We start from the raw sequence: 144,179 nt of genomic DNA, 5'->3' as shown, positions 1-144,179 counted from the left end.
AAAGCAGGTATGGGGGTGTGAGCCACAATAACATCAGGCTCGTCGAAACTAAAGCTGAATATACATTTTGTGATACACTTAAGCTGCTCACTTAGCACAAAAAACCCCCATAAAGGTACCAGACTATAGAGTGAATTCTCTTCTCTCGGTGCTTTGGGATTTACATATGTAGCTCGCGCTGGGATAACAGGAAGTTACAGGCATGAAGAAACACAGCACCCTGATGGTGCAGTGCCAAAGTGCATTAATATTAAATGAGTGAGGTACACCAATCCCAGCACACCAAGGCAAACCCTCCCCCCCCCCGCCCCATAGCTGAACCAGGGTAATGCGGTTGCACACAGGGAGGCAATGCAAGTAGAGCAGCAGCAGCAGCATGCAGGAAGCGAGGGGTCAGTAAGCTAAGAGAGGGATGCTGCTACTGTAACATGGCTCTTCCCATTCGCCACCTGCCCCATAAGAGGGTTAGGTAACGGTCAGTGGACACTACTTAGGCCACTGAAGCCTTTGCAGAGCAGTCCCAACCATCTAGCCAGTAAGTGCTCAGCTCCTAAGGCCTGTTTCATTTGCAAAGACAGAGGATAAATGCAGGTTATGTTGAACAAGTGGAACTTCATTAAACCCTGAGCACTGCTCTGTCTAGGCGGCTGAATTGCTTCCATTCTCACTGCCCACATTCCCTATTCCCCCCATGTCCTGTCCATAACAGACTCTCCCGGGAACATGGACCCTCTGACTCCAATTCATTAATCTCCAACGCCAAGCACTGCCCACAGAAAAGCAAACAGACCAGTATGTGTGTGTTCCGAAATTTTTTGCACAGTCTCTCCTTGACCTGTCCTCCTGGTTCATGCTGGGCTACATTCACAACACAGATATTAATTATGGGTCATTGATTATTTCCATTTTAGAGATGGGGGAGAGAGGATCTGCACAAACAGCACCAACCTAGATTTGTGAAGACTGATGGACCCTCACTCATCTTTAGGAGCATCCCAGAATTCAGCCCAAGTGCAGATGAGCTCTTAGTGAAATGGTTTTCCCCCACCCTATGAGGCTCTTCAGAGCCTGGCGTATCTTCTTCTCCCCAACTCTCTCTGAGGAAGTAGCATGGATGCCATTATCATCCTCGCCCTCTAATCAAATTTATTCTAGTATATAATGCAGAAATGTTGCCTCCAAGGAATTACAGTCTGTGATGTCTTGGGGAATTGGTCCATGTACAATTTATGAATTCAGTTTGATATTATGAACTCTGCATATTTTAGCCCTTGTCATGATTTTTACTGTATTCTTACCTCATATTTCTTGTGCTAAGAAGCAAGGAGCGGTGCTCGTGCATCTACCTTTGAAAAGACAGTCGTTAAGGGCTAATGACAAGTGACTAGACCTGGCCCATACAGAAAAATGGGATGGCTGAAGTCTGGGGGTAAAGTCAGTTTTCTCCAAGGTCTCAGCACCAGGCTAGGGGTAGTAGAATTTCCCAGAAGAGAAACAAAGAAACCAGTGTTGGTACAGCCCTTTACAACACAAATGCCGAGAAGTTGGGGAGGGAACTCACAGACACATAGGATGCTTGAGCAGGGGAGAGGAACAGAGGGTCAGGTTTTCACAGCAGGGGGGTCTTGTTTAAATAGAGTACCAGTTTAGGAAGAAGGGAAATGGCTGCACAGGAAGGAGAGACTCCATGATTTAGAGGACAAACCGTGTGCAGGAGGGGGTGATGCTATACTCTTTAGAGGACTCTGACCTAAGCCCAGAGAATGTTCACGAGTAGTGAGGAAACTGGGGTGAGATAATGCATAGAGGTGTTTTCTTGTTTTGTCTGCATCTGTTCATTTCTTGTGCTGCTAAAGAGAAAGTGTGATTGTTTTTTGGAACCCTTACTAAGTCTAAGAAGCTCACAAAAGCTGATGCTCAAATAAATTTGTGTCTCTAAGGTGCCAGAAGCACTCCTTTTCTTGTTGTGGATACAGACTAACACGGCTGCTGCTCTGAAACCTTACTAAGTCTGTGTACCTGTGATCACTATGGTGCCTCACTGAAGAGGTAATTGTAAACCTGAGTATCCACAATGTTGATGTTCTGGGAAAAGGAGTGCTTAAGTTACTAGGGAGTCTAGGGGGTCAGTACTGGTCTTGGGGGCCTTGGCAGCTGGGGCACTGGACCTCATTTCTGTCAAGAGGTGGCAGACAGGGGACCTGGGCCCAGGAAACATGCATGAGCGGCCCAGGAAAGAACCAGTGTTGCGGCCTATTCAGCGTGAGGGAAGCTTAAGGGCACATGGACCCAGGATGGTGAGTGTGGGACCCAAATGCAGCAGCCTTCTGACTGTGCAGCTGGGAGGACCTCTGCCAGGGCTGTGTGACACTGACAAAAACATTGTATTTTCCTTTGTAATATAATGCAATGTTTCTTGCTGTTGGCCTAATGTATTTAAATAGGGTTGGAGACCTGTATAGTTCAGAGAGTTTGCTAGCATATGAACGCTACACTTAAACAATATACAGTGTTCTATGGATATTAGCTGTTCCCCATCTCCTGAGGCATGTTTCGTGCTTCTGACAGTCTAGCTAAGTTTAACCTGAGATTTATGTGATTGAAGCTGCAGGGAACCCTGAGCCATGGCGATTCTCGAGGGCTCTCTGAGTTCAGTGTTTACCATGCTCGCAGTAAGCATCAAAATCTCCTGGCCATATCCACATAACTTGTTAGCCTCCAGTCACAATGTAATGTGATGCATCAGACACCTTCCAGTTGGCCTAAGGGGTTCCAGATTTGGCTCGTGGCCACATATTATAATAATTGTTTCTAATAAACAACATATTTTGGGAGGGACATCATGCTTTTAATGATTTATTCTGCATGTTGTTTCCTTTAGAGGAAACAGCAAGCAGGAACTTCACAAAATGAGCTCAGGCAACCATCACTGTAACTGCTAAAGCTGTTAATGCATCAAATCCCTGTATCTGAACACTAGAACTGGATGAAAAACAGATTTTCTGTCCTCTGAAAAATTTCAATATTTTTTAAAAATCCTGAATTGGGACAAAAAGCCAAAATTTTGAAAAATTTTGCAGAGAAATTCAAAAGAGAAAAATTGTTTCTAATCAGTAAATTCAAAATGCTGTGTTTTGATTTCAACTATTTTTGAAGTTTTATTTCTATATATATAAATTTTTTAACAAAGCCATTTTGAAATGGAAAAGTTTTCATTTCCAACAAGCAGAAATGTTGTGTTTTGACATTTCAGATGATTTTTGTCCAAAATCAGTACAATTTCACAGGGAATTTGGGTTTAATCAAAACTGGATTTTCTTATGGAAAACTGTTTAGACTAAAATTTTTCAACCAGCTCTGCTGAACACCGCTTGTACTAGAAGAGTTCAAATATGGCTCTGAAGTCAGACTTCACAAAGCGATCCTAGTTCTATAATGGGCCAAACCAAAATCCTATCTCTAAACATCCCATGACTTTGGGAAAGTTCAGAGTCGATCCACTTCCAAACTTAGTAGCTTGGGTCTGTCTCTAGAACATACCTTTATTCCTAAGCAGACCAAAAATGCATTAAAAGGGGTAATTAAATCAACTATTTTCCTGGAGTTTTTAATGAAACCTTGAAAACCTGTCACACTAACCAGTGCTGCGTACAGAGGAATAAAACCTGAGCTGCCATAAACTCAAAGAGAGCCAATGAAGCCAAAGTCATCTTCTGACTCTGAGTAAAGAGATTAATTTTGGGTTGTTGATGGCTAATGGCAATGCTGGCTCAGCAAACAAAAAGAGCAACTCTATAGGCTTGATCCAAAGCTCACAGAAGTCAATGGGAATTTTTGCATTGACTTCATTTGCTTTTGGATCAGATCCTATAGTAGTTTCCTGGGCAGGAGCATAAGAGCAAATGAAGGATCCCTATTGCCCTGCCCCTCTAGCGTATCCACACAGGGTAGCCATAATTTGACCCATCGTTGGTGAAGTCTGTAAAGTGCTTTGAGGTCTTGCAGAATGGAAGGGCTTTGGGGGGTTTAAACAGCTGGTAGTACTGATAATGATTGAACGTAGATAACGTAGAGATAGGTGAACTGTGACGAGTTTGGGTTTTGTGAACACCTCACACAATGTGTCCTGTCATTTAAACACAGGTTTCCTTCTGGGGATGACTTGTACAAGCCACACCCATTTCTCTAGATAAAGGGAAGCCTGGCTGGGTGCAGAGTCAGGTGTGGGGATGAGCAGTCACATGTCGCAGCCCTAAGACTGTACATGTGCTCTCTTCATTTTAAATCGGTAAGATGCACCAAGGGTAAGTGCAGTCTGCCATCAGCACTGGCAGCTTAAACTCTCTTCCCACAGAAGTCCCTACCCATATGGGGACACCATTACCACCTATGACTTCTCCTCTGTGGGTTCAAAAGGAGGAGGAAGAAGGTCCCATGTGGTTCCCAGTGGCCCCCTTTCCTCTGCCCACAGGCAGAAGCATGAAGATACCCTAAAGACTCACATTCCCAGTTGCTTCCCTTTCCTGGGAAGGGCAAATTTAGATCTCCCAATATAGCTCCTGGATCACTTTAGCTCTCCCTGATTTGGATTTAGAGAGGCAGGGAGGGGTGGAGAACAATACTTCTCCTCTCCCTTTGGCTCCTGGTAGACCCTGAGCCCAGGACAAAGGGAAATGAAGATCCTTCTTTGCTTTGCTATACTGTGAGATCCTACAGGGAGAAGGGTGGGTTGGCAGATGTGGGGAGCAGGGTCATTCAGTGGGACAAACAGGACCCAAACAGGGACATTTCAATAGGAGCTATGCCCCTAAATACCATTTAAAATTTGGCCCATGGTTACCTGTAGTATGGTCACAATCTCCAGAGCACCACTCATGGCATGAGGAAGCTCTGCAGGCACACTACCCTCAGCTCCCTCTTAGGTCTCCCAGAGACTTTCCACAATCCAAAGTATTTAAAACAAGATACCTAGAGTCTAATTTATTGAGTCATTACACACAGTTTCTGGTGGAAGGCCCAGTCGCTTCCCTCTTGGCTAAGATATTACGCAGGGCTTGTGCTCAGTTTCTCCCTGATCCCTTTAAATTACCCTCCACAAGTTCCAACCAAACTGGCAACACAGACTTTTAAGGAACAGAACTCAAAAGAAAACCTTCATAATAAAATCCTTTGCTCAGGGGCACCTCTACTGGGATGTGATCTTCCAGCCTTCCTCCAGAGGTTGGAGGTAGGGGCTCCCCACCTCAGTCCTTCCCCCCCTGACCTGTCTCTTCTAGTGTGTCCCCTGCCTTCCTACTTCCTGCATCTCCTCCAGCTCTGGCCTCTGCTTCACCCAAAGACTCTCCCAGGCATCTCCATTATCTACCCCAGAGGCCTGATTGGGTCACATGTTCATCTGCCTTTTCCTACCTGGCAAGGAAAGTTGGTGATGTCACAGGTGGGGCTGAGACCCATCTCTTCTTAAGGGCCAGCCATCCTGTGACATTGCCATATTGGGTCAGACCTATGATCCATTTAGTCCAGAATCCTCTCTCTGGCAGCCAGTATCCTGTTTGTCATAGGAAGATGCAAACCTGAGGATTTGAGCAAACAGGGCTCACGAATGAAGGGAGTAGATGTGAGGGGAATCAGGACTGGTGTGTATGTGAGTGTAGAGAGTGGGTGGGGGGCATGCAGAGTTGGGAGAAGAGGGCCCAGGAGTGAGGGGTGTGGTGTGTGTAGGAGGGTGCTGGTTGCGGGCGATAGGCAGGAGTGTAAGTGAAGTTGGGCAAATACATTTAATAAATAAATAGGTACAGAATAATAATTAATAAAAAAACAGTGGACTTTTGAATACAGAAGACCAGATCCTTAGTTCTGAAGACCAGATCTGAAGTTAAGGGAACTATGTTGATTTACATCAGCTGAGGATTTGGCCCATGCTATATGAGTGGGTTTGAAATTAGACAAAACAATTTCACCCTTCCCTGCTTGCAGTATATTATTCATTATTAGTAGTATTATGAGTTAGGAAGAGGAAGTAGCAGATATATCAAAAGAATGATGTGACAAGATAACGTAAAACTATAACATGCTGAAAATATTCAGATAAGACACAATTTGGTGCAACAGGAATAGTGTCTTCAGATTCTGAATTTGCTAAACAGATATACTACAGTATGAGCACTGAATTAGCAACCGTCAAGGGAGAGGCAAAAAAAAAAAAAAAAGAGAGAGATTTGCCACAGCAAAATGGAAAATGTCTCCTGACGTCCATTAAGCACAGTAATCTAATACTAACAGGGATAGTGTACGGAACTGTTATCTGGTCTGCTGTCTGATTCACTCTGCAGATACCTTCTTAAATCAATAGCACTCACATTGATTTTTCCAGCATACTGCATTCCAGTAAAAAGCAAAAAACAAAACCCCACAACCCAGGATGAGTCAGCTATTTCCTACTCTTGGGGCTTTTTGATGCTCTTTTGTTTAGGAAAAAATACCCAGAAGAAGCAAAGTATACACAAATATTTGCAAATAATGAACCTGTCAGTTGTACCATCATATGATTTTGGAGTTTGTCACAACTCAGAAACCAGAGTGTTGCAATTTACAGACTACAGTGGGTATGGCAGAGACAACAACCGGACAGACCCAAAATCCACAGAAGCCATACTGGTAAAGCTGTGTAGTGCAATTTAGGTGCCTGCCACAGGGAGCAAGTAAGGCCCCACTTAACTGTCATGAGCTGGAGGTAGTCCATGTTGATCCCAACACATCAACACTTATAGGTGGGCCCTGTGGGTTCCTGCAACTTCTGCTATAGTTTAACCAGGGTGCTGCATGGCCTATTGATTACAAGTTACTGCTGCCTGAGGTACCTTTTGCTTACCATCTTTTTAATCTAATAAATTAACAATACATTTAAATTTAGTATCACAAAGGACAACTTAATTTACTATATGCAGTGTAGTTGTAGCAGTGGCGGTCCCAGGATGTTAGAGAGACAAGGTAGGTGAGGTAATATCTTTTATTAGACCAATTTCTGTTGGTCTTTTCACAAAGCTATCACTCGGTGTTTGACCTATCAGTCCTCATCCTTAAAGGAAACCTGCAGAATACTTTCAAAAGACAAGCCTGGAAGCTTAAACTCATAACTCTGCTAGACACTGACAATCATAGACTGAACAGAGACACTGGATTTATGGCTTATTACAACAATCTGTAGCCCACTAACCCCTCTTTTTGTCCTACGACTGCAGAGATGTTAACAGGCAATTCTACCTTGAATGGTCTCTAAGAATATATGCTAACTACGTCTGCTAAAAAAATCTTTTCCATTTTGCAGTTAGCTGTGACACCGGGAGTACCTTTCCCAGACCTGAAGAAGAGCTCTGTGTGTCTTGAAAGGTTGTCTCTCCCTCACCAACCGATGTTGGTCCAGTAAAAAATACTACCTCATCCATCTAGTCTCAACTTAAGTTACCTGTTTTCTCTCCCTTCAACTGCAACCCTAAATGCCCGCTCCATTAAATTCCATGAAATCAGTACATCAGTAATCTGTCTCTGTCTTGGAATTTCATATACATTTCAAGAAACTTGCCAAAGATACACTGAGGTGCTTGCAAAAAAAAAATATAGCCCAAGGAAACAAGTTAGAGGTCTTGAGTCAGACTTAAGTATAAATCTTCTTGGGTTCTCTCTGTTGTTTCTTTAGGACACTTTTCGATTGAAGACACAAGATAAATCCTAACCTCTATTACAATATGTCTTTCTCACAGTGCCTCAGTGTCTACTGCTGCACTTCCAGGCTTTGCACTCATATGTTTGCATAATTATTGTGGCCTTGGGGTTGTCTGAGAAGTCAATGTTAAAACTTCAGTGCAATATAGAAAATGGTGGTGTTTATTGCTCTTTTCCAGTAGTCGTGCTATTTTAAGGCTTGGGGACAGGAACTGAGATGTATTACTACCCTCATCTCAGAATGTGAAGGCACAGAATGTATTCTTGTCCCATCTCCCAAGATTATTCAAGGTTGTAGAGCAGACTGTGTCCAGAGGCCTTTTGTGGGTAGTCCAGCATCCAAAATCTCATTCTCTTTTGCATTGTGAAGTAGACTTTCTAAGCCAATTGAAGAACAAATTAATAAACTGGGCCCAGGGGAAAGCAAAACATGCAAATGTTTTGGGAGTAATTTATAGTAATATATAAAATTTATGATGGGCGCTGTTATCAACACATTGCTAAAAAGGATCTTTAACAGCTACTAAAACAGAATGATCTAAACCAGTGGTTCTCAAAGCCGGTCCGCCACTTGTTCAGGGAAAGCCCCTGCCGGGCCGGACCAGTTTGTTTACCTGCCGCGTCCGCAGGTTTGGCCGATCGCGGCTCCTACTGGCTGCGGTTCGCCGCTCCAGGCCAATGGGGGCTGCGGGAAGCGGCGCAGGCCAAGAGACATACTGGCCGCCCGTCCAGCAGCCCTCATTGGCCTGGAGCGGCGAACCGCAGCCAGTGGGAGCCGCAATCGGCCGAACCTGCGGACGCGGCAGGTAAACAAACTGGTCTGGCCCGGCAGGGGCTTTCCCTGAACAAGCGGCGGACGGGCTTTGAGAACCACTGATCTAAACTATTCCTAGCTCTTTACAGAATTCTGTCTTTCATAGGCCTGAATATTTCACTGTCCATTTTTATTATACTTGTTTGGTTTTTTAGTCCCTTTTCCTATACTAAATAACATGCATGTTGTCATAACACATGAACAGAGAAAGGCATGAATGGATTTGTGTCATATGAGTTATCCCATTAGTGGCAAATATTAAGCAAGTTAGGTCATATTTTGTCATCAGATACACCATTGTAAATCTGGAGTAATCTGGGCTACATGGGCTTTGAGTGGTTGATTGAAGTGTGAAGCAGGGGAGGCTTTGAGCGGGGGCAACTGCTTTGAGCCAGCAGCCTTATAAAAAGGCAGCCCATGGTGAACCTACTGAGCAACGAACAGAGGAGACGTAAAAAGAGGGAATTTGCCTGGGAGGTGACCTAGGGAGAGCGCCCACAGAGTTTTTGCCTTTCAGGCTTTTGGGAACAGTTAATACGTTGTCTGATCAGGCTCTTGATACATTACAAGGAAGAAAATATGGATACTGAGGGATAGCTGTTGTGATCTGCACAGGATGTGCCATGTTTGTCTTTCTCCTGGAGGATAGGAGTGACTTGATCCATACAAAGTGCAAGTGGGTCTCTGTACTGGAAGAAAGGTTAAAGGACTGGAGGTTCAAGTCTCAACCCTGTATTGCATCAGAGAAAATGAAGACTTCCTGGACAGAAGTAAGGATTTGGTACTCTGAGTAGAGCGTGCCAAAGAATCAGAGAGGGCAGTGCAAGGGGGACTGAAGAACAGGAAAGAAAATTGGCAGCGCATGACCTCCAGAAGAAGGAGGAAGATAATCAGTGTACCCCCAACACAGATAGAGGTAAGCACCTGCTTTCAGGCTCTCTGCACAGGTACTGCTGCTGAGAATGCCTTGGAAGAGTCATCTGAGGCAAGGGATCAGAAGGAGAATCTGTCAACTGGACAGCATGGGATGCATTGTCCTAGGAATGGGAGTTCCATGATCACCACTCCCAAGAGGAGGAGAAGTGTGGTGGTGGTCAGGGACTCCCACCTAAAGGGGACAGAGTCATCAACCTGCCATCCAGACCGGGAATCCTGAGAAGTGTGCTGCTTGCTTGGAGCTACAATTCAGAATGTGATGGAGAGTCTGCCAAGACTCATCAAGCCCTCAGACCATTACCACTTCCTGCTTATCCATAGGAGCACCAACAGTACTGCCAAAAATGACCTTAAGCAGATCACTACAGATTACATGGTTCTGAGAAAAAGGATAAAAGAGTTTGGGGCACAAGTGGTGTTCTCATCCATGCTCCCTGTTGAAGGAAAAGGCCTGGGCAGGGACTATTAAAGCATGGAAGTAAAAACATGACTACACAGATGGCACTGGTGAGAGGGCTTTGGTGTCTTCAACAATGAGCTGATGTTCCAGGAAAGAGGATTACTGTGCTGGGATGGGCTCCAGGTATCAAATACTGAGAAGGGCATATTTGGACATTGTCTGGCTAACCTAATAAGAAGAGCTATAACCAGATCTTATGGGGGATGGTGACAAAAATCCGGCCAATGTGCATCTAGGCTCAAGCAATAACGTCAAGGGGAAGGAGCTAAATTCTGAAAAAGGGACGAGAAACCACAACTGCATTAAAGAGGCAAGAAGAAAAGCAACAAGACAGCCTGTAAAATAGTTGTGATATGTGAAGACAATTATGACTTAATATGACTACTTACATGATTGAAGTACCAGCATTGAGGGATATAGTTTGTTCCAGAAGAATAAGTATGGGCGAAAAGGAGGAGGTGTCATGCTGTATGTCAAGAATGTATACACTTGCTCTCAGGTCCAAGAGGAAGTGAGTGGCAGACCTACTGAGAGCTTAGGGTGAGAGAATAGTAGTAGAGATGTTTTGGTGGGGGTCTATTATAGACCACCAAATCAAGAAAAGGAAGTGGATGGGGCATTCACAAGCAGGTAACACAAGATTAGCTACCACACATGAGCTAGTATTAATGGGGAAATTTATGGGAGCTGGCAGTTCATAAAAGATGTAATATTAGAGGCTCAGCATCAAGCTATTCCCATGCAGAGGCAAGATAAGAGCCACAGGAGGCCAATGTGGCTGCACAAGCAGTTCTTTAGCTATCTAAAAACCTAAAAGGATACATACAGGAAATAGAAGGAGGGGCATGTCACCAAGAAAGTATACATGGGAACAGTGCAAGCGTGTTGGGACAAACTCAGGAAAGCCAAGACAAAGAATGAGTTACAGATGGCAATAAATGTTACAGACAACAAGAAGGGGTCCTACAAAAGGAGGAGCTGGGGAAGTAAAGACCAGTCAGCCTGACCTCAATACCTGGGAAGCTATTAGAGCAATGTATAAAACATTCAATTTGGGAATATCTGGAGGATGAAGGGTTAATCACTAGCAGCCAGCATGGATTTCCAAATCACGCCAAACCAGTTGGATTTGCATCTTTGACAGAGTAACTGGTTTGGTGTATGGGAGGATGCAGTGAACCCAATATACTTGGACTTTAGCAAGGCTTTTGACATAGTCCCACATGACATTCTGATAAGTAAGCTGGAGAAATGCAGGCTCTGTGGAACTACCATTAAGTGGATACATAATTGGTTAAACAACCGCAAACAAATAACTATCATGATATCAGATTGGAGGGGATCTCAAGTGGGGTTGCACAGGGATCTGTTTTGGGTCTGGTGTTATTTAACATCTTTATTAATGACCTGGATGTAGGAATAGAGAGCATAGTGATCACATTTGCAAATGACACAACGCTCGGGAGGGAGGAGGTTGCAAACACTTTGGAAGATAGAGCTAAAATTCAAAGGGATCTTGATAAATTGGAGAGCTGGGTTATAGACAATAAAATGAAATTCAGTGAAGACAAATGTAAAGTGCTACACTTAGGGAAGAAAAACCAAATGCACAAATACAGAATGGGGGATAATTGGCTTGACAGCAGCACTGCTGAGAAGGATCTGGGAATTGTGGTGGATCACAACCTCTACAAGAGTCAACAGTGTGATGCTGTTGCAAAAAAAAAAAAAAAAAAAGCAAATGCAATTTTAGGTTGCATTAACAGAAGCATAGCCTGCAAGTCACGGGAGATGATAGTACCACTCTACTTGGTGCTGGTTAGGCTGAAGCTAGAGTACTGTCTTCAGTTATGGTCACCAATATATAGAAAGGATGTGAAGAAACTGGAAAGGATCCAGAGGTAAGCAACAAAGATGATCAAAGGGACAGAATGCAAGCCATATGAGCAAAGGCTGAAGAACTGGAAAAGAGGAGTTTGGAAAAGAGGTGATTAAGGAGGAACATAAAAGCAGTATTCAAATACTTGAAAGGTTGTCACAAAAAAAGATGGAGAACAGTTGTTCGCTGTTGCCACAGAGGGCAGAACAAGAGGCAGTGGGTTCAAAGTACAGCACAGCAGATGTAGATTAAATCTCAGCAAAAAGTTCCTAACTGTAAGAACAATAGGACAATGGAACAGGGAGGTCATGGAAGCTCCTTCACTCAAGGTTTTCAAAGGAAAGCTGGATAACCATCTGTCTTTGGATGGTTGACACACAACAAATCCTGCATCTTGGCAGGAGGTTAGACTAGATGACCCTTGCAGTCCCTTCTATCCCTATGGTTCTATGACTCTATGCTGCCCCACAGTTTGGACTATTTGGGTGTGAAGAGCAGTGCACACCAAAGTGCTGCACTGTAACTCCCCTGTGTGGACTTTGCGTCCATGAACTAAAAAGTTTCTGGTTCATATTAAAGTAATTCATTTACCTGATAAGTTGTTCAGGTTCACAGTGATGTGACTGGGAGCAGACTCTGGCCTGTTGTGTTTAGGGATAACTTTGCAGAGGTGTGGTGTTTTGCTTTGTTTTATTTACGAACCATTTCAGCCCAGCTGTGAGCTCTTCTACCTCAGAGAAAACCATATAATTTTAAACTAGAAAGTCTGTCACCTGCAGTGAGGATCTCAATAGAAGTTAGCCATTCCTACATCTATCTTAAAGAACGAGTAAGCAACTCTAGTTTCTAAACATACCTGATACTCCAAGAGGCTATTAAAGCTGGTGAGCCCATGGCAACCAAGATCATCATGAGGAAATACAGAAACTGAACTTTCGCATACACCTTTTTTTACACACTATCTAGTTTGAACTCTGTGTACAGCAAGACAATATGTGAGGTTAATAGACATTATTGCTCCCCATGCCAAGGGGGTTTCTTTCAGAAAATCAATATAATTGGATAGAGCAATATATTTCTAATATCCAGTAAATGAAATTTTAACCCAGAGTAGTAAATAATTCCCCCCAACATGGTACATAATTCCCATGCACATGGGTGATATCGTTATAGCTACTACTGTGAGCAGAGCTGGAAATTTCAAATTATGGAACAAGTTATGTGTACCTGGGTTATAGGCTAAACTACCATAGGAGAGTATGGGGTATTTCATAATTATTTAGTAGCGTTATAGGAAACAGTGCTAACTTACTGTAATTCTACTTCTTTGCTATGTGATCACTTACATTTATTAGAAGCAATAGTAGTTGAGGACACTCAGCACCGGGCAGGAGACACTTTCTACCTCGCAAGAACGGACCCTTGCCTGCACTATGAAAATGACCCAGTGCTGACAATAAGTGTCAATAAAAGGTGCAAGTGATCCAGTTCTGAACACACTTAGCTGCAAATGTGGCCAAGGACAAACACTGTTCAGCATCATTTCAGAAACCATGGCTAAGCGCACGAGTCCTGATCACTACTTCCACTTCTGTTGCTCATATTCAGGTCCAAATTCTGAAAAGCACTAAGGCCCAGATCCTTAGAGGTATTTAGGGTTAACTTCAGTTTAAATCAATGGCAGTTAGGCACCTAAATACATTAGAGGATCTGGGCCAAACCCCTCCCGGGAGATGCTGAGAATTCTCAATTCCTCTTGATATCAGCCTTAGAGATCTATACCTCATAAGATCAGTCGTGAATGTGCAGCTTTGGCCTTCCCTCCTTTTAGCAGTTGCCCAAAAGTCAAGATACAACACCAAGGAATGCTCTAAATAAGAGGGAGTGAGCTGTATGGGCCAGATCCTGCAAACACTTACTCATGCAATTAGTTCCATTCAAAGCAATGGGACTAATTGCATAAGTAATGGTCTGAACGATTGGGATCTAAGCATGTGTTACCACATGCTGGTGATAGCATCTAGAAGTTGACAAGTAATGACTGCTTTATACCAGTGCTGCTAGGATACTTCCCTGAAGAGGAAAAAGTGGAGGGAAATTAATTCAAAGTATGAAAATGCATAGATAAGATGCACAGGTAGATAAGAATTAAAGCAACCAACCGTTCCTGGGGTGAGTTATCCATGGGCAAATATACTCACTGTTTATCTAGTTGTTGATTTTTATTCTAGGGAGATGGTGGAAAACCAGTGGGCAGAAACAAAACATGCATTAGCATAATGAGAAACAGTACCTGAACAGTACCTTTGATGGCAGGAGGAGCGTACACACTCTGCTTCCTCTGCTTAGGGGAGGCATTCTGTGACTAGGAATAAGAGAAAGAGGTTTAATAAACATAGAAGGAAAGTGTCAAACCATTTCCTGGGAAGGTGAGGGGAGGGGAGGGGAAATCAAGTCTGCTAGTTATCAGTTATGCAGTCTTTCTACATTGCCTCTTTTCCCAACATGGCTTGTATTGCTCACATAGCCCTTTTTTCCCTCTGAGTTCCTATTAGTTCTGCTCCAGTCAGTGGTAGACAATCCAAATAATTATTATCTAATATGGTGGTGTGGTTATTCTGGATATGCTTCACATGTGTTACAGTAATATTTCATGTAGCACACCTTCTTGAATAAGGCATTTGCACTTCTGATAGAGAAATATCCATGTTACTTGGAAAACAAAGTGGGAGATTTGCAATTCTGGGAACACTTTTCTTGCCTTGTGGAATATATATTGTTCCCCTTTCACCTGATTTCAGCCAACCCTATAGTAGATATGGGTCTGAAGTAGCCCCCAGAATCTGAAGACATACCCACCTACACATACAAACTTTGTAGGCTGCGTTGATATCCAGAACTAATGCATCTTTATACCTTACAATTGATCAGAATTCACAAGGGTAACTGTATCTATGATAAGAGTTCTTCATAAAGAAGGCATGTTGTATGAATCAGATCCAGGTTCCTGGGATGCCACCTACTTATATGAAAAGCCACGATTAGATACAAAGAGTTGTGTCTAAGGCCCTGTTTACACTTACCGGTAGATTGGCTCTGCTGCAATGGATGCAGTGGGTGTTGATTTAGCAGATCTAGTGAAGACCCGCTAAATCGATGTCAGAGCACTCTTTGGTTGACTCCAATACTCCATCTCTATGAGAAGAGTAAGGGAAGTCGACAGGAGAGCACCTTCAGTCTACACAGCACGGTGTAGATACTGCGGTAAGTCAACCTAAGCCACATAGAATCATAGAATATCAGGATTGGAAGGGACCTCAGGAGGTCATCTAGTCCAACCCCCTGCTCAAAGCAGGACCAATCCGCAACTAAATCATCCCAGTCAGGGCTTTGTCAAGCCTGACCTTAAAAACTTCTAAGGAAGGAGATTCTACCACCTCCCTAGGTAACGCATTCCAGTGTTTCACCACCCTCCTAGTGAAAAAGTTTTTCCTAATACCCAACCTAAACCTCCCCCACTGCAACTTGAGACCATTACTCCTTGTTCTGTCAACTGCTACCACTGAGAACAGTCTAGAGCCGTCCTCTTTGGAACCCCCTTTCAGGTAGTTGAAAGCAGCTATCAAATCGCCCCTCTTTCTTCTCTTCCGTAGACTAAACAATCCCAGTTCCCTCAGCCTCTCCTCATAAGTCATGTGTTCCAGTCCCCTAATCATTTTTGTTGCCCTCTGCTGGACGTGTTCCAATTTTTCCACATCCTTCTTGTAGTGTGGGGCTCAAAACTGGACACAGTACTCCAGATGAGGCCTCACCAATGTCGAATAGAGGAGAACGATCATGTCCCTCAATCTGCTGGCAATGCCCCTACTTATACATCCCAAAATGCCATTGGCCTTCTTGGCAACAACGGCACACTGTTGACTCATATCCAGCTTTTCATCCACTGTAACCCCTAGGTCCTTTTCTGTAGAACTGCTGCTGAGCCATTCGGTCCCTAGTCTGTAGCGGTGCATGGGATTCTTCTGTCCTAAGTGCAGGACTCTGCACTTGTCCTTGTTGAACCTCATCAGACCCATAACTTGGGTCAACTTACTGCGATAGTATAGATAAGGCCTCAGGTGCAGTTCTTTTCGTTCCTGGGTAAAATAGGCCCAACTTTGTTTTAAAACAAGCCTGGATATAAAGACGTGTTTTTCAGCATTAAAATAAAATAGCTTATACAACTAACATTCCATGTAAAATTGATACCCATATGGGAAATATATCTTTACATGAATTGAAAGAATGAAAGATTTGTTTTCATCATCATTCAGTAAAAGACATAGTGCAACCAAATAAATAAATAAATAGTAGAAGTGATAATCCAAAAGAAAAAAGCCTCCAAAAAAGTAATGTTAACACGTTCAATTCTAGAATAACTAAAGAAATACTGACATTCATAAAAGCACACAAACAAACTGATGAGACCTCTTTTTTTCCAATAGATTGTCACTGGATGACTGGCCAACAAAATGGCAGATGAAATTCTGTGTTGAGAAAGGTAAAGTAATGCACATTGGAAAATATTATCCCAATTATACATAAAAAATGATGGGGTCCAATTTAGCTGTTACCACTCAGGAAAGATCTTGGAGTCATTGTGGATAGTTCTCTGAAAACATCCACTCAATGTGCAGTGGCAGTCAAAAAATCTAACAGAATGATAGGAACCTTTAGGAAAGGGATAGATAAAAACACAGTAAATATGATAATGCTACCATATAAATCCATGGTACGCCCACACCTTGAATACTGTGTGCAATTCCGGTTCTCTCATCTCAAAAAAGAGATATTAGAATTGGAAAAGATACAGAAAAGGGCAACAAAAATTATTAGGGGTATGGAATAACTTCCGTATGAGGAGAGATTTAAAAGATTGGGACTCTTCATCTTGGAAAAGAGACGACTAAGGGACAATATGATAGAAGTCTCTAAAATCATGAATGGTGTGAACAAAGTGAATAAGGAAGTATTATTTACCCCTTCACATAACACAAGAATCAGAGGTCATACAATGAAATTAAGAGGCAGCAGGTTTAAAACAAACAAAAGGAAGTATTTCTTCACACAGTGCGCAATCAAACTCATTGCCGGGGATGTTGTGAAGGATAAAAGTATAACTGGATTAAAAAAAGAATTAGATAGGTTAATGGAGGATAAATCCAGCAATGGCTATGAGTCAAGGTAATCAGGGATGCAATCCCATGCTTTGGATTTCCCTAAGCCCCTGACTGCTAGAAGCTGGGACTGGACAACAGGGGATGCATCACTCAATAGTTGTCCTATTTTGTTCATCCCCTCTGAATCATTTGGCATTGGCCACTGTTGGAAGACAGGATACTGATCTAGAAGGACCATTGGTCTGACCCAGTATGCCTGTACTTATGTTCTTATTGAAACTCTCCTAAAATAATAAAGAGTTTAAACATTCAAATTACATGCTTTTAGTTGGGCTTGATGTGAGGGAATTCTGCTGACACTAGGGCCTTGTCTACACTCAAAGATTGTACTATACCAGTATCTAACTAATATGTAACTATACCTGAATAGCTAAAGTTATTGTGTGGATTTAATTATACTGGTATAAAAGTGTCTATACCCATCTATTTTATTCTGTATAGAAAGGGAACTAAGCTATATTGGTATAAGCCCCCTTTAAATGGCATAACTACATCTATATTAGGAGTTGTACAAGGTATATCTATTTTCATAAAATGTCACATCACAGAACAAAACAATTATAGAGGTACAAAAACTGGGTAGACCAGGCCTAAAAGAACTATTCTTTGATCTTATCAATTTCCTATTGTTTTTTATCATAGTGATGTAATGGAAATTCATCCTTAAGTTCACTTGAAAGGCCTCTTTGTATTTCTCTGGGTGTCTGAGATTGTATTTTCTAACAGATCTAGTCTTTCAACAGACATTAATTTAAGTTGGCTCTTAGGAAAAACACTTTCACATAAATATGGCCAATACTATTATCCCGTTGTATCATAATGGATGGGAAGATGCTGTTTATGAATAAAACATTTGTTGTATTCAAAGAGAGCTATTTACACCAGTGTGTGACATGCTGTTGATTCCTCACCACAGCAAGGCTTCAGAAGTCTGTATTTGGATCTAAGTCTGAAACAATACTGCCCATTGCTATTTAAAGCAGTGCTTGCTTCCTTAAAACACCATAACAAGAGAAAGAGATCGAGGGGAGGGTTTGGGGGCAAAAGAGATGGAACTGGAGGAACAAACCTTAGACTTCATTGCAAACTTAATACTTGAGCTAATATTCACTGAAGTCAATGGAAAGACTAATTGCTTTCAATGAGTACTAGTTCTGGCCCTGGTACAGAATTAGAAAGGAAGCTTGCAATCCCTAATCTCCCCTGTACTAATGAATGGCGTTTGCTGTGCTCATTAACCTGAATAGAGACTAATGGAGAAACTGACCAGAACTAAAGGAGCAACAGGTATTTGTACAAAGCCATTTATCTAGAAGCTTCATCCATGAAAAGCTGTGTCAGTTACGGAAGCCTGATAATATAAACAATTGTATAAGCCAGCAAAGCAAGAATTAATATTTCAAAATAGTTGTTAAACAATAGCCCACTATTTAAAAAAATTTAACTAACTTACTTCTCCTTGTGAGTTGTTCTTTCTCTTCTCATCTATTTCTATAAAAGGGAAAAGATTCAATTAGAGAAAAGGGAGTACCAAAAACTTGTTTTTTCCAGGGTAAATGTTGTGGACCATATTCTGATCTCAACAGTATTTCCACTGTAAATAAGGAATAACTCCACTGATTTACAGCTTTCCCCTAGCCTTTGTCTGTCCTGTAGGCCAAAGAGATCAACACCCTTTAAACATATAAGTGCTTTGGCCAGATTTCCAGAAGTGCTCAGCACTCAACAGCTCCTCTTCAGAACACTAGGCAATGAGCACTTTTGAAAAATCTGTCCCTTAGATTGTAAGTCCTTGGGACAGGAACTTCACCTTCTTTTATGTTTGCAAAACACCTAGTAGTTTATGGGCACAACTAGAAATTAATTAATAATCATTAATACCAACTACGAGCTGTTAAATTATTAATATAACAGCAAAATGACATCACTGAAGAGTACCTTATAATTATACATAAAATTAGCAATTCTAATATAATTATTTCTAAATTCACAGTTTAAAAGTTTCATGATAGCACACTGGTTTAGGGTGAGAAGTGACCATGGAGTGTTTCTTGTTATTACATAGTGCTTTTGGTTAATTTACATGGTATATACTGCCTCCATCAACAACCTAAATTTAGTACTTCTAAAGAAAGTAAATACCTCCTATAATTTATCTGTTACACTGTGCAATGTTGTACATGGGATAGGAGGTCAATCGCTTCCTATCACTTAGTTGCAATCAGTTTATGCCCTGTTGCATAAGAATTAATTACCTTTCTATTGTCACAACTTGCATGTTGTTAATGGTCAAGGATGATTTTCCAATTACTACACTATCCACTGGGCAAGACCTTTGATGCCACATAATTACAGAGCTCTAAAAAAAAGTGACACTAAAATAGAGTGCGACAAATCTCTCACCATCAAAACACATGGGCCCCACTCTAAGATCTTCCATCCTAAAATGCCCCTGTGCACTTTCCACTAAAGTCTGGTGAATTTGTGCATGTGCACCTGAAGAGAAAATAGGGCCCAGTGTGTGTGTGAGAGAGAGAGAGATTATTGTATTAGAGCCAGGAAGAATTTATTTATTTAATTATTTGTTTAATAGTGTTTTCTACGGTGCTCATCGCTTTGGTATCTGAGAACTGCACAAACATTAACTGATTAATTGCAATTCCTCCACATATGACTTTATAAGACATGCATTAAAAGTACTGATATTCCAGTGAGTAAAGGATGAATTAAAATAGGCCCTAAATAATTAGAGTTCATTACTAAAGAAGGGGGCAGCCTTGGGCCAGCAGAAAGGGCGCTAGGCTCAGATTCATAGGACCTGTTCCTGCCATTGGCCTGTTGTGTGACCTGGGATAAGTTATTTTTCAGTTACCTATCTATAAAATCATAGAATCATAGACTCATGGGGATAGTGATACTTAACACTTCTTCGTAAAGCACTTGGAGAGCTAAAGATTGAAAGCACTAAATAGGAAATCATTAATGCTTTCTGTGGGTGAGAGATTTCAATGGGAATTGAGTGTGTCAAGGGATTTTCATGATCAGGACTCTGTGTTTCATTTTGAGCTAGAGTTTGAATGAAGCCAAAGGTCAGTGAAAGCTGAGTTTGGTGACATTCCATCTTAAATCTGCTCAGGATTGTGAATTTCGCAACAAAACTTGAGCTGAGCCTTGGGCTGGGAACAAAACCTGCAACCAGTAACATTTTGTCTGGTTTCAAGTTTCAACACTTAAGGTTTGCACATTTCTAATCATCAGAGCCTGCACTTTTGCAATTCTTTTCAGCAGGGTCACATTACACCTATCAGCAATGGACATTGCTGCTAAACTAGCCTGTTCACCTTACTCTCAGCAGCACTTACACTGAAGTTAGTAATATGAACAGGATTTGACCCTGTTTGGGTTTAGAAAAAACCACATAGTTGCTATAATGCAATCAGCACCAAATATCCAGCATAGCACCTATGTGAAAATTTGGGAATGAACAAAATCCATTTGATTACTTTTTAATTAAGTCACTGAAATCATATGACTTGATTGTGTTTGCAATTTCAATAGAGTGGGGAGATCAGGACCCGGAAAGGAGGGGCTCCAGCTTAGAGTTAAAGGAGACAGGCTTGGAGAAGCAGCTGCAAACAGTGCATTCAATGAGCTGAGAGATGAAGGGAAGAAAGGAGAGGGAGCCATGGTTGGAGAGGCAATGGTGATGGAGATTAGTTGCCAGGAGGAGTTGAATCAATAGGACAGACAGACAGTTTGGTGGAAGAGAGTAGAGCATAAACTTTAGCCTTTGTGTAAGGGAGAAAGAAGGGGGCGGGGAAAAGAGAAGTTACAATTGATCTGGTCAATCTCAGTCAGTGAGATCTTCCTCAGAGAGGAAGGATGGGGCAGAAGGTATTATGGGGATGCTGAAGGTATAGGAAAGAGGCTGGAGTTGTGGGTGAAGGAATGAATGCAGATGGAGAAATAGAGCAGTTTGGCAAGGAATACCGAAGAACTGAAGAAGGGGAAAACAAATGTATAGGAAGAGGTAGCATATATAGTAGAGGTAGTAAAGGGACAAGCGGATAAGGCCTGGTCAACATGCAGCCTGATGTCCACATTGTCCCAAGAGTTCCCACAAATGAGTTCAGCTGCATGACACTAGGAGCAGAGGAAGTGGACGGTGGGAGTGAGCCATGGGTGAAAGGACGGAGTTTTTTTGGTGAGAAAGAAGGGCAAAGGAGTGGAGAGTGAAGTGGAGTGAATGAGCAACTGAGGGCTAATCTACGTGGGGAAATTAACCAGCAGAAGTATACCAGTGTAATTATAGTGCTATAGTTATACCTACATGTAACCCCCCGGGTAGACAATTTGATTTAAGAATGAGTGCCTTTTTCTGAGTTAGCTTATGTCGCTTTGAAAGCAATATAAGCTGTATCAGGGAAAAAGGCACTTGTATTCCCAATTAAGAGTGTCTACATGATGAGTTTTACTGGTATAACTATAGTGGTATAATTATGCTGGTATAGTTCTGTCAGGAAATTCCATCATGTAGAAAAGACCCAAGTAATTAGAGAAATGGAAGAAAAGGCAGGCAGGAGGGGGAAGAGTATGATCTTTGTGAACTAACTAAACCAGACATCTCTTAGTCTCCTTAATAAAAAGCCAAGTGAATGACAGAATTTAATATACTGTGGATTGTTATGGTGACTTGATATTAATTGCTAAATCCCCATGAACTCAGTTAATAGTGGGTAGCTTGATATCATTACTAAATTGCTCTTTGGGTGCTCTCTCCCCTTGAGAGAGTTCAAGGAATGATTTAAAACAAATCATAAATATTGGAGCTCATTAATAATGAGAGGTGAAATCCTGGCCCCACTGAGCTTAATCACAAAACTAAAGTGGGGCCAGGATTACACCCAAAGTCTGTTATGATAATACAGAAAAAGACTGACATTTAATACCCTGACAATTACCTCATTAAGAATGAAAATCATTTTGGCCAGGCTTTTAGGAATTGAAATTCAGGCTATTTACACCTGATATAATTTCCCTTACAGATTCCATCGCACTCTGTTATTTGTAAGTATTTTTTATGTCAGTCCATGTTCTTCCATCATACAACTATACATCATTTTATTACATTTTAAATCTGAACATATGACATTTTTCCACACTGGATTTTAATATGGCATATTAGAAATGGATTTGGATAGCTGGGAAAAGACCTATATGTACCCAAGATATTTTAAGGCAGATGCACTTGAGATTAATGGTGGTTTGATTTGATTTTACCACACCTGTGCTGAGGAAAGGTGGAAAGAGTTTGTAGACTCTTAGCTACAATGTTTCAATAACATTTGAAGCTCAAGGGATTCTAAGTTCATGTGAATTAAGTAAAGCTCAGTCTCTGGCAGAGTAAACAAAGACTTCAAATATAGGGCTTCACTTTGCTCAGTGGTTTTAGAAAGAGCAGTGGGATCGGCACTTTTATCAGTCTATCTACATAAATAACAGTATTACATAAGGCCTGATTCTGAAGTGAGATTCATGGAGGTAGATCTCTGCACTTTTGTGAAGCTCCATTGAAATCAAGGGGGGTACAGCCAGATGCAGGACTCTGGCCGCCCAGATTCCATTTCAGAATCAGAGTCTTGCTCATTGCAAACTCCCACTCACTTTCACAGGCATTTGAAGGAAAGCTGCAAAATTTGGCCCAGTGACATTTCTGCAAGGTGGAGGGAGATGCACTGGGGAATTCTTTTACTGAAAGTCCTTCAGAGCAGATCAATTTCTAATGCTTGTTAGCACAGACATATCCTCATACCCACATCATCATGCAGTTAGTTGAGTTACACCAGAGCCACCCTGTTATAAAAGAGGTCAGAAGCTGGCCATGCTCTGGGTGGCAGTCAGAACGACCACAGCTATATCGGATTATCAGTTTCCCAGCAAATCCCTATTAGTTTTGCAAAGAAACATGACCATACTGTGCAGAGAGCAACGTGGTCTCTTTAGAATGAGAATGGAGACAGGAAACATGAGCATTACACATCTGCCTCCCTTCCCTCTTCTCTCATCGGATAGACTTAATGCACTCACAGCGACTGTGCAGGGCATGAGGTGACATATTATAAATGACTTGGCCTCTGATCTCACTAGTGGGCTCCCCAATGGAGTCATCCTGCAAAATCATATCTCGTCAGACTAAGTAATCTTCTTCCTCCTCCAGTCGTAAGAACAAATAAAAACTTCTGCTCCAGTTTTCAGTCATAAACATGGAAGGCAGAACAGGTTGCAGAGATAGGGTGACCAGATGTCCCGATTTTATAGGGACAGTCCCGATATTTGGGGCTTTGTCTTATGTAGGCACCTATTATCCCCCACCCCCTGTCCCAATTTTGCACATTTGCTGTCTGGTCACCCTATACAGAGAGCAGCTGCCAGCACAGAAAAAGCTCGGTGAGTGGCAGGTATAATTGCTGAGAAATGTGTGTGTGTGCTCAGAAAAAAACCTGCAGTTCACTCTACTCCACTAGGAGGCACAATCAGGTCACACTAGACTCTCCCGGCAGCCTTGCCCCGGCAATATTTCTGTACAACAAAGGATCAATTTCTGCCCTGGGTTCAGCCTGGGCAGCCCAACTGTGTATAAAATAGCAGCGAGGAAGGATGTTGCTGTTATGGCACTGGACTCGGACTCAGGAGCTGAGCTGGTTGAAACTGTTTTTTCCGCCCCCCAGTGAAAAATTTTCATATTTCAAAAATTTTCATTTAATTTTGGTTGCGTTCATTTGTTTTACTTTGGAGATTAAAATCGTACTCTCTTACTTCTTTAATTTCAACGCCCTTTTCCCTTTAGAAAAGGGAAAGGAGTGAAAGAGTGAAACAAAGTGGAAAATAAAGCACTTGCGGTCACTTTCTAATTTGTCGCCCCCCCCCCCAAAGAAAAAAGGCATTGTCACTTTGTGCTTCTTTCTCTCATTTAAAGAGACAGACCATCCAAAATGAGAGAAAGTGCTACTTTGAAAAGGGAAAGTGCTACTTCCATTCATTTTTACCTTGTTAAAACATTTCCTCCCTCCCACCCCCCAGTTTTCTAGCAGTAACAGGGAGAGAGGGGAATAGGGGTCTGAGCGAAGAACCCTGAACATGCCCAATTCATGTGGTGTTTAGAGGACAGCATTAATATTATAGGAAAACACGGCTTAATTTATAAAGAACAAAATAACTGTAAACTCTTAAAAAGCTGAGGGTGTATTCATTACTTTGATCAACATGCAACTCGATGTTAATGGCACTCAGAAACCTAATCCTCAGAGGCAAGACCTACATTTTTTACTCCAAAATAAATTAGTTATTTCATCAGTTTAGTCAGTAGGACTTGTTGAAAAAATTCTGTTGAAACTGTTTTTATATGGAAAATTGGGTTTTGACCCCCCAAAAGTTCATTAAACATTTCTGCTTTATTTGGAAAAGGTAGTTTTGTTATTGAAAAACCATAAACTGAAAAGTAGTTTTAGGCTGAAAAACAAAACCTTTCACTTTTTGGCTGAAATTTTTTGGTTTTGTTTTGACTAAAAGGTCAAATTTTCTGAGCAGCTCCAATCATCCGTCTATTTGCTTCTGAAGCAGCTGCATTCCTACTGCGCTATTCCTTTTGGTCTTGGCTTTTTCCTTTTTGCTGTCCAGGCAGGGAGAAGTGCCTGCATACATGACTACTGCAAGAGGAGACACGGTGGAGCTCACCACGGTGACGGAGCCCCGGGAAATGGGTCTGGATAGCTGATGGCTGGTTTGGGTGCACACTGGATATGGTGCTAATGGTCTGGAGCATCCCTCAAGCCCTTTTTACACACACCTCCCTCCACTGCTACACAGACAAGAGGCTCAGCCACCAGTCTGTGGTGCCATCCTTTGATCCTCCTCCAGATATGCCCGCTTTTCAATAGGGCTGGGGGAATTATCAGCTGGAGGGTTTCTGGCTTCTTTGCAGTGCCGGTGCTAGCCTATTGGGGGCCCTAAACAGAAATACCCGCTCCCCCATATACACACACAACACATACTAATAATTAATAGGGGGCCCCCTTGAGCTGCTCAGGGCCCTAAGCAATTGCTTAGTCTGCTTAGGCCTAGAGCCAGCTCTGCTACTTTGTGACACTGGAACAAGCAAAGCAGGTGGAATAGAGCCAGGAATGTGGCTCATTATGTGAAACGTTACATTGGAAGGGATTTTAAATCTTAAACTAGTGAGAAATCAAATGTTCCTGCTCCTGGAAACTCGTTCAACCAGTTTTTGTTTCATTAGTATTCACTTGTCAAAATTTCTCTGTAGCAAAATAATGCCATGTCTATCAGCAAATATGAATTGATTATTTTTTATGTGAAATAAATGGACCAAATGCTGATGTCTGTGCATTTGACTTGTGCTGAAATTTTATCATTTTCTTAGGTGGAAAAAAAAAAAGATTCAGTTCTTCTTAGTTCTTTCTGTCAGCATGACCATCTTGGGATGTGAATGAGACAAAGGAAGCCTTTCTCACGAGGGTACATGGAAGGCCTTGATTCAGGCATTCAGTGGACTTGCTCTGTTTGGATTTTCTGTGTAACCTCATGAAAGTCCCTTAGGCCCAGATTTTCAGAAAACTGCATCTGCAATTATACGCCTAAATTGTACAGACAATAGCTGCAGTTAAATAAGCAATCTCAGTAACTGCATCGGCAAATGACCAGTTTCTGACATATCTAGCAATTTCTTGGGCCACCTATTGGAGCAGATGAATGTGCAGGTTTCTGAAAATGTTGGCTTTCCTTTGTGTGCCTTAGTTTCCTCCTCAATAAAACGAGTGATACCTACCTACCTGTTTCGAGGGGATGTTATTTAGCTACATTAAGTGGTGTTCAGAAAGCATTTCAGATGGAATGTAGCTTAGAAATTCAGTATCTTAGTATTGTTTATTTTCTTCCCCCAAAATGACCTTTATTTTCCATATAAAAAAAAATCAAGCCAATTTCAAAAATGTTACATTATCTGCTTTTAACCTGCAGTGAGGATTTTCCATACTGCTCTAACCACTTCTCAAGCTATCTTGTTGCAAGACTGAGCTAAGAAATTGAAAAATATCTAGTCAGGCAAAGATGTGAAACACTTTGACAAAGTGAATTGTCTGGTTTCCTTTTGTCTATGTCTCTCCAGGAAAACTCTGCTGCTGAGGCATATGTAATTTCATTTAATTACTAAGAAATATGGCAAATCCTGCTGAGCATTAGCGTGTGCCCCTGTAAACCTCTGCACTGCAAAAGTGCCTCATTAAACTACAATATCCCAGCTGCCAGGGTAAGTGTAGCTGGAGGCAGGTTTTTCCTCCCTTATTCTAGGGCTGACAAGAGAGTAAGTATTTTACAGTTCCACTGCATTTCATACTCTAATCAGCATCTAAATTATTGCTTGGTCTTACAGGGAACCCTAATAATATGATTTGTACAGGAAATATTAATAAAAATACAGAGGAGAAGCACCAGCCCAGGCCATTCTGCCCTTGCTTCTTCTACAATGGGGCCATTGGTAGGGTTAGTAGCATATGAAACCTTCCGTACTGTGTTGAGTCAGGCACCTTCACCAATGGAGCTCTCGGAGTTCAGGCTAGGAGAGACTGTACGAATCAATGCCCTGTGTGCAGAGGGGATTTCTAGAGCATAACAACATTAATCTGAGAGAAAAGAGTAAGTAACAGTGGCACAGTTGGCTGATTCGTGCTAAGAACCTGTAGGAGTCAGTCACCCATTTTGCCTGTCATTTTTAGGCCTTTATCCTGCAAAGAGCTTGACTTGTATGAACGCTTATGCCTGTATTGAGCCCCACTGGAACTAATGAGATTCCACAAGGATTTATCACTTTCCAGGGTCAGGGCCTTAATCAATATTGCTTTAATAAATTGAATAATCACTGTTTGTGGCCTTTAAAAAAGTCATGACACTAGAATCTAATACAAAGTTACATATCATGGATTTTCTAAGCTATGACTAGGCTGCCTTGTCCAAAAGAAATAATAATAAATATTCTATATGTATTAGTTACCAAGGCCTCTGAATGCCTTACTTAAAATAATTATAGTTAAATGACTCGAATTAAATCCAAGCACTGCTGTAAAGTAATGTATTCAATCTAGACCCCCTACTCCTGAACCTACAGACATCTACCTGTGTTTTACAGAATTTACTACTTGTAGGAGAGGATTCTCCAGTTTTATGTCAATGTAACTTCAAGGGGTTGATTTCAGCATAAAACTGAAATACCACAGCTACTGGCCCACAGAGAATTACACTCTTTCTACACAGCTTTTACCATCTTATAGAATTCTATGCCAAGGATAGAATTCTCTCTTAAATAATGTAGGATGGTCCAAAAGCCGATTGAAAAAAGGTACAATTTTCTATTAAATTCTATAGGACGGTACCATAAGGCAAAAACTGTTGGCACCTGCAGGAAGAGCTGCGATGTAATGGTGCCAGCATACTCCTTGAACACTGAGGAAGGGGCCTCCACTGAAAGTCTGCCATAAGCTACTGTGGAGGGCTGCACAGGGGCATGCCAGGGGATGGACCCTTGGATCTGAGTTGGGACAGATCAAGTGGCATGGAGGGGCTTTGCATTCCAATCTCGTACCCTAAATCCCAGGCTGGAGGCTAGACTTCATCTCCCTAGCCTACCTCCACTTCTCCAACATACAGCCTGATGACTCAGGCTGTATGTGAGAGAAATGGATGTGTATTATTAATTTAGCTCTAATATTTACAAATTACTCTGCACGACTGACACCAGCCCAAACACAGTTGGCTGAAGTATTCCCAAACCTAATCAACTTCAGCACAGCCCCAATTTGTACTGAAAATAACTCCAGAACCTCCTGGCTCTTTATCCCCGCCAGGTGGTTTCTAAGACCCATTAACACCAGGAATGCCATAGGTCAGATGGATCAGCTGGTTGCCCATTTGAAAGCTTTGCCTCCAGATAAATTAGCCTGATCATGTTTGCCTAGTTCTGCATTTGCGGCATCGGACATTAAGAAGTAAACATTAGCGGTGCCGACCAGGAGCAGCCATGCCCTTTGTTAGAACAAATCCCATTGAATAGCAATTTTTAAAATTAACTTTAAAACAAACAAAAAAAATATAATAGAGCCATTTCCTCCAGACATGCAAGTGTCTGCTGCAAAGACAGCCCCATCGTAGTGAGTCTCTCTACAAAATCTGGTAGGAGTGCTGGCTGCAAATGAAGGGCATCAATACCTAGTGACCCAGTGACGACTGCATAATAATTCTGGACATGAAACAAAATCCTCTTTCATAACTTACAAGGATCAAAATTCCCTTAAGACGTACATATTGAGACTGTAATTTTCCTCAAGGGAATATGGAGCCATCTTAAATCTCAAAAGCAAACCTCAGTGCATTTGTTTATAACACAAGACCCTCAGAAAGAAGTCAGAGTGCCTGGTTCACCACAGTGTTATTCCAGCTTTATTCTAGCATAGCTCATGGAAATCAATGGAGTTACACTGGCATAAAACTGGAATATCACAGTGGTGAATCAGGCCCCCAGTTTTACCACATAACACAGATGACGTATTATAATAGGCACAAAAATGTCATCTTCTTTCTGTGCTTTTTGTTGTCATCTTCTAATTCTTCCTCAGATGGAGCAAACTTTGATCTGTTACACTGGAGTATCCACGATAATTCCTATAATCAGTGGAATTACCCCAGATTTCTGCTGCTGTAACTAAAATGAGCATTTGACCCTGGGCTTTTTCACTCTCCTCTCCGCTTCTTTGCCATCTACTTAATGCCACCCCAAGAGTCTACCTGCCATCCTGGACACTCTAGATTGCACTCTACAGCATAGGCACACCTTCCATGTTTCACCCATTTTACTAACCACTTTGTAAATTAAGAGTTTCTTAAAAATGCACAGTCAGGAAGCACACACACATACATACATGGTGTTCAGAAAAGACCTTGCTGTCATGTTGCATCCATTTTGCTACCCTGCGCACTGAACTTATGTTGAGCAATCCTTACTGGCACTAGTGAGCATTTACTCATGCAAGTAGTCCCAGTGATATACCTCATGCACTGTCCCTCCAGACGTGGGAGGCTTAGATTCCTAAACATAGAGAGAAATGGTGATATAATGGTGAGAATCTTCTGGTGGCCTCTTTTGCCCTCTTTGCCACCCCTTCTGCTGTTAATCCAACTCTTCCCTTGTTAATCTCTTTAACCTGATAGAGACCTTTGGTAAAAGGCGGGCCTATTCAGTAGGATCAGGGTTTCGCCCCCTCAATCTGCTCATTATTTTAAATATACTTTTTTTAATTTACTTTAGATCAGAGGGGGAAGGGCTAGATTTTGGCTCTGAAGTAGAGGAAGGAAAGGGGCAAAATTTTTTAGTCTCTGCCCAAGACAGCAGAAAGTTTGTGTTAGGGATTATTAAGACTATGAACACTGGGGTCACAGAGTCTTCTAGGATTCTTAGCAGATGTGCATCAGAATTGGAGCTGCCCAAAGAAAATTGAAATGGCAACAAAAATGTCAGTCAAAATTTTTCACAAAAAATGGCAAAAACAATTGATGGAATGTTTCAGAGTAGCAGCCGTGTTAGTCTATATTCGCAAAAAGAAAAGGAGTACTTGTGGCACCTTAGAGACTAACCAATTTATTTGAACATAAGCTTTCGTAAGCTACAGTGAGCTGTAGCTCACGGAAGCTTATGCTCAAATAAATTGGTTAGTCTCTAAGGTGCCACAAGTACTCCTTTTCTAATTGATGGAATGTTTTCAGTTTTATTTTTTGCCAATTTTTGGTCAGCTCTAATTACAATAGAATGAGCCTCGTTCAGAAAGACTGTTGGGAAAACTTGTATCTTTAGAAGATTTTTCAAATATAGGAGCAGTCTCCTGACATAAAGTCACTAATCAGTCATATGGGAGCAATTACAGGATTGGTAATTCTTATGAGAGGAAGAGATCAACTCGGGGGGTGGGGAAGGGGCACGGGGAGACACTATTTTAAAATAAATCTCCCTGTTGTAATAATTGATGTAGAGATTGGCTTTAAATCATAATGTAAACATTGCTAATTTGAATTTAAAGCCTCTTAGCAGTTCTTTAAGCACCACAGTCTCCCCTTTGTGTGAAATAAAGGGAATTGCCTTTCAGTTGGCCAGCGATGAATAAGTGAAAGAGTTTTTCTTTTCATGTCTCTAACATGTCACCTTGTGTGCAGGATGCAGCTGAAAATATCTTACTAGCAGAGATAAATCATCAAGGCTAAATAATTCATTGAAACATCAGGCATAATTTAGAGAGAAATTTCCTCCCACAGAATTTGCAATTGGTCCAGTGCAGAGAATTACTTACAGAAGGGAGAAGTCCATGAGAAAACCACAAGGTGTCACTGTGTACAGAAGGTACAGTTCAATGTCTAACAGAGAGTTGCTTTATAGCTGCATCTAATTATTTCATTCTGAAAGAATATCAACTTGGAGACAAACATATTTTTCCTGTTTCCAACACAACAAAAGTTAAGTTTAATCACAGACCCTCAATGTTTCACATATGCCAACACCGTACCAACACCTATTGCATCTTGAACGCCTAGAAAAGCTTAAGAAAATATTTCAGAGATTGGCACTTAAGGCCTGCATCAGCAAAACAAAAACAAGCAAACAAGAATTCTCTGCTCCCTGCCCATGTGAAGGGAGAAAGAAATATAAACATATACATATAAATGAAATCTTGGCTTCCCCAAAGTCAATGGAAGCTTTGCCATTGACTTCAATAGTCAGGATTTCATCTAGAGTAAGGAAGTGTTTTGTGTCCCATATGCTGGATAATAACTTGTAAGGACTTCATACTTGTAAAATGAAACTGACTCTCTTTCTTAAGAGAACTATTTACAGGGATGCTTCAATTGCAGCTATCTGCTCACAGATTGACGGCCTGCTGCCTTCCCTAGACTCTTCCATTCTGCAGGCTCTGCTGCTCCCTCCAAGTTCCATGCAGGTTGCTACAGAAAAGTCCCTAAGTCCCTAAGCCTACAGAAGTGCAAGGATTCCATTTCCCTAGATTCATCCATATGAGTTTTATATTTACTGAATTTAAAATGTTTCTTTAAGGGGCATTGTAGCATCTAGTTAATCAAGCCAGCTCACTGGCAGAACACCTATATAAATGGGCATGCTTATTTTTAAATTTATTTTTGCACCCGCTAGATTAAATCACTTTTTTGTAAGAAGTTCTGTCCAACTCTTCATAGACACTATTAAGGCACAGCTCTGATTAAAAATATTGTGCATGCCATAACTTTTATATCTGAAGATGGAATATAGCCAGCAACTGTTACTGTTAATTTCCTTCTAACTTTGTGTCAGACTGAAAATCCCTTTGATGTTTTAATGTTTCTTTACAGAGTTCTGATCTCTCCACCCTGGACACACTGTTCTAGAGTCTGAACGCTCAATAAACCTTAAAGATACCTAAACTTTGTACTAAATTAATGGATTAGCAGATATATGGACTTGTCATTTCAAGTTTTTTCTCTGGGATATATTTATTATGTACTCCTAACCTATTATTCATCTAGTATTCTAGTTCACTGAATCATTTCATTACTGATCTTTGTAAAGCATAATGTATATGGCACTAAACATACAATAAAGCATATTAGAGCTATAGCTCCACAAATAAGGTTATGTTTCTTACTATCTCTAATGTAAACACTTAGGGCCAGATTTTTCCACCTTTACTCACACTGATTAGTGCCTTATTCCACAACTATTCCTACTGATTTCACTGCTTGGACTTGATGCAGTAATTACTAAATTAAATTTTATAGCTAATCACAGTGTCCATAAAAATCTATGAATCTGTGACTCAGTGAAAGTAAAAGTGACAGAATCTGGCTCTTGGATGGTATTTTACTAGTTAAATTGAGTACATTCTAACCACAGCAAATGCAGGAAAGGATCTTGATTCAGGAAAATATTTGCACGTATGCTTAAATTTAAGCAGGTGCTTAAGTGCTTTGGCAAATTAGGGACATGCATTCTACTGAAATTTCAGTATGAAATCTAAATTACAGAGAGCAAAATGCATCTTTCTTTGGCAACATTTACTGTTAAAGTCTTGTTTTAAGAAAACTGTTTAAGTCTTTCTGGTAACAAGTTTGTCTTGTGGTTTTGACTTCTCATTAGAGGAATAGATTTCCATACCGCCAAACTACTCTGCAGAAAACCACCAACAAGAAACTTGACTTCAGTGTCAGAGAAGCTGTCATGGCGTATGCTGGCATGGAATGACAGCTGGGTGTTTACCAGATGGCAGATGTTCATCAGTTATGTGTAATAAAGCACTTTGAGAGGTCAAGTTTCAGAGTAGCAGCCGTGTTAGTCTGTATCCACAAAAAGAACAGGAGGACTTGTGGCACCTTAGAGACTAATAAATGTATTAGAGCATAAGCTTTCGTGGGCTACAGCCCACTTCATCGGATGCATAGAATGGAACATACAGTAAGAAGACAGATATATACATACAGATAAGTTGGAAGTTACCATATGAACTGTGAGAGGCTAATTAGTTAAGATGAGCGATTATCAGCAGGAGAAAAAAAACTTTGCCTAGGTCTGTATTGTTGAATTCTACTAATTATGGACTAGATTCTAATTTTTTGAATATTACATTACTGCACAAGTAGGCCCGTTTCAATTAATGGAATCACATCTGGTGAAATACGCACCTTATCTGAGTATTAATGTGGCCCTATACCTCTAAGAAGAGAGACATTACCCTGCCCTGAATGTTCATTAGTCAGTAATTAGTGTCTTGGCCAAGATTTAGGAGCCTAAATTCAGGATACTACATCTGAAAATTGTGGCCTACATATCCAACTGTAATTGAAGTAGGAATAGATCATTCATTCCTTCACTGAAATAAGATTTTGGCTTTTCTATAACCACTCTCTTAGCAGCTTGTAACTGAGTCTTTAATCAGGAAAACTTCTATTGATCTTGAGTAAGGCTGACTAAATGATGATATAACATGAGTATTCACTTAACTTGAAAGATCCTGGTTAATTCATGCACCTAAATAAGAATACATGTAACTAATTGCAGGAAACTGCTGTTACTGATTCCCCTTTATCTTAGCATCTTATTTCTCAGGCTTATTAGCCTGTAGTTTGGCTGCTAATTGGAGACAGCAAGATGCAAAAACTTATATATTGACCTATGTCTTCCCTTTTATATGCTTATTTTATGAACATTCATTTGAGATAATGAACATTAACCATCATCAGAGAATCCTTAGAAAAGTTTTGTACCTTGTGGATTGAATTATTACAGCAAATTAGAGCATCTTAAATGTTCTTGAGGTTAGCTTTTAGGGAACTCCAAGTAGAGCTGGGTGAATAACGGATTTTTCAGTTTGCTGAAAAATCAAAAAAAAATCAAAAACAAAATTTATTTTGGGGTGAACCAAAAATAGCATTCTTAGAAATTTTTGGAAAACTGAAAAGTTAAAACAAATGTTTTTTGGGCCAAACACAATGCTTTGTTTCAACAAAATTTAAATATTTAGTTTTGATTTTGGCCATTTTTAAGCATTTTAAAGTAAGCAGTATGGACCAGAAACACCACCATGAGATCGATGTGACCAGTCAAAACATTGACACAGCTTGACCTTCAAATTTTGCTTACTAAACATTTGCAACTCGTGGCTTGTGAACCATGAAATAATTGTAAATAAATGAATCCATTGCAACAAATAATTTTGAATAATGAACCTATGTGAGAAAACTGTAACATGTTTATTGATAATTTTCAATAATTTTTTTCAACAGAAAAAGAAGCTGAACTGAAAAATTATTTCCTCAGAGTTATGTGCTCAGTTGTAATAATGAAATAATAATAATAGTTAATCCTTTCCACACTGCTAACTTTAAAGAAAAATATCTTCTCTTGGATCTACTTTAAATGTCTTATAGGCAGTTTGACAATATGAATACCAGTGAGGCAACACAAGAAAAATTAATTGCTAACATAAATACCATACCAGCTGGACCCCACGACGTACATTTTGAACCATTTCCTAGCAGCATAGTATACAAGAATCAATTCTGATGAAAAATAGCTTACAATTGGCACAGGGCTGGCAATCTTTGCATTGGAGTTACAGCTGAAATAGCTATCATTTTGAGCTATTTCATTCTTTTCTCTTAACTGTATGAGTATTCCAACCTCAACTAAAAAAACAAAAAAAAAGTCAAAATTGTTCACATCATTCTATGGCTCATAGATCCATAAAAAATACATTGGAAGCTGAATAGCAGAACATTGTATATTTTGGAGAGAGATGACAATTTGCTGTGGAAGAAGAAAACAAATACATACCCTAACAACAGCCAGTAGTTTGAGCTTTAACCATTCATTATTGGAACCTTTGTACCTTTCCTCCTTTTTAAATAATACCACAAATATTCCAGTAACAACTCATTTTATAGCTAGCCCTTGCCAGCTACTCTCTCAGTTCTTATGATCATAGATTTTGCACATCATTAAGCTCTTCAAATGCCTGTATCAACAATGCACCAAGCAAGTTCTTACTAGTAAAACTCTTTGGCTTTGAGGTCCCTGCTACAGAAAGAGGAGGGAAATATAGGTTACTTAAATTAATTTCTCATTTCTGTATATAGGTGTGTTCAGTTGAGGCTCCATAATCCTATAGGCAATATGAAGGCAAGCTGGATGGATTTAGGAAATGACAAGACAATAATCAGTTAATTTAAACTAAAATAGTCTATGATTTCCTAAAATTGAATCTTGACTAATCTCACTAATACAAGAGATTGGAAAGGTTATGCTTCAGTAATGACCCTGTATTTCTTTATGCCGGCATCTGTAACAAAATGATCAGGAACATGTCACTGTGATTCACATGGAATGAGTTGTCCCACTCCCCTAACATGATATGCTATATTTATTAATTCCTAAATCACACACTGACATTGACATTTCTGGGTTGACAGTGGGGTATCTAAGCACATATATCTACTACCTACAGTGTGTTACATTAAGATCATCAAAATTAATACTTGGTGAACCTCAGAATGTCTGGGTCAAGTTTTTTAAGATTTGGGTTGAGATTCAGGATGGTTTATGTTTTCTTAGATCAATTTCTAGATCATCAAGAAATAGCTCCCACTATTCCAGTAATGAATAGGTTTAAAAATATTTAGTGACATCAATAGATGGCTTCAAGACAAACCCTATGAAAATTGGACAATATATATTTTTGCAAGATATAACCAGCAAAAGAGTCTAGCATCCTGTGATGGGGTTTACAGACCCCACATTAAGGCTGAGATGGGGAAGGGTTGGAACCGTACTGGGCAAGGAAAGTTCCTCCCCTCAGACACTGCCAAGCGTGCTCCTGGGAAAAAGGCCAATATAACAAGAACTCCAGCAGTCCAGGAAGATGGGGAAAGAAAAGCCATTTCCTTTAGTAGCGCTGCTATGCAGCAGGAGGGGAAGAAGAACTGCGTAATGAGCACCAAAAGGTTACCTTCATCAGCCCCTAGATTGTGGAAATGTGAAGCAAAAGTCTCTACCCCATGGCAAGCACGCCCCAAATGGAGGCATTGGGCGTGGTAGGCAGTGGCCCAGGGGAAGGCAAGCAAGAGGCGGGCTAAACCCAGGCCACTGCATGCTGTTTCACTTTCAGGGCCCTGGGTTGTGACCCAGTGGAGCAGGAGGGCCTGGTCCCCATCCCCATCCCAGATTCCCCAACTCCTAGCCCTGGGACAGGCAGGACTATGAGTTACTGGCAAGGAAGCCAACCCAGATAGACTCCATCCAGTAGGTCTAGGACATATTGAACTGAAAGAGAGACTAGAGTCGGAGGCCCAGAACATTAGACCTACTGACTGGCAAACAAGCTTGCTACAAGCCTTTTCCTAAACGGGTTCAACAAATCCTTTCCCCTGGCCTACCCAGGGGTTCAGAAAGTGCCAATAGACAACAGGATTGGTGTAGATCTCTTGCCCATTAGATCCTCATCCCCAGAATGCTATTGAATTACACCCATGGGAGCTCCATCTGCACTCCCATAGAGATGTTTCTACAGGCTGGGCTCGGATCAATAGCATTGTGACTCCATCAGCCAACCCCTTCACACAAAAATAGCAGTAAAGATGCAGCAGCACAGACTTCAGCACTGGCTAACAGCTGTGTGAGTATGAGTCCAGCGTCCTGGGCATGCTTCTACAGTCCTAATAGAAGCCTATGCTATCACATCTTCACTGCTATTTTTATCCACACTAGCTAGATTAAAGCTCATACAGGTATTCCTACCCAAAGCTGCAATAACACCTCTGTTGCAGCGCAGACATACACTAAGTGATAGGACCTCAGCAAGGTTCACAAGCAATGCTTGCTACACTCTGAACCAGTCTTTCCTGGCCTATGTCACTGACCTGATCCTATTGAGAGGCTTCCACAGGATCAGGGTAAGAGTGGAACGTATCATGAAGCTCCCTGCCTTATTTGACTTTTCACCTGACTAGGTCTTCCCAGAAGGTTCTACTGAGCCTGCCTCTTCTCTGCTTGTAGTAACAGAGTGGGGAATATGGCCCTCAATAAAGGACGTGTCTTTCTGAAAGCACATTAAGCTTCCTAGCACCACTTACAGGCTTTCAAAAATACATTTTGGTAAGGTAAGCTCTAGAATACCAAGGCACTGATTGATTAGTTATAGTATGGGTGCATTCCAAACATTAATGAAAACACAAAAGAAGAGTAATCACAGAACCTCCGTGCAGTCTTCGTCACATTTCTGTTCTATTGTTCCAATGCTGAAGCTATTTGCAGTAAAAGAATACTGGAGTAGATGTGTGAACAGCTAGGGGTGGAAATTGGAGCAATATCTGATAGACACTTTGCCCAAAAGCAGCCCTGAACGTGGCAGATAGAGGCTTGGCTGGCATAGTATTGTGACCTAGCATCCAGGCTACTCTAATTTGCACTGGGAGACCAGATCAGGTTACATCCAGTGCAGGATCAGGGCGTGCAAAGGTCAATAATACACCACCTTTTTAGGTGTGACGTCAACTCCTGAGTTGCACTCTGTATTCCTCAGCTATAGCCAAGGATCTGGTCCTGGATAGCTGATGGCAAGTTTTATCATCAGGCCATTTTACATTTTTGTCCAGAGTCTCTGAATTTAATTCAGCTTTATTAAATTCCTACTCTCCATTTATTTTAAAGCCTAGCTTCAAGTACTGTTAATGTATATAAAAACACAAGCTTTCTCTCAGGCAACTCAACAAATGGATCTGTTCTGACTGATGCCTAAAGTACAAAATAGGCTTCTTCTGAACACAGCGAGGTTAATGCTAAAAGCTGGTCATTTATCCGCATTATCTACCTACCTGTGGTTTTATTCTGCACTAGTCACCATGGTATCTGTGAGTGCCTAGTTACGCTCTAAATATAATACAAATACTTTGATTAGTAGAGCTAGCTAGTTACAGCTAGGCCATATTGTACCATTCCTTTTTTTTAGTAGAAGTCCCCTTTGAAATCAGTTAGGAGTTCCACCCAGAAATTGATGACACAGTCTGGCCGAGTGTATATCCCCTAGGATCTTGGGACAAAATATTAAACTCTGTGAGGGTAATGAGGTGAATGGTTGTTATCAAAGTACCTTTCTCACCCTTGCCAGTGTTCTGTAACTCTGCATGCTACTGTTAGCTCTCCGAAAAGACACTGCTATGAGTCATGTTAATAATGCACCCAGATGATAACAGAAATAAATAGTCAAAGATCATCAGTCCCTGACACTAAATTATAAAGCAGCTGGAGAGTTGTAATATGAAGCCATATATATTAAAAATGGCATGCAAATAATCCCCTAGGATTGAAGAAGGCTGTTTCTATGGTGCTGTTGTATAAGATCGAGGAAAACAAACGAAGGGTACAAGGTTCAGTTCTAAAATTATTTCCTTTACTTTCCAATAGTTCCATTTACGATGAAGCCTTTCACACGCAAAGCCAATCAAAGTGTGAACAGACAGTGCCATGGCACTTACCAGAAACAAAAATTTCAGATCTTCATGATAGCATGCAAGCATGTGTGTTGTATCTGAGGGTTTGGGTCAGCCCTTTACATAGTTTACCGTTAGCTGCAAAATTTGGATTCAGAAATAGGCTTCGATCCCAAACTTCCCCTCCCCATAGACTGCAAACATTTTTCAGAGCTGGGGGCTGGTTAAATCCATATCTACTTTTATAGTTTTTGGTTGGGGTGGGGAGGTTGACTACACAGTTAATGACTACATCCATCTACCACGGTCAAAAATTAGGTTAAAAAGTGCCACGTGCCATGCAAACTCTTCCAATGACAAACTTTTGATTGCTAATATAAGCTTTAGTTAATCATTAGAGTTGAGCAAATAGTGATTAAAATGTCCATGAATGCTCATCTAGATTCAGAAGTGAATTCTGATTGGCCCGTGCTCACCACCTTTTTGTGTTCATTCCCAATCAACCCAGCTTTAACAACATAAATATTTTCAAAAAGTATTTGAGCTCAAATATTCACTGAAACTAAATTGTGAATTGTATACTTCACAGTAAAATTCACAATTTGCAAATTCAATGTGTAAGCTACTTGCCTATGTCATGAGATACTGTTTCCTTTCTCTTATCAGGTGAGATATAAAACTAACAATGAGACTCCAAACTGCATATAACAATTGAATATCCACCTCAAGCTTTGTCCAGTGTTCGTTAGTCACATTAGTTATCGCTGCTACGAGCATTAAGGCCCAATCTTGCTGTCAGTTACTCAGACATGGGGTACACAGTTGAGCTCCTTGATCTCAGTGCATCACTTGGGCTTTGGCCCTTTGCAAAGATCTCTCCTCCTTTCTATCTCCAATCGGCTTTGAACTATTGCCGAGATCCCATATTTCTTGGCTGTGTGAGGTTGAGATGACTTAACTGGTGGGGACTGATTAAAAATAAGACAGAAAAATAAATCACATGCTTTCTTCTAGAAGTCACAAGACACACAGAGATCTGTATTAAAGTTGTGAGATCAAATCAGGCCACACTTTGTAGCATGATTGTGCATATGGGAGGGTCTGAATCAGCCAGGAGAGGTCACTCTACATATGTGAATAGCTTTGATACTTGTTACTTTCTTTTTCAGTGGCACATGAAGGGACCAATCCTGAGAGCTGCCAGGTACTTGCACACTCACTGCAGTTGCTGGGAGTTGCGGGTGTTCAGCGTCTCTCAGGATTTGGCCTTTAGATTCAAGAAGAGCTGGTGTTCAAGGGTGTTTAAGGCCTGGTTGAGGGGGATGAGAGCTACAGAGGAGTGTGCCTGCTCGGTGCCGGGAGCGTGCGTGTGGTTTTCTACTGGAGTGTCTATCGCTGTTGTTGGAGGATCCTCTTCTGAACTTCTGTACTCAAGGGAAGGGCCTCCACAGATATTCTGGCAGAGGTCAGATCTGGGCCCTGAGCCTCAGTTCAGCAAAGGCCCACACAGTGCATCTCAGGATGGGAGTGCAAAGGCAGCATTAAGGTATCCTGGGGTTGTGTGCTGAGCCAGTCCCCCATGCAAGCTAGAGAAAGCTGAAGGCTGCTTTTCTGTACACTGGCTACCTGTGACTGCACAGGAGTGTTACAGCAGCTACCCGCCATGCTCTGTACATCAACTTCAGGAAGGGCTGTAGCATAGGCGGCATTATACTGCCTTTTATGCCTTCCAAGGATCCCTCTACACAGGGCTCCTCCCTGGGCCAGTTAAGTTGCCATTTGTGATGCTGGAGTTGTGCAAAGTGGCTGTGATGCAGCTGAGGATCTGGGACCTTGGTCTCCTTCTCATCTTCAGCACAAACAGCAGACTTTGGGTGCTGTATAAATAATCAACCCAACGATATGTGTTCCATGCATTCTGGTGAATGTTTACATTCCGAACTAATCCATTCATGATCTCAAGGAATAATAGGGACCTACTGGAGCTCCCCTCACCTAATTACTAAGAAAGATAATTACAGGCCGTACATTGAAATTGAGGATAAGTCAGTAAGAGGCGCTAAAGCTTCCACAAGCAGCCAGCCAGGCAGCCATTGGGTAATTGCATGTGATAAAACTCTATAAATAAACTCAAGGGTGAGGGGGACCCACTTACTTTTGATTTCAGAGAGGTAGCCCTGCTGAGATGTCAAACCTCACTCTTACAGAAGCCATTACTGAAGCATCAGAGCTCAGCTAGCCTCTGTCTTTATTTCCACTTGCCATTGCATGTACTTCCTGGCAAACACCCAGGCAATGCTTGGAGGGTCAGACTCAAATTCTATTGAGCTCAGTAGGAGTTGGGTGAGGCCCTGTGACTGCAAGAGAGAACCCAATGCACTATTCTTGAAGGTTAAATCCACTCTTGAGATCAGCAAAGGGGGACATTTAAAATATCTTCTGTAATTTCTTACTTAGCTAGCAGCTACTAACATTGCACCCAACACCATGGTATCTGAGCCCCTCTGTGACGGTCCAAAATTCAACTACTGCTGTGGCTCACTCATCCCAAATGCAAATCGCCTCCCTGTGTTTTCCACAGAGCAGAAAATGTGCCAGAAGTATAAAATCCTCCCTCTCATCAAAAGATTGAATGTACTTCCTGCACATGTAACTCTGGGAGTGTCTGCTTTTGCACAAGTACTCAGCAAAGAGAAAGCTTTTCATGCCTGCGCTTTGTCACTAATGTTTGGAACGCGTTAGCTGTTTAGAAATATTTCCTTTCTGGGCTATACTAAACCCAGTTCAAATGCAGCTTTTGTTGGAAAGCATTGCTGAGCTGTTTTGTAAGAGCCAGATTCTGTCACCCTTACATTGAATTGGATCTTCCCCTATGAGTTGTCCCACTGATTTCTTGCTTAACAAGGCCTTGCATAGCATAAGGGTCTGGTAAGTAATCTGAACATAACTGGTCATCTAGTACATAGATTGGGAAAGGGGACATTTTACCACTGTGAACATTTTGCTCCTATTAGAAGTAGCTATACAAGTGCACTAAGGATAGGATATACGCAACTGTAGGATTTTTCTTCTTGAGTCTGAAAATCCCTTTGACATACATTTGTTCTTCTCTTCTTTTCACTAATCTCTCTGTGTCATCCGGCCCTGCTAAAACAGGTCTGCACGGCATGGTTGTGAAACCAGCAGTGCCTGCCACTGCCATATCTGCACCAGAGCTCCTAGTATTGCTAACACGATTGGAACTGCACCACTATTAGCTATGGGGGGGTTGGGGGGGCTGTTCATTTTCATCGCTCTTTTCGTCTGTTCCTAAAGTCACAGAGTCACACTGAGAGCACAGTCAATGTAAACAGTATTCACATATAGCATGGAGCAAAGCCAATTGCTCTGACTTAAAAAAAATAAACAGTAGTTATTAGTGGCAGTTTTTAGTGATTTACTGCTTTTCTGAGTATTTTATAACCAAGTTAGAAGCTCAGATTTGCAATTGAAAACAGCTGTTGTTGGCTTACTCACTTTCAGCTTCCTGAACAGTGAGCAGTTAGGGCCTACGCAGCCAGAAGTCTAATGCTGGGTAAGCTCAAAAGCTTGTCTCTCTCACCAACAGCAGTTGGTCCAATAAAAGATATTCCCCACCCACTTTGCCTCTCCAATATCCTGGGACCCACATGGCTGCAGCAACACTGCATATATTTGAAAAACATGTCAGAGCACAAATTCTGGGCCCAAGATTTCAGTCCTTATTTAGGTTTCAGTGAGAGTTTTGCCTGAATAAAACAGTCACACAAATATACATAATGTCCGTCTCCCACAGGGCACTTGACACAGTTCTTATTTACTGCTACATATTTTGTCGAAGGTGAAATTTAAAATGTATTGGACAAACTAAATCCATTTATTCAAATGTGTAATCCAATAAATATTAGTCCATTTTTTGTAATAGGTAGGTGTGATGGGGTAGTCTGCCCCTTAAAAGAATTTTTAAAAAAATTGTCACAGGGGAAAATAAATCATTTCTCTACCCACTCTGTGTAGCTAGTATCTATTCTGAAAAGGGTTCTTAGCAGATGGAACATGCAGAGCTACTGTAGGGGGACAGGGAACTCAGCCCTTTGCAGATCACACTCTTGTCTCTTTTCTTAGGAGAAGCCAGAGGAGTCACGACAGCTGTAATGTTACACCATTACCCAGCATTTTCAGTGTGAGGGAGAGATGGGCCTAGACTGAGGCTCCTATGGTTATGGAGTAGAGGGTGATCCCTTTGTAGGGATGGGAGACTGGTTACTTTCCACACAGTTCTCAGAATATGACCTAATTTAGCCCAGCGGACCTATTGTTTTTGCTGGGACTTTGGGACATAGTGCATATTTTTAGTGACTCATCAGACAGCAGTTCCCAGTCTTCCATATGTGACAAATGGGACTTTGCCAGAGAGACTGGATTGTGCAACCATGTAAATGTTACATAGGTCTGTTCATCCCTAGGAATTAGCATCAGGGGTCATACTGGGGAAAAAAGGAATAAGGTAGCAGTATTCTTGCAAGCTCCACCCACAAAATAAGCTTCACCTATCTGGGAAGCAAAAGTGAGACATCTCTTTCAGTAGATTGCACAGATGTTCAAAATATAATAACAGACCCGCAGCTGGACTCTGCTAGCCTCCTGGGGTTTGAGACCCCCTCTGAGAAGTTAAAATATATCCAAGAGCTCTGCTTGGCTCCTCAGGTGTGGTTTCCCTTTGGTGGGGCTCAGATACTTTGTTGGGCTCTGCTTGGCTCCTTCTTGATTGAACCAATAAGTGCTACTGTTTTCCCAAATCCAAGCCACTCCCGATGCCAAAATGAGTTGAGCTATCACTCAGAATAAATGACATGCATCTTCAGAGTAGGATATTTCCTCCGCTTTCTTACACACTTTGATGAGCAGTGAAATAGTTAGCAATGTTGACATGTAAAGTATCATCACTGGCCTCTGATTTAACATCTACTGAGCTAAATGGATTTTTTCCCCATACATCAGAGCTATTGTATTGTATTGGAAAATACAGTGGGGAGATTTTATATACACAGAGAACATGAAACAATGGGTGTTACCATACAGACTGCTGAACTGGAATTAGTTTGCAACCTGGATACAATTAATTTAGGCTTGAATAGAGACTGGGAGTGGATGTGTCATTACACAAAGGAAAACTATTTCCCCATGTTTATTCCCCCCCCGCCCCCCTTCCTCACACATTCTTGTCAATTGCTGGAAATGGCCCACCTTGATTATCACTACCAAAGGTTCCCTCCCCCTCCTCCTCCCCCCCCCCCCGCTCCTCCCTTCTGCTGGTAATAGCTCACCTTACCTGATCACTCTTGTTACAGCGTGTATGGTAACACACACTGTTTCATGTTCTCTGTGTATATAAATCTCCCCACTCTATTTTCCACTGAATGCATCCGATGAAGTGAGCTGTAGCTCACGAAAGCTTATGCTCAAATAAATTTGTTAGTCTCTAAGGTGCCACAAGTACTCCTTTTCTTTTATTTAGAGTTATGTTGAAGGCTTTAGGATCCAGCAGGATTCCCAGTTCCTGGAATGGCTTCAAACTCCCTACACACTTTTGACACAAGCTGGGCAGATTGTACCATTTGATGTTATAGTGACTGAGAGACAAAGCCAGTTCATACAAAGAAGTAGGCATCATATTCTGATCAAAGTGAATCTCAATTAATTTAAATCTGAGCTGTGATCTGAAATGTTTGCCATGAAATGTCATTTTTTCCCCATAGTTACCAGCTTTTTCCTGAGCCATTGCAACATGACACTCTGCTAGTACGCAGCTTAGGTGTATTTTCATTTCAAATGGCAGTGATTTATTCTTCATTTATAATAGCCTGTCAAGGTTCCTTCCCCACTCTGAACTCTAGGGTACAGATGTGGGGACTTGCATGAAAACCTCCTAACCTTACTTTTACCTGCTTAGGTTAAAACTTCCTCAAGATACAAACTATTTTACCCTTTGCCCTTGGACTTCCACTGCCACCACCAAACGTTTATCCGGGTTTATTTTATTAGGAAAGCGTTGTTTGGAAATGTCTTTCCCCCTAAAATCCTCCCAACCCTTGCACCCCACTTCCTGGGGAAGGTTTGGTAAAAATCCTCAACAATTTGCATAGGTGACCACAGACCTAAACCCTTGGATCTTAAGAACCATGAAAAAAACATTCAGTTCTTGAAACGAAGGATTTTAATAGAAGTAAAAAGTAAAAAAGAATCATTTCTGTAAAATCAGGATAGTAAATACCTTACAGGGTAATTAGATTCAAAACACAGAGAATCCCTCTAGGCAAAACCTTAAGTTACAAAAAGACACACGAACAGGAATATCCATTCTATTCAGCACAGCTTATTTTCTCAGCCATTTAAAAAAATCATAATCTAACGCATATCTAGCTAGATTACTTACTAAATTCTAAGACTCCATTCCTATTCTGTCCCCGGCTAAAGCATCACCCAGACAGACACAGACCCTTTGTTTTTCTCCCTCCTCCCAGCTTTTGAAAGTATCTTGTCTCCTCATTGGTCATTTTGGGTCAGGTGCCAGCGAGGTTATCCTAGCTTCTTAACCCTTTACAGGTGAAAGGATTTTTCCTCTGGCCAGGAAGGATTTTAAAGGTGTTTACCCTTCCCTTTATATTTATGACATAGCCCATGGATGATAAGGAGAGAATAGGTCATGATTACGCCATGGTTGTTAAAGCAGGTTGTATGCAGGGAGGGTAGGTTCTGGTTTCTGTTGCTTTCAGCAACATTGTCACAAGATACCCAAAGAACAATCAAGAGAGCTGTGCCTAATCTCAGCTGAGGCTCTAATTTAGCAAATTACTTGAGCATTTTAACTGTAAGCATGTGCTAAAATCCCTCTCCGTGCAGTGAAGCACTTAGGCACCTCCTGAAGTGAAGGGCTGAATCAGGGCCTGAATTGCTTGGACACATCATTTTATTTCCACTGCAGCATATTCCACAGCTCCCTTTTTCTCTTTTAATTAATTTTATGCTAAAAATGTATTTCAAAGAAAGAATATGATGTTTAGTAATAAAATAATAAGATAAATAATTAATACTAAGAATCAATAAAAGATTGTCAGCCTGGGCTCTTAAATGTGTATTGAACTAAGCTGATGTGATTCTCATAGCCCTACAGCCCCCTTCCAGGAGCCCCTCACTAGCAAGGAAAGAGCAGGACTGAGGGAAGACACGAATGGGGATAGCTTGCAAGGAAGCCAAGCTATCCCCAGAGACACTCTCTGAAGTGGGGAAAGGAGGGGAGGAAGTGGATTTAAGGACAGAGCCAGTAGGGAGAGGGTGGTTATTTCCCTTGTACTACAACCATAGGGACCCCGCTCCTGTGTAGACTGTGGAACATCTATATAGAGTTTCGAAATTATGGAGAGAGGCAACTAAAAGAATGATGATAATAAATAATAAATAATAAATAATAATAATAATAATGACATTCAAAGTATATTGTGCAAAAAACCATGCACTTTGTTAGCAGCTGTACGCATCTAATTACAACCATACAAAATAAACAGTGTCAGCTATATACAACAAAGGAGAAAACTTTAGAGGCTGAAATTCTGATTGCCACAAAGGGAGTTTAGCTGTGAAGGGAACTTTACATAGGACTGGCCTATATTGTGCATAGCTCTCTCCAGTTGCATTAGTCCTTTACTTTCATAAACATCAAATTTATCCCAAAATTAAAAATAAAAATACATTAAAATGCATAATAAATAAAATAATATGCCAGATCCTCAGCTGGTGTCAATGAAAATCATAACTCCTTTGAAGCCATAGGTTAATTTGGGTTGATTATTGGTAACTTCCTACCACAGTCATAATATTGGCAGAATGCCCTCCATCAAAAAGATGTCTCCAGGATGGATGTAGATGATGCTGAGTGGTTTTTTTTAACTTTCATTTTGTTTTAAAGTGATGTTTTGTCCTCTACAGGAAGTTCTGTAGCTGTTGAGAACTTAAATCCTCTCCTTTGAAAATTATTACTGCAGTTATATGTGGGCATATGATGGTTCCAACAGTGTGTGCAGGGGAAAATACTCAAATCAATGTTCCCTCTATGCTGTATGTATCTCTTGAAGCCAGATCCACAAACAGCCTTTAAATCATTTAGTGTGGTCTGGTCTGGATGTAAATGTTGAGGAAGCCAAACAGACTTGTCTTATAGTTTCTGAGAAACTACCACTAGTTCAAAATTATTTATCCTGAAAGCAGGATGACCTCTATTTACGTCAGTGCAGATAGATTCCTGGTTTTGTACTGGAATTTGTAGGAGACATAAGGGATAGATGAAATGGCTCAGGAAAAAAAACCCACTCTGACCTTGAACCATTTGTACAGCACAACTCAGATTTAAATTATTATAAAGTTCAGCAAGGTTCAAATAAATTTTGTTTCTTTCTAGTTTCCGGAAGGGGCTGCAGCCAGAGATGCCAAAATACCACAAAAACTGTGCTCTGATCAGCTGCCTCTGGGAGCAGATACTCCAGAAATCGTGCAGGAGAACCCATTCTTACAAGATTTCTACCTCTTTTTTTTTCAAGGGGTTGAAAGTCTGAATAAACTTTGGTGAGGCATCTCAACCTTTGAAAGCACATCTAAATCGGAACTCCTAACCCTTAGAAGCATCCTTCCCCCAAACCAAATAGTGAGGCTTCTATATAGAAATAAGGGGGGAGGGTTGTATACTTGCACATATACACACTCACATCCGAATATATAAGAAATCTTTCTCTATATGTATATATACACACATACATAAATCATACACATGTGCACACACACCACTATACACACGCACACATCAAGCATTCACATGTAAATACATTCATATACACACAATTGTAACAAGACATACCGTTTCTGGGAAAGCTTTAAGACTTCATTTTTGAAAATAATTCTAACTTTGCAAAAAAAATCAGAAATAAGATACATGCCTACTTTAACCAAAGAATGAGCCAAGTGCTATGATCTCATGTGCCAATTATTTGAGTGTGTCAATGTTCTTTCCATTGCATGGTTAAAATTTCACTGATACTTGCTGCAGTACTAAATAGTAATAAAAAATGATTTATTTGGAGTTGTATTGTAAGCATTGTATGAAAAGAGATAACAGGCATGCACCGATTTGTTTACAATAACATTTTCTATAAATCGGAGAGGTGTCTTTATTCTCTGTTTGTTTTTGATTTAGTGCTGCAACAGGGCTCTGTTTACAAAAGGAAATATGAGTCTATTTAGAAAGAACTGCAATATGGGACAGCAGCCAAGGTGAGTTTGTTTTAAATTAAGGCCTAGCAACCCTGATGTGCTGTGTGCCACTGAGTTAGGGAAAGGTTAGAGACTGAGAGCCAGATCCTTCTGGGTAGTGTGGCTACTTTGAGCTGCATAGCCACTGTATTCTGGCTTGAATACCTATGTGTACAGCTCTGGAAGGATCACCCCTCAACTACCATTGACATTAATGGGAACTGAAGGTGCTCAGCACTTCTCAGGAAGTGCTCAGAACCTTGAAAGATTGAATCCTAAAAGAACTGAGATGGAATTTCTTTACTTAGAGACTAGTTATAAGTATAGACAGCAAACAACCTATTAGGGCAATGAGAACAAATCTGAATTATATTTAAAACTGCTCAAGGAGATTTCCCTCCATTTAAAGAGGGAAATAATATTAAAGGGGACTGGTAACACAAAAAGTGAAAATAGATCCAGCTGGTTTTTTTCTAGACTCTTATGATTCCATGTTTACTAATGCACCTAGAAATTTGTCTAACAAACCCGTCCCACCAATTCATTTGTGTGTTTCCAGAGAGGAGAATACCCATTGATCTTTGGTTAGGTTCTTATTTGCTCTCCTACCCTGTGGATTGTAGAACCAGTGGCTAGAACTATGGCCTTTATGATCCCAGTTGGTATAGAGGATCTGTTATTATTATCCTTATTTATAATGGGACTAATTTGCTACTTACTCACAAAGTGTTATCTACAGAAATGGCATTTCAGGAGGTGGAATTATAGCTCACTAGAAGCAAGATATCACTTTTAGGAGAACCATTTCTTTTTCTTGTATATATGTTACTCATGGGCCCAATTCTGCTACCCTTATTCATGTTGAGTAGTTCCATACCCCACAGTTCTGTTGAGATCAGTGGGATTTCTCACAGGGTAAAGAACTATCATTGTTAGCAAAGATGGTAACTGGGCCCTCTGTCATTAAATGGAAATTTAAACACACTCCTATATAAAACTAATCTGTAAATTACAGCATAAAATTTGTCAGCAGGAATAATGCAAAGTTACATTTATAGAAAATTGGAAATCAACCTTTGTAAATGGACTGAAATCTTTCAAAAAAGCTTTTAAAATGGCAATAGTGAAAACTGATTGGGAAATTTGTCAACTGCATTACAGTAATGGCACAGTAACAGTAAACTGAGCTAATCTTGGATCACTCACTCTGTTGACAGGCCTTTATTATGGAGTGGTACTAATCTTTCCGTAGGTAGGTAGCTCTCCATTATAAGCTTGATTTTTAACCCCCACCTCAGAGGAGAAAAGAAACTGATCATCCTAAAATTGTGCATGCTGCATCTGACCCAAAGGCCATTTTTCAGGGAAGTTTGATTAAATAAAAACAGATAAAGAGTTTTAAATTATGATATTTTGAAGATTTTGCTGAGACTTACTCCTTAAAAATAATTCTAGTGTTTTCTTTGGCTCATCGTGTCTCCAAAATGGCTTGGTCTAGAAACTCCAGATTTGCTTTAGCAGCCTTGTGGAGGCACAGGTATGTGACTAAGCATGTCCTGGCCCCAAATCATCAACTCTCCCAGGAAAACTTCTGAGGGGAGTCTTTGGTGAGAGGACAAGCTCCACAAAGACTTTGTGGTTACAGCAGAGAGAGAAGAGACACTATATGCTTCAGCAGAGAACTAGAGAATGGCCCTCCTACCGTGTAGCCCCTAGTGTTATTAAGTTCTGCACTGCAACTGACCTGGTTTCCTCTAGGAACTGGAGGACCAAGAACTCTGTTAGTTTAACTTAACTCCACAGATTTCCCCACAACATCCCATTGATGAAGGAGAGGGTGTGTGGAAGGGGCAGCTGGGACCACCCCCAACCCACAGAGGCAACTGAGCCCTCATTCCATGTGCAACAAGGAGATTCACATGTAGGGAATTGCTAGCCCTACTGAAGTCAATGGAAGTTGTGCTATTGACTCGAGTGGGGTCAGGATTTGCATAGATTCATAGGTCTTTGCTGTGAACAGACGTATGGCCCATGATCTGGCATTAAGCGCTGTGAGCTTAATCCTGATTTTCTTTTCTTTGAATGCACTTATTTATTAAAACCATATTGCAAAAGACAGGCCTTTTGTTCCCATACCCCAGTCTTGTGATTTAGAAGATACATTGTTACTTACCTGGGGGTGAGTGTTCATTCATAATAACTAGCGATGCTGGTGTGGGTCTTCTTTTCCTGATCTGTGAAAAAACAGAGGCCCAAGCAGAGCCATTAAAGATACCCACTACCCTACATCCAAAACAAAGTACAAGACGTCAGGAGTCTTATTGAACAATGTAAGTGGCAAAAGCAAGCACACGGAAAACAACTTTAAAAATATTCTCTTCATAACTGTGAATGTAATAATGATCAGAATCAATTCAGGTGCAACATACTGCAGGATCAGTGTCATTGGGTGGGATTTTCAAAAACCCCAGTGTTTTTTAGGAGTACAAGCCCCAGAGAAAGACCAAGTCACCTGAGTCGCTTAAGGTATGTCTACGCTGCACACTCCTTCCGGCAGCATGTAAAGTTCAGGCACTGCACACCCGACTAGCATGGGCATAAATAGCAGTATAGATGGTGAGGCATTGCTTAGGCAAGTGGAACAAAGATACACCATCCCTGAACCCTGTGGGTAAGTACCCGACACGACGCTCTACTCACCAAACAATACCTCTCCCATCTACACAGCTATCTGTAGCAGTCTAGTGTCCTGCTGCATCCCTTCTGCTGGAGTTTTTGCATGCCGCAGGGAAAGGCTCTGGCAATGGGGAAAGGCTCTGGCAAGGGGAAGGGAGTAGGGAAAGGCTCCAGCAGCTCCCAGCTACCAAGCCTTTCCCCATTGCCTTCCCCCTGTCAGAGCTTTTCACTGATGCATGTAGTTACACACTGCAGTGTGGACAAAGCCTGCTTTTCACAGTGGTAGGCAGCTACACGCATCTACACGTACCCTACCTGCCACCACAAGTGGTGTGCAGTGCAGACATAGTCTGAGGTATTTTTGAAAATATAACCCCTTATCTCTACTTCTGGGAAAGAACCTAAGTTGCTATGCGAGCGTGGATTTCTAGCACTGCCATAGTTATCACCAACAATGATTAATTTAAATCTCTTTTTTTACCCTGTCATTGACGTTGCACTGACTGTGAAGCATATAAGCAGAGCAAAGAAATAATAACTAGATAAATAATGTCAGTGTATACAGGAACATTAAAAAAATGCCTATTTCCAAGCAATTTTTTAAAAAAAATACCTTAATACTAATATTTCCAAAAGGAAATTTCTTAAGCATGCTCTATTGCAGCTGTTTATATATATAAATCTGAATAGTCATTGTATGAGTTTCTTTTTAGTTAAAACCTTCACAAGTTCTCTTGTGGTTCCATTAACATCCAACAGGAATGTTAGACAATTAACTAACATGATGTTGGAATAGTCTCCAATAATGGACGTATTAGTGAAGAAAGCTTTTCTAAACTTTATATCACAGCCCCCAGGCTATTGGCACTTATGCAGCGGAATATAATAGTGTACTCAAGAATATTTAACCTAGACACCATTTTGAGATAATCTCTGTGTCAATGTGTTGGCCCTTTTTTAATTACTTAGGGAACATCGTAAATAGCTAGGGCCCAATTCTGCTCTTAGTGGGGGAAATCCACAGTAACTCAATAAGGTTCAGACAGTTACTCCAGATTTTATTGATGTAATTTCTTCAAACATCTAAAATAAAACTAGAGGGCACCTATCCCATAAATTAAAAGTACAACATAATCAAAAGGACATCCCATAAATGTGGGGCAGAACTTGGCTCATAATATTTTATAGCCCACAGGAATTTAGTTAAGAGCCCAATTCTGCAGTCCTTGAAGGCAATAACTTTCATTGGTTTCAAAAGGTGGTGGACCAGGTCTTGCTCAAGTTAATAGAAGGATCATTCTCAAAGTTATATATATATTTTAGTTAAACCATCTCTGGGCAGGTTGAAGGCCTCAGGAAGTTCTTTGTTTGTACCCTCCTCCATCTCCCCTTCCTCCATGGCCGCCAACAACAACTCATCTCTTTCTGACAAAGCCCGCCTCCTCTTAGGAGACATTACATCAGAAGATAAGGAAACAAGATGTCTGTCCTCCAGATGTAAATGATTACACTGCCATCACTCTACAGTGGAATTGTCAAAGCCTTATTACATCTTTTGTATCATTTAAAACTAGACATATCAAAACAACAGTAAATGTACAATGGGGAACAATGATATAGTAACAGAGATGGACAAACCAACTCATGGGTATTATCCACCTCTGTCTTCTAGGATTTTATGGTATCATTCCTTATATATAGAAGTAGCTCTACACATCTGTATCTATACGTATAACTAATGAGAGGTCTGCCTGTAATAAATGCAGGATTGGACAGTATATAAATTTACAGGCGAGTCAGATTCGGCTGTCATATATATTTGTACAGTATAGCTGTATTTTTGAGTGTGCGCATGTATATATAGTCACACATATAGCCATATCCACATACTTATGCATGAAATACTTAGCAAACATTAACAGTGATTTAAAATATTCAGCATGAAAAGTCTTAAAATGTGGGGAAATAACTCAATAAATTACTATCTTTCAGCATTTAAATGATTTGCTCCAACACCAAAATAAATTGCAAGCAGGCTATCTCCTAACCAGGCTGTGCAATATTCCCCTTAAACACAAATTATCAAATGTATATTTTGTTGTATATGAAACAATACATTTCAGCTAATTTTCCCATATTGATTCAGCTCGAAATTATGTATTCATATAAGTGTGCTTATCTGTTGTGCAAAACATGTTAAAAGAATAAAGTCAAATACTAATATATACTTAGAAAGACCTGTGCGAGTTAAAATGTGCATTCTCACAATAGGACAAATCCTGCCCTATGTTACATTGGCTATCCCAGCATAACTACACTGATTTCCATGGATTTAATCTAAATTTACACCAGCGTAAACTGGAGAAGAATTTAGGCCATGAATATTACCTAGTGTCATCCCACACCCAGTCTCCCAAGTAGTGAAAGATACCTGTCTTCCTTACCTGTTCAGCTGCTACAGGATCTATTTGACTCTGAAATAATGGCACAGCAAATTGGATCTTTTTAGGACTGTTTGGCTCCATAATAATGATGAGGAGACTCAGAAGAGAAAAGAGCCCAGACTACAAGAAATCAGAGAGTCACCTCAGTGATTATTCCCTGGTGCACTCCCTAAAGCCACACTGAATGCTTCCTAATAACAGCTGTAACTCCCAAGTTAGCAAGTGAATCTGCAGGAGCTGAGCAATCCCTTATTCCATATCCACAGTGATGCCTCTGGCTGGCTCTGTTTCCCCCCACCCGCCTTCCAATCCTTCAGATCCTCTCCGCACAAAGCTGAAAGGAACAATAAGCTAATTGTGTACCAGGTCACTTCTACATATGCCAAGCATTCACTCAGAAGCTAATTGAAAATGCAATACTAGCCTTGCATGGCCTAGTGCCCTGGGATTTGAAAAAGAGGATCTACCCGCTGTACATTACTAACTGGCTGCTCAGAAGTGCAGCGTAAGCTCCCTCTGAGTATTGCTGATGGGCCCTTAATTATTGATGAACACAAATCCGGAAGTTTTGTGATTTTGGGGGTGGAGGCAGCAGTAGAGCTGGGTGGAATTTTATAATTCTGTCTCTTTTATAGTATTTACAGAATGCCTCCCTCCTCTTGTGCATCCAACAGCTCCCCTTGCTTCTTTCAAAGCCCTCTTTAAAACATGCTTCTTCCAGGAAGCTTTTCAGTGACAATTCTACATAAACAGCTCCACTTCTTTGATCCTGACCCATTAGCTGATGAATTATGTGGGCCAGCCCTATATTGTCAGTCTCAGCTTTCGGACTGTACACTCTTTGGAGCAAGGACTGTGTCTTCCTCTAAGTTTACAGAGCATCTAGCAGGAGCTTGATAAATAATTGCAATAATAATACCTTGTGAATCTAATTTGTTTTTACTCCGCATTTCACCGGCATACAAAAACAGTAGAGGAGGAGCATATTCAGAAATCAGTGACCAGAGCTATCCGCTTTGCTTGGATTATGTGACCTCTGAATGGAGGCGTGCTGTAGCTGTTGCAACGTTTCCTGGGCTAAAAACTGCAGCTATGGCCAGAGACTCCCACTGACAGTTCATGGAGCAAAGGAGTGGGTGTGAGCCTGAAGCTGAAAATGATGCAGTTGGTCTCCTGTGGCGTGTAGCCACCAACTAGGGAGAAAGAGAGAGAGTGAGATGAGGAATGAACAACAGTTTAAAGAAGACATAGGCTCAGAGATATACTGGAACAACTTTAGGTAGGATGAAGATTAATGTAGTTTAGGGCTGGAGAATGAATGAAGGACAGTTAGATTAGGTACATGGAGTGACTGTGAATGATTTGGAAAAGGAAGGAGAGTGACTGCAAGATGAAGTGAGGAAACAATTTAGTTCAAGCCAAGGACTAAAGGAATTTAATTTTTAACCAAAGGTAGGTCTGTACTGCAAAGTTCAGATCTGAATTTCCCCCTAGTTTAACAGCATTCAAATCTGAGGTAATGGACTGAAATAGAGAGGGGGGGAAGCTGTAGAGTTCAGCTGCATTTGAACATCACCAAAATTCAGAGGTGCTTGGAGCTGTGACTGAGTTTTAACACCACAGCTGGGATTTTCAAAAGTATGCTTCATTAGCCTAACTCTATTCCCATGTAAGTCAATGGGCATGTTACTATTGATTTCAATGGAGCAGAGTTAGAACATATAGAAAATACAAACAGAACTAGAGGTAACCAAAAGCCATACTATCCTTAAACACAATCATAAATCAGAAAGTCAGGAATGGACCATCTGTTTGGCTTAGACGTATATAAGTGACAATACAGTAACTTCATGCTGTGGCCATGGATTTGGATGTTTACCTCAAGCAGGAAAGTAATGATGGAGGGCCCAGTGGGTAGGGCATTAGTTTATATCTGGGTTCAATTCCCTGCTCTGCCACAGTCTTCTTGCATGACCTTGGGCAAGCCACTTAGTCTCTCCGTGCCTTGGTTTTCCATCTCAAAAATGGGGATAACGGTACTTCCCTTCCTCAGAGTGTTGTTTGATTTCAAGCCTAGATACCTTGGTGGATCTGGGTCATAAGCCCATAGAATGTGAACAAGAACTAGCCAACCAAACACCGGAGAGAGAATGCTCAGTATCACCTCAGAGCCCTGACCCTCCCTGTCCAGTGTCCCATCTCCATCTGAGGCCATCTCTTAATGCTTCATAGGAAGGAGACAAAAAACCCAGAATACACTGGGGGAAAAACTTCCTCACTTACCCCTGAAGGTGACCTGTGAAGCCCTGACTCATAAGATTTTAGGAATATTAGACATGAACGAGAAGGAACACCCAGGGTTGCCCGTCCTTTCCCCCACCATCACAAGCAACACCATCACACAATCCCACTCATAAATTTTCCATCGCTTTCTTAAATCTAAGTAAGTTGTTTGCCCCCAAAACTTCTTTGGGGAGACTGTTCTATTTTGGGAAGTTCTATGACATGTGTTATACAGGAGGCCAAACCAGATGATCACAATGGTCCCACTTGACTTTGAATCTATTAAGCCTCACTCTCTGAGGGCTAGAAATCTTCTAATTTCCAACCTGAACTTATTGATGACCTTCAATAAATACCCATGTGGTTTTTTGCCAACATTATCCTTTAACTTAAATAGCTTTTCACCCTCCTCTGGTGTTTACACACACACACACACACACACACACTTACTTCTTTACAGAGAGCAATCCAATTCCCTCTGAACCTAGGCTAAACAAGGCAAATTCTTCCCCTTTCCTCTCATAATATAGACCCCCACCACATTCAACTAACCATCCTAATAGCTCTTCTCTGTACTTGTTCCATTTGAATTCATCTTTCTTGAACATGTACACAGTATTGCAAATGAGGTCATGCCAGTGCCTTGTATTAAGGCATTAATACTTCTCTCTCTCTTATCTATGCCTTTCCTTAATCATGCTAGGATTGCATTTGCCTTTTTTGCAGCTGCATCACACAGGTGGCTCAAAGTCATTCTGAGATTAACCAACACACCCCGATATCTGATAAACCACTATTTCATTTTGAAAACTCTGGCATAGGAAAAACCATGTTTAAGTGAGATCTAGTATCTTCTAACATCTGCTAGGGGCCACTGCTGGAGGCCAGTCTGATTCAATATGGCAATTTCTATGTTCACTTTAAAAAAAAGGTCAATCGGTCACATATGTGAGACTGAAGGAGAGGTGATGAACAGAGCCTGAGGTCTGTGTTCATCTCTCCTGGGGAAGTAAATGTGTCCAGTACATTTCTGGGGGTTTGACCACTTCTCAAAATGATTAGTATCTAAATGACTCAACCCTCTTACCTAAGTATGACACTGCCACTTTCCCTATCAGACCCCTTCAGTAATTTTCCAGTGTAGTGCTCTGTCTCTCTGAACCTATTCTTAGGATCTAGGTTTATCGCATATTGTAGCATAAGGTGTTATGAATTGGGAGTTTAAATGGACCTTAGTGGGGTTTTCAAGAAGTAGAACATACAATAATAGCCCTATACCCAGTTAGCAGAGAGTTGATCAAAAGGAAACATTCGTACCAGTAGGGAGACCTGACTCTGAGCTCTTATATACCTGTGTAACTCCTCGGCTTCATCAGTGTTACCCGTAATTTATAGCACTGTCAGTGAGATCACAGGCAGGCGCTTAGTCCACAAAGAGGACTTGCATTTTCTATGGCCTGCATGGTATCCTGGATTAGAGCTGAAAGTATACCTAAGCACTGCCCAATCTTTTAGCTCAGCAGCTGATTGCTGTTTTTAGTATTCAAGCTGTACTTTACTGTTTTAGTTTCCTTCATGATTCAGCTAAAACTGCCAATAAAAGAAAAAACAAATTTCAATAATCAAAAATCACCATTTAGTTTAAGGATATTTCCCAATCTGTGCTCTCTCTTATACTGAAGCTGTGAACCTGCATACTGGATGTGACTTTTTTGTGCCCCTTACTGTAATCAAGCTATCAAAGTTGGATAGCTCTATGGATCTTTATGATTTTCATTTGACATGTTTTTATTCTTTTGGGAGACGAAGTTGCATTAGCCATAGATTTAGGCCCCTCCATATTATTAAAAATGAAACTCAGCAAAAATTAACTTTAAACACTGCAACCCTAAAGGGGTTTGTCCTCAGGTCTCTTTTCAGACCCTTCCTCTGACCTTTATCCTATCTTCTCAGCTTGAGCCTTCTCTGACTCAAGATTTTTAGACACCAGATTGGTAAAGTGAAAAAGCAAGGACCACTTTGAAAATTACAGTCCTCAAGGCTTCACCTCCAGGGAGCATGATCCAATTTCTCTGAAGCCAATGCAGGGAAGTATAAATTACACTTCTGTGAACCTCCAAGGTCTTTTGTACTGCTGGGAGGATTCAGCTTGAGGGAGGGCAGGTGTTGTTTACACTGTACCTTCTCTCAGGGTTCCTGTCAGAGGACAGCTTTGTAGCTTGGTAGCAGCTCCATTAGTGGGAGCCCTTGCAAAGAGGTGGTGAATCAGTTTCCTTGTCAGGTACTCTGGCCATTCTCTCGTCATACCTAGAACTATCCACTTCGGGTCCATGATAGACCCTTAATGCAGTTCCCAAGTGCATGGAAAGCTGTAGCCATTTTGCACAGCTGCAAGCTCCCACAATAGGAGGTTTGGGGGCATTCGGCTAGGGCTTATGCTGGCTTTGTAAAGCCTTATGCTTTCTCTCCCCTTGTGTCCTTTTATTCTAATGTTCCATCCAAACATTGTATTAGCAAATAAGGAAATGTTCCTGTGATATGAGTCTGGAGTCTTACTTTAATGCCCAGTGCATGGATAGCCACAGCACAACCCCCTCCTCTGTTGGCTATGTCCTGAACATGGAGAATAAATTACTTACTCACCCCTACAGATGATCCCTCTAGGCGTGGGGACATGTTGGCAGCATGGGTGCAGGAAAGCCTGCTTTACTGCTACCTATGCTGTACCTGGCCGGTGAATAAACAGATTTCATACTCCAGGACTCTCAATCTGGCATTTTTATAATCACTAAACAGACACAAATATATTAAAAAAAAAAAAAAAAGAAAAGAAGCTGAGCACTCAGACTTGTTCCCAATCACACTTTGGAAACACTGTGGGGGAAAAAAAAAGGATTTAAACTCTGACAAAGTGAGAATGTAGAGCAGAAGGCGTCTGTTTTGGCAGCAATAAATGCTGCAGCAGGCCGGCAAAGTTGTAAGACAGAAATCTGTATTGAGCATACACAGAGGCCAGTGTTACGTGCCAAGAGGCTTTTGTTTGTCCAGTAGCAGCTTGGTCGGGTCTCTCCTGAAACATGTCTTTCCTTCTCCAGTATTTCTCCATTATACTACAATATTCATGCATACCTATGTGCCACATGAGTACATGGATTCATGTGTTAGCCTAATAGAAATTTCATTTCATAAACTGCTATTTCTACTTATTAAAGGTCTTTGGGTGAGGGTGAATAATTCCTAGGAGAGTACAAATAATAATCAGCTTTACAGTAATGTTAATTTGATAGCTAAGAATTGATACTGTATCTTTAAATTAAAGTCATTTTACTGGGATTAACAGCTCTCCAGGCTGTCAGGTAATATACAAACATTTACTGATAAATGCTTTCTGCTGTCGTCTGCAGAATCAGCAAGGCCAGGTTATAGGAAATGAGCTAGATAAATGAGACACAGACTCATTAGGCAGCCAAAAGACCCATGTCTACTAAGGACTATATTTCAACATTGTAGAGATTAACATATTGGTAATTTAGTTTTGTATATTTATTTCAGCAGGAAATCATGATAGATTTTTGTCCATTAGTGAGAAAATAGTAAACCTAATGTATTTTCCAATAAACAAAACCCACGTTGCCAGTCAATGCAGACTTAAAATGAAGTCATATTACCTCCAGTGCAGACTAAATCATTAATACAAAATTTTACATTGTATCTTTGCATTAAACAATGCAGATACAAAACTGAGCTCCCATTGCTGTTTTCAATCATTTTTTTTTATGATATTAAGGTTAAAATACAACTGGCAAATATTGCAAGTGAGAAACTACCACAATTTCAGAGTGTAAACTGGGATACAGAGTCTACAAACAATAGGGTACCAAATTCTGAAGCCATTTCAAAATCATTGGAACTTTTGAGATTTCATTGGACTCTGACAAGACACCACTTCCAGGCTGCTGTATTGTTTTTTTAAAATGTGTTATGCTCCTCACCTACAATGTGCAGGATCAAGCCCCAAGCTGTGGGCCTGTACAGTTTGGAAGAAATTTGAAGAATGGAGGCAGAAATCCCAAACTCTTAGCAACATAACTTGCCTGCTTTTAATAGCCTATATTCCCATTAACTGAATGAAAAGCATGTACTACAATCAACCCAGCTCTTCTCCCCAATTCAAATTCAAGAGCTTTATAAAATTCAAACCCCAAGAGTTTTAAACATCGCTATGAAAACCACATCTCCTTGCTCTGCTTTTCATGGTACCAGTCTTTGTAAAACTGCACCCATTCATAAACAAACACTTGCTGCACTCTCTCAGAAGAGTAAATCAGCTACATTGTTTGCATTTTGTCATGATCATAGTGTCAGCATATGAAGGTATGTTTGTGAAGGTATTCATTTGTCCACTGCAAAGAAAAAGGCAAGCCTTTTCATTAATTATGCATATTTAAAAGTTTTTCTTAAACTAGAATTAGCCTAGTCACTGTCTCATCTGCAGCACAAGATATTTCCCTCCCAAATCATTTTCCGTTTCTCTACTATGTCCAAATAAAAGCATGGAAATGACTATGTGTAATTTTATAGAAAAATAAAACAGAACAACTGCAGAATACACAAATGAGTCATAGTAAGACACTTAGGGATAGCAGCAATATTTTGAAAAATAAACTCATTTTTAGGGAAGCAGAAAATAATTTCTTAACCTTCGTTGTTTTTGAAATAACTATAAGACTGGCATCCACTGCTAAATGCTTCATACTCAGCAAAGCAGCTACTCCCATGCCCAGACAATGCTTAGCTTTCAATATGCTGTCCTCTTACTACAGTAATTCAATTACTAACCATTATATTGTATGTAGATAAATTCACTGAGCTGGTCCTCCCCCTTTAGGCTGTTGGGGAGGGAGAAAAATATCTGTAAAATAGGTAAATCTACCGCATGGTGCTTTACCCCAGGAAACATCTACCTCAGAGGTGTGCTGTGTACAAGTTATTTTCAGACTGCCAATTCCTTGCTCCTCGTCTTTTTAAAATGATGCCATGGTGCTTACCATTACACTACTGTGGCTGGGGTTTATTTTACACTGTTAACTGGATCGAGTTACATTCTAAGGGCCAGATTCTGAATTCCATTATACCAATGTCAATCTGGAGTAAAATCTGGTTGTCTGCTTTCATTGGGCATCAAATATTATGCTATAGTTTCATTTGTTGTTATGCTTAGAGTGCTGAAGACAATAAAACTATACAGGTTATATTGTACTGTAGATGGCTGGAGGACGACGGTGCCATTTTGGGACAACTTTTGCAGTTTCAGAATTTTTTATTCCACATTGGAACGAAACAAAAGCTTTCAAAAGTTTTCTCAGAACAGAATTTTGTTGAAATGGATGATTTTAGCCTGAAAAGCCAAGGTTTTTTATTGGAATTGGTCAGCAGTGAACAGAGAGCCCTGAATCTCAAACACCATCCCAGTAGAAATTTCATTGTTTCAATGAAACTGCACATTTAGATGAAATTTCATTTAATCCAAAATGTTCTGACCAGCTCTAGATTTTTGAGCAGGAGCCATTTGATTGGTAGTTCACAAAAGCCATTGGCTTTTAAACACAAAAGCCACTGCCCCACAAGGCTAGATTGATTCACATTTGTCAATGGCTGAACTAGGTCACTGAGGATCTAAGTTAATTTCTCTTGTCAGAAGAGACACCAACCAGGATTGGTTTACAGCAACCCAGGCTTCTAGACACCTCATGACATGGGGAACCTCTTCTTGTGTCCAACTCTAGAGTATTAAGAGCCAACCCACAAAAGAACCTACCACTAAGCTGCTGAGGAGCCTGCCACCACTCATCTTTGGGCATAGTGGGGTGCAACAGGATGGCCCAGTCTTCCCACTATAAGCAATGGTAAAAACAGCAGCAGGGTCCTCTTTCCCTGCCTCCCCACCCCTTAGCAGCAGCAGGGGCACCTCCTCTCCCTCACAGAGAGGCAGCAGAAATGGCTGTAGAGAGCCCTTCACAGTGTTTACCTCAGATATATCTACCTGGGGGGTGGGGGAGGAGGCTAGGTCCAGCTTCCTCCTCTGGCCACAAACAGAGTCATCTGCTGGGTTGATGTTGGCAGTGCTCCCTGAAGCACTGGGTCGTGGTGTTATCATCCAGGAGCAGACAGGCCTGAGACAGTTTACATCTTTTTGAGCTATTGTTCCTGGCTGTTCGAATACTCAGACGTACGTACATCATTGCATCAATTGATCTCTGGTCACATCTTAAAGCTTTTGCATCCAAGAGGGCTAGAAACTTACCTTATTAAAATGGAAGACAAGATTCTGATGTAACCCTGTGACTCCAGGAGCTGGGGCCCTAACCTATAATGGCTATGCCTTAAGATAGTCTTTTCACTAGCACTCACCAGTCTGTAGCAGTTGCTGTGCTCTAAAGTTCTTGGCCAAGATTTGCAGTCACCTTAGAAATTCAGCTGCCCAGTTCCCATCCAAATTCCTAAGGTGGTTTTGCAAAAATCAGCCCTTGGTTTTATTTCTTTGCTGACTAGCAGTCATCAAGCCACTATCACAAGGAAGCTTTGGAAATGATCTCTGGTAGTTATTACAAATGTATTCACGGTGAATTTAACTGATAAATTCACTAAGCCGTTAATATAATTGTGTCACTCAGCATATGATATCAGATTGCAAGACTGGCAGGAAAAGACAACATTGATTTATGATGAACGGGAGCTATTTCAATCATTTAGACAAAATAAAATGCATCCTCCTTCACAAAGTCAGGGTTTTTCCATTACATTTGAAGTGGCATTACCAATTGGTAATGCACCAAAGCAAAGGATGTTTCCTGTAATAAATGACAGCTGTTTTTAAGACATAAGCAGAAGTTGTCAGTAAAAGTTGAGATACAAGTTAGGATTAATTTGCATGATGGCAGTGGTGAGTTTTATGAATATTAAAAAACCTCTTGTTTCTTAAAAAATGCCATTGTGTTGGAAAACATTAATGATCAATAGCCCTAAAAGAGGGTGAAGTTCATAGAATCATAAGAACATAAGAATGGTCAGACCAAAGGTACATCTACCCCAGTATCCTGTCTTCTGACAGTGGCCAATGCCAGATGCCCCAGAGGGAATGAACAGATCAGGTAAATCATCAGGTGATCTATTCCCTGTATCTCATTCCCAGCTTCTGGCAAACAGAGGCCAGGGACACCATCGGTGCACATCCTGGCTAATAGCCATTGATGGACCTATCCTCCATGAATTTATCTGGTTCTTTTTTGAACATAGGACTGGAAAGGACCTTGAGAGGTCTCCTAGTCCAGTCCCCTGCACTAAAGGCAGTACCATCAGGATTATAGGCAGCAGTTTACTTGTCAGTTTCTGTGTAGTTTAGTATAGTATATCTATTTAAAATTGCACCAGAACCTCACTAATCTGGCTTCTGTCAACAGAATGAAAAATTGGTACCGTTTCCACCTTCCAGCAAATGTTAAACAGCATATTCTGTACGAGTGAGATCCCACATTTGTATAGGTTCTGACCTACAAACCCTAAGTAGACTGGGTTCTTCCTAGCTGAAGGACCAACACACGCTCCCTGACCTGCTCCCACAGCAGAGATCACACTGTCCTACCAAGCGAGGGGACTGCTGTCAGAATGTTCTCTCTGATAGCCCCTTTCCTTTGGAGTGCTCTCCTCCACCCTGGTCTGAAATAGCTCAAACTTGCTGACATTCCAGGCATGCTGCCATTTAAGCAGCATTGGAAAGGGATTGATGCAGCTGGGGATGAGAATTTGGTTTGGGGGAAGAGTGTGATGTGGGAATTTTAATTTATATTGGGTCTACTGAATAGTCAGATGTAGTTGGAGTGACGCAAGGGAGGGGAAGAAGGTGGTCCACTGCTATTCCGATTGCTTGGGTAAATTTACTTTCTTGTGTTTTTAAACTGACATCAAGGGTGCACAAAGCTCTGGCTGGATGTTCTCTGGAGTGGAGTTTTGAAATGTAAATAGAGTATTTGGACATGCAGGTTATGAAATAAAGCAGAGCCCCCTTACCTCAAGTTATATCCTTACACTAACTCCCTCTGGCAGCATTTATGCCCTGCCATTTATATTTCAACATGTAAACATCTAGGGTGGCTTTTCAAGAATGCTCTACATTTATCAGTGGGACCAAATTTCAAAAGAGCTTAGCCCCCAGCAGTTTCCATTGATAGCAAATGGGAATTACAGGGTGAAGAACTTCTTTTAAAATCTGGTTCTTGGTGCCCTTAGATTTACCTCACGCATTTCTTAAGTGTCCAGTAAATTCAGCATATGAGGCCTTCTGCAGCCCCCAGACTTAAGTTATCTATTGTGATGCTACTCTTCTGGTCCACATGTCCTCATTTTCTAAGGAGGACTGTCATTTGATCTAAAATCGATGTTTTTAAGCAAAAAAGTAGAATGCACAAAATGACATGAAAAAACATACCTGACTGCATCAATGTAAAAAAACACTGGCAAAGACTATATGTAGGCAAAATAAATATTTTATTGGTTTAATATTCTTGGTTTTAGAAAATCAGCCCTTACGTGCGTCTTCCAAACACATTCATAAATCTTTCAGATAAGCCTTTTTATAGAATATTGTTATACCTTAACAATTCTTTGATTGAGACTGACACAATATAAACATTTTTAATAGCTGGAAATGACAAAGGCACAAAGGAGAATCCCGGCAACATTCAGACATTGTGTTACACATCCACTAAACGTCCATCTGACCACAAAAAAAAAAAAAAAAGAAAAGAAAAGCCAACAACACATATGAACCCCATTTAATTCCAATTTTATCCATTGGAACAAATACATTTTCATGGCCTAAGCTACAATACAACCAGTGAAGGGTGTGTGGGGGGGTTAATTTACTTCAATCTCCCCATAATACAACCAAGGTCACCCATCCACTCCAAGTCGCACATCCCCATTACTTTTCCAAGAGCAGTCTTTTTATTGTATTTTGCTTAATAAAAGACAGAAAAGAACTTCTCTTGATATAACTGAGAAGTAGTCAACACATACACCTAGACAGTGTTTAACATAAGGCACATTTCCAAGGAGGGGGAGGACTAGTAAGGAAGCAAAATAAAGTTATCTTCTGCACAAAGATAAAGCTTTCAGTGTAAGAACTTTAAGTAGTTTTAGGTAACCTCATATCATTCTACCACTCTGCTAGTAGTAACCTCCCCAAGAGTTAATAGAAATTTTTACAACAGAATTTTTCTTCTTTTGAAGTGGCACTAAGTAACAGCAGTGGAAACAATTATTGGTTGTTTCAAGCTCTCAAAGTGAATCAGTTATTGCACAGTAAATACCTCATAGAGGTCAGTGTTTTTTATTTAAAAAAGCTAGGCTGAAGATGTAGTTATTTATAAATTGGTTAGATCAAGTTTCATGACACACCTCTCCACAAAGAAATGAACTACACACAAATTAACAATAGGGACGTACAAATAAATATTAGGTCTTTCAAATGGCCATAGTTTTCTTGATAGTTTATGGAAAGTAGTAAACTAAGCAAAGTTTCTAAATCACTATATATGGACTCAAGAAGAAAAAATAAGGAATGCATCATAGAAATAAGCATTGTATACAGTAGCCTATCTCAGCAGCTGTAGTGAAGCCCAAGTACATAAACGGATGCCTTCACCAGTGTACATCATCCAAGAGCAGAATTCCACAGCTTTGCTGGTCCACATGCCTACCCTTTGGAGAAAGAAAAGGCAATGAAATATCTACAATTTAAGAGCAAGACTAGATTCATGAAGGAGCATGACACAGTGGTGTCCCTTTAAAACTTGCCAATTGCTTAGATAACTAAACATGTATATTTATTTAGATAGCCTTTATTTGCAATAGTCAAGATATGCTCTACAGTGAAAACACAGCTGCATAAGCGAGCACTGCAGATACTGAAGTAAGGACATTACATATTAAGTAAAATTGACAGGTTTAAGGGCCATCACTATCAGATGGCTGGAGTTTTCAAAGCCATCTAACAGATTTAGGCATATATCTTTCATCCAATTTTAATTAAACTTCAACTGAGCTGATGTAGTTTAGGTTTCAGGGGAGAAGAGCAATGTAAGACTTAATTTTCTTGTGGCTGTATAAAAGGATTTTATATTTTAACTGTGCAAGAATCCTTAAAAGTGAATCTAACACTTAAAAATACAAATATTCTATTTTAATGAAAAATTCTTCTGCAGCCAGTTGTTCCATTTCAGTAAGTTAAATTAATCAATCCAGCAAAATTCAAAATAATTACCTGTAGTACCTGTTTCATGGCTGTGTATCTTGCTTTGCATTAGCAGATCTACTTGGGGATGATACAGCTGCTAACAATCCACTTACTATTTCCCGTCTGATTTCACCAACAATAGATTCTTTGATCTAAAAAAAAAAAAAGATTAAACGGAGTTATAAGGTCATTAAGTTATACACAGCTCTGCAGAGGGTAAAACTGCACAGTACAGTAGATTAGATATTAGCTGCATGTCCTAGGATCCACAGTAGCAATGAATGTTTTTAAACAATACAGATGGAAAAGAGTCTGTATTGCAAAATAAGACTATCTGAATTTAAAGACTCTGAAAAATCATTGCGTTGTAGACTAAGTAGCTTTCCAGACAGTTTATATTTATATTTGTTTATATCTAGGGTTACCAGTTTTAGGTTAAAAACTGATAAAATCCTGACTACCTACAATTGTGAGAATAGAATTTTAGTAAATATGCATTGAAAACACCCTAAATGGAGCAATCTTTACAGTGTAAATAGATCTCTGGAGAAGGTGCGCAAGACCTAAAGACACCTCTATCCCCGATCCCCACTCCAATTCATTAAGTAGTTCACCTAAATGGTGGGCGGGGCTTTGGCTAGGATCATGATTTAATATAAATCAAGGAAACAAATTTACAATATTCATGAGGGGTTATTTTTAGCAGAGAAACACCTGCCCATTCACGTTACCAGTTTGCCATTGGAATACTACTTATGCTGGCAAAGGCTATTTCACATAATTTCTATTAAAATCTGTTAATTAGGCTTACATATAAAAATTTAAAGGTGATTTAATGCTAATAAGATCCCAGTTGGAGATGGGGAGGAGCAGAGAATGAGCAGATCACTACAGGCTTCAGTAAAGGAAAAGAAGGAGACCATGATGAGCAGACAAGGTGGTACTACAGCAGTGTATTACACGGATCTGACATGAATTAAAAAAAAATGTAAGGCTGAAAGACTTAGTCTCCATGCCAGTTAATCTCTTGGTGCCTCTTCTGAGACTACTCACTAGTGCCAATAGTAGTGGCTATTTTGTATTATATAATACACAAGCATGTAGGGACAGAATCAGACAGCCTACCGAATAGCCAAAAGGTTGCAACAGTTTTTGGTCACTACCAAACTGAGCTGGATTTGAACAGGAGACACAGAAGGAAAGACTCCATCTCACATAACCAGTCAATTCCCTGAGCCATCTAATGTACTAATATTCCATTCATTCAAATGGGGTGCTTATAGGATGTCAAACTTCATTAAAGTACAATTTCATTAAGATTCTCCCACACCAGGGTACAGTCAAATAAAAATCATCATCCTAAAAACCAGCTTCTTTAATTTTGTTAAACAACATGCAGAATAATAAAGGGCCCATTTTCACTTCTTACAATGCTGCGATCTAAGAGTCAAGAAGTAAGCACTGTATGTGATATTTCAGTGGAGGCAAGACTGTACTTTCATCAAACAAGACAAGTAGTGTTCAGTACTTTGACATTTAACATTGCTGAATTCCTTTCTGTGGGAGTGAGTTCATTTACTCAGAGCTAGCAGTTAAGGTGTTTTTTTTTTTTTTAAACCAGTAAAAAGTTATTGGTCAAAGCTCCATACACCACAGTCCACCCAAGCATATTCTGAAACACTACATACTTTCTCCTTCCCCAACATGAGATCATGTGGCTATACAGAAGGGGCGGCCTTATTTAATAAGCAATGGGTTTAGTATTTGTGAAGGGGCATACCAAGAATGCATACTAATAGATTTCCTTTCCTTCTCCAACAAAAAAAGAATTCCAGTGCAAACAATGGAGTTACACAAGGATGATACTTTTCAGTTTGTGGTCATTTTAATGCTTATGAAATGGAAAGATTCTCATGAATGGTATTCAGTAGCATTTGCAGACTCTGCAAAAAACTTCCAGACACCCCTATGCCAATCCACCTAAATCCTGACCTTCAAAACAGTTCCGATTTTGGGCCTGAATCTCTCCTGAGTAGGCTGCTAAAACGGTTAAACTGTGTGGCAACTTTGTTATGTGTTCAAACATCACCTGTGGAGTGAATGCAGGCCAACTAAGTCAACATATCTGGATCTTAGTCTTCAGAACTAAAAGGCCATTGCACCGAATGTTCAGAAGCCTCAGAAAACTCAGACAAATGCCATGAATCTCTCCTCAGAGTGTACATCTTTTTTTATTTCCTATCACCTAAAAGATTTAAAGAGAAACTTCCACACTGAAGTACATTTGAAAAGAACATTTCCTGAAACAACAGCATACTTTGATTCCATTTTTCTTTGTTTCCTGGACTACTCTTACATACTGTTTGAATTATAACTTTCTCCTTCCTCTCTCAGCTTCTTCTTCTACAACATCCGGCCATGATATCATAATCCCACATATGACATTACAGTTGGTTGCCGAAAGAACCATAGAGATGTCACAAATGCAACATTAGGGCTTCTTTGGAAGACTAAATGTAGAACGGTAAAATGGGCTGCCTGGTCTCTACCTGGTCCTGTCACCTGAATCAAGTAGGCAGTTTCCAGAACTTCTCTCACCTTTCCTTGAGCTACTCTACTGGATGCCATTAAAAAACAAAACAAACAAAGCCATTTACCACACAGTTACTTCCTATTCTATGTAGAGGCGTAAATGGTAGTATCTCAACCTCCCTGGTGCAATGGCAGGAAGCAAAATGTCTACTTCTTAGCGCTCATCACAGATACAAGGATGCAATCAATCACTCCAGGTGTACCTCACTAACAGCCACGTTGGGAAACCCATACTCACATTGCATAGGGCCACACTCTACAAATAGTCCCAGTTGCTTCAGTGGGGCTACTCATGGGTGTAAGGTACTATTTAGGGTGAGCAAGGGTATTGAAAGCTGGACTCGTCTGTTTGACGCACTGCCAAGTGTTTTCCGTATTAGCTAAGCTAGATGTATCCTGTTGTAACATTAGTACTTCACTCAATTTTAACACTGGTATCCAGCCATTGTACTGCAGTTTTCTCTCTTTTCTTTGTCTAGTTAGGCAGTTACCCAGATCTAAACAGATTAAATTCCTTCAGTCTCTTCTCAAACTAGAGGTCATGCTCTCAAGAACATGTATTATATCATTTACCATTCTGTGCTCCATTTTACAGTGTAAGCATTCCTGCCCATCTAAGTTTAATGGCACAGAAAAATTCTGGGTGTTTGAAAACTTCAAGGATTCTTTATTTTCATTGTTTAGTTTTTCTACCAGAGCACAAAGTTTCAGTGCTTTTGTGGAGAACTGAGGGAGCTCAGAACTTAGCCTATTTAAGTATGAATAAGGGGGGGCCTCATGCTCCTTTACCCTCCCCGCTCCCTCCCAAAGTCTGGTAGCATAGCTAGGATTGCAATGTGACCCCACTTCTGTCTGTTTCTCCACCTGTAAAATGGGATTATTATTTACTTGCCTACTTCACAGTGGTGGGGTGAAGGATATTTAATATTTTCACAGTGTTTTGAAGATGTAAAGCGATCTAACAGTGCTATCTGCATTGTGGGTGGCAACACAGGGGAAGGAGGGTGGTGGAAGGCAATTGCCCTAGGGCTGCTACTTTTCCTTCCACACAGGTAGGTGGAGCTAAACTGGCCTGCCTGAGGAAGTAATTTGTACACCTGTACTATGTATAGAGCTGGATCAGATTACTTCCCCACCCCCAACATCCTGGAGCAACTGGGGACCAGGTATTAGGCTGAGGCTCAGAGAGTCACAATTTGGTTGTGGTGTGCTCCTGGGACAGCACAACTGCATGCTGCCCTTTCTCAGGGTTCACGGCAAAGCCACAATTGAGCCTTAAGTGACCTGCTGAAGGCCAGTGAGTCATTTTCAGAGCTGGGATTAAAACTTTCTGGTTCCCATTCCTGTGCTCAGTGCACAGAGCGAAAAGTCCACATTCCCACAGGAGCACTTCCGGGAGAAAAATATTTGATTTCCTTTTCCCTGGTATTTTCGGTGTCATGAAATTTGAACTATCATGGCCAGTTACATGCAATTAAGAAAATAGGTCACTGTCCTATTTTAAAACCAAACCTGCAGAAGAATGTGGCAACCAACCCCCCCCTTTCTTTCATAGACAACAGATAACTGGTCCAAACACATACACACAGATGGGGATCACTATAATGGTTCAGAAGAGCTGGAGTCATTTGTTCTGACCACAGTTCACTCCAGTCACACTCCTAGAACTAGCAATGGTTTTGCGGGAGGGGCAGGGAAAGAGGTAGAGAGTAATCTCCTTAAAATTTACTGTTGAGACCTTTTGGATACAATGTTTCATCAATAAATTAACCCCAAATAGCCCTTACTGCCAGATGAACTTCAGAGAGAAACACCTTCCAGTGTAATTTTAGTTTGAAGTCTGACATGCTTTCAATGCTACCAAGCAGAGGCCCTGAGGGGCTCTTCCTTACCATCCCCTTGGTACTAATCAGTTATCCTTTATGTGCTTTAGAACACTGGTTCTGAAAGCCGGTCTGCCACTTGTTCGGGGAAAGCTCCTGGCGGGCCAGACCGGTTTGTTTACCTACCGCGTCCGCAGGTTCGGCCGATCGCGGCTCCCACTGGCCGCAGTTCGCCGCTCCAGGCCAATGGGGGCTGTGGGAAGTGGCGCAGGCCGAGGGACGTGCTGGCTGCCCTTCCCGCAGCCCCCATTGGCTGGGCACAGCGAACCGGGGCCAGTGGGAGCTGCGATCGGCCAAACCTGCGGACGCGGCAGGTAAACAAACCAGCCTGGCCCGCCAGGAGCTTTCCCTGAACAAGTGGCGGACCAGCTTTGAGAACCACTGCTCTAGAAGGTGCTGTTAACTGTTTTTCTCAGATATAACAAACAATTATGATTCAACCCATTGGTGGCTGACAGCAGGTCCACTGCTGCAGGCTCCAGTGAGTTTGCAGGGAGGGCAGGGGAGAAGATCCTGCTTCCCAGTGCCAAAGAGTTAAGTGCAGTACAACTAAAACCTCAACTAAGCAACATTTTAAAAACCCAGGACCCCAGTAGACTGGCCATGTTTTCTCACCTCCCGTATGACTTGCTGCAGCTCCTCGTTCTCCACACTTCTGTGAATTTCATCCACTGAAGGCAAAAGAGGTACTTTTTCAAGTTTTTGTTCCACCTCTGATTTGGAGTCTACAGACTCCTCAGAGCACTCAGCTTGCTGCCCAGTGCCTGCTCTTGCTGGTGGGGTGGGCGTTAAGGCAACAGATGCTCGGTATAACTTCTTGCTTTGGGTCTTGGATTTTCCAGTCAGCTCCGATGAGTTTACAGCAGCTTTTCTACTTGTGTGACTGGAGCACACTGAAGAAGAATCTGAGTTTCCATGAGAGAACACCGACTCTGATCCCTCTGCTGGAAGAGTTTCCAAACCAAACTCTCCCAGTCCCAACTCTGACTTCAGAAACGACTGCTCTCGAATAAGTTCAGAGACCTAGGAGTGCAGAGAAACCAATTTGTCTTATTTCCCCTTGTATTTTCTATAATGACTTAAGACAACAACAACTAGACAAATGGTACTCACTGGTGTGTTGCCTGTGCACCTCACAGGCAATGCCAATTCACACTGTTCTGCAGAACGACATAAGTCATGTGCAGACAGGACTCTCCCTATTTTTCTTATGTATTCAGTCACTTAGTCATTCCATGATATGTACATGCTTTGCCTTTGTGACTGCAACCAAGGATCAGAAGGAATAATCTTCTATTTAAAGCCAAACTAAATAAAAATGACTGCAGTGCTGCAAACCACTGACTTTTGTAACAATGGATGCACCCAGTCAAAGCTGATGAAAAATATCCATAAGTCTTGAATGGTTTCTCCCCCGAGTAAAGCAACTGAAAGATGCCTATGTTTCTGCAAATTCTGGAAAGCTTTCTTATGAAGTCCGTTATAGTTCATTTGTCTAAATCTAAATAAATTAATGACAAAAAGGGTACTTATTCAAGGTTCCTGGAACTGCAAATAACTGACCATAGCATAAAAGAGAAGTACTGCAGCAACCTCACCATGTGCCAACAATAGCTAGCCAATCCCAAGGAACACCTGCCCTCCACACATCTCTCCTAAAACATAAGTTAGATCATGCAAATACTTACGTACATGGGTTTCTTTGATCACCTGAGCAGTGCCACTGTTTTCAACAGGACTACTCACGTAGGTAAGTGCTTGCAGGATCAGGCCTCTAATAAATATTAAACCTGTCCCACCTTTCTTAAGAAAGCCTTTTCTAACAATGTTTAAAACAAAATTACTTACTGGTTCCATTACATTCAGTGGAGAAAAGCATGACAGATTATCAGTGCTTCGGCTGCCATACATGCCCTGGAATATTAAGCAAAATTAGTATATTGAGGTTTGGTTTTTTAAGCTGTCAAATGTTAATAAATATATTGCGTAGTAAGAAACATTCTGAAGAAGTAAAAACATGGAAATCAGGACACATATAAAGCTGGTTAAAGAGGGTCTTTTCAGTCATTTTAAAAGCAGGCCTTTTTCTATGAGAGGTTTTAAAATATATGTATATTTATAATACTCCAAGACTTTAAATTTGGCTTTGGATCACAGTAATCTCAGTTTTTCCTGTGCTTCAAAAATTTCTCCATGACAGAGTCCCACAGAGGAGGATCTGGCCTGTGTCCCTGCTGCTCCTGCACATAGACCTTCTATAACAACATTAAAAAGAAAAGGAGGACTTGTGGCACCTTAGAGACTAACAAATTTATTCAAGCATAAGCTTTCATGAGCTACAGCTCACTTCATCAGATGCATTCAGTGGAAAAATATAGTGGGGAGATTTTATATACACAGAAAACATGAAACAATGGGTGTTACCATACCGACTGTAACAAGAATGATCAGGAAAGGTGAGCTATTACCAGCAGGAGAGTGGGGGGGGAGTGGGGAATGTAGTGATAATCAAGGTGGGCCATTTCCAGCAGTTTACAAGAACAGTAGGAGGGGAAATAAACAAGGGGAAATAGTTTTACTTTGTGTAATGACCCATCCACTCCCATTCTTTATTCAAGCCTAAGTTAATTGTATCCAGCTTGCAAATTAATACCAATTCAGTAGTCTCTTGATGGAGTCTGTTTTTGAAGTTTTTTTGTTGAAGAATTGCCACTTTTAGGTCTGTAATCGAATGACCAAAGAGATTGAAGTCTTCTCCGACTGGTTTTTGAATGTTATAATTCTTGATGTCTGATTTGTGTCCATTTATTCTTTTACGTAGAGACTTTCCAGTTTGGCCAATGTACATGGCAGAGGGGTCTTGTAAACTGCTGGAAATGGCCCACCTTGATGATCACTACAAAAGGCTCCCCCCGCTCTCCTGCTGGTAATAGCTCACCTTTCCTGATCACTCTTGTTACAGTCTGTATGGTAACACCCATTGTTTCATGTTCTCTGTGTATATAAAATCTCCCACTATATTTTCCACTGTATATATCCGATGAAGTGAGCTGTAGCTCAAAAAAGCTTATGCTCGAATAAATTTGTTAGTCTCTAAGGTGCCACAAGTACTCCTTTTCTTTTTACGGACACAGACTAACACGGCTGCTACTCTGAAACCTATAACAACATTGGCTGTGAGAGGTAAGAGAAACTGTCAGAGACTATGACATTCTCATCAGTGCCATGGTCTGAGATGGAGTGGCAGAAGCAGACACACAAGAGTACTTTGTTAAGAGGCTGGGGAAAGAGGGAGAATTAAAGAAAAGACGAGACATGAAACAGTTTCTCTCCTACCCCACTGACACACACGTGTATGTCTCTTTTCTTTCCCAGAAGAATGTTTGTGTTACTAGTGCTTCCTTAATTGTTGAGTAGGGGTACATATATAGTTTGTAGGATGGTGGCAAAAGAGGAGCAATAAAAGGAAGCAAAGCAGAGACAGAGAAGGGGAAGGAAACCAGAAGAAAGGTGGCACAATGAAAAGCAGAGACAAATTTGCATCTATGTCCAGTCCTTCATTCACTGGGGGGGCAACACTAGCGGTAGCAAACTCGACCTCTTTGAGGCATAAGTATGCACCTCCTGTTGCTCTCTACAATGACTTTTGGCTAGCAAAGGAGCAGCGTGGATGAACTCCTGAGGGAACAACTCCAGTCCCTAGGGGTGCAGTGATGCATGATGGTTACGGTTGTGGGAGTTCAGGTAGATTTCTTGGGTGGGGATTGAAGAAAACAGGAGAAAGAAGAATGGCAGAAGTGAAGTGGTGTGAAAGCCCAGGGTGTGAGAACAAGATCTGCACAGCTAGGTGTTAACAGTTTAGCCTCAAAGTGGGGAACACTGTATTTTAGTTTGTTTTCCCTGAGCTTGGACTTCCTCTTCAAATTTGAAAGACCCCCTGACAGATAACAATGAAGTGTCACTTCTGAACTAAACTAAAAACGCACGTCCAAGATTCAACAGATTATTTTCCCAACTAGTCAAGGAAAATATTCAAAGCTTTGGTTGGAGACTATTTTGATTTCCAAGTTGGTATCTTCTGCCCTGTAAAGGAAACCTTGTGGTTTACTTCAGCATGCAATTAAAGTAAATGCGCTGCTAAGATGTATGAATACTTATTGCAGAGCAACACGCACTGTGAGCGTCTGAGGTCTGTAAGGTGAAGACATCTGTAAAGTTCTAAGCTGTTCCTCCAGAGCAAGTAGACGTTCCTCTAACTGCATTTCTAGCTCCTGTAGCTCCATGCGGACCGATTTTCTCAAACTCTGGAGTTGATCAGCTTCGTATCTATATGCAGGTAAATGATAAAGAACGACCGTATTCTGTTAGCCAAGAGCCATAATCCATCACATCCTCTGAAGCACCATGGCAGTAAGGACACCAGAATCCACGATGCACCTCAGTACTGAATGATGCTCTTTCACAGGAAACCTGCTGCCGCCCGAGTAGTAGTGAAGGGGAAGGGAGCAAAAGGATAAATTCAAAGAGAAAACTTATGTCAGTGGCTATCTGTAAAAGAGAGGGGGGTTGGCTGCCACATTCCTTTTCTGCAGAACAGGGATGTGTTCCACAAGTTTCAAATTAAATTCAATATAAGTCAAGCATATGGAGTTTAGACATTTATACACATTTTTTTAAATGGATTAGTTTCAAAATTAAAAAAAAAAAAAAAAAAAAAACCAACAACAACATCATGATCAAAATTTATTTCTCCTGCCTGGTTCTCTCTTCACAAGCAGTGGTAGCAACAGGGTCAAGAGGCCATTATCAACAGGCAAACTGCTTGTGAATTTAATTAGTTTTGAATTAGGCAAGTCAAGAGCTGCCCTAAATGTGTGAAGTAGATGAGCAATATTTAAAACTGTTCCAGATCAGCTGGATGAAGCTCTTATTGAAATCCATGGTCAGGACAGTTAAACATTGCCAAAATAATTTTTAAACTGCACGTGGCAGCTGGGGGTTGAAAGAACATCTGAACACTTTGCAATATATTTATTTCTGTATAAAGGGGGGAGAGAAAAATATCTAAACCAAACTAAATATCTAAAACATTTAACCTAAAAAAATTACAAGTGGCCTTTGATAAAAGCTCATTAAAACCCACAACTATCAAAAACACGCAGGAGAGTGAGACAAGGGTTCTGCTGACTGGTGCAAAAGGCGGACCAGAAAAACCAAAAGAGAAGAATTACAGGCATGGGGATGGGGAGATAGCAACCAAAATGTGAGAGAAAATTCAGGCCTTGTCCTGCTGAATGGCAAGTCAATGAGAAAATTGCCTTTAACTTCAATGGGAACAGGAGCAGGTCCCTATCATATAATAGTTTCTGTTGGACCAAATAAGTTTAGATGTGTGCTTATTTTCTCTTTTTTTTTAAAAAAAAAACCCATAAACAATTATATTTACCTTTCTTCTTCCGTCATGTGCTGATAAACTGTTGTTTGCTGACGCAACATAGTCAACTCCAAATCCATCATTTGTGTTCTAAACAGGTTTAGACTCTGCCTCACAACCTGTAGTTCCTGAAAAGTATTCTAGAAAGGTATGAACAAGAAGGTGTCACACACAGAATTTTGTTTATAGGCCCTGATCCTACAATTGGATCCACACAGGTGGACCTCCACCCGCATGCAGAGCTCCACTGACTTTCACACAAAGGCCCACCCACAGGTTGCATGACTGGAGTCACAGGCTGAAGTAGTTAAGACACAGAAAAGCAGCCAGTTTAAAAAACTACTGAGAAATTTGGCCTTAACTTTTAGTGTCTGACCCTGCAGACACTCACTCCCATGAATAACTTTCAACATGAATCCCATTCCACTCACTTCAATAAGACTACTCGTATTAAAAAAAATTACATACATGAGTGTTTGTGAGATTGGGCCCCTATTTGTAAGCTCTTTAGAGCAGTGCCTGTGTCATTATAGAATCATAGGACTTGAAGGGACCTCAAGAGGTCACCTAGTCCAGTTCCCTGCACTCAACATAGAACTAAGTATTATCTAGACCATCCCTAACAGGCATTTGTCTAACCTGCTCTTAAAAATCTCCAGTGATGGAGATTCCACAACCTCCCTAGGCAATTTATTCCAGGGCTTAACCACTCTGACAGTGAGGAAGTTTTTCCTAATGTCCAACCTAAACCTCCCTTGCTGCAATTTAAGACCATTGCTTCTTGTACTATCCTCAGAGGCTAACAAGAACAATTTTTCTCTCTCCTCCTTGTAACAACCTTTTATGTACTTGAAAACTGTTATGTCCCCTCCCAGTCTCCTCTTCCCCAGACTAAACAAACTCATTTTTTCAATCTTCCCTCATAGCTCATGTTTTCTAGACCTTTAATCATTTTTGTTGCTCTTCTCTGGTCTTTCTCCAATTTGTCCACATCTTCCTGAAACTTGGCACCCAGAACTGGACACAATACTCCAGCTGAGGCCTAATCAAAGCGGTACAGAGGGGAAGAATTACTTCTTGTGTCTTGCTTACAACACTACTGCTAATACATCCCAGAATGATGTTTACTTTTTTTGCAACAGCGTTACACTGTTGATTTATATTTAGCTTGTGATCCACTATGATGCCCAGATTCCTTTCTGCAGTACTCCTTCCTAGGCAGTGATTTCCCATTTTGTACATGTGCAACTGATTATTCCTTCCTAAGTGGAGTACTTTGCATTTGTCCTTATTGAATTTCATCCTATTTACTTCAGACCATTTCTCCAGTTTACCCAGATCATTTTGAATTTTAATCCTATCCTCCAAAGCATTTGCAACCCCTCCCAGCTCAGTATTATCCACAAACATTATGGCATTATCTAAATCACTGATGAAGATATTGAACAGAACCGGACCCAGAACCAATCCCTACAGGACCCCACTCGATATCCCGTTCCAGCTAGGTTGTGAACCACTGATAACTACCCTCTGGGAATGATTTTCCAACCAGTTATAGTAGCCCCATCTAGATTGTATTTCCCTACTTTGTTTATGATAAGGTCATGCAAGACAGTAAGTATCAAAAGCTGTACTAAAGTTAAGATATACCACATCTAATGCTTCCCCACTATCCACAAGGCTTGTTACCCTGTCAAAGAAAGCTATTAAGTTGGTTTGACACAATATGTTGTCGACATGTCCATGCCAATTGTTACTTATCTTATTATCTTCTAGGTGTCTGCAAATTGATTGCTTAATTATTTGCTCTATTATCTTTCCAGGTACTGAAGTTAAGCTGACTGGTCTATAACTACCAGGGTTGTCCTTATTTCCCTTTTGACAGATTGGCACTATATTTCCAGTCCTCTGGACTTTCATCCATCTTCCATGATTTTTAAAGATAATCGCTAATGGCTCAGATATCTCTTCACTCAGCTCCTTGAGTATTCTAGGGTGTATTTCATCGGGCCTTGGTGACTTGTGTCTGTACAGTACACAGCACATTCAGGGTACTACTGAATTACTACTAGTTATTAATAAAAACAAATGTACTGTTCCTTACTTCATACAGAGGTAGAATGGATGATCTGTGAGTACTGTAGGAGCCAACAGCAAGATCGTGTCCTCTCATCGCAGGGTACTAAATAAATAATAAAAAAGACAAACCACTGTAATTGAAAACACCAATAAGACAATTTTACAAATCAATCCTCATGCACTCAGACACTACGGTGACGGACAGCAGTACAGAATCCTAAAAGAGAAGATCAGCTGTGCAGAGTCTGAGAAGGAAATTAAAACATGCAGCACCAGTCAAACAACAACGCCTTTGTGGCAATACGTGCTCTACAACTGATATAATTACAGTGAAAGGGGGTTTTGATGTGAGGGGGGAATGCAGAACAGCTTTCAAAGAGGAGAGAGACGGGACATCATTGAAGCATGTTTTCCTGTAGACTCAGTACCAGCAAAGCATTGAATTAAAACTTGAGATAGAAAAATAACCATGTCGCAGTTATCATGTTGGCCGCAGGAAACAGGAAGGAAGGCTAGGTTTGGGCCTATATCATTTGTTTAACGTCTTTGACGTTTAAGTAGTTCTGACTAACCTGCTAATGCAGAATAAAAATGGATTACAAGCAACTACCACCTCTAGAGCTGCAAAGAGGATTTGTATAAACAAACAAAAACAGGGCACCATTTTCACATCATGATCACATAGACCTTCACTGTGCAGATTTGCCCTTTTTGTATTTTATGTCAACCTGTTGCTGGCATCCAAAGGTCCCCGCCTTCATAATTTTTCAGAAAACCACTTCTCTTTGTTTTGCTGCATCCAGGAATGGAGCAGCAAGGCAGAATTTGCAAAGTGTTACATGTACACACATGCTGCAGTTGAAAACAACTGCACATAGGTGAAGCATTTGAGAAAAAATTTGGTTTGTCCAATGTAATTCTGAGAGAGTTCAAAGGCCAACTGACATGCCATAGAAAATCTGAAATACATTGTAAGAGGAGGTTTGCTTAAACATGAGCATTATAAGGTTTTAGTCCTTCTCTTCCCCACCCTCTGGAATTTATCTGTTCTTCTTTATCCCTGACCCAAAGTTGCAATCTAGTGTTTGGAACTTTTCAGGCATCTTCGCAGCAATTACTTGTCATATGACAGAGGACAACTTTGTACAAAGAATAAAGAGAAGCAGACAAATTCTCATACAAACATGTCCAGTAATAATACTGATGGAGTGAAATATAGTAATCAGGATAGAGACTCTGGCCTGGCTGAGAATATGCTTGGTGTGGGATTGGGATGGATGGGTGTCAGACCCTATCTACATTAGGATATTTTACAAAAATTATTCCCACTGATGCTCATTTGCATCAGCTGATCTGGTGTTCGCACCAGTAAGAATCCTGCTAAAGACATGGCTCCAGTGGCTTCTTCTTCCCCAGGGTTAGTTAACATGATGGTGAGAAGACTATAGTGCTTCCATAGCCTTGTCTATACATGCTTTCACTGGAAGGAATTTCTCTGTAAAATTCTCAATCTAGACATGAGGTCCGAGTCTGAAAACACATACTACCAGCACAGTGCTTATAGTGCTGAGCAGTCCCAGTGGTTTGAAAGTCAATATAGTCAGCCCTATGCCAAGACTGGGTGCTAAATTTTGACAAATGGCAACCACAAAAGGATCAACAACTTCATTATCATTCATCAATTCCACTGGTACCCACACATGTACTAGGCACTTTTGACAGACAGAACTCCTCATCCCTGTGCCAAGGAGCATACAGACTGAGGTCCTGGACGTGCAACAGTGTGCACGCAAGTTGATGCCCTGCCCCGCATCAAACCCATCAAAATGAATGGGGCTCCACAGGGGCATAAGAATCCACCCACAAACATCACATTAGAGGAATGGGGTCCAACACCCTGATCTTGCAACTGCTCTGACCATGCAGATTCCAATGCCCAGGCAGAGCAGGGCCAAAGTTAGCCAGCAAAGAGGATATCAAGCCAGAGAGAAGGTGGAGAAGGAAGGATATGAATAAGACTATGAGGTTAATCAGCAAGGGCTAGTGCCTGGCATAACTTGGTAAAGAGTGGGTTTTACATTTTAATGTATATATTCTGAGTAATCAGATGTCCAAGCTGGCTAGTTTCACGTATGCATTACGGCAAAAGTGGGTCTTAACCAGGGACTTTAATGGGAAGAGTGAAGCATCTTGTGGATTGTCTGGGGACCGGAACAGTGTTCCACGTACAGGGATGGCACAAATGGACAGATAGAGATGTCTGGGAGATACAGGGACTAATGGAGTATTGAGGCTGGTGGAGCAGAAAGGATGGAGAATGTAAAAAAGAAAATGTTGGCTAACTGAAGGCATGGAGTGAAGAAGAGGGAATTAAGCAGATCCTTGAAGGTGAGGACAATAATGTGTAAAATAAAATAAAATCTGAACAAGTCTAAGTTAGACAACACAGTTCATTTTTTCACAATTTCACAAAGTACGATCATCATTGTGTCAACTGCATTAAGGAAAGCCAGTAAAAGCAAAGCCAGCTGGGGGTTGGAGAGATGATCTTACGCAGAAGTTCATAAATAACATCAAATTAACCCTGCACAAAATGTCACATTTTGGAGCATCATGTTACACCTTGATTTATTTGACAGAACACACATGGGATAAATCTAGGTCACATTTAAGACTAGATTAACATATTGCATTGACTTCAACAGCAACAACAACCAAAAAAAACCCCTTTTGACCGCAGCTCTGAATTTGATTTTCTCTTACCCGAGAGAGATTCTGCAGAGAGTTGCGGATATCATGCAGGACTCTGCGCAACTGCATTTCAACAGTAGAGGGCGGGTTAATGGCATGAGGCCGATGAGGATATCCAGCATGCCTTGGAGAGTAGGGGCATCCAAAAGCAGAAGCTAGTGCACTGCAGGAAGATCCTGAGATGCTTGGGATGCTATGGTTGCTCAATGTTCTCATATGTTCACACAACGGCCTGTCTTGCCAATCAGAAGGAATAGAGTGGAGAGAACATGTTGACTGAGATGTGTGTGCTGGTATGGACAACGGGCAGCTCTGTAATTTGTTGTGACTGGATTCATTCACTGACCTGTTCAGCCCACTCTGGGAAGTTTCTTTTTTCATGGGTGAAGGGGCAATGAACAGCGTGGTTTTACAGGTAGGCGGACTGTCATTTGTCTTGGTCACTGATTTCTTGTCCTCATCCACCGGTTTCTCTTCCCCTTCGGGTGTATACTTGTAGGTGAAAGAAGGGGGACTGCACAAAGTCTCTTTTCCTGGAGATAACCGGACATTTACAGAAGAGACAACTCTCACAGGATTCAGTAATGTAGTAGGGAGGGATTGGGACCGCCTCAGAGGATAACCTGATCCGGCAAACTGGTGTCTCTGCTTTAAGAGGAGGAGATCTTTTGACGTGAGTAGAGTGCGCCCTACTCTGGAATCAGAAGTGCTGCTGATCTTCATCTGGGCTCTTTGCAAAGCAACATTAACCCTGTCCACAGCAGAAGGGGATGAAATGCTGCTTTCAATGGATGCCATTGATCTGAGAATATGGTGTGTTTGGTACTGAGGAAATTCGCATTCACTGCTTTTGTCCAGATCACTCTCATCACTGCCTTCCTCTAGTAATTCAGATTCCTTCTGCTGAGTGGAAACCTCTTCACTTTCTGTACTGAAATCCCCTTGACCCATATCTGATGTCTGAGTCTGCTTGCTTTTACTACCTTGGCTCTCATCAGATACATGTTCCATGATTTTCTCAACATCTCCTGTTCTGTTCTTAGAAGGTACTTCAACTTCTATGAGGAGAAATTCCTCCTTTTCCTCAAACTCATTGAAATCCATCTGTTCTTCGGCTATTGGTGTCTTAATCTCCTCACCCAGCGACTTCACTGTTGTTTCACTGTCACAGCTGTCAGCGCTGCTTCCCATAGCCTGCAAAGACTCATGAACCTGTGAAAGGCAAAGCAGAGATAGGAGAAATGCCAAAGGAAGTGAGAGAACACTAAGAATACAACTTCTATCTTAATAAAATTCAGGCTAGTGACAGAGAAAGTCCATACTTCTGGGGGAAAATAATCCTAAATACAGGTATTCAATGGGAGGGAGAAATCTGGGAATCACTAATGCTGAAAGAACTATATTGGAGAGGAAGTTAAACAGGAGTATATAATGAGATATGACACTGAAACAGGCCAAGGCAAATACAATAAAATAGATGTTACAAAGCATGTGAGCCAGGGTCCTTTCTATACAACTTTATAATATTACGTTCCATTCTAGATACCTCATTGCCAGAAGTATAAAATGAAGGTAGATCGGAGAGAAAGAGCAAAGTAATTTGGGGGCTCCAGAGACTTATAAAGAAAAATATTAGAACATAGCAAATACATATATTTTAGGTAAATGATGACTATGGGGGAGCAGCGTGTCCAGATATGATGCCACTGGTATCTGAAGGTTCTTATTCAACACCGATACACGAAGGTGATAATTGTCTTGGAAATATCTAGGTATATAGAAGGGGTACACACCAACGAGTGAGAGGAATTATTAGATGAGAGCACTTGGTGTCACTTTGAGGTATGGGATGAAATTAAGGCTGAACACATATTTCATTTATTTAAGAACACACACAAAATCCCAGTACTGTTACATGACTTGGAACCATCAAGCTTCGAGCAGGGGGTTGGACTAGGTGACCTCCTGAGGTCCCTTCCAACCCTGAGATTCTATGATTCTATGAAGTTCCACATGTTACGAGCCCCGGGGTGGCACCCAGCCTGTCAGACCTTTTGATCCAGCCCTCGAACTCTCACCGGGGAGCAGAGTCGGGGCTTACCCCACTCCTGCTGGGGAGTGGGGTCAGGGGCTTGCCCCGCTCCACATGTGCCATGGCTCCGCGAGGCTCCCGGAAGCAGTGGCATGTCCCGTCTCTGGCTCCTACACATGGGGGCAGCAAGGGGGTCCACATGCTGCCCTCACCCCAAGTGCTGGCTCTGCAGCTCCCATTGGCTGCGGTTCCCGGCCAGTGGGAGCTGCAAGGGTGGCACCTGCAGACAGGCTGGCGCACAGAGCCACCTGGCCAGTGCCGCACCTCCACATAGAAGCCAGAGCGGGAACATGCCACTGCTTCTGGTAAGCACAGCCTGGAGCCTGCACCCCGACTTCCTCCCATGCCCCAATCCCCTGCCCCAGCCCTGATCCCCCTCCTGGCCTCCAAACCCCTCAGTCCCAGCCCAGAGCACCCTCCTGCACCCCAAACCCTTCATCCCCAGCCCTACCCCAGAGCCCGCACCCCCAGCCGGAGCCCTTACCCCCCTCACACACACCAACACTCTGCTCCAGTCCAGAGCCCCCTCCTGCACCCTGAACCCTGCATTTCTGTCCCCACCCTGGAACTCACACCCCCAACCCAGAGTCTGAATCCCCTGCCCCACCCCAACCCCTGGCCTCAGCCTGGAGCCGCCTCCCATATTCCGAACCCCTATGCTCCACCCACAGCCTCCTCCTGCACCCCAAACCCCTCATCCCTGGTTCCACCCCAGAGCCCTCACCCCCTCCTACACCCCAACCACCAATTTCATGAGCATTCATGACCCACCATACCATTTCCATACCCAGATGTGGCCCTCAGGCCAACAAGTTTGCCCAGCCCTGTGCTAGCCTATGTAACTCTTTGGAATTTACCACTGTTAACCTTATCCTCCCTTCCTCTCCCTCTCACTGTTCAATCATGCTCACTTGTGAATCCTGTCTTAAATTAGATTGTAAGCTTTCATGGCAGGATCTGTGTCTGCATATGCATTTGAACAGACCATAGATACAATGGGGGCTCCCAATCCTAACTGGGACCTTTGGATACTACTGTAATATAATAAATAATAATAAAAAGGAATAGCAGCAAAAGTGAGTTCCATTAGACTGTAGAATGGTTCCCCTACGGAAGTGATACCAGACAATGGGGCTTCTACATTTAAAAGCTAGATTGGACAAGACACTAGGACAAATGTGTATAGGGTACAATCGGGGGCTTGCCATGGCACTGGTATTAGAAGACCCAAGAATTTTTTTCCAATCTCTGATTTCTATTGCTCTGCACCACCATAAAGATTCTATCAATTTGTTTACTATTACAAGATCATTTATGGAGTATATCAGGCAATAATACCCATCTCCACTTTGTCCTAAACAGAATTTTCAGCCACAAGCTTCATACTCATAGGTATTAATCTCTTTGTTACTTCTGTTAAACTAATGTAACTTACAAAGTTTGCAGAGCTGTCTGTCTACTGTTATACCAAGCAGGGGTATTCTATCTGCTACCCAAGATCCATAAACCTGGAAATCCTGGATGCCCCATCATCTCAGGCATTGGCACCTTGACAGCGGGACTGTCTGGCTATGTAGTCTCCCTCCTCAGGCCCTACGCTACCAGTACTCCTAACTATCTTCGAGACACCACTGACTTCCTGAGGAAACTACAATCCATCGGTGATGTTCCTGAAAACACCATCCTAGCCACTATGATGCAGAAGCCCTCTACACCAACATTCCACACAAAGATGGACTACAAGCTATCAGGAACAGTATCCCCGATAATGTCACGGCAAACCTGGTGGCTGAACTTTGTGACTTTGTCCTCACCTATAACTATTTCACATTTGGAGACAATGTATACCTTCAAATCAGCAGCACTGCTATGGGTTCCCGCATGGCCCCACAGTATGCCAACATATTTATGGCGGACTTAGAACAACGCTTCCTCAGCTCTTGTCCCCTAATGCCCCTGTTCTACTTGAGCTACATTGATGACATCTTCATCATCTGGACCCATGGAAAAGAAGCCCTTGAGGAATTCCACCATGATTTTGACAAATTTCTATCCCACCATCAACCTCAGCCTGGACCAATCCACACAAGAGATCCACTTCCTGGACCCTACAGTGCTAATAAGCAACTACAATACCCACCTGCTGAAGTAAAGAAACAGAGTGACAGAGCCAGAAGAGTACCCAGAAGTCACCTACTACAGGACAAGCCCAACAAAGAAAATAACAGAACGCCACTAGCCATCACCTTCAGCCCCCAACTAAAACCTCTCCAACGCATCATCAAGGATCTACAACCTATCCTGAAGGATGACCCATCACTCTCACAGATCCTGGGAGACAGGCCAGTCCTCGCTTGCAGACAGCCCCCCAACCTGAAGCAAATATTCACCAGCAACCACACACCACACAACAAAAACACTAACCCAGGAACCTATCCTTGCAACAAAGCCCATTGCCAACTGTGTCCACATATCTATTCAGGGGATACCATCATAGGGCCTAATCACATCAGCCACACTATCAGAGGCTCGTTCACCTGTACATCTACCAATGTGATATATGCCATCATGTGCCAGCAATGCCCCTCTGCCATGTACACTGGCCAAACCGGACAGTCTCTACGTAAAAGAATAAACGGACACAAATCAGACATCAAGAATTATAACATTCAAAAACCAGTCAGAGAACACTTCAATCTCTCTGGTCACTCGATTACAGACCTAAAAGTGGCAATTCTTCAAAAAAAAAACCAAACAAACAAAAAAAAAAACCCGTCAAAAACAGACTCCAACGAGAGACTGCTGAATTGGAATTAATTTGCAAACTGGACACCATTAACTTAGGCTTGAATAAAGACTGGGAGTGGATGTGTCATTACACAAAGTAAAATATTTCCCCATGTTTATTTTTCCCCCCTACTGTTCCTCACAGGTTCTTGTCAAGTACTGGAAATGGCTCACCTTAATTATCACTACAAAAGGCTCCCCCCACCACCACTCTCCTGCTTGCAGTAGCTCACCTTAAGTGATCACTCTCATTATAGTGCGTATGGTAACACCCATTGTTTCATGTTCTTTATGTATATAAATCTCCCCACTATATTTTCCACAGCATGCATTCAATGAAGTGAGCTGTAGCTCATGAAAGCTCATGCTCAAATAAATTTGTTCGTCTCTAAGGTGCCACAAGTACTCCTTTTCTATTTGCGGATACAGACTAACACGGCTGCTACTCTGAAACCTGTTATACCTTATTCATCCACAAGTCATCTCCACAATCTTAAAATTGTTGGAAGGAGAATCCCTCCAATTTCCTTTTGATAGAAGAAGTCCTTGATATACCCCTTCAAAACAACCCAAAGGAATGCAACATCTGCCTCGGAAATCTTTATTTTAGAATTTGGAGGAGTGGGAAATGTATTGGCAGCTCCAATTTTTTCAGTTTGCTCTTCTATTTCAAAGGAGCTGTTAGAGTAAGTTATTTAACAGTAGATGGCACTAATTTACCATGATTTTAGAAAACAATCTCTACCCATTTTTATTCCTTGAGACTTTTTTTTTCCCCAAGTCCTCTCCCCAGCTGCCAAGCTCTCACTTTCTTCTTATATTAGCCTAACTACTCACCCAGATTTTTTCATTCAACTATGTACTTGGTTGAAATAAAACAGCGAAGGCAACAGTCTTAACATTCCATAGCACAAACTAATACTGTCTCATTCACCATAATTTCTTGATGTACCCATTAAAACAAGTAAAATAGAAAACAAAATATAGTTCATTTTTCTAATGAACACAGACAACCATCACTACTGGGTCCCATCTAGGCCACTAAGAACTTAGTTACAACATGGTTTTATTTAGTAGGAGTACATGGGACCTTAGACAAGTTTTATAACTAGTTTGAAGATCAGCACAGACCAGGAATGATTTACTCTTACTCTAACATAAAAGCACTGACTTCAGTCAATTTACTCTTGATTTACCCCAGGGAGGTGGAAAAATAGCCATCAATATAGGAAAACTGAATGATTAGCAGAAAAAAAACATATTGTCCTATTTATACTAATCTTTTCTCACTGGATATTATGAAAGAAGGGGAAGCAGTTTTAAAGGTTCAGCCAGTGAGCAAAGGTTTACCAAAAATTAGTGAACAAGAAATATTGAACGTAAAGCTTATCCCAGGTCCCAAATCATTCAGATCAGATTATCCATCTAGAAGACTTCAAAAAAAGTCAATGCAAAGCTACAAAAGGAGAGCAGGCAAGTCCAGTCTTGAAATGGAAAATCCTGTCAGAATCCAGGACTGATAAAACAAAACAAAAATAGTATCACAATAATCAGCCACTTCTCCAACCACAATGTTATCATCATTGTTTAGTATTTGTATTACTGTAGCCTCTAAAGGTACATCTACACAGCTAGCAGCAGCCCACAGCAGTAAGCTCCCCAGCTTGGCTCAACAGACTTGGGCTCGCACTATGGCACTAAAAATAGCTGCATGGATATCCCCTTCCCTAGCCTTCAGAGCCCAAGCCACAATGTCTACACAGCTAGTTTTAGCAAGCTCCACAAGTCCAAGTCTGCTGACCCAGGCTTGGAGGCTCACTGCCGTGAGCTGCATAGATACCCTCAGAGCCCTAGTCATGGACCAGGAACTCATTATGCTAGAATCTACGAGCAGCTTACCTGAAGGTGACTAAGCGAAAAGCAATCCGTAGATGAATCTTCAGCAAAGCCACTGCTATCAGAATGCTGACTAGCAGTTCGCAATAGTTGGTCTGTAAAGAAAAACGAGGAAACTATGGTAAGTTTGAGATAGATTTGGCAATTTCCTGCAATATCCTTGGGAGATTTTATTGAATTAAAATTTATCTATCTTTTAGGGTCCATTGTATTAAATTAATGGTTTATGTACCATTGTGGGCTGGGATTGTATTTAACCTCTCTAGGAGGGAGACGGGGTGTAACCCTGGGAAGTGGTATAAATGTCAAAGGATATTGAACAATGTGCCAGGCAAGAATGGGTTTTTGGGACAAACAGGGTCAAGTGCTTTTCATGGGACTTTCTAGAGGGAGGCGATTACAAATGCCCCACCTTCCTCCGGTTATGCAAAAACCCAGCCTTTTGAAGCTATGCCCTGAGGAGAGGATCATTGCCTGCTGATTATGGAATTTCAAGATCAAAGGCAAGACTAACCTATTCATGGGTGTGCTTGTTCTGAGCTCAAGTGGTTATGAGCTGGTAAGCCACAGAAAAAAACCCTTCGTGGGGTCTGAAAGACTAACTCCTGCCAGAGCCCTTGTTGGAGCTGGGGAGCCTGGCCTGTCTAGGCATTCTGGCTTGCTAGGAATATCACAGGGTAGCCAAAGAACTGTGCTGCCTTCACACCCAGGTAGGGGGAAGAAAGATGCGGGTCTCACAGGGTAGCCAAAGAACTGTGCTGCCTTCACACCCAGGTAGGGGGAAGAAAGATGCGGGTCTCTGCCCAAGAGAGGTGATGGCTGAGGAGCCAGGAGCCAAGAGCGGGTGTCCTTGCTGGACCACAGAGGAGGGAACTGTGACAAAGTTTATATACAGAGACTTTTAAATCAAAGCACATTAACTTTATGCTATGCTGAGATACCAAGACAACAGATGCCTTTGAAAGCTAGAAATAGAATGGTCCCATTTCCAAATCATCCATCACAAAAAGCAAAATTTGGTGGCAACATGTGGGGTTTTTTTGTTTGTTTTTTTTGGGGGGGGGGGCGCGATTGCTTTGAAACACGAGAAAGTACAAAAGGCTCTCTCAAAATGTCCTACTTGGGAAATGTTGACTAGCCGTGGGATACTGGCCATCTTTTACATTTGCCTTACCCGTGTTCGAGCGTGGCGAAAGAAAATTGCATTATGCTGCTGCTACTAACCCCTTACTTCCTCCAAGGTTCCTTCCCCAAAGCTGAGCCAGTGGCCACCCAGATACGCATGCAGTCAGTGCTCCAGTGGTTTGCTGCACTTCCCCCCTCCCACCCAACAGCTGCAGCAGATGGCAGGGCTGTTCCCTCCTCCAGTGAAGGGGGAAAGGGGACACCACATGAGACCACTAGCCTCTGCCAGCCTATCTCCCAGTCTAGAACGGACTGCAAGGAGCTGAGGGCAATAAACAGTCATAACTTCACATTACATCAGGGATCAGAAAAGACCACACATACACTAGGCCTTTGCAAGTGGTTGTCAGACCTCTGAAAAAAGCCAGAGAATTAGATTTTTTTTTTATCCCTGACAGGCTCAGAGTCCACATGCAAAATGTAGCCTGAGAAAATGCCCCTGAAAACATGACAATCAGGGGATCAGTCTAAGCACAAAGAGTGAGATCCTCATCCCTGTTCCCCTGCCTCATCCCCATTCCCTTTACTCTAGGTAAGATGGCTGGAATAGCATAAAGGGGGCTCTGAAAGCCCTGGTTCCACCCATGGAAAGATTCTCCTGTTACAGGAACTCCAAAGGCAGCCATAAGACTGCCTGCCAAAGATACCTTCACAAGCCCTAGCATTTTAGATGTTTTGGGGGCAGGTGTTGACTGCAGGCTTGCAGCATGAGATACTGCAGAGATTTCAGGTAGCAACAGTGCCTAGTGGGCATTCTGAAGAGACCACTGTTACTTAGACAGGCCCACAGGCCCCTTCAGCCTTTGGAGAAATCCAGGATGTGCAAGCATGGCTTAATGTTACTGTAGCCCCTACCCTGACCCATGGGCTGAGAGTTCAGTACCGTGCCTCTTAGGGTATGCCTACACAGCAATAAAATACCCATGGCTGGCCCGGGTCAGCTGCCTCAGGCTTGCGAGACTTGGGCTGCGGAGCTGTAAAATTGCTGTGTAAGTATTTGGGCATGAACTCTTGGACGCCATGAGGGTAACTTAGAACGGCAAGTTTTGCAGCAGACACCCATTGTACATTTCACAATAACACTCCTATAGTACAGAACTTTATACATCTATGAAGTCATGCTGCCTAAGATGGAGGCATATATAATACATATATAGTAAAAACTTTGAGGACCAAACAGCAGTATCACTAATTGACATATTTTCCCCAAAATATTCAATAAGGAATTAAAGCACCTGCATTCTTCTATCTGCAAAAGAGTGTTCAAAAGATGCTGAAACATAATTGCACGACTAGTTAGCTAACAATAACTATTAATCATTGTTGCCTACAAGACAAATTATACTGAAGCGAGGAAAATGTTAACCAAATCAGACTCCATATGCAAATGAAGCATCCCGATTGACTATAGTCAAGATAGTTAAATCCAAAGCAGACTGCAAAGAGTTACAAAGGGATCTCACAGAACTGGGTGACTGGGAAACAATATGGCAGATGAAATTCAATGGCGATAAATGCAAAGTAATGCATATTGGAAAACATAATCCCAACTATACATATAAAATGATGGGGTCTAAATTAGCTGTTACCACTCAAGAAAGAGATCTTAGAGTCATTGTGGATAGTTCTCTGAAAACATCCACGCAATGTGCAGCAGCAGTCAAAAAAGCTAACAATTTTGGGAATCATTAGGAAAGGCATAGATAAGACAGAAAATATCATATTGCCTCTATATAAAGATGTGGGCATACCATGGATTGAATAATGCATGCAGTTCTGTTTGCCCCATATCAAAAAAGATATATTGGAATTGGAAAAAAGTTCAGAAAAGGACAACAAAAATGATTAGGGGTATGGAACAACTTCCATATGAGGAGAGAATAATAAAACTGGGACTTTTCAGCTTGGAAAAGAGATGACTAAGGGGGGAATATGATAGAAGTCTATAAAATCGTGACTGGTGTGGAGAAAATAAATAAGGAAGTGTTATTTACTCCTTCTCATAACACAAGAACTAGGGGTCACCCAATGAAATTAATAGGCAGCAAGTTTAAAACAAATAAAGGAAGTATTTCTTCACACAATGCACAGTCAACCTGTGGAACTCTTTGCCAGGGGATATTGTGAAGACCAAGACAACAAGAGGGTACAAAAATGAACTAGATAAATTCATGGAGGATAGGTCCATCAATGACTATTAGCCAGGATGGGCGGGTGTGCAAAACCATGCTCTGAAGAGTCCCTAGCTTCTGTTTGCCTGAAGTTGGGAATGGCTGACAGGGGATGGATCATTTGATGATTACCTGTTCTGTTCATTCCCTCTGAAGCACCTGGCATTGGCCACTGTCGGAAAACAGGATACTGAGCTAGATGGACCACTGGTCTAACCCAGTATGGCCATTCTTATGTTCTTATAGAGCTGCTTATGAACTTCAGAGCTATAGTGCACAGATTCCTAATATTTCAGGTAAAGACATTCCCCAATATGTGTACTGTTTCTTGTTTTAGGAAGTTGTATTGCCTCTCATGACAATAAATCTTTATGACCCTCAAAGCCTAATTCTGCTTACTGTGCATAGATCCCAAATCCCGGGTTCTAGCGAGGGTCCGGTGTACTTTAAATCACTTTCTGTTACACCACATTTTTGCATCTGCTTCAGCATCCCTCAGCTACTACTACTTTGGGGGTGGGGGGGCGGAACACACCTCTTTTCCACATTTCACCTGTGTTGACAATTTCACAAATGTGTTTAATTGTGGGGGGACATTTTGAGGTTAATCAGGCAAGGCATTTTTAATAGACAGGATAACTTTTATCCAAGGATGAATCAGTATTACTCTACTTTTCCTTACACCAAAAAAAACACACCTTATCTCTATTCCCTTTATGTACCAAAAAACACGCATCTGCCATACTGTGTACGCAGTAAAGATATTAAGAAAGGGTGCTGTTAGTATTCGAGTTACATGATTTTGGCTCTGGTCCATAATAGAAATATTATCAGCTACTATGCTGGGCTATGCAGATGTACAAAGGTACCTTCCTCACAACTGCATATGGGCTTCTGATAAAGATTCAGAGACTCTCCTCCCTTTCCACCATTTTGGAGCACATATTTGGCTCATACAGGTTAGAAAAAGGTGCAAAGGACCCACTGAGCTAGACAGATCATGGACAAAATGGCACAAACCCCAAGCAACAGAGAGTTTTCCTGGAAGAGGGACAATCACACAAGGTGCCTGCAACCCATGTTCCACAATCAGGACTGCAGGTGTCCAACTCAGCCCCCAAAAAAGGGCAGTGCTGGCTCATGAAGGGCATGCCTGGATGTCGAAAATGTGCACTGCCTCTGTCATAAAGCTTAATGTAAAGCTACCTTCCATTACAGAACACAAGGGAACATGACACTTCACCTGCCCTCCACCAAGGTTAATGCCCTCTGGATTCAGTGGCCTCCCACATGCTTAGATTGGTGTAATTTGTACCAGCCAGAGGAAGTCAGTCAAGCCCATTCCATCTCCTCTGTTTGCATTGTAGCATAGGCATCATCTCTTCAGAAAGTTTGACAAAGACCTCTTCCCCAACAGACTGCAAGAGGCCATAAGGAGATTATGAAAGGGAAACTGGGAAGAGCAGGAGCCAGCCAAGATGAACAGATAAAGTGGAACATTTAACACACTTTCCAACTAAACTAGGAAAGGAATGAATGCACCCTCCCTGCACTGCATGGCTGGTGTGATATTAAAAAACAAAATCATTTAAACCATTAAAATATTCAAAATATGCCAGTGCAATTTATGCATTCAAAAACATTTAGGCCGACAAAACTTTGAAGAAAAGAGAATATAGGAGTCCCTGATTTATAAGCATGTCTGCATTTGATGGGTGCACAGCACAGTAATTAACAAATAGTGGAATAACTAACTACGCTCTACTTTACCCTACTTGCCTCTCAACCAGCTAGGATTCTCATCATGCCAACAGTCCAGTCAACTAAAGGCAACTTACCTAAACATCAGAATAGTATTTCTGCTATCATCTGCCCGAGTTTGTGCATCTGGCAGAGAAAAGAAGAAGCAGTGCATTGAATCTGTTTATTAACATCTAGCAATATTTGGGTTACTTGTTGCAATGCTTTGCATCATGGATACTACTAAACCCAAATGCAATAAGCTTTTATATCAATATTTCAGATTTGGGTGGGAGGTGCCTACTTATGGGGACCTAAGAGTACTCTCACCTGGGTGCTTCCTTTTTCCCATGTGGTACTCTGCTGACTCTGCCTGGAAGAGGAGCTCAGATCACTGTCTACAGCCAAATATGCACTACACAGTGACGGCAGGGGACACCGCTACCATAAGCCGTGACAAGTCTTCCCTCAAGGAAAGTGAAGGGGCGTCATAGCATGTGGAGGACATGAGCATGAACTCCCCCAAATAGCTGGCTAATTTCAGGCCTCTCTTTCTGTAGATATGTAGGTGTGTACACACTCCCACCTGCCCTACCTGGGGCAGTAAATATCAAATGAATTAACAGTGGTATTGCCATTAATGTGTACTACTAGCCCATAACTATGGCCTTCATTTTCAAGAGTTATTCGTGATTTTGCCTGCCAAACTTGAGACATCTTGACGGGGGCTGATTTTTGGAAGCTGGCTGCTCAACTTCTGAAAGTCAGGTACTCCTAAGGAATCACAAGCTTGGTATTCAAAAATCACTAGACCCTGAAAACATAGCACTACGTCTCTTACATCTCAGATGTACAGCCTGTATTTGTGAAGCTCTATTCAGAAGGAGCCGGAAAGAAGTCGCTGTTGCATAAATGCAAGTCATCATTAAATGAAGAATTTTGTTTTCCAGCTAACAAAAGCTTCCTTCCAGCTAACTTTGCAATCGCTTTTTTATATTGGACATTTAGCAGAACTTTATGTTTACAGCACAAAGCAACTGAAGCTCTTCATTTCACTCTACAGTCTCCCTACAAAAACCCCACAAGCAAAACATAGCTACATTTGAATTATGTAATAACAAATGCCAACTCTGAGCATACTGGATAAACTAGTTCAGTACCATTTACAAGACATGACCTAAAAAGTACATTAGGCTGGTCTTACCATGTTAGAGATACTTAGCGTTCTCCATGCAGTGTTTGACAAACTAAGACACTAATAGCAAAACAAAACAATACAACACAACAGCACTCAAGATAGTTAAGTCCCAGGCAGACTGTGAAGAGCTACAAAGGGATCTCTCAAAACTGGGTGACTGGGCAACAAAATGGCAGATGAAATTCAATGTTGATAAATACAAAGTAATGCACGTTGGAAAACATAATCCCAACTATACATATAAAATGATGGGGTCTAAATTAGCTGTTACCACTCAAGAAAGAGATCTTGGAGTCATTGTGGATAGTTCTCTGAAAACATCCACGCAATGTGCAGCGGCAGTCAAAAAAGCGAACACAATGTTGGGAATCATTAAGAAGGGGATAGATAATAGGACAGAAAATAAATATATTGCCTCTATATAAATCTACAGTACGCCCAAATCTTGAATTCTGCATGCAGATGTGGTCGCCACAGCTCAAAAAAGATATACTGGAATTGGAAAAGGTTCAGAAAAGGGCAACAAAAATTATTAGGGGTATGGAATGGCTGTCATACGAGGAGAGATAAATAAGACTTTTCAGCTTGAAAAAGGGATGACTGGGGGGGGGATATGATAGAGGTCTATAAAATCATGACTGGTGTGGAGAAAGTAAATAAGGAAGTGTTATTTACTCCTTCTCATAACACAAGAACTAGGGGTCACCAAATGAAATTAATAGGCAGCAGGTTTAAAACAAACAAAAGGAAGTAATTTTTCCACACAGTGCACAGTCAATCTGTGGAACTTCTTGCCAGAAGATGATGTGAAGGCCAAGACTATAACAGGGTTCAAAAAAGAACTAGATAAATTCATGGAGGATAGGTCCATTAATGGCTATGAGCCAGGATGGGCAGGGATGGTGCCCCTAGCCTCTGTTTGCCAGAAGCTGGGAATGGGCAACAAGGAATGGATCATTTGATGATTACCTATTCTGTTCATTCCCTCTCGAGCACCTGGCATTGGCCACTGTCAGAAGACAGGATACTGGGCTAGATGGACCCTAGCTCTGACCCAGTATGGCCGTTCTCATGTTCTTAATAATTTGCAAGCCACTTTAAAAAATAAGCTTGCCATTTATAATAAAAAAACATTAATTTAAAAATGAAATTGTGTGCTAATAGACGACACTGGCTGCTGTAGAATTCAGCATCTTTTAGGCATGTTTTAATAATCACCAGCCTATTTCAATGGAAAGGAAAAGAACCACCCATTTTTAGTTTAAATACTGTACATTTTACTATAGACCCTCTTAAAAACGCCTTGGAAACTACAATAAAAAAAAAGTCAGAGTAAGCAGCCACAGTCCTCCTTTTGGAAGTACAATGTCATTATAAGTATTTTCTCCTTTTATATCTCATAAATTCATAATATTCTGTTCTGAACAGCACCACCCTGGTATGGATAGAGAAATAGCCTTCCAAAAACAAAGACACAAGCCTGCATCTGTGAAGATTACATGTGAAAAATGTATTTCTGTTTGGGTGCTTATGTACAATGAAACCATGCAACTGAAACAGGTTAGTGTATGTTAAAATACTTCACAACAAATACGTTGTAACAAAGAACTAGAGTTTCCACTCAGAGCTGAACTGAGCTAAGGAATCCCTAGCAAGACTAAGGGTATGTCTATAATACCTGCCAGATCAGCGGGCAGCGATCAATCCAGCAGAGGTTGATTTATCGCATCTAGACTAGATGCAATAAATTGACCCCTGAGCACTCTCCCATCGACTCTCGTACTCCACCGCCGCAAAAAGTGCAGGCAGAGTCAACGGGGGGGGGGGGGGGGGTTGCAGCAGTCGACTCACTACAGCAAAGACACCGCGGTGAGTAGGTCTAAGTACATCGATTTCAGCTACATTATTCATGTAGCTGAAGTTGTGTAACTTAGATCGATTCCCCCCCCACAGTGTAGACTAGGCCTAGGACTCTTGTTCAGAGACAGCAGCCAAGATTTTTTCCAACGCAACTAGTAGTTTTTGGTGCCTCTGCATTTGTTGAGCACTTGCTCTCTGAAATCAGGCCCCTTGTCTCCATTTGAGCACCCAAAAATCACTAGTCACCTAAAATGCTTCTCTTCTTGAAACTTCACTGAAATTGGTATGGCCTTGTAAGATTCTTACACTAAGACAGTAATGTTTGGAAATAGTCTCAACTTTTATGTTTAAAGTGACAGTTTCGCTATCATTGTAATAGAGAAGATAAATAGAACTGACCCAACAATCAAATAAAGGTAAATGTTTAACAAAACAGGAAAGTAGATGGCTTGTAGCATGATAATGACACAAAGTCTGCTGAGGTTTGACAGTTATTTTGTATCCTATGTGAAATAAATGTTTAGGCTCAGACTACTTTCTAGCATAGTAGCTGTCCCCATCACAATTAGCACCCTTCTCAGTAGATTCAGCCGAGAATGTGCATAGGCATGGAAAATTAACTATTCTCTCACTTCTATGCAGCTGTTCCCAGAACTGAGCTGAAGCACAGTGGAGGGGCAATATGGTAAAGCATGTACTGCTGTTGCCAATTATACCAGTTTTGTGGCTATCCAGAAGTTTTCCATTGCTGGGGCTGTCTGGCACCTTTCATGAGCACCAAGATTATGCAGGGCTTTGGGCACATTTTTTTCCTGAGGTGGGTGGAGGTCTATATAACACACCTTCAGTTAGAAATAGAAGACTGTTTTTGGTGGGAAAAGTGCAGCTACTAAGGCTTTGAACTTCCTTCAATGTTGGTGAAGACCTGACAAATAGGAAACCCCTTCAAAAAAATCAGATCTCTGCCATACAAACTGCACAGAGCTTTTTACCTGGGGACTGTAGTCAAATATCAACTGTACCTATAGACAGGTATACCAAACGTGTGTACAATCCTGAGGAAAAAGAAATCAAGATGGGGATACTGTGAAAGAGGTTAGTTACTGACAGAACTTCTGTCACTTTCTCTTTTCCTGTCCTACCTTTCACAATAGCGGACTAGTAGTCAGTGCAACTGTACGTGTATTCTGAGAAAAACTGCAGTACCTATACAGGAAACCATCCTTATTTGGCAGTTTTTAATCTTCAGAGTTCACTTCAAGGTATCCTCAAACGTAGTGAATGCACCTTTACGGCTCTTGTTAGAAGACCACCTCATTTTATACAACTTAAATTTGTTAATCTCTTAAATTGTTGCTTTAAACAGATTTCTGCCTCTCTTTAGTTTTTGCTGGGATCAGGCGTCCACGTATACATTCCCTAAAAGAACCATTCACTTAATACATCAGGGTCTTTCATTTGGTTACACGTGCATCAGCTGGAGTCTAAACTTCATTTGCCAGCTTTGCATGAAAAGCAATAACAATGAAAAAATTAATTTAAACCTCTGCCTTGCCCCTCTCCCTGTCCAAAATATAAAATAACGTCATTCAAGATGAAAGCGTGCAACAAATGTGCTACATAATCCAGGTCAGGGAGTTTGCCATCTGAAGAACTAGCACTTCCACCAAGTGCACACAGATTGACCCTTGGTGTAGTCAAAATGCAGACGTAGCATAGCAAATAGTAAAAAACTGGATATACCATACAATTTAGGTTTAAAACAATATAATTTTAGTTTAAATGGGAATCTTATATTACAAGATCTGGATGGGAAAAAAAACATACAAACTCAATCATCATTTCAGTTTCTCTGCGCCATCATCAATGGTACAAAAGTCATAACATTAATTGAGGTTGTAAGGCTGCCTCATCTCCTGAATTTAGGGTGCCACGTTGCAATTACCTTCTGATTTTAAACTTAATTGAAAAGAAGGACTCCCCCGCCCCTTTTTTTTGGAGGATTACAACTTAAGTAGTTTTAAATACCCGAGTCAGCACTTCAAGATTCAGAGACACTTTTAGGATTGCCCTGGCTCCGAGGACTAGAAGTCCACTCACCTCTTCTTGAATTGGTCAAGTATAGCTGGTGAGAAGTTGGAAAATGTACTGCTTCTCCCTCTGTGCTTTGAATCTAGAAGAGAGGAGTTTGTATATTTAGTTATACCGGTGGAACGTGTTCCTGCATCTCAGATTGTGTACAGCGTATACAATTTCAGGGAATCTTTTTTTAATCCACCAGGTCTGCAACAACAGGTAGCAACCGTTATTCTAATGTATCTTATCTTGCAAATTAAAATAATTCTTAAATTTAGCATTGTAAGAGAACTGTAAAAGAATACCAATCTCTGCAACAATGCCTCCAGTTTTGCAAAATAATGCCTCTGTCTCGCCTTACATTAATTCCCATAAACACTAGGTCACCATCCTGTGACATAATAGTCTGTTAATATTGAGAATCTTATCACTCTTTGACACAAGACTAAACTAGTAATGTAATTCTATCTTTACCATGGTACATTGCTTTTTCCATTCACATTATTTCATACCCTTTGGGAAATGCAGTTCTTTTTAGCCTCTTGCATAAATAAGAAGCATGATGTGTGAATAAAATACATTTAGGCTGGTCTACACTGGGGGGGGGGGGGGGGAAATCGATCTAAGTTACGCAACTTCAGCTACATGAATAACGTAGCTGAAGTCGACGTACTTAGATCTACTCACCGCGGTGTCTTCGCTGCAGTGAGTCGACTGGTGCTGCTCCCCCGTCGACTCTGCCTGCACCTCTTGCAGCGGTGGAGTACAGGAGTTGATGGGAGAGAGCTCGGGGGTCAATTTATTGCGTCTAGACTAGACGTGATAAATCGACCCCCACTGGATCAATCGCTGCCCACCGATCTGGCGGGTAGTATAGATATACCCTTCGTGTACTGAAACAAGTGGCCATCTTGAAGTAAACACACTACATATAGTGTCATCTTGCAAGGTGTCATCTTGAAATGCTGAGTATTTCACTGCTATATGAGTTTAATGAGTTCTTCTTAGGAGGAACTCAGCTCCTGTCAGGATTGCATCCATTCTTAGCTACACTATTATTCTGAGAAATGCTTCTTGCGTTTCCCAGTACATAAAATGGAAGATAGCATGTTGTAAGCCATGAAGATTCCAAATGGGAAACTTCAAATTACATACCATGGAAAATTAATCCTACTGCTTAGTCCTTTTGCAAAACAGTAAAACTTATTGTTAAGTAAACAGTTCTCATGTGACCATTCAAACAATGAAAAGAATATGTTTAAAATCTCAACAGAAAGGCCTTTGTTTTGTTTGAAAGCCCTAATACATTTTCTTTTTTGTATGTAACAAAAGATCCATTAGTTCGCATGCAAGGCTAGACTGTAAAAATAAAACCCCACACTAATGTAGTAGTCTAACTAAATTCAAAATTCACAAGGAGAGAAACTCCCAACTGCATCTGTAGCTAGACTCAGCTAAAAAAAAAAAAAAAAAGTACCACCGATATTCCACACAAAAATTGGTATTTTGCTCTTTTTAAATGTATTTGTCAAAAGCAAAAAAATATATTTACATTGATGTGATCTTTGCTGCAAGAATAAAGCAAAATGCTAAATACATTTTCTCAATTACAGGAGATTCAGGAAGTACTCAGCAGTCTACGGGTCTGCTCTTGACTTCAGTGGGGAAAAGATAGCAGCTCCAACTGACTTCAAATGGGATTAAACTCTACAATAAGAATAGCATCAGATCTGTTCCTCCTGACTGTGTAGACTGTCTCAAGAGGTAAAATAATCATCTTTGCAAATATAGGCTACTGAAAAAGAAGTTCAGGCTATAACTGCATAATATGCAAGTGGATATAACGTTTAAAATTATCACACAAACTATTCCACAAAGATTAGTTAGAGTAAAGCATTGATTCCAAAGGAACTCATCCTTGGGAGGAATTTTCAAATCCTCTAGTTGTCCTTAAATGAGGAACTGGGATTGCATTCTCCTGTTATAATCAATTCCTCAAACAACAACTTGCCCCTATTTGTTAATTAAGTTGGTTGTCTAGAATCCATGACCACATCACTAAGAGACTTTATGGCTGTCTAAAGTATATCCAGCCGCAATGTCAAAAGGAAAAAAATAAATCTTAGAATGAAAAATATGATAATATGATCACAGACGCTACTATATATTCTTCAGTAACTAAAATGGTTACATTTTAATGTATTCAAGCTATAATCTCTGCTATCACTGTTGAACCATGTTGGAATAACCATTACAGAAATAAGAGTGCCAAGAAGAGAAGACCATTTTTTTTAAAGAGCATTTGATTCCTCTCAGGTTTCACAGATTACTTTAACTCATGATATTCCACACTGAAATATTTATATTATATTTTATTAAGGGGAAAAAAAAAAAGTCAGTGTCTTTTTAAATAAAGAGATCTTTGTTCGCACTTGACCTGAGTTTACCCACTTCTCAACTTTCACAGTTTGATGCCGAAACTTAAGATGTTAAGTACTGATAAAATTGCCTTGTTTCTGTTTTCTATTAAAATCAGAGCTTGTCTTATGAAACTCGAATTTATTAAAATGGAAACTTCCAGTGTCAAAAGGACTTCTTAAAAGGAATATGGAGATTTTTCAAAACATGAGGTGAAAAACTGGCTCTTTGCTTATTAAAATGACATAGAATACAAATTAAACAACCAGGAGCAATTTGAGCTTTACTTATGAGAAAACAGAAACTGATAAATGATATCAAAGATATAATGTGTTTAGGGGGAAAAAAACAGTCTAAAGCACTTTGCTCTACCTTTGTCAAAGAGCTTAAGATTCTGAAGGCTGCTGAGCATCTTCAATGCAGCACAGGACCTAAAACACTTTATGCAGCTCACAAATTGACTTCTTGACTGAGGACCGCAGGTCCAAGTCCTGTGCATTTAATATTTTTGCTCAGCAACATTTTAGGCCCAATGTACATTTACATTTAACCCCAATGTAAGCAAGTGCAACTCCATTTACTTTAACCAAAGCAATGCCACCATTAACGTTTAGATATGAAGTGTTTTAAAAAGTGCCTTGCAGGAAAAAATGAATGCAACACAACTGGCACAATAGCTGATGTTTTAATCTGCTGTAAAGGCAGTTTGTAAAATTCCAGTTATAAGACCACAAGAACGAGATACAAGAAAAGCTATTTCTTCAAAACTCATTAGGCTCAAGTAGCTCACAATCAGCCACCAGTTATTAATTATCAGAAACTGGTCATTTGTATTATCTTTCTTGGCAGCTTTGGCAATGAGAAGTGATTCACTGAAGCAGAACTCAGCAATCCTTTTGAACATTCTAACCTCCATGGGAAGGAACATCCAGAAAGGTCTGAGTGAGGGGCACTGCTGTAATGCATGTAAGGTGTGGCTGGCTGCTGTTTAAAGCACTAATCATAACCAACCTCACTCTTACTCGTCTCTTGGTTTTATCCACCTGTTATCTCTCATTTTATACTTCAATTAGGTATAATCTGTACTCGGAAAATAAATTCTTTGTGGCAGGGACTTTTTGTTTCATGTGCCCTTAGCACAGTAGAAGCCTAAATCTAGCATCATGGCCCCGATTCCACCCCCTCAAAGAAAGAGTAAGACTGATTCAACACAGTTCCTGGTATTTTGCAAAATATAGCTACTTGTTTAAGACAAGTTACAAAGCAGGAAATAAATATTTGAATTAAATCGGTTTACTTTTTAAAAAAAATTGAGAACAGTCAGTCTTACAGGCCCTTGGATTGCACTGGTCTTCCAGGAAAGACACCTTGGTTCTCTTCCCTTCTCTTTGTTTCTGATGGCTAGGCTTTGCCTTTCAACTGCCAATCTCCTTTTCATCTTAAATGCCTTCTACCTCCTGACCTTGGCTGAGCTACTGGATCAGAGTTGTGTTTGCAATCCAAGTGTGCTGCCTCGCAACACAAGCCCATTACTCCTTCCCATCTCTTTAGCCAATATTGAAGCTGGAGACAGACCTTAGTGAATCTAATTGGCTAACTGAACAGAGGTTGCTTGAGGGAAATCCTGCTCTGACTCACTCCCACACTGGCTAGCTTTACAGCGACAGCTTTCCTAATGGAGCTGAGAGAGCCTTAGAAAGCATGGGAAGAGCTTCCTTAATATATTTGTCATCTTTCTGATGTGTAGGAATACGTTCCAAACAAAGCTTAGGAAAGAGTGGGTGAAGCATCGCTTCTAATATTGTTTATTGTTCATTGTACCCTCTTTAAAATGCAGGAAAATAAAATTAAAACTACCAGATAACATTCAGTTTTGCTGAAAAAAAATAAGAATCCCTCCTGGGGATTAGAAAGCAGTTGAAATGTATATACTCTTATTGTATAAACAAAAACTCACCACAACTCTGTCCTACCTTTTACTTCATCATGCTAAAACAGCTGTGTTTATGCACTGATAGCATTGCAAACTATGTCAACTAGAGCTGCACAAACTCATCAGTTTTGGGTTGCAGAGGTTTCAGCAGTCCCTTTTTCAGTTCTGGGTCATGTTTTCCTTAAAGTGTCCAACTCAAAGGAAAAGTCAGTGGAAGACACCAAGTTTTGTATCATTTCAACCTACCCTATAATGCCCAGCATTCCAAAAGAAAAGAAAAATCATCTCAGATGATTGTAAATCCAATCTGATCATCATGTGTGTAACAAAACCTAACAAGAGTCAAGTTTTCCTTGGTTGTGTTACAAAAGCTTCACGCTTTTCCAGTGCCAACATAGCACCAGACATGGAATTTGTTAAGTTCTGCTTGAAAAGACGACACCCAATCCTTGTTATCTGCTGTTTGTGTTTTTCAATCAAGAGGGTGGGAGTTTTTTTGTTTGTTTGTTTTTAAAAAAAAAATCACCACATCAACAAATATATTACATTTAAATTCTGAAGGATTTTCATCGTCACTGGATATGACAAATTTAAAATAGGTCAAATTTGGAGACTACTTGACAGTGTCCATTTAAAAGCTCCCTCAAAACATCTGTTAATCCATAACTCGTTAGACACATCTTATAATTACTAGTATGAGTAGGAATCATAGAATATCAGGGTTGGAAGGGACCTCAGGATGTCATCTAGTCCAACCCCCTGCTCAAAGCAGGACCAATCCCCGATTTTTGCCCCCAGATCCCTAAATGGCCTCCTCAAGGATTGAACTCACAACTCTGGGTTTAGCAGGCTAATGCTCAAACCACTCAGCTATCCCTCCCCTGTGCAGTATTGTTATGTCCAGTTTGAGATTATTAGTTTCTGCACTCACTGGATAACAAAGCAAACCTCATGAGTCTAAAAGACCACCTACAGGGAACTAGGACAGAATATCCCTCCTGGACAACCATCACTGAAATAGTTGGCTAGAGTTTTTATGGGGGTAATAAAGGGACTAGCCCATTGCTGGAGGCAGGATACTTGATTACACAGCATCATTTTTAGATCATACTAAATGAAAATTTGCTAACCAAGCAATATTTTTCTTGAGGAATTTGTAAGTGGAGACTTTGGGGGCCTGTAAGTTACGAGTTAAAGGACTTGATCCAAAAAGCATACAGTCCAGTCAGAGAATAAACCATCCAGGATCTAGTTCTTTCTGACAGGAAGGAATTGTTTGAAATGCAGAAGTGGCAAGCTTTGCTAGGGACTGCAAGCTACCTGAATTCAAAGAAATGAAAAATAAGACAATTTAAATTGATTATCAGAAAAAGTCACTTCCCAACAGGGAGATCCAGTAGAATAGCCTCCAGAGAAAAATGGTGTGGGACCCATCATTCTGGGGCACGTAAAGGGTCACCTGACAAACCACTGTAGACTATATTGGAGAGGAAATTCCTGCACTGGTGGAGAGTGAGTTAGATCAGTGGCTCTCAGCCTATGGTCTGCAGACCTCTGGGGGTCCTCAGACGACAACTAAGGGGTCCGCGAAACGTTGTTGTTACCACAGAAGAATGGTTTTCAGCCTGTGGTGCGCAGACCCCTGGGGGACCACAAATTTAGACTATGTCTAAAATTTCCAAAAGAGTCTGCAGCTCTATTCAAAATGGTTAGGGGTCCGCAAATGAAAAAAGGTTGAGAACCACTGAGTTAGATGGCCTAATGGGATGCTGCAACCTCTAATTACTGTGAGCAGTTCTCACTTTCCAAAATGTAAAAAAGATCATTTCACGAACATGGAAGTGAAAGGTTTTATCGTCTAAGCTATAAGCTAATGTTCCTAACTCTCCTAGAACAAGTGACATCATTAACACTCAGCAGAGCAGGGAGCTACGTTGCTTACACTACTAGTAGAGCCAAGGACGTCATCTGTTGCTGTAGAGTTAGCCTTTTTAAAAGGAAAACAGTAATTAAAATGATAGAGGAAAAACTAGAAGCTTAACTAAAAACACCCACAAAACTCTGCATGCAAAATCAAAAATCAGTTTAAAAGAATGTATTTTCCTGGCATGGAGCTGCACGTCAAACAACCTTCTCTTTTACCAGCCTTTTGGGTTTGTTTGGTTTAAGGACAGTCTTGTCTCAATGTTTCCTGTGTCAGTGTAGGGAACGACAAAGGCTACATCAACTCTGCAAAATAAGGTAATTTCTTTCCACCTACCTCTTCCATCTCAAAGGAGTCCTTCTGCGGTAGCTTTAGAATAGTTATGGATGGAGATTCTATGGGAGCACAAGGTTCTTTATCTGGGGTTGATGTAGATGGATTTTGCAGCTCAGTGCTATTTTCAAGCTCATTATTTGTAGATATATTAGCATCACTACTGAGATTGGAGGAGTCCACAATACCAGATTCTTCAGACAATCTATTCTGGTGACTTGGTGAGTCATTCTTTTGCTCATCTGTATGAGGCACATTATCATCCTGAGTTCCTTGTTTGTCACTAATTCCAGCAGAAAGAGTTGTGGCATTAAGTATGTCTATAATATTGGGCTGGTTACTAGATATCTCCTCTTTTACTGTAGCCAGAGATGGAGAATCTTTCTTTTTTAAGTGTTTGGGTAATTTTGATTCATTTTTGACATCATTTTCTTCAGTCCCTTGGCCAGGTGGCATTTTCCCTTTTTCAACAGCTGGGGGAGTTGTGCAGCTGCTACTTTCTCCTGCCTGCTGGGGTATAGACAGATTGAGTTTTGATAGGGTCTTCATTAAACGACTTGCAGTATTGCTTCGATTTAAAGGAGCAGGGTTGGAGGTCTCTTTGTTGGAAGACACTGAATTCATGCTGCCAATTTTCTGCAAAGGAGTCCCAGAAACTTGGGAATATAAGGAAGAAAAAGCATTGGCCACAGTAGTAAGCACTTCAATCTGACGAAAACGACCTGAAGCACAAGAACAAATCAGAAGTTAAATGTTTAAGAGAATAATTGATGCTATTGCATCTAATATTTGTACAGCCTAGCTAAGAATGTATTGGGACTTGCAACTAATTCTTCTCTCTGGAATGAGTAAACAAAACAACCAAAATTTACAGTGCACAGGTAAAGCCAGATTTCCGAACCCCAAATATCTGCATTATCCAAAGAACATCTCTCTCCCTTATGTAAAATTCACATCAAAATTCACTTTGGATGTTGTGAACCCTTATCTTTATGATCATCCATTTTTATTCAGGTCTATGTTCTGAGACTTTTGTAAAAGTGAGATCACCTGTCCTTATATAGAATTTCAAGAGTATATCAGCAACATGTTAGGAATGTATTGTAATACACACATATATCAAAGCTGATTTCTAAGGTCAACATTTAAAAAATGTATAGATAATATTTTAATTTATGTATAAGCTTGTCCTCTATACCTACAATTTAGAGAGTCTTGTGGTATAAAGAGGTACTGAGTCTTTGTATGACACAGTATGTAAATACTAGTTTAAGAACATTAAGAGTTATCTAGAAATATAGGCTGTCTTCATGATATTTTAAAAGGGCAACCCCGACATGCCTCTTTCTGAAATTATCAAGGGCTCTCAAGAGTGGTTATAATACTACCTAGTACTGAAAACCACAAGTGATCCCTTGACCCTTAACAATCGGAAGTTTGTAAGAGCACTTTATAACTGCAGAACAAGAAAGGTAGGGAGAGCCCTTATAAATACATTAAGTACAGAAACACAGGTAAAGTAAAACTGTGAGTACTGACAATACTTAGACAGCTTTTCCCACTCCAAGTACTGCTGTAATGGAATGCGTCAATTACTTTTTTTCCCCCTCTCTTTCAATACTATGTTGATGCTCTGCACACCAATGGTGGAGTTCTCGGAAGGTTCAGCTTTGGCCTAACTGTGCTTCCAGTGAAGTCAATAGGAGTTTTACGACTGACTTCAATGGGAACAGAATTAGGTCAACACTGAGCAGTTTCTGAAATCTCACCTTAAGCGTCTACAGGACAAGAAAAGTCTCTTAAGAGTGTTTTTGTTGTAGCTTGTTTCAGTGCTTTAAAATTGAAATGAAAGATGGCTTAGCAGAGACTCACAAAAAGCAACATACAACTCAGAAGGTGAAGGATAATGATGGGGCACCTTCCTTCCCCACTCCAAAAACCTGCCCAAACACGTACACATCACATCTTGAAATAGTTACAATTAAACAGGACCAAAATTTGACCCCAAGACTATAAAAGCTTTCCAGAATACCAGTCTACAGGTTTCCTTTTCTGGTTGTTTACAAAATTTTAAAAGCTTAAATTAACCTTCACTTTAAAAGTAGACTTACTTGTTAAAGCAAAATTTGGATTTTCCACTTCCATGCGCTGCATTTGGGCATTCAAAAACACTTTGATATCAATCCCTCTGGCAAACGATGATGAATTAAAAAATCTTGATGGGATTTTAGAAGCAATATCTGGTTCATCTCTTCCAAATCCAAGGTTATAGAGTACTTCTTCAGGGTCTTCCTCATAAAGATCCAGTAATTCAGAAACACTAGATAAATGAAAAACAAGAGATTTTTCTACACAATGGCTCTCTTTAGGACATGATCCCTTCAATCTGGTTGCTATTTCAGCCCCCCAATCTGTGCCCTATTGAAGTTTTGTCTCCTGCAGCTCAGTGCGATGGGCCCAAGTCATAAGTTTTGGAGGGGTTTACATCTGGCATTTCTGTTCAAGCCATTAGAGAGATGAACCCAGTCAACATTCAGATCCAAACATTTTATTTATTTATTAACCCAACCCACAACCCAAAGGTCTTGAAATCTGAAATGCTTCTAAAGTTCAGGCATTTCCAGGGTTCCAGTCCACTTGTCCTTAGTTTCTGAGAGCCACAGCTAGAAAAAAATTTCAAGTTCTTTCAAATAACCAAATTAATAATCTCTCTTTTGCTACTAAGCACAATAATACATATAAATCAAGCCAAGTCCATCTATCTTAGGGATAGAAGTAGTAACTATTGGCAGAAAAAGAATGATAAATCCCACTGAACTGTGCCATATCCTCCAAAGTATAGTTCTTTTACCTTGAAACCGTTGCACTGCTTCTCCCAGAACCAGTGGAATTCATACTTCTCCCCTTCTGGTGGAACTGATGTCTCCTCTCCTTCGCCAACATACCATTGCTATCATACAAATAGACAATACTGACATGATGAACTGGTTCCTTGCAGTGATTCAATTCTCAGTCTTTAAGGAAAACTAAGTCTTCACTCTCAGAGAATTTCTTTTCCTGTTCAGTATTATCTGGTTTACATTAGCTAGGTCTCATTTTATTAATACACAGAAATAATTAATCCTTAGCCCCTTAATAAAAAAGGCATATACACCCTAAGAATCCTAAGGCAAGGGATGCAAGCTGAGAAAACACTACTGCAATCTCCCTTCCTGCTCTCACCCACCCAGAAGGGTCAAAAGTATCCCTTACTTCAGTAGGCTTATGTTCTCCACTCCCTTACCTCCCCCACGGGACCGCCTCTTCACACTTGAACTGGCCTCAGCTTGCTGCTTGTGTTACCTCACCTCTTAGATGCTGATTTCAACTGCCTAACCCCTTCTGCTTCCTAGTGCAAGGCACGGATTGCGGCCCATGAGCAGCACAAAGCAGGGGAAGCCTCTCAGACAGGCCTGGGAATTGGCTGTGCTTCCAGATTGCGGGAAATGGAATGGGATTGGCTCCAACCAAGACTCCCACTCTGATTTCTCTCTCTTTTTTTTTTTTTTTTTTAAATACCAGGGTTGGAAGGGACCTCATGAGGTCAACCCCCTGCTCAAAGCAGGACCAATCCCCAAATCTCCTCCCGACATCCCCAGCAACTGGTACTGCCTCAGCATTTTCCAGTGTCATGTAGGCTAAATGACCTTCCCTGCATGGCATCAGCATCAACACCCTTTTTGGGAATATAGATTTTTAACCATTAGATAATGGGAGTTTCACTTGCAAGCGATCTGGCAGAATAGTCACCTAGGAGATAAGGAAACACAGAGCAGCTGGGTCCATTAATATAAGGGATTTTATTGGGACTGAATGAGGTGATGTAGCAAAAGGTCTTAGACTATGTCTACGCCACCTCAGTAAGTCGACCTACACTACACAACTTTAGGTCGAGTTACCACGGGGTGTCGACAGGAGAAACTCTCCAGTTGACTTACCTTACTCTTTTCATCAGGCATACAGTACAGAGGTCGACTGGAGAGTGATCTGCTGTCGATCTGGCGGGTCTTCACTAGATCAGCTCAATCAACCGCCAGTGGATCGATCTCGGAGCATCGATCCCAGCTGTAGCCTAGATGTAGCCCGAGTCTACTTGTTGCGTAGCTGGGCTCTGACTGCACTTAGAGCATTGCTTTGGGGGTAAGTAGGAAGCCATTCCCTAGAGGCTTTCTCCCGGTACAGTCACCTGCCCCCCTTGCTCCCAAAAAAGAGGGATTCCGTCTCAAAGGTTGAAACAAGGAGCAGTTTTCCTGAAACTGTCCAGAAACAGATCAGGCATTTGAGTGGCGGGTGAGGTAACTGAATTAAGCCACTTATTTCTTGCAGAAGTGTTGCTTTGTGTTCAGAGATTTCCCCCTTTAACTTGAGACTCCGGATTAAATGCGACGGAAGTAAAGGAACATATTTATGGAATACATTTTTGTGAGTATTAAAGTCTTCCCTCCCCACCCCACCCCCGATATTATTAGTGACGTCTTCTTTGTAGGAGTAAACTCTTCTTCATGGAATGGTTTTAGTATGTGGACTGCCTAGTTTACCTTTACCTCATAGTTCAGATCATTTTATTTCAATATTTCCCAAAAACAAAACAAAAATGAGATACTTACCATGTTTCCATTTTTGCATCACTTTGATGTAGATGATTAGCTGCAGAAAAATGAAGGAATGAATTGTACATAAAGCTCTTTGGCAAAACAGCACTTATAATTGATAAGAAATGGTAGCCAACAACATATGTTTGTAGATGCCACTCCACCTCCCAGAGTCCATTCTTTACACATTAAAAGCGTACAATCGGTATGTATACACATTTGTAAGAATAGGTGTTAGTTGGTTCTATTTTTTTTTACACTAAGATTTTCATCTATAGTATTCAGGGTATGTGTTTATTAGAAAAATTACACATATACACACACACACTTAACCATATCTACCCTTTTAGAGCTGATCAAAAGTTTTTTGAAAAATATTTTTCCTTTTTTTCTGCCCCCCACCTTCAGAAAATTTTGAAACTTGAAATTTTTCAGCCAGCTCTTACATCTTTGTCCTTTTCCCTTTCAGTCATATGACCAGAACTTGGATTGCTATTTAAAACAAAGGGAAAACACTTCACTAACAAGTCCTTTGTATGGCAGGCAGTCTGACAAATGGGAAGTCTATTAGGAGGAATCTTTTTAATCCCACTTACTCTAATTCAGTAAGCGATATGGACTAAATTAATCGCATCAAGTCAACTGTCAAATAAATTGCTTTCCTCATTATTTTTAAAAAACTTCCAAAAAAAAAAAATAATAATTATTTCCCCCCCAAGGCGCAACCCTCCTTCTGTGGTGTTGCTGGCAAGACTCTGATTGACTCCAATAAGAACAGGGTTGGGCTTTATACCAGATCAGATCTGACATTTCTCAAACACTTTTTAGAATTGCAAAAAATTGTTGTCAACTTATTGTATACTCCTTATCCTGCATGTATGCACAGGGTAGCTGGACAAGCAGGACCCAATCTGTGAAGTGCTGATCAGCCTCTGCATGTATGGAACTTGAACGTGTTCGGCAGCTCTCAGCACTGGACCCTCATTGCAGATCAGCTACTCAGCTGGGGACCTCTCTGGCAATTTAAAGCATTCAAACCACCAAAAGGCTATCTGTGCAGGCCACATTTCTGAGTTCAAGAGGTTCTGATAAAAAAAAAAAAAGCCTGCTCTGAGAGGCCACCTCTCTTCCTTCTCCAAAAGAAAGAGGGGAAAAGAAGAACTGGCGGGAACAAGCAGAGAGAAGCAGAACAGAAACAGTAAAGCAACAGCTGGAGATACAAGGGGGAAAAGTGTCATCACGGAGAGACAATCTAAAACGCCTTTCCCTTCGTTTTATTTTGTGTGGTGCTTGCTGGTTTTAAACACTTATCTATTGGTTTTTATTTCCAGCTTTATTTAATTCTTTCTCCCATCTTTCAGCCTCTCCTCTTTCCTTCCTCCCTAACTATGAGCTGTTAGCTGAACACTTGAGGCTAAATTTGGCCCTCAGAAAACCCTCACATGCCACTCCCACTGTTTCCAGTGGAACTGGTGCACATGTCTGACCTCCATATCTGGCCCATACAGAGAGAGCACAAGCATTAAACAGTCATTTTTCTCATTTCTTGCACTCCTTCCATCAGTACTTTGGACTGTTTCATTGGAGTTTGCACCAAAGCACATGAAGAAGTAGCAGACAGCTGCTTCCTTCATTATGGAGGCCCCTTTCAAGGCTGGCTCTGCCCTGCAGGAAGGCCAGGTCACAACAAGTTGACAAAAATAAAGAAATAAAGTTTTGGTGAAAGAAAAAAAAATGAATAAATAAATTTGTTTTGGGTTTTCTGCAAATGTCTCATCTTCCCTCTTACTTTCCAGACAGCTTTACCATCAGGCTTTTACCATATTGGAAATACTGACTTTTCAAAATAAAGTCAAACTCTTGAATGTTACTTAAATAATAATAATAAAAAAATTCTTCCTTTAATAGTCGTATAACCCTGCCATACCCACCTTCCGCTCCCAGGGATAAGTCATCTTCAAAACTTCCTCCATTTCTCACCAGCATGCCTGAAAATGTACATTTGGCAGTTCAACGCCTATATAGTGCTGTAATGTTTTCATTCCAAAAGCTCATACAATATTTTTAGTTAAAAACACAGAGTTAATGCTGTAGGATTTACTCTGAACATCTTTACAGATCCTTTATCCTTTATACCCTGATAATGTACACATGAAGCCTATGGTATTTTGAAGTTACTATTCATATCACAGAAAAGCTTATTTTAAAAGGAAGATAAAAGAGTGAGAGGTGGCTCTAAACCTAATCTAGCAGCCAGCTGAAGAACAACTCCATGTCAACTTGCAAGCTAATTAATCATGACTACCAGCCCCCTGGTGCCATACCTAATGTAAGTACCCGGCACTGGATGTTAAGTTAGACTCCAGGCATCTTACCACAGAGCTTCAGGGTTAAGAAATTAGTCCAGTCATTCCCTTTCTTCCACTGGTATATACTGCGAGTTCTTTTTATATGCTCTGCCACTACCTGCAGATTCTTGTTGTACTTTGAACTTTCAAATTTTGTCCTGCTCAGGTAGCAAATTTTTCAGGTGTGGCCATTTCAGTTAGAGCAAGCAAAGAAAGACTGCACAAAAGCTGACCTAGTTCTAAGACTGTGCATTAACTAGCTTCCCCCTTCCCCCCCGCTTCTGCAGAGATTTTGCATTTATATAAGCTGAAGCACAGGAGTAGTCTTTTTAAAGACTTCAACTCTTTTAAAAAAAAAAAAAATTCTGACCCTTTCCCCCTGCCCTAAACTTCTCCCTCAGCTGCACAGGAATACAAATACCTTAGCAAGATCAAGATAGCCATCACATATGCATTTGGGTAACTATTTATGATTTAAAATCAATGTATAAGAAAGCAGAAAAGTTCATCATAAAAGCAGCTATCCAAGAGCACAGAGCCTTTCCTTACCCTTCAATGTAGGATTGCTTTGCTCATCCAGAGAAGCTCCCAAAGGTGTTCTGAAACCACAGAAAAGGTTAACTCTAGTTTAAAACGTTGCTTCTTCATGTCCTTCCTTAAGAGCTACAACCAGCTTGTGGTAACAGCAGTTGTGCCTCCTTCCGCCTTCCTCCCCCAGAAAGCCTGCACAAACACATAGGGACTGACAATGACTTACTAAACAATCCCCAAGTCCCTGACTAAATACTTGTGGGAAAAAAAAAAAACGGTCAATAAAACTGGCAGCACTCAGACCTATGAACGCTAACACAGGAATCAGAAGCAAGGCAAAAGTTAAGAAGGCCACAGGGATTCTGTAGGTTGTCAAAGAAAATCTTATATGTTATATTGTGCCCACACCACCAACAAGAATGAATAGGGAGCAGTGGGGATGGCACTATGCAGGAGTGAATTCATTTTAAACTCATTTACACTTTAAAAGTGGACACCTGTTTTTTCTACACTGAAATCCTAAGGACAGGTGAGTAAGGGAATGAAAGACAGATAGACAGGCAGACACACACACATGCAGATTTTAAGTTCTTTTGTCAGTGACTGTCTTTTTGTTCTGTGTTTGTATTAGGTGCAATACAATGGGGTCCTGCTCCATGACTAGGACCGCCAGGCACTACTCTAATACAAAAAATAAGTAAGAATAATAATACAAAGTCTAATCAGAAACAAGAACAATATGAGACCTAAAATATCTGTCATTTGCTAGCTCGGATACTGGATCAAATTCTTTAGCTTTTGTTCCAGGACAGATGTAATCACTATTTCAAGAATGGAAAGAGGCTTGTTGAAGGGCCCGATCCTGAGGTCTTTGAAGTCAACAGAAAAACTCCCACCAACAGCAGGATTGGACCCTAATGAAGTTAGTATTACTCATCCTGTGTAAACTAATTCAATGCATAAGCTCTTTAAACAGACCAGATATTAATACAGAGTGTCCACCAATGTAGACAAATGATGGTTAACCTGCTATGCAGTAAATCAGCTTGGTACAAACCAAACCAAAGACACAAAAAGTAAAATATTATTAAAGAAGGGAAAATCAGATGACTTAAGTGTTTACATATGGGCATGTGAAGGTTTTTCATTAGACAAGCAGAGAAAATTGCCCAAAGTTACTCTGAAATAAACAAAGACATGATATAGTATTTGTTCTGTTTCCAAAACTAAATTCTGGAATGAAAAGTGTATATTTGTTTCCTAACACACCCTTTATTTTACAATGCAAATTGTTCCTCTGGAACAGTTTACCTTTGCTACAGAATAAGCCACAAACCTGTGACAATGACTCTTTAGAAATAACTTGTTACAGTGACATGCCAATTAAAATAGTGACAGTATGAGTGATATTCACTCAACTAGGCGACAGAACAAGCCTTTAGAAACTCAAATCTCCTGGAATTTTGGGTCTCTCATGGGAGTAAATAGGGCTTTAAGTGACTAGGTTTTTTATTAAATCTATTCAAGTTACAGCAAGTCTTATGTTCTGAATTAACAACCATGCCTATTGTTTATATCCCGGTTTTAATGGCTACATTTCTATTCTCCCTCTACTTCCTTGGCGGCCACTTCAGCATGTCTTAATTTTTAGCTAGACAAAGTTGCTGGCAGCAACTTCCTCAGTTGACGCCAACAGTGTGCATGCACTGGCTGGCAGAGAATGGTAAAAAGCAAGCAGCACAACTGGCATTCTCCCTCAAAAACTAAGCCTGTCACCTCTGCAGCCTGTTAACAGCTATTAGAAAAGAAACTTTGGCAAGCAATCTGTCTCCTTCCCTGCTTGCATCTTTACACATACACAACCACTGTATAGTCCATTCCATTGAAAAATTGTCCATTTAAAAAGAGAAGAGCGTAAGAACAATGGAGGCCCCTTGAACAGCAGCAAAGCAACTGGGATATGTTTTTAAAGAAATATTTTCAGCAGCATGGCTCATAAGTCAGCTAATTCGGGTTTGTTTTCAAGTGCATTATGCTGCTAAACAGGAGGTTTTAGAGATCTTTCAATATCTTCGCATACTCAAGAAAAGGCACATTGTACACTGGGGGTGGATACCATACTGCTTTGGCAGACTCCAAAGAAGCTGCCTGCTCTCACAGCCCTAAGTGTAGTGGCACGAGTGTGGAGCAGATGTAACATAGGTCAAGGACAAATGGAAAACCAAAGAATCTGGAATGCAGAGCTTCATAAAAAATCTTGACTTGCATTGGGATCAAGGAACCAAAAGTGATTTAGATCCCTCAGAGACATCTCCCAGACATTCTAGGTGACACCAAGGAAGAGTGGGTGGGCATGCCATGCTGGATTCTCTGGGATTTTCTACTCAACACCTCCCCCCAAATATTTACCCCCCTCTTTCCACCCATAGTGCCCATCACTGTAGGATCTATGTATTGATCAGGTAGATTAGAGCCACATGGCGGTGCCCATAGTGGACTTCACTGAGGATTCTGCTTTTCACTCGCCCCATTTTGTAGAAAATTTCTGTTGGGTTTGTTTGACCCGGTATTGGTTATTGTAGGAAATCTTTAGCAATGAATGAAGATCTTGCATTGTGTTTTAGAAGCAGTTAAAACTTCGGCTGTTAAAATCATAGTTTGGCAGCCAGAGTACAATTAAATAGTGTGTCCATTTGCCATCAAAAACTCAAAACAAAAAAAAAAAAGTGTCTTCTCAGTCACATTTCAAAATCTCCTCTTTCCTGAATATTCTACATGAGAAAGTTCCTAAACGCTTTCCAACAGGGTAAACTATGTTATTATTATAGAAGACATTTTGGCCAAACAAAACACTCAAATTCAAAAAATAAAAACCATCTTTGAGTTCAAATGGAGGATTTCCTCCTTTCTGTTTCAATGTAAGATGGGCACACAGCTGATTTTTTATGTTTATCTTAAACACTCTTAGTAAATACACTAAACACTTTTAAATCATTTCAAAACACTGACAAAGTTGAGATAAATGAAGGAAGGCCTTCTTACAGGGATGACAATTCCATACAATGGAGCAGAAGTGGCCTTTATGAATATTGCCACACTGTGATGAGTAAAAAGAAAAGGAGTACTTGTAGCACCCTAGAGACTAACAAATTTATTTGAGGGTAAGCTTTCGTGAGCTTTCGCATTCACTGAATGCATCCGATGAAGTGAGCTGTAGCTCACGCTCAAATAAATTTGTTAGTCTCTAAGGTGCTACAAGCACTCTTTTTCTTTTTGAAAATACAGACTAACACTGCTGCTACTCTGAAACAATGTGATGAGTGTTTTGGAGAGACTTCTGCATAGCCATGAACTACTGTAAGACAGATGAGAAATTTCAATGTGGAGTGGTTACAGTCCCAGACTGCTAAAGCGTACCACAGAAATAGCCATCTAGTAAGTCCATTTTCCTTACAACTACAACATTGTGAATCGTCTTTTGAAACAAATAAATCTTACAAGCAGATCTCATTACCAAGAATGTTGATGCTACTTCACTTGAACTAAATACCACTGCAAAACTGAAAGTAAGACTGGCCAATCAAATTTGATCCTAAATTTACATTTTCTAAAATGTCATATAAACCGAGAAACAATAGAAATGTATTCCATCATTCCTGTGGGAAAAGTATTTTTGGTGTTTTTACACACCAAACAACAAGGCATTTTGCTAACTCCTGAGAGCCAGGACATGTAATTGATTAGAAACAGAAATAAAATCAGTCTATTTATGTTGTACACACTAGGAGAAGTCCAGATTATGCAACACTATAGTGAAAAGTGCATTAGATTGTTACAAGAAATTCAGTTACAATCCAGGAAGATAGTACCTGTAATTTAGGTGTTATTTTTAACAATACAATGTAAAATATGTTCAAGATTTTTTATATTGTCTTTAACCAGCAATGTGGACAGAAAAAGAGGAAAACCACCAGGGATCATCGAGGGCTAGAAGAACTAGCCGAGTCCATTCCCTTTGATTATGCATGCACATACACAGAGAGAGAGTAGCAAATGTCTTGTCAAAAAGTAAATTAGATTATTCTCTCATTCACCACCTATAATAGACAAAAATACACATTTTTACACACAAATTTAACTGTGTACTACCTACAGTCGAGAGTATAATCCTGTGAGGAGCTGAGCACTTTTCCAAGGTGCTGAGAATTCCTGGCTCCCACAGATATTACTGGTAGTTGTTGGCACTCAGCACATCACAGAATCAGACCCTAAATGCCTACAGCACTGATCCTGCTCCAGTGAAGTCAGTGGGAGTTTTTCCATTGACTTCAATGGGTGCAGGATGGACTGTATCTCCATCTCAGGGAGCCACTGATATTAACAAATCACTTGAGCTTTGTAAAAGCCAGCCACGATAACAAAGTTTGAATAGTTTGTGGATATCACTAAGCTCCAGGGTAGAATGTCTATGCATTTAAGACTACAGTGTGCAACATTTTTATGTTATACATGGAAACTAAAGGAACAGTGTCAAAGTAGGATTTGTCAACTCTATAACAGAGGCAAATTTAATTTTTTAGTATAAAGTATAGAATTGGTCAACAACAACATTTACACTTGTACAGGATCTTTTATGCAAGGATCACAGAGGGTTTTACAAACCATCTGTTAACTAAACCTTGCAACATCCCTGTTAATCAACTTTTTTGTGCCTTGGTTTCCTCAGCTGTAAAATAAGGAAAAACACCTATTTAAGTGGCTTACTCAATGTCAGGCAGTCAGTCAGTAGCAATGGTATGAACGAAAGCCAGGAGTTCTGGCTAATACTCTGATCTAATCAACAGACACTACTGCTTCATAAGCCTTCTATCCAGCATAATTATATTAGATTTTATTAATTATTATATAGGTTTGTAACTTTAGTTATTAAGTATGCATATCGTCATTGTGTGAATATATGTACAATTCCTTTAAACCTGTACCAAGAAGCTAAGAAAGGAGAAGATTCTAGACAGAAACTCTGTGACTAGAGACAGACTAGCTTTAGGAAGAATCTCCCCGCCCCCTTCCCATTCTAGTAAAGCTTCTAGTTAAGCACTAGACCTGTGTCAAGAAAAGAAACATACTGATTTGGTAGCCATTGACTATTTAATAAGATTTGCTGAAATTCTATTTCTTACAAGACCCACAACTCATAGAAAAGTTAAGGCATCTTCTCTCATTTTGGCAGTCTGAAAAAAAATAGTCACTGACAACAGACCACAATTTGTCAGAAGTTAATTCCAAGTTTTTGGGATACAATATGTCACCAGCCCCCTCCACATACAAGGGAACAGGTCACCTAGACTGCACAGAGACTTCTACAACAAGGACACCATATTAGCTCTGCTGAGCTGTACGGCAACACACTCATCAGGCACTACAGTAAGCTCAGCTGAGTTGCTCACTGGGTCAACAGATCAGAATAGCACTGCCAACCTTAAAAGTAAATTTTCACCATAAGCAGCTATGCCTATAGGATGACAGTGAAAGATAACAAATATAGGAAGTCCTGAACTTTCTTTAACTATTGGGATGCCGCCCAAAGCTCACCTAACCTTAAACAAGGACAACTATCCCTGATAAAATTGAAAGAAGAAAAATATTGGACAAGATCAGCTATTGTCACTGGCTAGTGAACCCCAAAATACTATATGGTGGAGACAGGAGAAAAAGCTTTTTTCTAAATCCAACTGAACTGTTTTACGACCATAGGAGTAGTGGTATTCATTCCACAGTCTTAGTGAAGGGACATCATTAGGGCTCTACCAAATTCACAGTTGATTTTGGTCAATTTCAAGGTCATAGAATTTTAAAAACTGTTGCCTTCAGAGCTGGGCAGCCAGACATGAGCATCTGCTGACCGGGCACCCAGCTCTGAAAGCAGCTCCGCCACTGGTAGCAGCGCAAAAATGGGGGTGGCATGGTATGTGGTTACAGGGGTCTGTGGTCGCTCCCCACACACACACACAGCCAGCCCAAGGTCTGTTTAACCCCTAAGCACCAGGGCAGGGTAAGGCTTGGGGCACCGTGGACAAAGGCTCCAACTGTGTGCCAGGCTCCAGCTGCTGGTCTTCGCCGGGCTGGTGAGGGACGGGACTTCCTCTTCCCCTGCAGGGGCCGCTTCTGGGGCCAGGTCAGACTCATCTCCAGGAACCTCCCTCAGCTTCAGGAAGCTCTGCGGCTGCAAGCCCAGCTCTGAAGAAGCGCGACTACCAGCAGCAGCGCAGAAATAAGGGTGTCATGGCAGGATATTGCTACCATTACTTCTGCGCTGCAGCTGGCTCAGGCGCTGCCTTCACATCTGGGTGGCTGGCCAGCATTCACCACTCTCCAGCCACACAGCTCTGAAGCCACCGCAGAAGTAAAGGTGACAATACCATGACCCTGCTACAATAACCTTGCAACCCCCCCACAACCTTCCTTTGGGTTGGAACCCCCAGTTTGAGAAACATTGGTCTCCCCCATGAAATCTGCATAGTATAGGGTAAAAGTACACAAAGGACCAGATTTCAGGGTCCATGATGCCTTTTTCATGGCATGAATTTGATAGGGCCCTAGAGATAATCCTTTAGGGAAGTCCAAGATACATCGTGTCAGTCAGTCAAACAGAGAAAAAGGATCCTCATGGCCAGAACGTGACTATATGTGGGACAATGGTAAAGCTGATGACTCAACAATGTGTTGCTAAATTTTTAGTAATAAAGGGGAGGAGGGAAAGGGATGTGCACTGTTTCCATAGAAGTGTAACAGGAAGCCAGTCAAGATGAGGACAGGGAAGGTTTTAAGATGAGCCCTGCAGTCAATCAGGGACAGAGAGGATAGATTTAGGGATGACACGGTTTTCCTTAATCTTTGCTCAGTATTAGAAGAAAGTAACTCTGTAATGCTTTACCATCGTCACATGACAGATAGAGAGGGAATGGGAAAAGAAAAATCAACTGTTTGCCAGACAGCCCCACTTCTACATGCATTACTACTCTAGTCACTTACTAATGGTACATTTATTCTCAAAGAAGAACTTCAGTTGTTCCCTAATAAGAGAAAGCACAATATATAGAGAGGTAAAAGTAACAGGAATAACTAATTTTTCTCACCTCCTACATGTTTTGGGGACCCAACCCTTCAACTCACATTCAGATAAGAAAAGGTTGTAGGTTCAGGTCCTCTAGCTAATAAAGAGTTGTGGACTCTGCTATTTAGACATATGTAACTATTTAGAGCAGTACCGAAACTTCTGGTTTGCAGAAGTACTTACCTGCAATCTTTAAGCCATATGGCGATCTTTTCGTTTGGAATATTGCCTTTGGGAGAAAAGAAAGGGAAGGAGGGAGAAAAGCAAAGAGTTGTAATTGATGCTTAGCGCATTCCAGACGTCTCATGAAGAAAGACGAACGGTGCCTTTTAAACACCACGTACACTACGGCCACACAAACAAGACTGCTGACAAGAGCAACAAAAAAAGACAACAACAAACAAAAGAAATAAGAATAAACTCAATGGCGGGCCAAAAATATGAGAATTAAAAATAACTTTTAAACACACAGACTGCATGTCTCACATATGGTGCAACCCAGTAACGCTTCCATCCGGCAGGGCTCATGGACGGGGCGCGTCCCGGCACCGATTTCCCCCTTCCCCGCCTTAGTAGAGACCGCCGGGCGGGACAGACCTGCTTCTGCAGCCAGGAGCAGCTTTCCGCCGGTGAGATCGTCCTCCTGCCGGGCCAGCTCAACCGCTCCTGCCGAGAGATCCTCCGCCTCCGATGCCTGCCAGGAGTCTCTGCTCTTGGCCCAGGCCTTTCTCTTCTGGCTCGCCCCCGGCCACTCCTCTGCCACCGGCGGCTCCTCCATCAGCACCGCGGCGGCTTCACTTCACCAGGCGCCCGCAGCAACGCGCCCTGCCGGGCACACGCGAGCCGGGTTGAGCGCGCGCGGAGCCCGGCTCGGCCACGCGGGACGGGAAGTGAGGGCGGCAGCGAGTTTCCCACGCGAGGCTCCCGCGCAGCAGCAGCGCCCGAGTCCCCGAGCGTCCGCCCCAGTTCCCCGGCCGCGCCGCCGCCGAGGGGCACCAGCCCGGCGCGCCCCGCGCTCCGCAGCGCCCCCGGCCGGCCCCGCGCGCCCAGGCGACCCTCGCCTCGCTCGCTGTTGCAACACTGGACCAGCCTCCAGGTCCGCCCTGAAAACGATTCTGCGTTTGGCCGCCCCCGGCCGCCCGGGGTTCGCTTCCTGCAGCTCGCTCCCCGCCCACGCCTCGCCCCAGCTGGCGACTGTCACCTCCGCTTCCCCCGCCGCCCAACGCGGCTTCCAACCGGGAGCGCCGCTCGAGCGGACGCAGGAAAAACTTACAAACAAACCGGGAGGCGCCCGCCCGCCCGAGCCGTGGGAGCCGAACGGCAACCCGAGAACTTAATCCATCGGGGTGTTCCTCAAACCGCCTCCCTCCCTGGGGAGCGGGCAGCAGGATCGGGCCCCTGCCCCGCAGCCAGCGGCGGGGTCCCGCGGAGGGCCGGGCCGAGCCCCGCAGCCACCCTGCCTGCCGCGGCGAGAGGAGCCGCTTGCTGAGGGGCTGAGCCAGACTCACATAGCGGGCCCGGGGGAGGAGGATTCACCCGCCTGGGCTGGGGATTGCAGCAGCAGCAGCGTCCCTCTGAACTTCCTCATACCGCTGCTGGGAGAAAAGTTTGCTGCCCACGTGATGGGACCCAAGCAGAGCCGCTTATTCTCCGCCCGGCAGCCACCGGCTTCCCCTTTCTGCAGCTCCCCCCACGGGGCCAGGGCCGCCAGTGACCCCCTCCCCGCAGCGGCCGGCCCGGGGGCTAGTGGGGCGATGGCCGTGCAGACACAAGACTTGGGAGGGCGATTGTTGTCGGCCTCCTTGAAATACACAGTAAAATCCTCCGGCAGCGTCCGGGGCTTTTTAAACGAGGGAGCAGGAAAAGGGGCAATTGGAAAACCGACCCGGTCTTGCTGGGGAGCAAAAGTTTATTTGCATCCAGCAAAAGGCTCGTGGCAGCCCATCCGCTCTCGCACCACGCTGTCCTCACCTGCTTGGGGAGGGTGAGCTGGTCCAGCTCACAAACACACCGAGAGGGCGGGTAGGGAGAGGACAGGCAGAAGATATTAAGAGCTCAAATAAAGAGGGAGAAAGGGCACACCCGGAAAGAAACATGGCTTAGAGAACTAGCTGGAGAAGAGCGAACAAATAAAAGAGTGTAGAAAAGTGACTAGGGAAAACATGCAGAGGAAGAAAAAAAGGATAAAGGGAAAGGGAGAGATGGAAGGAAAAGTGGATGACAGGAAGAGAAAGATGCAAAGATGAGAACTTTCAGCATTCCGAAGGCATTATTAATGTCTATTATCATGTCATGGACCAGGGAGAGCCCCATTGTGCTTAGACCAACAAACACAGAACAAAAATATAGCCCCTGGCCCCAAAGAGCTAACAATCTAGGTTATTTTAAATTATAAAGTAGTTTGAATCTGTTTTAACGGTAACTCGGTTGTGTCCGCTGAAATCAGTGAAATTAGTCCCGAGTTTAGGTGAAGAGGCTTGACCCCATCTTCCCAGATCTAACACCGTGGAGGCTACAGATCACTCTCCTTTTCTTACCAGAGAGGTGACAGGTCATTAGCCCAGTAATGTTTCCTTCTTCCCACCCCTTCCATCTAAATGCACAATGTAGTTGAAGATCAAAGACAACATAGATGGGGCAGTGACTCCACATAAAAAGCTGTGTGATTTTTCGTGGCTAAATTTAGCCCTGGTGAGTAAGAAGAGTAATAGTGGTCATGCTGAGTCCACCCTACTCAAAACTTTAATTTCTAAGAGTCTAAACTTTAGTAATCCTCTTTCTGACTTAGCACAGGAATACTGGTAAGAGCGAGGAAGCCTTTTAAAATCTTATTTAAATTCTCTTGAAGTCTTTATAATCCTTAAACTGGCTTCTAGGAAGATTAAAGCATCCAGCGTTTCCTGAAAATCCAACAAACAATATAATCTGGGAAAATGGAGACTCAATGTCCGGGAACAAACCAGTGCCTAAGAAATCACTGCACATACCAGAGAATGTGAAGGGCTTTAGGGGTGAAATCCTTGCTCCATTAAAGTTAATGGTAAAACTCCTAAGGACTATGCTGGTATATCATTATCAGGCAACTGGAGCCCTGTGGGCAAACTGTTGCACCTGTGCAAAGCCTCACTGGCTTTTATAGTGGTCCACCTATACGGAACTCATGGCAGAATCAGAGCCTAAAATGTTCAGATTTCTAAAGAGTCTATTTTAGACCCTGGATATGCTAGCCCTTATTGTCCATGTTCCACTAGGGAGCTTAGGGAATTACCTTCCATAGTGGGGAGTGCTTAGGACTGACACAAATACATCCAAGTCCCCACCTCCTGCCCCTGCTATTCTAACAAAATGTGCAAGACAAGAGAATTTGGAGGTTAACTGCTCAGAAAGGTTCAAAAATCCACACCGTATTAAAACAGGGCATGGCTGTAAACGCAGCAGCAGCAGCCAGGAGAGGTAAGAATCATCAGAAAAACTTTAAAAAGCAGGTCTGTCCCACAGATACCTTCAGAAAGAGGGGCTAGACCTCTAAGTATTGATAGTAACAATCTCCTGAGGCCAGGGTCTTCTGTAACTACAAGTTTGGAAGTCCTGTCATCAACCCTGGGTTTAGTTTTTGTAGACAAACAGAATAGACACCTTTTATTTAAAAACTAATCTGCCTATAGAAATATGAGGGTCATGATAAACAAACATATTTCCTGCTGTAGTTGAGAGATCATAGCAATGTGGTCTCATTTCTCATTTTCACCTTTCTATAAGTTTCTATTTTTTTAAAGATAAAATGTCTTTTTTTCATGAATAAAACAAGTTTCAGTCCCCATTTCATCTGATACTGTATGTATGTCTTTCTAAGATTACTTTCCCCTTATGCTATAAACCATTGGGGAGGAGGGGAAGAAGGGTAAATCTTCATTTTTCCATGTATTGTGATTAAAAACTCACCAAAAAAAATTGACGTGTGGGTGTATCTAATCTAATTATTTTAAAAATATTTTATCACAATAGCCTATTTATGTTTTGAGATTGGGCTATTTATTATAAAGACATAAAAAAGCAGCCTGACACAACCAAAGATACATTGGGAAATTCTCTTTTAATCATCAAAATCCAGATAACTCCAACTACATTATAGACTTCAATCATCTGTTTTGATCAGTAATATAGCCATCATGCATTGTTCTGTGACTTAAGTAGAACAAGAAGATGAGTTGATGGATACAGGCTAAGGCCCTGATCCTGCAAACACACGTGCATAACATTACTGCAGAATCATCCCACTGACTTCCGTAAGACTAGACACTTGAGTAAAATCACACACCAGTAGTATTTAGAGGATCAGGACCTTAAATCTGATTTTCCTTGATTTTGTTAATAAGGAACAAGCATAACATTACTTCAGTGTAATTTGGATATACACTTTGATTCAAAAATGAATCCTTGAGATTGCAATATCTTTGAGATGTTACACAATCACTGGAAATGTGGAAAATCACAATTATTACACTTTTCTTGGGACGATAATAGCTTCCATGAAGTAACACACACATCCAAGTTTGTAACCGATCAACAGCATGAAAACTCTTGCAAATCCATGATGTCAATACATACTTAGCAGTAGATATTTTCCAAAGGCAAATATCTAAGTGGGTTTTTTGATTTATTGTTTGCTTTTTAAAGTAACAATCTATATTTTGGATTAAACAGCAGAATTTTTCATTTAAAAATAAACACGTGATTTTCAGCTATAAGTTAAAGAACATCTTTTTAACTAATAAAACCCTATCAGTTATATGGATTTTTAAAATTGAACATACTTTTTTCAAAATTGTTTTAAGTATTCAAGTCATAATTTAACAGTCAATTTTCAGTGAACAGCATTCTGTCACATTATAAGGTCAAATTCATCCCTGAGTAAGCAACGGTAACTTCCTTGAAGTCCAAGCTGCACACAGTTAAACAAAGGATTAATGAAGTTGCCACGTAATTCAAAAACAAGTTTTCACATATCTTATTGGTCTTGTAATTGAACTCAGAGGCAGAGAATAGCACTCTAACCTGTCACTCAGACCACATTACTTCTTCTTTAATCTCTCCTATTGCCCCTTCTTCCCTGTCAGGTCAAAATTTAGGACATCTTGCTCTGATTCTCACACTCATACATAATGGATCCCCCCAATTACATCAGCCTTATCCCTCATCACGTTGCGCTAGCCACTCCACTCTGCCAAAGATGTATGAGAAATTGGCATCCTTCTCCCACAAGCATCTCCATACTGCTCCCTGTGCTTGGAAAACCCTCACTCACTTTGGTCTGCCAGGCCACCACTGATCTTTTGAAGCCCTCATGAAAACTCCCCTCTTTCAGAATGTCGTCAATTAGCAAGTCAAGAATACCCACCATTTTATACCTCTGTCATCATCATCTTTTTTGAGTACATATTATTTTTTTTAAAAAAACACCTTCATTGAATCATCACAGTCAGCAACAGTCTAATCTGAATAACCTGATAATTGTATTGTTAAGACACACACTGCATCTTTCTTTGCATTGTATGAAATACCCACTACACCTTCAGACACTATAAAATAATATTATAATAAAAATGTACAAGGTAATTTCTTCTAGCTGTTGAAGTTCGCTTTTAAAATAAAAGCTGAAAGCAAAAGGATAATCACATTCAGAGTAGACCTACCTCTTCCTCTAACCAGAGCAGAGAAGCATGCCTGAGCTGGATCTGTCAGTATTATAAGACAGATGTTCTCTCTCAAATATATGGAGTAGAGTGGATGGAAAATAATATGCTAGTTTTGTTCTAACAAATTAAAGTGTTAGGGGGACAGTTTCTATAGCTTTTCTAGCAAATAGTTTCAGTGGATTAATGACAACCCACTATATTTTTTATAAGATAGGAAAACCGTGCATGATCATTAGGGCACAATGCATTTCTTCAGAACAGTAGAACTTGTAGGGCTATTTTCTAATTGAAATTTTCTCAGTTTTAAGAAAATGGTTTTTATTTCTAGGACCTCAGGCTGGAGGAGGAAGGAGGAAAAAACCCACTTCCGTCAGGGCGTTTACAAGAACTATAGCGTTGCCTGTTTGAAAAGGAAGTTTCTAAAGGAAGAGCCGGATATCTGTATTCAAGTGGATTACAGCTGCACCACCAGATCAGATAGAAAAAGCTAAGACCAGCACACAGAATGTAATAAAACAAATACCATAGAGAAAGAGAGAGTAAAAGAGGCTTTCAATCTCCCTAAATGCAAATGTACTCATGTCAGCAGATGTGTCAGCACGTAGCTGTAATTTCTGAGGACATTAAGATCTCTGCCAAGAAAGCTGGATAAGAAAGAACTTGCAGGCAGAAGGAAACTAAGCCAATATGGTTCATTTCAGTGTTGTCAGATCCCAAATTATTCCTTTTACTTTCTTCAGCACAATCTTTTCTGAAAATTATTTTCTTGGTCTTTTCTTTTTCTTATTTTTTATGTCTCTTGCTTTCACTTAGCTGTCTTTCCTCTTAACTTGAGGTTCTATTTCTGTCTCATCTCCCAAACTCCAATAAATTTTCTCAGTGTAATAGGTTATCTGGATACCTGTACTTATGAGGCTGCCAGTCTAGTATAATACCTTGTTAATGCACCCACACAGAGCATTCTGTAGAGTTCTATAATCAATATGTTACAAAGGGAGAATACTAAGGAATACAGAATACTAAGAAAAGGCAAGTCATTTGCTTGGTATGTGTGCTGCAAGAACCATTTTTAAAATCTACTGTTTTTAATTGTTTCCTGATAAATATATAGGATTGTAAAGCACTTTGGTTTGTAGGCTTAATTACAAAATGTGGAGGTTTTATGCATTAACTACATCCTTTCATATATAAAGATAATTACAGCTCTGATTTATTAATTTCTGGTATTGCTCCAAATGGGTAACAAAGAACCTACTTGAAACTATATATGGAAGATAAAGAGAAATCAAGATAATTATTTGCCCTAAGAATACATTGCCCTTTTATTCCACTTTAGCAGTATGATGAATCCCACTTCTGCATCCCTTGAAGTCAATGGCGAAACTGACAGACTTCAATTAATTAAGCCTTACAAGGACATACCTGTGAGGTAGATATCAGTAGCCTGGTTTTGTATAGTGGTTAAGTGACTTGTCCCAGAGGCAGAGGCAGGAACAGAACCAGGAAATCCAGGGCTATGCTCTAACCAGGATATCACCCTGTATTTCCTGAAATTTCTTTTTAGAAATCTGTTGGCTGGATATCCTGCCATAGACATAACTTTAAAAATACTCCTGAGAATTGTTGACTACTAACAGTCCCAAGTGAAGTCAACTGGAGTTGTGTGTGCTCATCACCTCATAAGATCAGTCCCTTGGCCATCATCTGAATCTGCCTTACTGGCTGCACATACTCAATTTTAGCTATAAGAAGGTCGTATCAGCTATATTTGCCTTTCCATTCTATGAAAACTCCATCTTGTGTCTGACTCATTTCTAAAATTAAAATGAATACTTTTCCTTCATGGGAAGTATAGGAAATTCCAGATGTGATGATAGAGTTGATTTAAATGTATCAGCAGAGGTATCTGATTATCATATACAAAAAGCCGGGGAGGGTGCAGAATCACCGTATTAAATGTAACTCCCCAAGTAAACAACAAGAGAGACACACACCCTATATATATATATATATATATATATATATATATATATATATATATATATATATATATTCGCAACAACCAAGATGCATGCAACAATCTTGTGCAATTCATATCTAGTCTAAATTTTTTAAAAAATAAGAAAATGCTGAAATTTTGAGCCACGGTAGAACAAAAAAGTTTAGCATATTAAGAGTGAGCCACTGGCACAGAAAGACACAACGTTGAGTGTTATAGAGCTAGCTGGAAGACCTTGATGTGGGGGGAGAGTTAGATTTGGAATCTCTCTCTCTCTCTCTGTCTCTCTCACACACACACACACACTCTTAATTTTTTGACCAATTCCTGGCCAACAAGAGGCTGGAATGTGTGAAATGGGATGGAAGAAAATTGTATCACTGTTTATGTTGCATTCTCAATTAACGAGAATAAAATCATTTTAACCCTCTTCTATTAGACACATAATAACTGCATTTAAGTGCAACCATAGTTAATACTAATATAACTGACATTTTTTTGACTACTTCAAGAAATAAAAGCTTTTTTTATTTCATGACATCATGATCTCTTCTGCACTGATCAATAATCTCCAAAGAAGGATTTATTTACACAATAGCCCACGTAAGCACTCCTTTAGGAGTCACTGTGCTTTTCAAATGTATTTTTTAATAATAGTTACTTACTGGTCAGACTGGTGTAGCTCCAAGAGAGACATTCCAGTCTAAGGGTACATATCGTAGTTTAAAAATGTTTATAAATGGAGATTATGTTGGATCATATTAAAGAAGTTCTGTATTAAAATCACAAATGAGTTTGATTCCCCAGAGTTTAAATTCCAGGGTATTACTAATGAAGAGGTCTCTTGGTTTTTGGTACTGTTTCTCTCCCTCTATGTATGAAACTTGCAAGCTGCTAATTGTGTTAGTACATTCTAAGACAGAGTCTGTTCTCAAAGCAATTCACAGAGAGAGAGAGAGACTCAAAGCAATACTCTAACAACAGAAACAGCACCCAGAGACTCCCCGCCATTTTGTTGTATTAACAATTGTGATTAAAATAGAGATAGAGGATGTATGTGGATGGATGCTTGGTGTGGATAATAACTGAATGATCAGGGAGGTGCCAGCCTAAGAATCCAGTGTCCATCGGCTGAAGAAGGCGTCAAGTGGAAATAACCAGAGGACCCCACCCGGAGGGCAGACTGGAATCCACCCAACAGCCTCAAGAATGGGAGAACCAAAGAACAAGATAACATCTTGGAGCCGTCAGGAATGTGCTATCTGCTGATTGATTCAGCAACAGCATGATGAAGCAATTCCCATAGACTGGCATAGGAAGAAATTCCTATAAAAATAGACTCTAAAAAGTGAGAACTTTGGGGTCTGATTCTGCAAACCAACTTCCAGGAGCATCAGATGAGCATCTGACAAGGCCCTGCTCCCTCCTCATGTCCAGGCCACCTGGCCAGTGACTTGGCATGAGCAACTCTAAGGCTGGTAACTATGATAACAACCTTGCAGAACCTGTGTGTGTGGGTGTGTATGTGTGTGGGTGTGTGTTTGTATGAATGAATGTGTGAATAAATATGAGATTGAATGGAATGTTATAGCTATAACTAACTGCTTACTATGATTCTTTCTGTATTCACAATAAATGTGGTATTTTGCCTTTTTCCCTTTAATAAGATCCTGCTGGTTTTTATTTTATTGGTACAACATTTTGGTGGAGAATTGCGAAAGGGGGAATATTGGTAAAAAACCTCAGTTATTGTAAATATTGGTGTGCACACCGCCAGCTCTAGTGAGCTAGGCATTTCTATTAGGTTAACCAGACCTGCTGGCCTCCGAGAAGGTAGCAGGGGACCTGCTGGCCTCCGAGAAGGTAGCAGGAAAAACAGATTAAACCAGACCTGCTGGCCTCCGAGAAGGTAGCAGGGGACCTGCTGGCCTCCGAGAAGGTAGCAGGAAAAACAGATTAAACCAGACCTGCTGGCCTCTGAGAAGGTAGCAGGGGACCTGCTGGCCTCCGAGAAGGTAGTAGGGAAAACAGATTAAACCAGACCTGCTGGCCTCCGAGAAGGTAGCAGGGAAAACAGATTAAACTAGACCTGCTGGCCTCCGGGAAGGTAGCAGGGAAGAACAGGTTAACCAGACCTGCTGGCCTCCGAGAAGGTAGCAGGGAGAAATAGGTTAACTGGACCTGCTGGCCTCCGAGAAGGTAGCAGGGAGAAATAGGTTAACTGGACCTGCTGGCCTCTGGGAAGGTAGCAGGGGACCTGCTGGCCTCCGGGAAGGTAGCAGGGGAAAAACACATAGATTAAGCTATGATTTCAGAATCTAGGCTGTGTCACTTGCTAAGTAATACCAGCAGTGACAAAGAGATTGAAATATCCATGTTAAGATGTTTAAAAGAAAACAGGGTAAGCCAGTACTAGAGGGAGGAATGGAGTCAGAAGGAACTCCAACCTCACCTTTTGTTAAAGAAATTACACCTTTTAAACAAATCCTTCAAAAATTTGGGCACAGTCCTTGGACTAAACAAGCCCTAGCTGATGTCTGCACTATTTTGGACCTAGAGGATAGATTGGCTCAGTATATCCTCATATACAAACCTTCTAGTGCTGCCAAAAGAGATGCAGCAGCAATTTGGTTGTTGTGGGAGGCATGTAAGGATTCTTCCCTCCGCTTGTCTTCATGTAAAGAGGAAAAGGCACAAATGGAAAAGGGAGCAGACAATTGGAAGGTGCTGGCTACAAATACCCAAAGCCAGCTGAAAATAGTGAAAGAGGCACTCCAGGAATACAAAAAGAGTGAAAAAGTTAACTCTGCAGAGGCTGGAGGGAGGCAGGTAAAGGGGGAGAAGGTCCTATGTACGGCACCCCCAGGCATAATTACAAAGAGAAAAGAGAGTAATAAAAAAAAAAAGTTAACTCTGCAGAGGCTGGAGGGAATTAAGCAGTTAAACTTTGTATTTCACCCAAACAACTTTTAACCAAAAATGTTAAAAAGGAAAAGTGTTAGAGCATTCTTGGTTTCTTTGCAGCCATTCTGAAAGAAAAATGGGCCCTTTTCCAAAGGAATGTCTGTAAATTAGCCAGGCAAAAATAAACTATCTGATTAAAGTCATTTGACTGGACAATTTAGTCAAATTTGCTAAAAGAACGTAAGAGGGTTCTATTGGAACTTAACTGCCTCAAATGTATAAAGGGAATGTAAAGATGTAAAAAACAGAGCAGTGTGGAAGGGATGTTAAGGAAAAGAAAATGTGTATGTATCTGTCTGTGTGTGTGTAAATATGTAAAGTTCTAAGGACCAGTTAGTTTTGTTTTTGTTTTAAATAATGCCACTAAAAATCCATTTGACTCTTTAATTCAAAGTTGCAAAACTGACAGACCTTTTTGCTAGACACAGGTAATTAGTGTTGTTTGGCTTTGGGATTTGGCATTTAACCCTTAAAAGGTAACTCAATGCTTTACAAAATTTAAAATGTTTTTAAGTTGTGGCTGCAGCAGGGCAGTCAAAATCAGGAGAATATAAAAAAAAAAAAAATTTGGATTCTTTTTGTTTGTTTTTTGTTTGTTTGTTTTTGTAACAAAATAGCAGATGAGAGTTGTAGTAAAAAAAAAAATTAAAAAAAGACTGCCTCTCTGAAGCAACAGCAGGGGTGAGGTGCACAAAACAAAAAGAAGCAATGTTAGAAACACTGAGTCTTAAAATGGCTCTGAGTAATCAGACTGTCACTTTGATAAAGGTACATGAAAACTCTGTAAGCAAAAAAAAGAAATAGTGACACCTTATGTAAAAATGGATCTGGATAATGTTATAGAAGTTAAACTATGGAAGGAATGTGCATTTGCCCCAGAACATGTGCAGGGTATATTGTAGAAGGGGCAAAAGAAATGCAAACATACCATGCTACTTAATTAAAATGCTATTAGGGCTCCAAAGGGAGCCACAATAGGTTGGGTTTTCTTTTTCAGATTGCTGTGTGTTTTGGAAGCAGAAGTTAAAAGTAATCAAAACTCTGGTGAAAGTTGATTGTGTCCCTTTTAAGATAGAGTCTCTGAGCTGCTGATGGCTTTAAATCCAAAAGCAGGAAGTTTCTGTGAAAATGCAAATGACCTAAATGATAAAGGAAGGAAAGAACTAGCAGCACAAAGGAGCTGCAGATAAAGGACATACCTGGTCAGCAAACAAATTGTCTAAATAAAAGGCATGGGATAACAAGATAATTTTAATAAATTTAATGATAAGTATCCCTGTAACAACGTATAGTGTGTATGATTTTTGGAAAAATCCTTTAAGGTCGTATGGTAATGATGCTTCTCAGTTATTACCTGTAGATAAAACTTAAAGCTTAACACAGCAGGAAAAACATTATAAACTTGGTCTGCTGTATAAGAAGGAAAACTCAGGGATTTAATGACTAAACAGTGGGATAATTTCCCCATAACCCTTAAAAGATAAAAGCCTTTGAAACCTGGCCTGCCTATAGAACAAAAACAGGAAAATATGGGGGCAATTTCTCTGTTTTGCCTGCAATCAGCAAGGGTGTTTGTAAAAGAAATATTTTAAGCAATAATCTGCCACCCCCAAAGGGGTAGAAACATGTTCTTTTTGTCTTTCAGAAAATCAGGAAAAGCTGATGCCAGCTGAAAAGCAACCCAATACCATGAATCTACTGTCACAATAGAAATTGTGTTCTGTGTTCTATGTTTTGTCTTGTGTTTTGTCTTGTTGCTAGCACTGTTGTGTGTTTAAAAAAAAAAATACTGAAGACCTGCAGGAACTTAAAAATAAATTAAGCTTTCTGTCCCAGCTACAGGACAGCCTGATACAAAAACAAGTACATGCCAATGTAGACTTGGTCCAAATTGGTCTGGGTAACCTAAAAGGCCGATGGAATCTTTAGTAATGGCTTAATACTACCACATGGCTTATCCATAAGAAAAAAAAATATTAGAAATGGGAAACTACACAGCCATAGCTATGGGATGCACTGAAATGCAGATACCTGCACTAGCTACTTTGGAACACAAAATGTTCTGGGTCATATTGGGAAATATTAAGGGTTTGATGCATTTGTTAAAAAAGAAAGAGATCATTGTTTGACACTTATCAATATGAATGGATGCAATATGTTTCCAGTATTGTAAACCAGACTTGTTAATGGGAGAAATTGTTGTCAAAATTGCACACCAACAGTCCCTGGAGGCAAAGGTATTGAAGGTTAACCCACTCCCCATATTACACATGGGATCCTTTTGGCTACCCTGGACCTCGAGCCAGTGGGCTGGGGAGGGAGGGAAGCTACTGGACACTAGAGGTTGTATCGAATGGACTCCTCAAAAGTGGGTGTGCCTCACCTTGCCTGTTGCCCCAGTGTGGCTGATGTTATTAGGCCCTGTGATGGTGTCCCCTGAATAGATATGTGGGCATAGTTGGCAATGGGCTTTGTTGCAAGGATAGGTTCCTGGGTTAGTGGTTCTGTTGTGTGGTATGTGGTTGCTGGTGAGTATTCGCTTCAGGTTGGGGGGCTGTCTGTAGGCAAGGACTGGCATGTCTCCCAAGATTTGTGAGAGTGTTGGGTCATCACTCATTTGTGAGAGTATTTTGCCTTTTTCCCTTTAATAAGATCCTGCTGGTTTTTATTTTATTGGTACAACAACTGGATAGTTCAGCATATAGTCTATTTCTCTAGTGGAGAGGTTACAATCTAGTCTGATCCAGTACTAACCAAGAATCATGGTTGTCTTACAAATCTTTGGTGGCTTATGTGAATTAATCTGAAGGAGGTGACACAATGAGCTACCACTGAGCAGCAGTCCAAATCACAAAGGAATGTCATATTTTATACTATACAGGAATCTTGTTGCAGTCCCAGGGCCCAATCTGGCAAGACCTCTGTGCACAGAAATCTCATTAATTTGTTTTTAAAGTTCAGTACATGGCAAATATAGTATTGGGGTCTTAGTACTGGCAACAAAGAAAATTGAATGGGAATAGAAACTGTGGGCTGCTCTACACTAAAGCTGTAAGTCGACCTAAGTTACGCTACTTCAGTTATGTAAGTTATGTAGCTGAAGTAGATGTAGCTTAGGTCAACTTACAGTGGTGTCTACACTGTGCTGTGTCAACGGGAGATGCTCTCCCGCCCACTTACCTTACTCTTCTTGGGGAGCTGGAGTACAGAAGTCGATGGAAGAGCGCTCTGCCATCGACTTAATGTGTCTTCACCAGACCCACTAAATCGATACCTCTGCATCGATTGCACAAGTGCCAATTTAGCCCATAGTGTAGACATGGCCTGAGGTGCTCTCAGAGAAATGATTCCTTCAGACAGAAGTTGAGGCACTTTGGTGGGCCAAATTTGTCTTTTCACTTTTCCAATAGTTAAAGGATTTCATCAATCCAGCCTCTTTCACAAGGTCTATATTAATTTTGACTTTGGTAAATGCTGAGTCACTCTAGTTCAGGTGACTCCAACGCCTCAAATCCTGCCAGAAACTTTTCCTCCAATTCCAATTTTATATATAAATAAAAAATAAAATCTAACTACAATATCTAAAAAATAGCTGGTGTCCCTTTAAAATAATCTTTCATCTGGACTGAAACATTACTGGTCGTGAGACAGCGGTGTGTTCGTGAGATGGCAAGCTGAGCGGAGCTGTTCGTGAGACGGCGAGCTGTGCAGAGCGGAGCCGGTCGTGGTGGAGCGGAGCAGAGCCCTGTGGGGCAGTCAGCTTCAGGACACGTAAGGTGCCCCTTACCTCTTTCCCCCACACCCAGGCACATTTTAGCCAGACTGGGGAGTAACACTCTGCAGATGAACTTTTGAACTCCGGGGCTGGACTTTTTTTGGACTTTGGGTGATTTGTGGATTGCTGGACTCAAGAGACATTTGGGTTCTGGGACTCAAGAGCCTGAGGGAAAGGATGTGGCCCAATTTTTCTGGGGTGGGTCGGTGTTCATGGTTTGGTTAATGAACACTAGTTGTGGTGTTTCCCCAATTTAATGCTGATGTTGTTTACCTCATGTTATTAAAGATTCTCTACTACACCAAGACTCTGTGCTTGCGAGAGGGGAAGTATTGCCTCCTTGAGGTGCCCAGGGGGTGTGTAAGATTTTCCCAGGTCACTGGGTGGGGGCTCGAGCCAGTTTTGCATTTGCTTTAATGAGAGGGAACCCCTGTGTACTGAACCCGGCCCTTGCTGCTATCAACTTGGCCTGGCAGAAGGGTTACACTAATTTTCCATGTGCTGAGAACAGGCAGTGTTTGCTTCTTCCTTAAGTGGTTGTTAACAAACCCATGTAGTTCTGGTTTTCTGCAAATAGGAAAGCTCGCCAGTCTTCTCATGCATGCACAAACTAAGAGGTTGTATCTTCTTTCAGAGATCATAATCAGTACCTATGGGAATGGTTCTGATATCACAAGTAAGAAATTATAGATTATAGACATGATAGGAGGAGGCTGATTTATTCGCGACAAAGGTACTATTTTTGCATGTAAACATGCTGTATGTTTAGGTTTGGGTTAGAAAAGATACTATAGGGCAGAATACCTCCAAATGAAGGTGGGAGATGAGGAGATACTTTCTCTGAGGCTATTTTGTATTTTGTATCATCTTGTACTTCTCCTGATATGGCACATGAGAACATAAAGATGACTAACTCATTGACTGACCCTTGTCAACATCTCCCACACTCTCAAAAGCAGCTATATTAAAAGCAGTCACTCTCCTTACAATGTGTATGATAATCAAGGTGGGCCATTTCCAGCACAAATCCAGGGTTTAACAAGAACGTCTGAGGTAGGAAAAAACAAGGGGAAATAGGTTACCTTGTATAATGACTTAGCCACTCCCTGTCTCTATTCAAGCCTAAGTTAATTGTATCCAATTTGCAAATTAATTCCAATTCAACAGTCTCTCACTTGTAAATGGATACTCTCATGGCTTGTAAATGGATACTCTCATAAAAAGCCAACCTTCCACACAAACTTCCTCGTGGCTGGACTTTACTAAAACTAGACAAGCCATTTACAACACACACTTTGCTTCTCTACAAAAGAAAAAGGACACTAAACTTTCTAAACTACTACATGCCACAAGGGGCCACAGCAATGGTTCCCTCAACCCACCCAGCAATATTGTTAACCTATCCAACTATACTCTTAGCCCAGCAGAAGCAGCTGTCCTATCTCAGGGCCTCTCCTTCTGCCCGTCCACCCCCATGAACATGATACAGTTCTATGGTGACCTAGAATCCTATTTTCGACATCTCCGACTCAAGGAATATTTCCAACACACCTCTGAACAACACACTAATCCACAGAGACCTCCCTACCAACACTACAAAAAGAAGGATTCTAGGTGGACTGCTCCTGAAGGTCGAGACAGCAGACTGGACTTTTACATAGAGTGCTTCCACCGATGTGCACAGGCTGAAATTGTGGAAAAGCAGCATCACTTGCCCCGTAACCTCAGCCGTGCAGAACACAATGCCATCCACAGCCTCAGAAACAACTCTGACGTCATAATCAAAAAGGCTGACAAAGGAGGTGCTGTTGTCATCATGAATACGTCGGAATATGAACAAGAGTCTGCTAGGCAGCTCTCCAACACCACATTCTACAAGCCATTACCCTCTGATCCCACTGAGGGTTACCAAAAGAAACTACACCATCTGCTCAAGAAACTCCCTGAAAAAGCACAAGATCAAATCCGCACAGACACACCCCTGGAATCCCGACCTGGGATATTCTATCTACTACCCAAGATCCATAAACCTGGAAATCCGGGGCACCCCATCATCTCAGGCATTGGCACCCTGACAGCAGGATTGTCTGGCTATGTAGTCTCCCTCCTCAGGCCCTACGCTACCAGCACTCCCAGCTACCTTCGAGATACCACTGACTTCCTGAGGAAACTACAATCCATCGGTGATCTTCCTGATAACACCATCCTGGCCACTATGGATGTAGAAGCCCTCTACACCAACATTCCACACAAAGATGGACACAAGCCGTCAAGAACACTATCCCCGATAATGTCACGGCTAACCCGGTGGCTGAACTTTGTGACTTTGTCCTTACCCATAACTATTTTACCTTTGGGGACAATGTATACCTTCAAATCAGCGGCATTGCTATGGGTACCCACATGGCCCCATAGTATGCCAACATTTTTATGGCTGCCTTAGAACGACGCTTCCTCAGCTCTCGTCCCCTAATGCCCCTATTCTACTTGCGCTATATTGATGACATCTTCATCATCTGGACCCATGGAAAAGAAGCCCTTGAGGAATTCCACCATGATTTCAACAATTTCCATCCCACCATCAACCTCAGCCTGGTCCAGTCCACACAAGAGATCCACTTCCTGGACACTACAGTGCTAATAAACGATGGTCACATAAACACCACCCTATACCAGAAACCTACTGACCGCTATTCCTACCTACATGCCTCCAGCTTTCACCCTGACCACACCACACGATCCATTGTCTACAGCCAAGCTCTGCGATACAACTGCATTTGCTCCAACCCCTCAGACAGAGACAAACACCTACAAGAGCTCTATCAAGCATTCTTAAAACTACAATACCCACCTGCGGAAGTGAAGAAACAGACTGATAGAGCCAGAAGAGTTCCCAGAAGTCACTTACTACAGGACAGGCCTAACAAAGAAAATAACAGAACACCACTAGCCGTCACCTTCAGCCCCCAACTAAAACCCCTCCAACGCATTATCAAGGATCTACAACCTATCCTGAAGGATGACCCAACACTCTCACAAATCTTGGGAGACATGCCAGTCCTTGCCTACAGACAGCCCCCCAACCTGAAGCGAATACTCACCAGCAACCACATACCACACAACAGAACCACCAGCCCAGGAACCTATCCTTGCAACAAAGCCCATTGCCAACTATGCCCACATATCTATTCAGGGGACACCATCACAGGGCCTAATAACATCAGCCACACTATCAGAGGCTCGTTCACCTGCACATCCACCAATGTGATATATGCCATCATGTGCCAGCAATGCCCCTCTGCCATGTACATTGGTCAAACTGGACAGTCTCTACATAAAAGAATAAATGGACACAAATCAGATGTCAAGAGTTATAACATTCATAAACCAGTCAGAGAACACTTCAATCTCTCTGGTCACGCGATTACAGACATGAAAGTTGCGATATTACAACAAAAAAACTTCAAAACCAGACTCCAGCAAGAGACTGTTGAATTGGAATTCATTTGCAAATTGGATACAATTAACTTAGGCTTGAATAGAGACTGGGGGTGGCTAAGTCATTATGCAAGGTAACCTATTTCCCCTTGTTTTTTCCTACCTCAGACGTTCTTGTTAAACCCTGGATTTGTGCTGGAAATGACCCACCTTGATTATCATACACATTGTAAGGAGAGTGATCACTTTAGATAAGCTATTACCAACAGGAGAGTGGATCTATGTGGGGGGAGGGGAGGAGAAAACCTGGATTTGTGCTGGAAATGGCCCAACTTGATTATCATACACATTGTAAGGAGAGTGATCACTTTAGATAAGCTATTACCAGCAGGAGAGTGGGGTGGGGGGAGAGAAAACCTTTTGTAGTGGTAAACACCCATTTTTCATGCTTTGTGTGTATAAAAAGATCTTCTGTACTTTCCACAGTATGCATCCGATGAAGTGAGCTGTAGCTCACGAAAGCTTATGCTCAAATAAATTGGTTAGTCTCTAAGGTGCCACAAGTACTCCTTTTCTTTTTGCGAATACAGACTAACACGGCTGTTACTCTGAAACCTATCTTGAAAGCAAAAGCTCCAAGGTTTCTCCCCACGAAACTGTAGTTTCAAAATGTTAAGTTAGATGAAAGTTCAAGTTTCATGCTGTATAAGAGACATGCAATTGAGGGAGCTCAAACTAACCCATCCAGTAGGGTTTATTAGAAGGGTTTCCATGTGAGGAAGCCCTGGACAAATCTGCCTTTTGTGGTAGAACATCTATAGTCACCAAATCTGGATATTTCCCAGCTGATGCACAGTTTCCATATGGATTACAAATAAAGCACTACATTCGCATTTTCTCATGCTCCCCACAAGCTTTTTATTCTGTCCTCTGTTCCTTCTGTATAGTTACTCTTTGTGTTCATGGAAACAAGAAGCAGTTAACAGCACTGACTAAAGATTATACCCACAGCTTTGCATATCAGGTGAATCTTATATCTTCTGCACAATGGCCAAGGAAGGCCTTATCAACACAGGAAAGATGCATCATGTTACGAAATGCGTTAACAAACCCATGTTAATTAACATACATGCTATAACGTGATTTTGCCCATTGTACGGACAAAGACAGTTGTGTTTAAAAATGTGTTAACTGGTGGTGGCTGTTAACCCTACACGACCCACATCCCTGCTTGGTTTTCCTGCCCTCCCAGTCTCCATGGAGAGAGTGGTCATTGTGCAGGTCAGTTCCATAGCAAATGTAAGACTGCTGCCCCACCCCCCTCACATGTTAAGTGGTGGTTTCTCTATGTTTTGGTCTCTGATGATCAGATACATTTCATACTTTCAGTGCAAAGTGCCTCAACCCCAACCTGCAGCATTCTTGCAAATCCAACCCTGAACAGGGACTGACAAACAATTACAAGTGATTTTGTGAAATAGACAAACATCCACTAACAGCTATGTTGTAATGACCAGATTCCTTCCCTAAGACTGACTTTCTGTTAATTTCTGAAGACAAGACATTTATATGGTGCCTTTCATAATGAAGGAACCTAAAGCACTTTACAAACAGAAACATATACAGGACAAAGTATCCACATGGATAACTTCCTTTGCCACTGAATATGGCAGCTGTTTAATACCACACTACAATTTAAGACCAGAAATAGTGAAGAATACCTTATCCCATTAAAGATGTAGAGGAATTTAGGTCCCATCTACACTGCAATTTGAAACCACTGTGACACCTTTGTAGAGAACAGTGTTTAAAGAAGGTCAAGCTTCTTCACTGGATAGAGTACTTCTCTAACCAGACCTGTGTTTAAACTTAGTTCTCTAGAAAGGTACTAACTGCAGCAGTCATCTTAAGAAGAAAGACTGTAATTATTCAAGTTAAATTTGGCCAGAATGCTAGAGTTAATGCTCTTACAGTTGTGAAAATGACCATCACTAAGAATCACAAGTGGTCTGTTTTAAAGACCAATCAAAACCAACCAAAAGATGGTATCTCCAGCACAAAAGACCCATAGTACCTACTTACTCACCAACATGAAAATGCTTCACTTAGGCCTTGTCTACAGTGGCAAGCTTCTGCGCTGTAAAGCAGCTTTCTGCCGTGTAACTCCCCAGGTGCACACACTGCCAAGCCACTGAGTGCGCAGAAACTGCACAATTGCAGCGCTGTAAAAAAACCACCCCGACGAGAGGCTTTCTGTGCCAGTGGTACAGCACCACGGTGCCAGTGTAGACACCCTGCTCGATTACAGCGCTGCAATTGGCCTCCAGGAGGTGTCCCACAATGCCTGTTCTCGCCTCTCTGGTCATTGGTTTGAACTCTACTGCCCTGCCTTCAGCTGACCAACCGTGAGCCCCACCCCTTAAATTCCTTGGGAATTTTGAAAGTCCCCTTCCTGTTTGCTCAGTGATGCATGCAGTGGTCTCAGCCCATCTTTCCAGGTGACCAGGCCTCTTCCACACACCAGGCGATCCCCCGCTTGGAGCAATGCCAAGCTGCTGGACCTCATCAGCATTTGGGAAGAGGAGGCTGTCCAGTCCCAGCTATGCTCCAGCCACAAGAATTGTGATACCTATGGACAGATTTCAGGATGCATGACAGAATTTCAGGATGCATGCAGTGTAGGGTCAAAGGAGCTGCAGAACGCCTACCACAAGGTGCGGGAAACAAACCGCCGCTCTGAGGCTGCGCCCACGAGCTGACAGTTCTACAAAGAGCTGGATGCGGTACTCGGTGGCGACTCCACCTCCACTACAAAGTGGAGCTGTGGATACTTCAGTGGCTCGCATGCCAGTGGAGAGTGGACCAAGCCAGGAGGAGGAAATCTTATAGAATCATAGAATCATAGCATCATAGAATATGAGGGTTGGAAGGGACTTCAGGAGGTCATCTAGTCCAACCCCCTGCTCAAAAGCAGGACCCATCCCCAATTAAATCATCCCAGCCAGGGCTTTGTCAAGCCTGACCTTAAAAACTTCTAAGGAAGGAGATTCCACCACCTCCCTAGGCAACGCATTCCAGTGTTTCACCACCCTCCTAGTGAAAAAGTTTTTCCTAATATCCAACCTAAACCTCCCGCACTGCAACTTGAGACCATTACTCCTTGTCCTGTCCTCTTCCACCACTGAGAATAGTCTAGAACCATCCTCTCTGGATCCACCTCTCAGGTAGTTGAAAGCAGCTATCAAATCCCCCCTCATTCTTCTCTTCCGCAGACTAAACAATCCCAGTTCCCTCAGCCTCTCCTCATAAGTCATGTGTTCCAGACCCCTAATCATTTTTGTTGCCCTTCGCTGGACTCTTTCCAATTTATCCACATCCTTCTTGTAGTGAGGGGCCCAAAACTGGACACAGTACTCCAGATTCTGAGGAGTACTCACCAATGTCGAATAGAGGGGGACGATCACGTCCCTCGATCTGCTCGCTATGCCCCTACTTATACATCCCAAAATGCCATTGGCCTTCTTGGCAACAAGGGCACACTGCTGACTCATATCCAGCTTCTCGTCCACTGTCACCCCTAGGTCCTTTTCCGCAGAACTGCTGCCTAGCCATTCAGTCCCTAGTCTGTAGCTGTGCATTGGGTTCTTCCGTCCTAAGTGCAGGACCCTGCACTTATCCTTATTGAACCTCATCAGATTTCTTTTGGCCCAATCCTCCAATTTGTCTAGGTCCCTCTGTATCCTATCCCTGCCCTCCAGTGTATCTACCACTCCTCCCAGTTTAGTATCGTCCGCAAATTTGCTGAGAGTGCAATCCACACCATCCTCCAGATCATTTATGAAGATATTGAACAAAACCGGCCCCAGGACCGACCCCTGGGGCACTCCACTTGACACCGGCTGCCAACTAGACATGGAGCCATTGATCACTACCCGTTGAGCCCGACAATCTAGCCAACTTTCTACCCACCTTATAGTGCATTCATCCAGCCCATACTTCTTTAACTTGCTGACAAGAATACTGTGGGAGACCGTGTCAGAAGCTTTGCTAAAGTCAAGATACAATACATCCACTGCTTTCCCTTCATCCACAGAACCAGTAATCTCATCATAGAAGGCAATTAGATTAGTCAGGCATGACCTTCCCTTGGTGAATCCATGCTGACCCTGATCTCTTTCCTCTCTGTAAGTGCTTCAGGATTGATTCTTTGAGGACCTGCTCCATGATTTTTCCGGGGACTGAAGTGAGGCTGACTGGCCTGTAGTTCCCAGGATCCTCCTTCTTCCCTTTTTTAAAGATGGGCACTACATTAGCCTTTTTCCAGTCAGCCGGGACTTCCCCCGTTTGCCACAAGTTTTCAAAGATAATGGCCAATGGCTCTGCAATCACAGCCGCCAGTTCCTTTAGCACTCTCGGATGCAACTCGTCTGGCCCCATGGACTTGTGCATGTCCAGCTTTTCTAAATAGTCCCTAACCACCTCTTTCTCCACAGAGGGCTGGCCATCTATTCCCCATGTTCTGATGCCCAGCGCAGCAGTCTGGGAGCAGTCTTGGACCAGGATGTGGAGGCGGAGGGGGACTCAGAGGCAGAGGATGACTCGGAGGTCAGAGATGCATGCAGCCAGGAGCTCTTCTCTACCCCGGAGGAGGCTAGCCAGTCACAGCTGTCAGATCTTGATGAAGCACAAACAGGAGAGGAAGCCCCTGGTAAGTGGATTTGATTTTGGGAATCACTGAAGTGGGGGCAGGAGGGTTTCAGAAAGCAGGCTTGTGTCTGTATGATGCGCGTACCACCACATGCCTAGTCTGAGCGGTGGAACAGGCTGTTTATTGACTCCCGCACTTCATGGGAATCTGCCTCAGAGATCTCCAGGAAAGTCTCATGGAGATACTGGGCAATCCAGCAGCAGGTTCTTTGGCAGAGATGCTTTATTTCTTGACCCATTAAGCGTAACTTTCCTGCGCCACTCTACCGTCACTGGGGACAACGACACAATTGCTTCACACAAGTGAGCCACATAAGGGCCAGGGCAGAAGCGGCAGTCCTGGAGAAGACCCTCCCTTGATTCCCTACTCACCCTCAGCAGTGAGATATCTTCCATAATGAATGCAGCATATGGAAAATATGGGGACAGGAATAATTATAAGGCTCCTCCCTACAGCACTGGCTCTCCCCAAGTTAGTGACAGGTATCTGAATAGTGGCTGTGTTTTAAATCAGTGATATGTGTGTGTTGCAAACAATACTGATTCTGTAAAATGTTGCATTTCGTCTTCACAGATATGACCTTGGGAGCCCAGCCTCCCTCTTCGTTATCGCCAGCTGAATGGCTGTGCAGAATTAGAAAGAGGCCACGAAGAACTACAGAGGACTTTCTGCATGAGGTCATGATGCACTCTGTGGCCGAAAAACAAGAATTGAAGGAGTGGCGGGAGAGTGAGAAGAGGGACCAAAAGGAGAACATGGCACACCAGAATGAAACCACGGAGCTGCTTTTAAAGGTTATGGAGCGCCAAGCGGACATGCTCCGGGTGCTACGAGCACTGCAAACCTAACAGCTCTGCGCCTGCCCTCCCCTGCAGCTACTGTCACAAAACTCTTTCCCATGCTCCACCCAGACACCGCCAACACACTCTTATCAACCTCCTGGCTCCAGTCTGTACCCACTGCATTCTAATCGTGCCTTGTCATAGTCCAGCCCTGCAGACTCCCAGTATCCACTGCACTCAACACCCGTCCCTCTGCAGTTTAGCCCTGATGAAGTACAGTGCCCACTGCACTGTACTCCAAAGGACAAGGTTGCATATGATACCTGGACGTATACAAATCTTGAACCATCCAGGGACACCACCTCCTCCTGGGACCCTCCCTTCCCCCAGCCACCTTCAGTGCTGATGTGTTTTTTTGTCTCTCTCCTCTGGTTGTTGTTGTTTAATAAAAGAATTGTTTTGGTTTGAAAGCAATCTGTATTCCATTATTGAAAGCAAACAGAGCCCTGCAAAGCAACAGGCAATTTTCTTACACTTTCATAGGGCATTGTCTGCATCAATCACAATCACTGCACTCCTGAACTCAGCAATAAATATTAGTGGCTTTCAGCTTCAAATTGCTGTCTCAAGGCATCCCTGATCCTTATGGCCCTGTGCTGTGCCCCTCTACTAGCCCTGATCTCTGGCTGTTCAAATTCAGCTTCCAGGCACTAAGCCTCAGCAGTCCAGCCCTGAGTGAAGCTTTTACCCTTCCCTTCACAAATATTATGGAGTGTACAACATGTGGTTATAAGCATAGGAATATTGTCATCGGCTAGGTCCAGCTTCCCATATTGGCCGCGCCAGCAGGTCTTAAAATGGCCAAAAGCACACTCAACAGTCATTCTGTTCTTGCTCCGCCTGTTGTTGAAGCACTCCTTGTTGCTGTCAAGGTGCCCCGTGTATGGCTTCATAAACCATGGCATTAAGGGGTAGGCGGGGTCTCCCAGGATCACAATGGGCATTTCGACTTCCTCTACGGTGATCTTCTGGTCCAGGAAGAAAGTCCCTGCTTGCAGCTTCCTGAACAGGCCAGTGTTCCGAAAGATGCATGCATCATGCACCTTTCTGGACCAGCCTGCATTAATGACTGTGAAACACACATGGTGATCCACAAGCTCCTGGAGAATCATGGAAAAATATCCCTTCCGATTAGTGTACTCAGTAGCTAGGTGGTCTGGTGCCAGAATTGGAATATGCATGCCATCTCTCACTCCACCACAGTTAGGAAATTCCATTTTTGCAAAGCCATCCACAATGTCACGCACATTGCCCAGAGTCATGGTCTTTTGGAGCAGGATTCAATTAATGGCCCTGCACTCTTCCGTCTACACAAGTCCAACGGTCGACTTTCCTACTCCGAACTGGTTAGCAACCAATCGGTAGCAGTCTGAAGTAGCCAGCTTCCACAGTGCAATCGCCACGTGCTTCTCCAACGACAGGGAAGCTCTCATTCTCGTGTCCTTGTGCCACAGGGCTGGGGCGGGCTCAACACACAGTCCCATGAATGTAACTTTCCTCATCTGAAAGTTCTGCAGCCACTGGTCATCATCCCAGACGTGCATGACGATGTGATCCCACCAGTCAGTGCTTGTTTCCCGAGCCCAAAAGCCCACACTCCACTGTGGTCAGCACCTCCGTGAATGCCACAAGCAATCTCATGTTGTAGCAATTACGCATGGCGAGATCAAGGTCACACTCTTCTTGCCTTTGTAGTTTAAGGAATAACTCCACTGCCACTCGTGATGTGTTAGAATGAGCAGCATACTGGTCAATAGTGCGGGATCCATTCCTGCAGACCAAAGAGACAGAGCGCGCAGTACACAAACCATTGAAAGATGGTGCCAAATGCAGATGGAAACACAGGGATTGCTGGGATGTGAAGCAACGCATCACGGGGCATTGGGACAGGACCCAGGATGCCCCGCGACCCCCTCTGCCTTCCCACAACTTTTAGCGGCAGAAGAGGAAGAGATGCTCTGTGGGATAGCTGCCCAGAGTGCACTGCTCCGAATACCGCTGCAAGTGCTGCAAGTGAGAACATGCTAGTGCGCAGGCAGCTGACAGTGTGAACACACAACAGCGGTTTCCCTTCAGTGCTCTCTGAGCGGCGCTGTAACTGCCGGTGCTGTAACTCTGCCAGTGTAGACATACCCTTAGTCTTTGCTACCTTTTTATTATCAAACATAAGCAATGCATATGTGCTTCCATGCATGCACAAGACTAGATAACACCACTATTACAGTAACAATACTATTTTTAAAAATTGTGAAGAAATGAATCTCACAAAGATGAAGTAGCATTAGAGGAAACTTCTTCCTTTGATAAAGGAAGTCCTTTCTTTTATGGAGACGAGTGATGAAGGAAGAAACTCTGTCATGATGATCTTTTTAGGAATGGCAGAGGACGAACTGCTGTCTAAAACCAATGTGCATGTACAGTATTTTCAAAATCATAAGAAATACATAATAAACACAAGCATTGATCAGTAGAAATAACACCATCACCTAGCTGTTACATAGCACTTTTTACCCATAGATCTCAAAGTGTTTTAAAAAGGATGTCAGTCTCATCACCATTTTACAGATGGGGAAACTGAGGCCCGGGGAGAGGAAGTGACTTGCCCAAGGTCACCCAGCAGGCCAGTAGCAAAGTCAGAAATAGAACCCAGGAATC

General features: G+C 41.5%; 3 protein-coding genes across 12 annotated transcripts in view; 1 reads left to right on the top strand and 2 right to left on the bottom strand.

The window, feature by feature from the left end:
* The window catches only part of PPP1R1C (protein phosphatase 1 regulatory inhibitor subunit 1C), an 83,911-nt gene extending 31,264 nt beyond the window's left edge, over positions 1–52,647 (bottom strand). The window contains exons 1-4 of the mRNA XM_073304757.2: positions 52,550–52,647; positions 49,603–49,663; positions 18,484–18,521; positions 14,116–14,176 (exon numbers count right to left, since the gene is read on the bottom strand). Of these exons, the coding sequence (XP_073160858.1) occupies positions 14,116–14,176; positions 18,484–18,521; positions 49,603–49,663; positions 52,550–52,630 (241 nt within the window). The 5' untranslated portion in view covers positions 52,631–52,647. The remainder of the gene's footprint in view (positions 1–14,115; positions 14,177–18,483; positions 18,522–49,602; positions 49,664–52,549) is intronic.
* A 10,710-nt stretch (positions 52,648–63,357) lies between these two features.
* On the bottom strand, positions 63,358–119,700 carry ITPRID2 (ITPR interacting domain containing 2). 10 transcript variants are annotated; one of them, XM_073306072.1, is made up of 19 exons: positions 119,611–119,700; positions 118,700–118,927; positions 118,286–118,331; positions 111,007–111,056; positions 110,041–110,097; positions 108,125–108,164; positions 106,330–106,428; positions 105,590–105,798; positions 103,482–104,200; positions 96,895–96,967; positions 86,644–86,735; positions 79,878–81,077; positions 77,140–77,217; positions 75,048–75,175; positions 73,777–73,927; positions 71,450–71,515; positions 70,217–70,624; positions 65,154–65,278; positions 63,358–64,591 (listed from the first exon to the last, which is right to left on the bottom strand). In XM_073306072.1, the coding sequence occupies exons 2-18, from the start codon at positions 118,878–118,880 to the stop codon at positions 65,168–65,170; spliced, it is 3,708 nt and encodes a 1,235-aa protein (XP_073162173.1). In that variant the 5' UTR covers positions 118,881–118,927; positions 119,611–119,700; the 3' UTR covers positions 63,358–64,591; positions 65,154–65,167. The 10 variants fall into 10 exon arrangements, with proteins under 10 accessions (XP_073162173.1, XP_073162174.1, XP_073162180.1 ...); XM_073306073.1 differs by lacking the exon at positions 119,611–119,700 and adding an exon at positions 119,376–119,455; XM_073306079.2 differs by lacking the exons at positions 118,700–118,927; positions 119,611–119,700 and adding an exon at positions 119,376–119,583.
* Positions 119,701–121,521: 1,821 nt separating this feature from the next.
* LOC144929129 (uncharacterized) lies at positions 121,522–141,897 on the top strand. The gene is made up of 4 exons (XM_078847989.1): positions 121,522–121,555; positions 132,457–132,532; positions 140,468–140,682; positions 141,256–141,897. Exons 1-4 carry the CDS (start codon positions 121,522–121,524, stop codon positions 141,528–141,530), a joined length of 600 nt encoding a protein of 199 aa, XP_078704115.1. The 3' UTR covers positions 141,531–141,897.
* Positions 141,898–144,179: the final 2,282 nt, after the last annotated feature.

This window comes from Lepidochelys kempii, chromosome 11 (assembly GCF_965140285.1).
Source record: "Lepidochelys kempii isolate rLepKem1 chromosome 11, rLepKem1.hap1, whole genome shotgun sequence".
In the NCBI taxonomy this organism is placed as follows: Eukaryota; Metazoa; Chordata; order Testudines; family Cheloniidae; genus Lepidochelys; species Lepidochelys kempii.
This window is presented reverse-complemented; position numbering and strand designations above follow the sequence as displayed.

Bases quoted from the DNA above. Each gene is read 5' to 3' on its own strand.
- LOC144929129 (XM_078847989.1), top strand. From the start codon at position 121,522: ATGGCTGTAAACGCAGCAGCAGCAGCCAGGAGAG. The intron at 121,556-132,456 runs GTAAGAATCATC...GCTGTTCGTGAG, and splicing joins AGCAGCAGCAGCCAGGAGAG to ACGGCGAGCTGTGCAGAGCG. The intron at 132,533-140,467 runs GTAAGGTGCCCC...CTTTCTCCACAG, and splicing joins GGCAGTCAGCTTCAGGACAC to AGGGCTGGCCATCTATTCCC.
- ITPRID2 (XM_073306072.1), bottom strand. From the start codon at position 118,880: ATGGAGGAGCCGCCGGTGGCAGAGGAGTGGCCGGGGGCGAGCCAGAAG. The intron at 104,201-105,589 runs GTAAGTCTACTT...CTTGTGCTTCAG, and splicing joins TCCAAATTTTGCTTTAACAA to GTCGTTTTCGTCAGATTGAA. The intron at 96,968-103,481 runs GTAGGTGGAAAG...CCTCTCTTCTAG, and splicing joins ACTCCTTTGAGATGGAAGAG to ATTCAAAGCACAGAGGGAGA.